The sequence below is a fragment of the Crocuta crocuta genome, unplaced genomic scaffold (assembly GCF_008692635.1).
Source record: "Crocuta crocuta isolate KB4526 unplaced genomic scaffold, BGI_CrCroc_1.0 scaffold147, whole genome shotgun sequence".
Taxonomy (NCBI): Eukaryota; Metazoa; Chordata; class Mammalia; order Carnivora; family Hyaenidae; genus Crocuta; species Crocuta crocuta.
Window position 1 is genome coordinate 3,927,234 of NW_027532594.1, and position 143,571 is coordinate 4,070,804.

Here is a 143,571-nt window from a genome sequence, read left to right on the forward strand (position 1 = left end):
GCATGTGTCGGTTTTGGATAAGGGCCAGGCATAGAGCATCCCCTTCCCAGAATTTTGCTGCCTTTCTCTCTCCTCTAAAGTACATTTCCCTTTAAGAAATAGGTCATCATCTTTCCCTACCCAGACTTAATACTGCACGCTTCTCAGTACACTTGCAAATGTCTCAAAACAACACCTCACCCCAGAAACGCTTCTGATACAGGTCATCATGCCTCACCTTGGATCTGGGCTGGCTCTCCTCATTTAAACTAAGGCACTGGCCTGGTTTTGTCACGGGGGTGCAGCCAGTGTTAAGTGGGTCTGGGCAAAGCTACACATTCTGTAAAGAACTGTGGGATGATTGGAATTGCTACTGGATGTCAGAGTGACTCGATGCAGATTGCATGAGGCAGCGTGGCTGGGAGAACCAACTCCTGCATCTCAAGAGATATGTTAGATTGTCTCCAGGTCACTTGGGCTCTTGACCTTCAGTACCGAATGAGGAGAAATCCCTAGAGGGATGGGCATTCGGGCCTGTGCTTGAGGAAGGTTGATGAGTCATATTAGTGAGATGTCAGGGTGAGTCACAGAATGAAGCATTTAAAAGGGACAGGACTAAAATATATAATGAAAGGGACAGGATTCTTATTCCCAAACTCAAGGATAGTCTGAGAGAGCTAGACCTTGAGCAATGGAAAGAGCAAGTGGAGATCAGGCTGGAAACACAGAAGAGCCTAGGAATGCTGTGGGCAGGTGATGAAGGGTTAGTGGAAGGTGGGCAAGGGTCAGGACTGCTGGGCCAGCGAGGGAAGAAGCCACCTATTAATTCTTTATTGCTCTCTCCACCCACCTCTCCTGCCCCTAAAAATTTGACATAGGGGAATGGAGAAAAACAGAAAGGGGGAAATGAAGAAACACAGAGATAGGAATGGAGGAAGTAAGGAGGGAAGGAAGGAGGGAGGGAGAGAGGGAGAGAGAGAGAGAGAGAGAAGGAAAGAAGAAAGGAAAAGGAAAAGAGAGAAAGGAAGAAAGAAGTGTAGAAACTAATGAGAAATGTCGTCAAAATGATGCTTATGTGGCTTCGAGGAAGAGTTACATGCCTGTGAGAGAAGAGGATAAGAAAATATCTAGATGAAGTCAGACAAGGGGAGAAGTGGAAAGTACAAGTCATAAAATACAAGAGTGAGGAGCCAGCAGGCCCCCTGAGCTTCGCTGAGAATAACTACCATCAGCACCTGTAAAGCCCTCCTGGAAGCTGCCCCTTCTCCCGGAGGAGGAGATGGGGGTGTGAGGTTGGTAACTCAGAGAGCTCGTTTCTTCTGCATTGCCCCTTAATCTGCCCCCACAGAGTGGTGTGGGGCCCGTAGGAGATGATGTGGAGAAGGCTCTACACGGGAGGTGAGCTGTTCAGGTGTCTCCCATGCTTCTTCCTGCCAATTCCTCTGGGATTTGGTCTCTAGGGACATGAGCAGTGTCTGCTCATTTGCACACACTCACAGTAGCCTCAGTTCGCCATGCCTAAAGATACAGCGATAAGATTACTTTAAAATGAACATGGTGGGTGTTACACATCAGGCGATGTTGCCCTTCAAAGCAGTCTATGCGTTGCAACTCCTTACATGTTGAACTGAACTGAACTGTGGCTGTTATTGCTCTAAGCTTCTGGGCTAAGGAAACACACAAGGAAAAGACAAACTAATGAGTACGGAGACCCACTGTTTTAAATTTCAAATGGATTACCTGTGTCATTCACCAGGCACCATCCCAGTGGCTTCTGTCTGCTCCAAAAGGAAAAAAAAATCCACCCCCAAGGGACAACAGTGCACATCCAACCACACGTTGAAAGAATGTGTTCTAGCTTCTAAACATGACCCCAGCAGAGATGTACCAAAAAATATCCTGAGCAATGACAACACCCTAGGAACACCTGCCCAGGCTCTTAAAGGTGATTTCTTTGATGGTGAAAGTAAGGTTTGGTGTGCTTATGAAAAAAAATCTGTCCTGTGATTCTATTCGCAATGCTCCTTTGTAACCATCTGGGGAAAAGGAGAAGCCCCAATATTTCTGAATCTGTTCTCAAGGACAGAGATGGTAAAGGAGAGGACAGGGAAGGGTTCTCTTCCATCCATGTCCTTTAGGTTGTGTCTTCTCAAAGAGGCTTACTACCATCCGGACCCATGCAGAGTGGCTCGTGAGGGAGGCCCAGTTCAGCTGACCTGCCCTCTCCCAGGGGAGCAAGGTGGGGAGTAAGGGGGTCATGGAAACAGCTCCTTGGCCCTCCCCAAGAGATGCTCACCTCCCTCCCCGTGCAGTTTACCCGCAGATGGAAACCCGACTCATTTGTGAGAGGCATCGCGGATTGTGAAGGAGAAGGACATGATGCTTAAAAGTAAAGCTGTAAGTACTACTCTAATGCCTGCAGTAGAGCACTAGGCCAAGCGGAATGTGAGATCTTAAGACAAAAAGATGCAAGTTGGTGACGGTGGAGGTTAGGAGAGCCGGGAAATAAAAGGCCTCAAGCTCCGCTTTGGCAATTCTCCTTCCAATAAAGATTATGGGGTTCAAAGAGAAAATTAGTGGCTTTTCGACAAGAATGTGAAAACTGGTCAAGCATTGGTTCATTCAGTTCATTAACAAGGCGCCTTTTATACCGCAAGGTGCTAGATAGTTCCTTTTTCCAAGCACCAAGATTTAAATATTTTCATAGAGGGGCGCCTGGGTGGCTGAGTCAGCTAAGTGTCTGACTTTGGCTCAGGTCATGATCTCATGGCTCGTGAGCTTGAGCCCTGCATTGGGCTCTGTGCCGACAGCTCAGAGCCTGGAGCCTGCTTTGGATTCTGTCTCTGTCTCTCTCTGCCCCTCTCTGGCTGGTTCTCTCTCTCTCTCTCTCTTTCAAATATAAATAAACATTGAAAAAATTTAAAAACACATAAAAAATGTTTTCATAGAGAAACTGATCCAGAAGCCAGAATTTTATCTAAGTAAGCTACATAAACCATGTGTTATGTTTATTTTGGGGTCTGATATCTAAATCATTGCTAGATAGTTCTTCTGATGAAATGTTCTAGAAAGCAAAATCTCCCTCTGCAACGCCTCCTCAAATATCCCCTCAATTCCCACTTCCTGTTGCATTAACTCACAAATGCATACTCACCAGTGCATGCACACACAAGCATGAAATGTGGCTTGGGCTTGGGGTCCTAACTGTGTAACTCCTTCAGACCTCACAACAGACCAGGTTTACTTTTTTGTCATCAGTTATAACTTGTTTTTCTCTAAAGCTTCCTTAGTTCATTATACCACTAATGAGTACAATTAAGAGGTAGGCCCTCAGCGCCTCATAGCATTTTTTTCCCAGTTAACGAAGCTCATGGCCTTACAGATTCATTCACACAAGCTTATGTAACTCACATGCTTGTGTGGCCACAGCCAAATTTACAACACTGAAGATNTGCCTCATAGCATTTTTTTCCCAGTTAACGAGCGCATGGCCTTACAGATTCATTCACACAAGCTTATGTAACTCACATGCTTGTGTGGCCACAGCCAAATTTACAACACTGAAGATTCTTCCAGGACATGCTTTGTGTGTGTGTGTGTGTGTGTGTGTGTGTGTGTGTGTGGCCACAAGAATTTTGCTAGGTTTTCATGACAGGGCTGATGAATCTGATGGCCATGACCTAGCTAAGTTCTACATTTATATAAAGTGTCTGCTCCTCTATCCTAATGTAACAGAGCTGGGATCTGCTCGCCAACGTCGATTTGTATTATAGGTGCGGTTACTGCACGGACAAGCTCTGTTAAAAAGAGAAAGATTGCAGAGTTGGCTTCATCTCAAACGTCTGTGTCTGATTCGCAGACATCTGTGTCTCCCTGAGAAAGAACTTTTTCACAACCAGAGCTGTCCAACAGAGAAATAAGCCACTTCCTATGGGAGCGAGCTGCCCGTAATGGGAAGTCGACCGGCATAGCCATTTCTCAGGGCTGTGGGGAAGGTGATCCAGTGGTGGGTGGGGAAGACAGAGCCTTCCTGAGATGTGAGGATGCTACGTTTATGATGGAAGTGGCCTCTGGTCACCCATGCTGACTGCAAAGTGACACCCCATCAGGGTCTGCTATTCCAGAGTGAGCTGTTTGGAAACACAAGGCTCTGGGTGTGTTCCAAAGTAGGATTTAATGGAAGATGCCTGTGTCGGCCTTTTGAGTCAAGCACCAGTGCACGGAACCAACTCCCAAGTTCAGGTCACGTGGTGGAGCGACAGAGCAGAGCACGGTGGGCCAGCAGCCCAGAGCAAGTCTGAGTGGTCTACTTAGACCCTTGGGACAGAAAGGTGATGTTGTCTCCACAAGTGTCTGACATCATGATGTTATCGGCTGGTGAACTAGCTCTTCACCTTTGGGTGCATCTCCACTTTTCTCCTGCCCACATCCTCTTAATATGGACTCTGGAGGGAGCTGTCATTCCTAAGTTCTGCTTTCCCGTCTTTTCCTCTGGAGAAACTCGAACTCGGTGCTAAGTGTGAGGAGGCTCTGTATGTGTTCGGGGCCCTGCTTGAGAAAAAGAGGGAGCGAGGAAGAGCAGATCCTCTTCTAAACATGTGTTTTTAGAACTGCTTCTCAGTTAGGGGAATTTCCTGAAGCCTGCGAGAGCCAGAGTGAACGGTTCTTCTTAAGCATAGTGTTTTGGTGAAGTCCATGTGTGATAATACCGCTGTAACCACAGAGGAATTTACCACAGGAAGTATCCCAGCTGTGACTTATTAGCATTAGAACAAATTACACAAAGCAAATTGTTAGCAGACATGTTTCCATAATATTTAACTGGTGGCCATAAATAAGAGAGATTCTCTTTCAAGTCAAGGTTAGATTTTCAAAAATCCAGCTTCCAATTGTCCATGAAGGAATCATCTTCGATTAGGGTAAGCACTGGGGGGAAGGACTCCCCAGAAGCCAAGGCTCCTGGTGCTCTTCCCTCAACAGCACGACAGCACGACCAGCAGTTGGGCTGGAAGCTCAAGGCTGTGTGAGTGAAGCAGGGCATCGCCCCTGGGGTGACCTCGAAAGACGGAAACAGGAATGACTGAATCTCTGGATGTCTGGATTCACCTCTGGGGTCCCCAAGCGGCCCTCTCAGGCCACCAGGAATATAGGACATGGTAAGACAACAGCACAGCTGGGCAGCTACTCAGTTTGATGGCACAAAATAAACCACATCCACCAACAGGCTTTCACCCCCTCCTCAACAAAATATTGCAGCTTTAAGAAGGTCACCTACTCTCTCACAATCCCATGTCTTGTTATCAGGTTTAAAAAAAAAAAAAAGGGTGAATCCAATCTCTTCATTTTGTAATCCCACCAGGGAAGAGTTGAAAAAGTGCCCTGTCAGTGCAAACATCGGCACTCACCTGCTCACATGTGTGAAAACCTGGCTATGGAGAAATAAAGCAGAATATTTCCATTTTTCCAGACTTTCTGCCAATGACTAAATTCAAGTCCTTGGTCACTGCTGGGCATTTCCAATTATCTTCAGAGTTATGACAAAATTCTCCTAAAATAATCTCAAGAAAATTTTTTTAATGATTTTCATTTAAAAATATTCCATACAGCACATAAATACAAAAATAGGTCATTGCAGCTTCAAGGGTTGGGGCGGTTAGTAGAGGTGCTCTTTTACTGTTTTCCTATGAAATTTATAGCTGTAGCTTCCCTCTCTCACTGGTTTCCTCCTCAAGTAAACCAACCTTAGCTCAGGATTCCTTCCCAATATATTTAAATAGATTTGGTTCTCCTGAGGAGTTCTTCGTTCCTTTCTCCTGATGAAAGGAAAAAACCTTGGCAGCCCTGCTGAAGAGAAATGATGGGAGCCTGGTGAACGCTCCAGTGGGCACTAAACAAGGCGCTCAAGATGTCTGTTCCCTGCCCCGCAGGCTGCCTGGCTAGGCTCTGCTCCCATCACAGGGGGCCTGAGCTGGCTTGGCGTGTCCAGCCAGCCTGAGGGATGCAGGCCCAGACCCCCAGAACTGTCCCCCAGCTGCCTTCTGGGCGCACCCTACTGGCAGTAGAGGGGATACCANCCTTACATCTTTTACCTGAAGTCTTCACAAAGGGAATCATGTACTTCTACTTAAAATGATTTAGGCAATAGAATTGTCTTCAGATTTTTTTTTAAATGTTTGACAGACATGGGTGATTGGAAATGTCTGGACATGCACACACACACTCACGCACTCTAATTTGGAATTATGCAAAACGATATCATTATTCACTGCAACCTGAAGCAAAGTGACTGCCATGGAATAGCAAGTGTGAGGCTCCCAAAATAAGCTCGCACTTGGACAAGAGGGACACACATGGCCTGACTCTTTAAGGTCCATTTAGAGGAAATGGCCTGGCATGTTTTACATTTGCTAAGCTATTTAGCTGCCTGATCTGACAAGATTTTTGAAAGGGGTGAAAATTAATTATAATTGCAGTATTGCTACAATAATTTGGTTGGCTAATTGCATTTCAGTGCAAAAACAGGCAAGGAGGAATTTCCTCCCTGGGTTATTTTCTGATATGGCAGCATTCATTTTCAGAGTAATGAGATTTTTAAAAAGTCAAACCTTAAATATCATGGCTTAAGCAATCTGTCCTGCTTAAAGTTTAATGCAAAATGAGATCGCACCTCCGTGAGAGCAGTTACACGTGAACATGGATCCAGCTTTCTCCTAGACATGAGACGAGAAAATCTCTCTTCCCCCAAAACCACTCACAGTGTCTCTTTGACATTGTTTGGGGATGATTTTAATTTGGGGGCACCAATGCTTATGCTTTTATAGTGAGGGACACACTGGTGAGGGTGAGTAGGAAGCTTTGAAAGTCTCTCAACAAGGTATGTGTTGACAGACAAGGCGCGACAGGTCTGAGAGAGAAATGGGAGTGAAACCTGTGGATGGAGAAACAGTGTATGCGTTGTGGTGGGATTTTCTGGGCCTCACCATTTTCACGTTGGCTTTCGAGGGGGCTGGGGGGTGCTTTGTCAGGTGCTGAAAGCAATAGACATGAAGCTCTCCCACAACCTGATGACTCCGGCTCAATTCAGGGGCCAGGTTTAGGACGGTCCCCTCCTCCCCTTCTCTGCCGTGCTTTCAGTCCAGCTACCAGGTGTGTGTCTCAGAAAGGATTTCACTATGATGTGCTTTCTCGATTATCGCTCATCAAAGTGGGTCTAGCAACATGGCATGGAATCTTCCTTAGGATCTTCATCTAAGTTCTAACTGATCTAAGAAAAGATCAGCACGCAGATCTATCCCGGCTGCTCTCAAGGCGGGACAGCTCCTGTCCTGCATCAGGGCACCTGGATGAGGGGTGCGGGGGTGAAATCCCTCCCTGCTCCAACCATCAGCTGAGACCCTGGCTCTGCCTCCCACATCCCAGAGGAAGGTATGCTTTCCTTAATTTGCATTTGGGCCATGGGAGGCCCTGAGTTTCCCCTGATCCTCTCCCTTCCAGAGATTGCAAAGTCTAGTATTCATCTCCCCACCTCCAACGCTATGGATGTTTTTAAGGAAGAGGATATGCCCATGGCGAAGGTGAATTCAGTTTGAAGATACGTTTCCTGTTCAGCAAGGAAGGAAGAATAAAAGAAAGAGGGAAGGAAAGAAAAGAGAAGGATAAAAAGAATGGAGATGAGGTCACCCTCCTGCCTAGTAAATTGTGGATTCATCGTCCTTCCTTGGACTCAGCTGCAAAGGGGTAAAAAATCAATTTTTTTTCTATTACTTCACGGTGAGGAAGGAGAAAACCTATTTGTAGATTGAATTAAACCCAATAATAACATGTCTGTGTATTTGTTGAGAACTAGAAAAATTAGCCAGAGATACAACTACATAATCCAGCAATGTAACTAGAAATCAACACTCCCATTTCAAAGCTTATCTGAGACATTTTTCTTCTTCTTTTTTAAAGAAACACCCATGGCTAAATGTCACTAAGACTCTTCGGCGTGCCAACACATCAACACCTCAGTAAGGACTCTGAAAAGGAAGGAACTCCAAAGCCCCATCTGGGAAGAACATATTTTCAGATTTTTGCCTTTGCTGCTTGTGCATCTCAGTCCATCAATAATGACTGGGTATGAACTAGAATGCTCTAAGAGACGGTTTCTTCCCAAGTTGCAGTCTGTGGTGCTGTGGAAGAAAGTCCCCATGTCTGTGTAGGGTAGATCTTGTTCACAGAGACCCTAACCCATCCGCGGGAGTACCGGATCAGCAGGCTAACTGCAGTGAGGGTCCTGAAACTTCATTAGCAGTCTGCCCTCTAGTGGGACAACACAGTATTTCAAATACTTAGGACTAGAAAAGAATTTTTTCCCCTTCTCTTTCAGAGAGCAAAAGAATTCAAGTTTTCCGGATAGTGCAAGGTGAGGCATTTTTTCCTCATAAGACAGCTTCCAGAGCTGAATTAAGCAAGGCTCACAATGATAGATCCCCAGGGCAAGTTACACACAGGTGGTGCTGTGGTGGAGGCAGAGGTCTGTCTTCTCACATTTTTGTGAGAACGCTCCAGGGTTCTTCCTGGGCAACAGCATTCAGTTCCCTGCTCTCTCATCATAAAAATAAGACCCACTCTAAGAGCAACCAGCCTATCAGGAATGCTAAAATAATAGGCTTTTCAATAATTTTTGGCTAATCATGAACACAGAGGAGCCTTTCAAAACGGCCATGTTGAATTTTTTTTTTTTTAAAGGCAGAGATGCACAAGTTTTATAAAAAGACCAAGTCTTTGTGGCTGTTAATTTTAAGATGAGAATCCATTTTGTGATGGTGGCTGGATGTTGGTAAGGCAGAAGATGATCTTGAGATCTGTTGTCTGAACGTTGCTTCAATCTTTTAAAAACCTTCAGAATTTGGCTTGCTTCAGTTTATCAATATGGTAGCACAGTTTTAGCGCGGGCCCCAGCTTCAGACCCAAGTATTTCATGATCATATCGCTCTTCAGCAACAAGAGAGCATTGCCATCAATCTCCTGGTGGAACAGGATCAGAAAAAAGAAAATCCAGAAGGTGGTCAGAATAATAGAACAGTGGCTATGGTTAACATGTGGTCAGGGGATGAGGGCTCTCACCCTGATCTCAGACTTCCAGTCTCCAGAGCTGAGAAACAACACGGCTCTGTCCATAAGCCAGCCAGCCTGTGGTGCTTTGTTACAGCAGCTTGACTGGATTAAGACAAGGTGTCATCTGTTAGACCCTGAAACTAGCAGTTACCTTTCCATTTTAGGTGCTGGTATGAGGCCCTGACTGCCATCCATCACCCTAATCTCATCTTTCTTTTCTTGATAAGCCCACAGACCTTGAGCTGATTACCAAATGGCTAATTACATTCGATGAGGGATTTCAGGCGTTTGGCCCTGTCAATAATTTGAGGTGGCCTACAACTAAATAATGCACCTACATCATCCCAGGATTCAGCACAAAGAACTGCTAAGGGAGTGCCAACCCCTCGTGGTCATGGTATTGTTCCCATTTGTCTCTGAAAATGGTAACCCTCCAGAATGCATGTAGAATTCATGAACTACGAAGGCTGGGTTTCCTCATTCACCTATCCTGTTATTTTCAGGTCACAAGAGACAAAGGGTAGAAAGTATGGGTGCTCAGGTTGGGAGAAGAGGCAGCTACAGGACTCGTATAACCATGCAAGGGTCACCAGCCCCTCTCCTGCGTCTATCCAGCCCATATCGATGAAACACCTACTCTGTCACTCACTCTGTCTCTGTTGTTGGCAAAATGGGAAGAGTGGGAAAACCTCATAGGTGGGCCTAATAGTCTCTCTTCACCCCATCTCCTAGACTTCCACCATCCCCTTACCGCTCTGGGGAGCCAGACTCCTCCCACCCAGATCTGTCTCAACATCACCCACTTTGTGGTCCCTGCTCTCAAGGTCCCGCTGTCCGGTGATGTTAAATATATCCCTAATGAGCGCCTGGGTGGCTCAGTCAGTTAAGCATCCAACTCTTGGTTTTGGCTCAGGTCATGATCTCATGGTTTCAGGAGTTTGAGCCCTACATCAGGCTCCATGCTGACAGTGTGGAGCCTGCTTGGGATTCTCTCTCTCCCCCTCTCTCTACCCCTCACCCACTCATGCTGTCTCTGTCTCTCTCAAAGTAAATAAACGTAAATAAATATACATATATCCCTAATGAAATGTGAGTGTCAGGTCAGGGGAGGAGTCTCCCCAGATCTGAGAGTATGGTTTCTATGACAGAAATCACCAAACAAAAGTAGAAGACAGGAAGGAGAATATCATGGTAAATGTGGTCAGCCAGAAGAACGCTCCTTCTCTTCCCCCCAAAATATCTACGTCCTACTCCCCTAACCTGTGAGTATGTTAGGTTACCCGACAAAGGGGAATCAAGGTTACTAATGAGCTGGCTTAAAATAGGAGGAGTATTTTGGATTCCTGGGTGGGAGAGACAGCATAATCACAAGGATCCTTACAAGTGGAAAAAGAAATCAGAAGACAGAACCAGAGTCGGCAGCCTGGGCAGGACTCGCCCGATGTTGCTGGACTCGAGGATGAGGGCAGAGGCAGACAGGCCAAGAAATGAGGGTGGATCCAGATGCTGGGAAAGGCAAAGAAGCCAATTCTCCCTAGAGCTTCCAGAAAGGAATGTCAGCCCTGCAGACGCCTTGATCTCAGCCCGCTGAGACCCCTGTCACACTCCTGACCCACTGAACTATAAGATAATAAATCTGTGTTGTTCTCTAAGCTAGATGTTTGTGGTCATTGGTTATAGCAGCAATAGAAAACTGCCATAGTAAGCCTGGCAGATGAAGTATTAATTATTACCTTTTTTTAATTTGTCATCTTTAGATATTTCAGAATCTCTTAAATATATATTCTAGAATCTCAGTTCCAAGAATACCTGCTAACTGAAGGCTAACTACAAGCCAGGCACCGTGCTGAACACCTTACGCGCGTTTTCTCATTGAACCCTCAAGGCAGCTTAGAATGTTAGGCACTGTTACAGTTTGTCTGGCATATTGTAGGTGTGCTATAAATGTTTGTTGAATGCGCAGACAGACGGATGGATGGGCAGCAAAGCAGGCACTCCTAATAAAGGCCGAAATGAGGAAACAGATGGGACAAACACCCCTTCTTAAAAACAAAACGAAGTGAGAAGCCTGCGGTCCCATCTGGCCTCCCTTGAGTGGTGGCCCAGGGCTTAGTTTAGACCAGTCCCCTCCGCAGCCTGCAGCTCCCCGAACCGCGCCCTTCCTCCATGCTCCCTGCACTCCCCCCGACCCCTCCCAGGCCAGGCCCGCCATGTGCGGGCGAGTACTTACATGCTTTCTGAAGAGCTCAACGTGAGGCCCCAGAGCCTGCGGGTCAGCATCTTTCACGAACCAGACCACATCCTCCACAGTCCAGGTGGACGGGTTCCGGCTCCGGGGCCGCCTGGCATCCTGCCTGTCTGGGGAAGGGCTTGAGGCTGGAGGGGTAAGCAGAGGAAAGGAGACCATTAGACGCTGGCTGGGGTGGCGGCCTCAGTGCCTGCCTGGTGCTGTCTGCCCCCGCCTGGCCCTGAGTCCAAGGCTGTGGCCTGAGTGACCTCCTGTGATAGAGAAAGGCTGGGAGAGGCAGCCTGGAGCACAGGGAGGCCACCTCTGGAGGCAGACCCTCCCATCCATGCAAACGTCCTCCGCTCTCCCGGGGAGCAGAGCGTTAGAAAATGGATCTCTTCAACAGGCTGCGCTTCTGATCCAAGTCAGAGTCTTTAACAACCCCTCCTGTTCCGTTCTGTCTGAGTGAGCCCTGGACCTCCTGTAGCCGGGTGACCAGCGAAAGCTTGCTCAGCCGAACATCCCGATTGGCCCCTACAGCGCTAGGAGGCCAGAAAGAATTCAGATCCTTTCTGCCTCCACTGGTTACATGGAGACATAAAGACACGGCAGAACCAAGGTGCATTTTGGTCCTTGTTCTGGGTCTCTGCCGCCAGTGCTCGGAACCCCTCTGTGAGAGGCGCCCCTTCTCTGCATGTACAGAAAGGAGACATCGTCTCACTGCCCCAGGCACATGCTGAGCGCCTCCATGGCCCCCTGCTCTTCAGAGGACTCGCTCCCGTCTCCCCTACTAGAATGAGACTTCCTTGACAGCAAAGGGTCTAATCCTGTGCCTGGTCCAGAGCTGGTCCTTGATAAGTGACTATTGCATGACCTGCACTCGTCCATAAATGCGTCTCCCACACGGCAGATTAAAAGGTACAAGACAAGTAAAGGAGGAAGAAAATAATGAACCGAATGCCTGGCCGTACTTAGAGATTAACTTTTTTCATGTCCCAAACTAACTCATTCTCTTTCCCCAGAACCAGCTTCTCTTCCTACCTGTCAGGTTTCTGAAACCACAGTGATGTTTCTACTTCTACCTCTACCTGCACTGCCCCTTAGTGGCTCCCCACATTTAATTATTCTTAAGCTCTTAGGAAGATGCCTTTCACACCAAATCCTCCCCTTCCACTCTGCTGCCCCATCCCAGATCCTCTTACCCAAACCCCTGCAGTGGTTTCTACGGGGATCCTCACCCTGGGCTCTCTTCCTTTTAGGGCAAAACTGTCTACTGCCTCAATGCTTTCCATAGACCCAGCCCTGTCTGTGCCCCTTATGAATGTCCCTTGCCTATGCACTGACTCCAGAGTCCATACTCTAGTTCAAGGTCAGGGACTCTCTTTGGTCTCAATAATATCTTTCCTTCTGAGACAGAGGGGAAGAGCTTTTGTGCCAGAGAGACCTAGGAGCCGCCCACTGCTAGCAATTTGACCATGACTCAGCTCATTAGCTGTAAAATGGCAACACTGTCCTCTAGGAAGGGCAAGTGTCAGGACTGAAACGGGATCAGGCCAAGGCCCTGGGCTACCTTGCATCAGGCACTCCACAGAGGGAAGGAGACACTGCACCTGCTTCCACATCCCCCCTGCACACTCCCATCGGGGCACACTGACACAATGTTTCCCCAGCTTCCCCCTCCATCTTCAAGCCAGTGGTTTTGGCTTTTCTCTCAGAAGCTTACACCTTCCCATTTTCCACAGAAGCTGCACCAGCCATCAAAGCCCATAGGCAGCATTTCTGTGTCCTGCCTCCTGGACATCACTTTCCTCTGCCTTTAACCCCCACATCTTTGTTTTTAAGATGCTTTCCACATTCCACCTTATACTGCAATTATGCATGCCTGTAACCTACAGTTAGATTTTTTTCATCTCTCTCCCTGCCCCTCCCCCACCCCCCCACCGGATCCCATTCATTCCACAAACATGTACTGAGCGTCTCTTCTGTACTAGGTCTTGGGCAAAGTGTCTGGTGAAAATCAGGATCCTCTCGTTACAGGGTTTATAATCATTGGCTCCTCCACGATTCTAAGTAAATGTGCGTGTAAATATGGGCTCAGGAGGTGTAAAATGAGTCAATACATTTTGTAGGAACAGTAGAGATAACTCATATACAGGCCTTGAGCAGGTAATCCTTAATCCTATTTTTAGGACCGAAGAAGGTGGAGGCTCTGAACAATGAAGCAGCTTCCCTACAGAATAATTCTACGCGAAAAGTCCAGAAGCTTTCGCTTCCACTTTCCCCTTTCAGTCTCGGGGAGCAGTGGTTCTCTGCTCCTCTGTCTCTTTCTTGCTCCTCTTTTAATGTGCTCGAAAAGTGCACAACTCTCCATCAGTGCTGAGTAAAGCACGTCACATTTCTGAATCTGCCCTAAAACCATAATGGTTCAGTTGAAAATTGGATTTACTTTGAGATTTTTTTCCTGCCTTTTCCTTGCTGGACCTGGGAGGGCCCCTTAAAGTGGGTTGGCACAGGGCATTTTGCCGGGAAACTCTTAGTGCACCCTGGAACCGTGTGAATGCGATGCATGCTTATTAGAGTTGATTTCACTGCATGTAAAGACATCTGGACTCAACATGGGGACGAGGAATCACGAAATCATATTTCCCTGGATCGTGCCCTGGATCTTGCCCCATTGGTGCTTCGGCGGTAATCGGGGTGATAAAAGATGCTCTGATTACAAAGGCTGGAAGCCTTTGGTGCCAAGAATGATTTTAGAGTGATCAGAGCAGAAGCCAAATCAAGTTTCTTGTAACTGACAGGAAGGAAGACCACCGGACTGATTCACAGCATCATCCCCGGGAGCCTAAGCCCCTTGAGCAAGGTCAGGGCACAACTTTCCTAGTGGCCACGGTGGGGGGCGGGGCCGGCTGAGCAAGAGGGGCAGGCTCATCTTTACTGAGGGGGCTCTCCAGGTGATGGCTGCGGAGGGGGGTGCCCAGGTGGAGAGTGGCCCTAGTGCTTGCTGTGGGCATTTTTCACCTTTCCCCAGATGGAATGGCAGTGGCCAGGCCTGGCTCGGGAGCCTCCCTGAGGGGCCTCTTCATCATACAAGACAGAGAGCAGCAGGAAGCCTGTCACACCTTGGGAACTGCTCAAGATCCCAAGCACATAAACTCGCTCTAGAAAGAAGAGAAATGGAACTTCCCAGTGGCAGGTTTGTAAAGCTTTTCCAGTGGTCTGTGCTCACAAGGATAATAAATACAGTAGCCCCCCTCCAGTGGCAGTGAAGGTGTCAGGAAGACAGATGGGTCCGGCCTGACACAGCCAGGCCTGGTGGACGGGATTGGACAGCAGGAAGGCATGATGGATATGAAAAGAATCTTGCACCTAAGGGACCAGGGCATGCAAAGTGCCCGCCAAACACCTTTATGGGAAGGCAGGACTCTCCATGTCAGAGGACTTTGTGTATGTCACGTCCCTGCACTAGAGCTGCCGGATGCAGTGAACAGTGAGACCCAGTTGTGAGTGGATGTGTAAGTGAAGGAGGTGGCTGTTGTTTCTAAAGCTGATCTCACCGGCACCAGGAATAAATGCCTATGAATCAGTGTTTAAAGCAAGCCCGGGCATTTTCACAGCATAGGTACTTGCACTGCTGTCTTTGAATCTCTGTGTGTCATCTATGTCCACAACCACATGCATAATTTCCTTTTGCTCATTCATAATTCAAAGAAAACTTTTGAGCTAACAATAGAGTCATGTGGAAGAATGGAATGAGCAATGAGCTGGGAGTCAAAATCCCTACCACCCACCAGCCATGTAAGTGTCTTTGTACTTCTCAGGTGTGAAATGAGGGAGTTGGGAAGATTCACTAGTGTCCCCTTCGCCCTCTCAGCATTTCTAGCGCTGGATCTGGGTTGGGAGGCTGGGGGTGAAGGCCAGGGAAGGGTAGATCTCTTCTCAGCTCCTCCTAGTGACCTGGTCCCCATAGAATGCACCCTTCCTAGAAACAAGGCCATGCCGAGTGTGTGAGGTGCCCAGGCTAGCCCACAGTTGGGGCAGCATCAGGTAGTTTAAAACAGTGTTGTTTTTCATCATTTCTATCATAAGAACTTTCAAGACTCTATGAAGTGAGAGGGATAGGAGATAGAAGAACGCCGGACCAATCCTCAAATTTTAATCAGGTTTTTCTTTTATTCCTTTAAGACCAGCTGACATGCTGCATGATAAGGGAGGATATGCCCCGAGAGACAAGGAGAGACCCAAGGCCTAAAATGAGGCCACACTGGGCTCGATCCTTCTCTGCCACCACAGACATGCGACCTCTAGGCAAGCAGTCTACCTCTGCCAGGAAGCTTCCAGCCACTCCTCCCCTCTGTCTTTCCCTAGCCAGCTCCTGCTTCCCTGTCCCGCTGGCTCCACTGTCATTTCTTGGGGAAGCCTTCCCCACACCCCCAGAGCAGGCTCAGTGACCCCTCCCTAGCTTAGCATCCATACTTTTCCTTGGAGGAATAGTCACTGTTGTAATGAAGTTTGTGCAATACTGTTAGCATCTGCCTCTGTGGACTTGCACACTGTCAGAGAGCAGGGCCCACATGGATCTTGCTCACAGCTCCGTCCTTAGACCTGGGAGGAGCCCCTGGCACAGTGTGCTCAGTAAGTATCTGCTGGCTGAGACAGCAAAAGCTCTCGAGTCTTAGTTGCCTTACCTGTCCAACACGTACCATGCTGTGAGGATTAAATGGGATGATGTGAAGCATTAAACAGTAAAAATTAATCAAAAGGTAGTTGCTATTCTTCCTATTATTATTATATGTGATTACATAATGGCCAATAGATTTGTCTTGCTTAAAGTCCATGGCCATCAGCTTACCTCCCTGTTCGGAAATGTCTCGTTCCCACAGACGAAACCTCAGTCTAGTTGATGTGACCCCAAATCTCTCAGCGTGATTTTCCCTCAGCATCTCTACACAAACTGTCTTCTTTCCCTGGAATGAACAAGCCCTTGCCACACCTTCAGTCACTTCAACCCCTCCACATAGAGCGCTGTCCCATTCTCCTTTTCTGACTGGATGGCCTCTCTGTCCATCACCCAACACCTTACCCAAGGGAAACGAACTCCAATCTGTGGGAAGCATTTGGGCGGTAATAACCAGGTCATATTTACCTCATTTCTTGATTCTGAAGCTTGGACCTAATTGTGGTGGGGAATTCTACAGCATTGTCCTATTTAATGCAAAAGTTAGGAACCTTTTGTTATCTGAAAACTTTATAGCTCTGGATGCTTATCTTGGGTGAGAGAAGATGTTTATGTGTTGGATGGGGAAGAGCTCTCAAATTTTTACCCAATTATCCACAGAAACCAGGGAAATGTGTCCTGTGAATATATCCCTTGGGAGTCCACCGGCGGAGGCTATAGGTATGATACATCAAGACAGCAGGGGGCCAGAATGAGTACTCACAGGAGAGAGAAAGCTGAGAAATTTGTCATGTCATCCGTGTCTACCCTCCTGCCTGCAGCCTCATGCAGTTCTCTGGATTCTGTGGTTTTAAACCATTTTGATTAGCACCACTGGGGAAAATCCATTTTTAGATCCCGTCCAGGGTTTACAACTTAGGTCAAACCCTCCTAAAGAGGTGTGTTTCTTCAAACCAACTACTTACACTTGGGATGCAATTCCAGAGCAATCCTGATCAATTCCTTGGTTGGAGGCAAACTTAATAACCCTCCAGAGGGCCCACAGCAAGCACCCAGACTGGCAACTAGGTGACAAATGGGTAAGGAGGCCAATGGTTTCCTCTCCTTCTTTAATATACTGCCATTCAATTCAGCACGGCTTATCTCCATGGGTCCAGATATGTTTAGCTGCGCAGACTTTGTTCGAGCAAAGCATACATAGATCCCTGCTCTGCAAATGTGAAGAGGCCCTGGCTAAAGACGGAAGGGTGTTGAGAGTCCTCTCTGCTCCCATCCCCTCTCGCCTATCCCCTAGAGCCTCGGAGGGACTCCCTGAAGCCCACTGAATACAGTCTGGAAATCCCTGGGGTAATTTTGAAAGATACAGGCTTTGGAGCCAGTTAAAGTGAAATCCTGACTCAAAAGTTGAATGACTTCATCTTGATCTTCACTTTCTTTATCTGTACATTGTATATAATAATACCTACTATAATAATATGTACATACTATAGTAATAAACTATAAAATATAACTTGTAATAAGTCATAAATAATATATGGAAAGTGTCTGGCTCTTGGTAGGTGCTCAGTAAGTATCGATTTAGTAAATGCCTCAAGCAAGCAGGCCCCTTCTCTGGGGCTGTGGAGGATTCAGAGCCAGGGACCTCACAAAGCTAAGGGTCTGGTTCCCACTATGGGATGGGAAAGAGAAAGTCCTAGAGATGAGGGAACAAAGTGCTACAGAATCGGAAGGAAGGAACATTTCTTATCGGGAGGTGTGGCTGAGACTCTCAGTCACCTACTCAGTATATTTTTTTTCCATTTCTTCCTTTGTAACAGAATCCCTGATTTCCAGCTGGGATCATGGTTGCTTAGAACAAAATCGTATTTTCCAGTTTCCCTTGCAGCTGGTGGCCATGTGACTAAGTTCTGTCCAATGGGATACAAGCAGAAGGGGAAACCTCTTTCAGAGATGTTGGCACTGCCCTCTTTCCCTTTATTCTCCCTCCTTCATCTTGATGCTGGAATGGGCATAGCTGGCTGGCTTTCTGGTATCTATGGTTCCATTTAGCGCACTGGTTCAAGGAATCTCTGGAGCATTTGAGTTAATGTATGTACAAAGGGTGAATAATTTTCTTTTTCTTCAGTGTACCACAGAGGCTCAACAATTAACTTCCACCATTAGCTTCTGCAGCAGTTTTACTCTGAGGAAGCTGGGTGACTGTGTGATTTTTGAACATCCCACACCCCAAAGGGGTCCAGCTCATTATGGACAACTCTGATTGGCAGGGTATCAAAGTTCTCACTAATATTTCTAAGTGGTGAAAGAGGCAATCACTATCCAGGGTACAGTTAGTGGTTTGCTTGGAGAAGAAAGTAGCAGGCACTGGTGGGTTCTGTCTCTCTGATTTTACCCAAGATCCTAAGAGGCGAAGTCCTGAGTGAGTGGGGATCGCCTGGGGGGCAACTAGAGCTCTAACAGAGAGGGCTCCCTCAGGACTGGTTCTCAGAGAGGGTCTGGGCCACCCCTCAGACAGCTAACTGGGGTGTAACTCCAGGAGTAAAAAGGGCTGGGGAGGAGGCAAAAATGTAGGACAAGAGAGTTGTTGAGGCTGGAATAGGAGGGCTTCACAAGGCGGTAGGAAAGCTACCTTGAGATCCCTTTGAAGGGTCCAAGATTCCCCTGATCCAGGGGTACCAGATGGACTGGAATGGGGCAGCCAGTTCTTCAGCTAGTGATAGAAATTCTCTTCATCCTCTTATTGCTTGAAGCTTACACTTAACACCTAGGGCCTGATATTCCACCAACTTGACTGGAAGAGAGAGTAAATAAAAAGTGGCAACACTCAGGATTATGAATCCACTCAATCAGGCAATGAACTGTGATCACCACCCTGAGCCAATAAATGGGAATTGGGTTGAGGAGAAGAGGTTGAGAAGAGGAGATATCTGACAGGCGAGGGACACCAAAAGGAAGGTTTTGACAACCAGGGGCAACATGAGGACACTGGCATCGTGGTAGGGGACACAGACATCATGAATGTTTACTGAACTACTACACGCTCGATGCTACATAAACTCTGGGGATAAGCCTAGGAAGTAAATGCTGCCCCTCATTTACTTTAAGATATTGATGTGTGCCAGATCTTGTTCTCTTCTCTTATTCTTAAAAATCAGGTAGAACAATGTCTCTCCTCTTTGGAAAATGGGCTCTGCCCACTCAACTCTTCTGCCTGGCTGATGGCTTAGGTGACAATGCTGGGAAGTAATCTATAGGTTGCCTCTACATTTGGCAAGAGCATCCATGGCTGAGGGATTCTGTACTCTGCTCTCAGAACTACCTTCCTCAGAACTGACTCAAGGGAGTCCCGCCTGCCTTTCTATCTATCCTCAGCCAGGAGAGGCTTGTGTGAGATGGGGGAAATCTTTGAGGGGAGCACATGGAGGATGTTGGCTCATACAAACTAGCTCATCACTGTGGCTTCTCAGGACCACTGGTAGAGAGATCCAAGGCTCCAAACAAAAATGTAGCTTGCCAAAGAGGACAGTCAACCCACTGGAAGTCTCCAGAGAGGCAGGATGAAGACTCCATGACTCCTCAGCCTGGGGCCTCCTCTCTTCAGCAGCTTTTAGGCTCAGAGCTGCTGGGCTGTGATCGGTTGAGAGATGTGTTCACATGATCTGTGACAGCTAATGTTTATTGAGCTCTACCACATCTTAGGTCTTGCACTAAATATACATATGAACTTATTTAATCTTTCTGACAAACCTATGAGGTAGATGCTATTGTTATCATTCTAATTTTACAGGTGAGGAAACTGAGGCACAGAGACATCTAGACTTGCAAAAGGTCACACAGTCGGGAGGTGGTAGGTTCAGGGTTCCAGCCCAGTGCATCTGGCTCCACAGTCCATGGGATTATGCGCCATGCTTTATAGCCTTTGTTCATTAATGAAATACTGAAGCTTGAAAATTATTTAAAAGAAAACCACAATTCACAATGGACACCAAGCTATCCCTAGAATGAGAGCACTTTCATGCATTGCATCCTGACAAGGCATCACAAGGTAGTACAGCCAGCATTATGGAAATGTTGTTTAACAGTGGTTCTGCCCATGTATTTTTGTCCTGCAAATGTCCCCCACTTTGTAAGAAAAGATGCTTTACTGACAGCTGGTTCTTCTTTTTCCTGGCACAGAGATGATCTATATCTCTTAGATTCCCTTAGAGTTAAGTGTGGCATAATGGCCAGCTCTTGCCATTGAAATGTGAGTGGAAATGATGTGCATCATTCCCAGGCTCTGGGGAGGAGTATGTGCCTTCCTCGCTTACTCTTTCCTTTCCTACCCAGTGGGTGTTGGAGGCATGGAGGCCATACGGGATAGCAGGGCCACAAAATGGACAAAGCCTGAGTTCCTCAATTGTGATCCATCCACAGACTAAGAACTGGAACTAATACCCACCATCATAGAACTAAGAACACCCACCTTGGACTCTTGAACAGAAAAGTAAAATAAATTTCTATTGCATTTGAGCCACTGTACATTTTGGAGTCTACTTACTCCTACAGCCTAGCCTATTCTTATATACCATTGTCTTTACAATTTTCTTTCCAATTTCCCAGTGTCCCTTATTCAGACAGCATTGTTCCCCCTCAAGCCACCCCCGTCTCGCTACATGCAGTAATCCCAGAGCAAGGGCAGAGGAGGTTAAGTCATGGGAAAGCCAGAGCATGCGTTACATTACCACATCTGTTTCCTTCAAGAGGGGTCCCGTTTCTCTTGGGGCTGGAGCCTGGGGGCCTCAGCCCAGGTGCCAAGGGGCCTCCAGAGGACATGGGGCTGGAGCGGGGACCACTGGCAGTGGTGGCCAGGACTCCCCCAAGGTGGCCATCTCCAGAGTTCTGTCTCTTGCAGTAGAGCGAGGAAGAGGTGGGCAAGGAGCCCCTGTGGCTAAAGGCGGAGGCGGAGGGGTCCATGCTGTAGCGGTTCATGCCCACAGGGTTCGCCAGGCACTCCTCAGTGGTGACCGTTTTTGCTACGCAAGAAGGCAGGACAGAGAAGCAGAGATCAGAAAGCAAGTCAAGGGGCTACCTGACAACCTTGGCAAATGTTTCCCCAGCAGCATGGGTGCCATTGTCTGTGAGGATGAGAGATGAGGGGGGATGGACCCCATATCATAATCCCAAATAGTTCACCTCTCAGCAGATTGAGAGACTGGCTTCACCGATGAGGCATATCCCAACGAAGAGGAGATGGGAGATGTGCCCCTCTGTGTTCAGAAGAAAAAGGGATTAATTTGGTTATGGCTGCTTTGGAAGTAAAATTCAAAGGTGTTTCTCCTTCCATGGTGTTGCCTCTCCAGTAGTCTCTACTAGCTTGTCTGAATCTCCCTGCTCTCTCTTCTCTTGGTCACTAACACTGCCAGCCTCACTTGGCCCAGGATGCTTTGGAGAAATCAAGCAAGAGTTATAATGTCCTTGAGTTAGGAGAAACACTTTGGCCTGGGGGGTGACACAGGGGAAATGGTGCCTCATCCCCACACTTTTAGTTCCAATACACAGGAGGGTACTGTCCTTCCTCCAAAGCTAACAAGCTAGGGACACAAATGCTCATCTGGTTTGTCCCATGGTCCTCTCCATCACCTGCAGATGAGAATAAAGAGCCGATCAAAAGTGCAGGGGCAGTAAAGGAGCTGAAGAGTCAGCCAACCTCATCATCAGCTCCCCTTTGCTCAAGTAAACCATGACTCTCTACACTTTTAAAGCTTGATCTCACAGCCTGTTGAACACTGTGAGCTATACCTATAGCCAAATGGCATAGGGTGTTTTATTTTTAAGGAAAATTTCAGGAGAATTATGGGAATAAAAGGAAGAAGAAACATATTCTAGGAATTTCTTCTCTTCAGTTCTTCCAATCACAGACAAGATCACATTTGCCTAGTCCCATCAGCAGTCATCTCTACCCTACATATGCTCAAAACAGACTTTGACATGCGCAAAGAAAATGTGTTAGAGTAACAAAAACCAGTGGATCCTCCAAGGTTGACAAGGGGTGAACACATTTGAGACCACAAGATCCAGGTGTCTTCTTCATGTATGGATTCCTTCCGTAATGTAGATATTGAAAGATTAAGACTTGATTTTATTAGGGGAGTTATCAATTCTTATATATTGGAATAAATATGGATCTTGCCTGGAAATAAAAGTCATTGCATATGGGATGTTGCTAAAGCAGTGCTTAAAGCAAAATTTATCGTTGTAAATAATTACATTTAAAAAGGAGATCTCAAATTAATAACCTAATCTTTCATGATAGGATAGTTGGGGAAAAAAGAGCAAACTATACCTAACCAAGCAGAAGGAAAGAAATAAATATTAAAGCGGATATAAGCAAAGACTAGAAAAACAACAGAGAAAATCAATGCCACCAAAGATGGCTCTTTGAAACAGTACCAAATTTGACAAACTTTAGCTAGACTGGGAAAGGAAAAAAGAAAAGATTCAAATTACCAGAAGCAGAAATGAAAGAGATAACATAACTACCAATCTTATAGAAATAAAATGGATCATTAAGGAATACTACGGACAATCATATGCCAATACATCTGATAGCTTAGAAGAAATGGACAAATTGCCAAAACTGACTAAAAAAAATAGGCAATCTGAGTGAACCTATACCAAGTAAAGAGAATGAATTAGTAATCAAAAACTACTCACAGAGAAATCCCAGGCCCAGATGGTTTCATGAGTGGATCCTACCAAGCATTTAAAGAAAAATTAAAACTAATTACTTACAAACTCTTCTGAAAGATAGAAGAGGAATGTTGTGGACTGAAATGTGTCCTCCAAAATTCGTATGTTGAAGCCTTAACTCCCAAAGTGACTACATAGGAGGTAGTAAAGGTTAAGTGAGATCTTAAGGCTAGGACTTTAATTTAATAGCACATGCTCACTAGCTCTCTCTCTCTCTCTCTCTCCCCCACTCCCTCTCCCCCACCCCCCAGCAACACACATACACAAAGAAGAGGCCATGTAAGGACACAGCAAGACAGCGGCTGTCCACAAATCAAGAAGAGAGCTCTCAACAGAAACTACCCCTGATAGCACGTTGATCTCACACGTCTAGCCTCTAGAACTGTGAGAAAATGAATTCTATTGTCAAATCACCTAGACTGTGAGATTCTGTTGTGGCAACCAAGCAAACTAATGCAAGGAAGGAATACATCCCAACTCATTCTGTGAGGCCACTATTAACCTGATACCAAAACCAGACAAAGACATCTCAAGAACAGAAAATTACAGAATAATATCTCTTATGAACATGGATAGAAATATCCTCAACAAAATGCTAGCAAATCAAATCTTGTAACATACAGTATGACTTATACACCGTGACCAAGTAGGATTTATCCCAGGAAAGCAAGGTTGGTTTAGCAGTTAAAAATCATATGTTAATGTAATATATCATATAAATAGAATAAAAAACCAAAGACAGTACAATGATCTCAATAGATTTGACAAAATCCAGTGTTTGTCCTCGGTGCAAACACTCAACATACTAGAAATAGAAGGGAACTTCCTCAACCGGGGAAATGACATTTATAAAAACCCTATAGCTAACATCATAGTTAATGGTGAAAGACTAGATGCTTTTCTTCCTAAGATCAAGAAAAAGACAAGGATGTTCATAGCAGCACTCTCCACAATAGCTAAAACATGGAAAGAGCCTAAGTGTCCATCAGCAGATGATTGGATCAAGAAGATGTGGTTTATCTATACCATGGAATACTACATGGCAATGAGAAAGAATGAAATCTGGCCATGTGTAGCAACATGGATGGACCTTGAGGGTGTTANATAAACTATTTGTAAAAAAATAAATAAAATTTAATAAATAAATAAATAAATAAAAATAAAAGACACTGTTAATAAAATGGAAAAAAAAAAAGAAAAAGACAAGGATGCTTATTTTCACCACTTCTATTCAACATTTTACTGGAAGTTCCAGCCAGGCCAATTAGGTAACAAAAAGAAAGAAAAAGCACCTAGATGAGGAGGAAGAAATAAAACTATCTCTTGGGTTTTTATAAAAAAAATTTTTAATGTTTATTTATTTTTGAGAGAGAGACAGAGTATAAGTGGGGGAGGGGCAGAGAGAAAGAGACACACAGAATCTGAAGCAGGCTCCAGGCTCTGAGCTGTCAGCACAGAGCCTGATGTTGGACTCGAACTTGTGAACCACGAGATCATGACCTGAGCTGAAGTTGGATGCTTAACCAACTGAGTCACCCAGGCGCCCCTAAGACTTTTTCTTGTATGTGAAAAATCCTAAAGAATCCCTTAAAACATTATTGGAACTAATAAATGAGTTTAGCAAGGTTGCAGGATACAAGATCAATGTGCAAATACCAACTGTGTTTCAGAGTAAACAATCTGAAAATGAAATTAAGAAAATAATTCATTTATAATAACATTAAATGAATAAAATAGGGGGAAATAAATTTAACAAAAGAAGCATAAAACTGAAAACTATAAAACACTATTGAAAGAAAGTAAAGAAGATCTAAGCAAATGGGCAAAAATCCCATGTTTATGAATCAGAAGACTGAATATTGTTAGCATGGCAATCCTCCCTAAATTGATCTACAGAGTCAAGGTAATTCTTGTCAATCTCAGCTGACTTCCTGGTAGAAATTGGCAAGCTGTTTCTGAAACTCATACAATTTTCAAAGGACCAAGATTAACCAAAACAATCATGAGAAAAAGAACAAAATGGAGCATTCACACTTTCCAAGTTCCCAGTTGACTACAGAGCAATGACAAAGAAAGAGTGACACTGGAATATGAATAGGCACGTAGATCGATGGAATCAAATTGAGAGTTCAAAAATAAACCAGTGTGTCTATGTTCAACTGATTCTCCACAAGGGTGCCAAGATCATTCAATGGGGAAAGAAAAATCTTTTCAACAACTGGTGTTGGAACAACTAGATATCCACGTGCAAAACAATGAAATTGGACCCTTACTTCATACCGTATACAAAAAATCAACTCAATATGGACGAAAGACCTAAATGTAAGAGCAAAAATGTATAAAGCTCTTAGAAGGAAACATAAGAATAAATCTTCATCAGGGCACCTGGATGGCTCAGTTGGTTGAGCGTCCGACTTCAGCTCAAGTCATGATCTTGCGGTTCATGGGTTCAAGCCCCGCATTGGGCTCTGTGCTGACAGCTCAGAGCCTGGAGCTTGTTTCGGATTATGTGTCTCCTTCTTTCTCTGCCCCTCCCCTGCTCACACTCTGTATCTGTCTCTCAAAAATAAATAACTATTTAAAAAATTTTTTTAAATGAGAATAACTCTTCATGACCTTGAATTTGGCAAGGTACTCTTACATTTGACACCAAAAGCATGAGCAACAAAAGAATAAAATAGACAAATTGGACTTTGTCAAAATTTCAAACTTCTGTGCTTTGAAAGATACCATAAAAAAAGAGAAAAGATAACCCACAGAATGGGAGTTACTTGCAAATACTTGCAAATCATATATCTCATCAGGGAGTTGTTTCCTGAGTAACTCAATAATAGAAAGACAACCTAATTTAAAGGTGAGCAAAAGACATGAATAGATCTTTCTCCAAAGAAGATATACAAAATGGCTAATAAACACATGAAAACATGTTCCCCATCATTAACCATTGGGAAATGCAAATCAAAACCACAAAGAAGTATAACTTCACACTCACTAGGATGGTTTTAATAAAAAGATCAGATAAAAGTAAGTGTTGGTGATGCTGTAGAGAAATTGGAATCCTCATAGAGTGCTGGTGGGAAGAGGAAAACCAACTCTTATCGAGCACCTACTATGGGCCAGCACCATTCTAAGCCAGTAAGCAGTAAGGCTGTCATTATATTCCCCTTATTGGAATGTTCTCATTATCTGAGATACTAATCCTTTTTGGATCCCCAGTGTCAGGTGCTTTGGTATATGTGAGGAAGGTACTCATAGTGTCTGGCATACAGAAGGTGCTCCATATATATTTATTGAGTAGACATTTGGGCCACTGTTAGCAGTGAGGCAGCCATTATTTAGAACATGCATTACAATTCATGTAGATGCATGACAATGATTTAAAAAAAAGATGTAAGTAAAATGTTTATTTTGTTTATTAAATATTTTAAATCCAAATTAAATATGTCTACATAGTTCTGACAGCGTAAGGCAGAGAATGTAGGTGATTCTCCAAGCTGCACTATATCTGGAAAATACAGATGCAGATGAAAGATCATTCTCCTATGACAACGTGCAGAAATGGGACACAAGGGAACATGGACTTTATTGGTTTGAAAACTGCTGACGACCATGGGTGAGATCAAAGGTAATAAAAGTCAAGTTTCTGGGCTAGGATCCAAATGAATTCATCAAAAAGTAAAACCGACTTGAGAGACCATCAAGCCCTAGCCTTTTACCCAGCAAAGGACACACCAGCGATTCCAGAGGCAGCGGGCGGACAGCCGTGGAGACAGATCTGCGAGCCCCACACCGAGGCTCCACACAGTCTGGAGCTCCCAGGAAGCCTGGGCGCGAACAGCACGTTCAGGTGCACACACGCGGGTGCCGTTCGGAATTGATGAGACACATCTGCTCAAACCTGGTTCAAACAGCCTTTTCCTCACCTTTAGAAACAGGGGTGCTGACACTTACATCACACTGAAGTATAAAAATGACTGATACAATGAAGGCCATCGTCATTCGCCTACAGGACTGGAAAGGGCCCGCACAGAGCAACCAGCCCAGCATCTCTCCAAGTGTTAGATGCGTCCCACTGGTGGGACAGAAAATGACATTAGGCGGGACTTTGGTGCATTTGTTTCCTAAGACTGCAGAAATGACCATAATCGCGGTGGCCTAAGACAGCAGAAAGGTATTCTCTCGTAGTTCGGAAGACTAGAGGCATGAAATCATGGAGCTGGCAGAGCCATGATCTTTCTTAAGGCTCAAGGGTAGGATCCTTCCTTGTCTCTGCCGTGTTGCTGATGTAGCCAGTAATCCTTCATGGTAGACATCGCTCTACTCTTCCCCCATTGTCACATGGCATCTTCCCTGTGCACCTGTGCCTGTTTCCAAATGTCTCATAAAAACATCAGTCGTTGGATTAGGGTCGATAATTCAGTATGGCCTCATCTTGATTACATCTGCAAAGACCCTATTTCTAAAGAAAGCCTCAGGGTGCATGGGTAGCTCAGTTGGTTAGGCATCAGACTTTGGCTCAGGGCATGATCTCACAGTTCATGAGTTCAAGCCCCGCATCGGACTCTGTGCTGACAGCTCAGAAACTGGAGCCTGTTTCAAATTCTGTATCTCCCTCTCTCTCTCTCTCTCTCTCTCTCTCTGCCTCTCCCTGGCTGGCACTGCCTCTCTCTCAAAAATAAATAAACATTAAAAAACATTTTTTTCAACGAAAGTCCCGTTCACAGGCACTGAAAGTTAGCACTTGAACATGTATCTTTTTGGAAGACATAACAGGTGAACATTATTTTTTATAGTCCTGTATTTTAGTGTACAGCAATAAAATATAATTAGCCCACTGAACTATGATTTCACTGACACAGTATCGTTGCTTAAGGTGACTAACAGCTAAAGTTAAAAGAAATGAACCTGTTGAAAGGAATATCTTAAGTAAACACTTCTACAGTGTTACATGGATGTAGCAAAAATTACGAAGGTGGTGTATTAACCCTGGAATGCACTGAGTTAGTTAGCCCCAACCTCTCTTTTCAAGCTGGGTGGTAAATAAGGAAAATAAATGAGCCTCTTATCCTGCAAGAGATTTTACAATCTCCCTCACAATGAGGTCATTGTACGATACATCTCATTGGCTAAAATTTCTTCCTTACATCTAACTCCAATTTCTCTTCCTTTAGTTTGCGACAATGTGGATAGAACTAGAATGTGTTACATTAAGCGAAATAAGTCAGATAACTATCATATGATTTCACTCATACGTGGAATTTAAGAAACAAAGCAGATGAACATGGGGGAAGGGAAGGGAAAATAAGATAAAAACAGAGAGGGAGGCAAACCATAAAGGACTCTTAAATACGGACAACAAACTGAGGGTTGCTGAAGGGGCGGTGGGTGGGGGGCATGGGCTAGATGGGCATTAGGCATTAAGGAGGGCAGTGGGTGGGATGAGCACTGGGTGTTATATGTAAGTGATGAATCACTAAATTCTATTCCTGAAATCATTATTATACTATATGTTAACTAACTTGGGTTTAAATAAAATTTCTAAAAATGGGGGGGAAAGATGGCTGTTGGATACTTGCCTTTATACTATTCAAAACTGTAGTCACCAACATACAGGTAGATGAATTATGGGTATGCAGAACTTATAGTACCTTAAGAACTTTATAGTGTGGCACATGGATTGTTTCTTACCTAAAACCACTATTTAAAGTTCGTAAAGAGAAGGACCCAACCCACACTTGAGGAGAGAAGTGTGCTTCTCAAGCAGCTTGGTGGCTGACTGACGAGTGAACACCAGATGGGGCCAGCAGTCTGCGATTGTAAGGGACGAGTGCCCTGCGCGGATCCAACTCCTGCACCCAGACTCCCGGCAAACCACGGGGCTGGACGGGTTAAGACGTTCATCGTCCTTCTCTCCCTGATTTTTAGAAGATCGCTTCTCATCTGAAATGAGCTTGTCACCCTGGCACCTCTCATTAAACAAGAGGATCCAATCTAGCCTCTGTTTAAGGCCATTTAATCTCTGTGGAGAACTTGAGCTCAGCCAAGTGGGGTAAAAGAGAAGCGTCTCTCGTAGTTTTCTTCTACAACCTCCCTCCCTCTATCCAGGAGACAAAGGATGCACTTGTAAAATCATTAAAACTTTCCTCCAGACAAAGGAACAATCTGCTCTCGTACTATCACAGGAGCAAGCTTAACTAGAAAGGCAAATGCACTGGTGGCACAATCAAAAGAAGGCTGCCACATTTTCAGGGTTTAAAGTCTTGGGAATTTTCAGGAGAGCGGGGTGCTCCTTTTTCACCATTGCCAATCTGTTTGTGAACTACGTTTCCCCCCAGCCTCTGTATATGCAGCCTGCCCATTAGTGAGGCCAAAGGGCACTCTAAAAGAACGCAAACCCACTCAAGCCTCAAGGGATACCCATTCGTTTCTGAATCAGAAACAAACTTTAGGGTCAGGAGTCTGTGGACGCCTCCCTCCTCCCTCACCTCTGCAGAGGCCTCGAGGTCTCCCGCCCAATGCAACCCACTCCTTCTCCAGTCCTGGAGGGTCAGGCAAGAGCACCTGGGATGTAGAGAACATCCAAAGAGAAGCAGGAAGAGACCGAGGGACAGGAAGCAGAAAGCTGAGAGCCAGAGAGAGAAAGAGAAAGTCCAAAAGCAGCGAGAGTTGCACAGAGAGGGAAAGGGGGCCCACGTGTCTCAAAGTGCAGACCCTTCTGATGGTGTTTTAGTTCAGGCTGGTGTTGACCCTTTGTCATTTAGGACACAAGACCTAACTGCTCACAGTTAAGGGAACTTAGACTATTTATTTTATTAAAATAATTAAACTGGCACTTCACTTGGAGTTTCCAGCCAAATGAAGCCCTGAAAAGCAACAATACCGCCATCTGCAAAATTATTCTCAGATAATACCTATTCACGTCATAATAGCCCCCAATCCCAGAGTCTTAGAAACTATTCGTTTTCATTACAAACAGTTCTCCCCACCCATTCTCTCATGCACGCGTGCGCGCGCGCACACACACACACACACACACACACACACTTACCCTCCACTCCCCACCTTATTTCCCCACATCAGTCATAACTCCCCAGTTAAAGGAGCAGCTGCACACAGTGACCCCTTTCTATAATCATCACTGCCACCTTCTCCCGGGCTGGGAGCCACCGCCTCTCTCCGGATCGATTGCCAGCCGGTCTGCCCAGTCCAGCAGGCGGCACAACCCTGCCCAGCCTGGCAAGAAAGTCAAACCACTGGGTCAGTGTCCAGAGCGCTCCGTGTGTGAACAGCTTGTCTCGGCTGCTTGAAGAGACGGCAGCTCCAGAGATGCCAGCTCTGAAACCCAGATCAGAAAAGGATCTGGTTTTCACAGTGGGCCCCATATGCTGCCACTGGAAAAGCTGGGGGATCGCTATTACCCTCACTTAACCAGGCGCCACCACCTAGAGAGCACAGCCGGTAAGCTCCGGAATGCAGAGAAAGACGCGCAAAGGAAAGAAGCTGAAAGAAGACGGGGGCAGGCGGGAGAAGACCCGGGAAAACAATAGCAGTAGAGCTGCAACCTGCTGAGAGCCCTGACAGGGGGCCATTGTTTCCTACCTCGGGTGGTGCTGGCACGGGAGGGGTCTGCCACTAGGCAGCCTCACCCACGCTCCTCTCGGGCACCACCGGCACCCAGCACGTGCTCAGAGCTGCGGGAGGCAGAGGACCGCGGAGGACTTCTCGGTGGTGGTGGAGGCAGAAACCAGCAGATTTCCTCTCTGCCCTCGGGCTGCCTTTGGCTGAGGCTCGGTGGAGGTGTTGCAGACTTTCTTTTCTCAGGCTCAGTCCCGCCCTTGTTCTTGCTCAGATAAGCTCATCACGTTTTCCCTCAGGGCCCTCTGCGGCCTCCTGTCCCAGCCTTCCCGGTTCAAAGGGCACCGGGCCACACCACCTACGAGGCTTAGCATTTCATTTGCTTCAATTAAATATTCCATTAACTTGGTCTCTGGCCAGTATAGATTTTTCCCTTTAAGCTTGTCTCTAAGTTCAGATCGCTCAGCCCTCAGAATCAACCTTATGACTCCCCTCTGCTCCATTTAAGCACATTTATATTTTTTCTCCCCCAATGAGATGCACAGAAACCGACCATAATTTTAATGCCTGACACCTGAACTTCTGTAGTCCTCTCAAATGTTTCTGGTTTGCCTAAGACTTTGTGCTAAGCCTCTGGGCTGATTTCCTCCTGAGGAGATTTTGCCCAAAGGCAATTTTGCCCACCAGCCAGCCATTTGAGATAATGCATGTGCTTCCAGTCTTAAAAGGAAAGCAAGTCCTGTAACCACTCGATACGGTCGGTCTTGAAGCTTTGCCACGCCTTTAACCCAAGTTCCTGCGGGAAGTCCAAAGAGGTGAGGGAGGGCGGGGGGGGGGGCACCTTCCACAGTCATGTCCTGTTTCCTCAACAGTCCTACTTCAGGGAACTGATCTAGAACTTTCTAGAACTTCAGGGAAATTAAAAGTGGTCCTCAATCAGGAAAACGTTGGAGTCCCCAGAATAGAGGACAGCTCGTAAGTTTTGGTCCTAAATGCACATCCTGACTTTCAGGAAGGCTCATGATACTTCCCAGTATTCCTCATGCTGGTATAAAGAGAGCTGCCATGCTGTGAGATGCTCTGTGGAGAGGCCTAAATGGCAAGAAACCAACAGCTCATGGGAAACTGAATCCTGCCAACAGCCACATGAATAAGCTAGGGAGTGGATCCTTTCCTAGTGCGAGATGCAAGCCGGTGTGAGACCCAGAGCCAGGGGACCCAGTTAAGCTGCCCCTGAACTCCTGACTCACAGAAACTGAGATAATAAATTTTATTTTAAGCCACTAACTTTTGGGGGTAACTTGTCACATAGCAATAGACAACTAATACAGATGAGAAAAGGCCATTTGTTTCATTTCTCTTGACTCTGCATTTCCAGGTTGGAAATTATAATTTTTAGTTCAATAGCAGCTAGGATGCATTGCTATAGAATACCTATTCAATTCTATGCAAGGGAGTTTATGGGATTTTTTTTTTAGCAAAGAGTTTATGTTGCTTATGTATGAGATCCAGAAACTACCCACTAATAAGAGAGAGTTCATAAAGTTTATCTTTATATAACAACTTACTTGAACACTCATTCTTTAACAATAATTATGGACTACTTACCTTGTGCTTCCTCAGTATCTACAGGGACTCAGAAGAGAACCTAAGCCTTGCAATGCAAAGAGATTCACTAAGTTACTGAACACTGAAAAAAATCTATTTTAAATTCCACAAAACCCAGGCCTTTCTTGAGATGTTATATTTTTCCCTTTTAGTTCAATGTTGGTTGTTGGAGTTTTGGGTTTTTTTCTTGAGATTTTTTTTGTTTAAGTAATCTCTACACTCAACGTGGGGCTTGAACTTAACAACCCTGAGATCAAGAGTCACACACTCTACTGACTGAGCCAGCCAAGCACCCCAGCTCAATGTCTTAAAATATGTACAGATATTATAAACTAATGAATGATATAATTGGAAACACAATAAATAATTTTTCCTACACCCAGGTGTTCATATTGACACCCAGGGGCAGAACTAAGGTTACGAATCCCACGCAGGCAAATGCTCCCCCATTCAGGGGGAGCCGTGGCTGGGCTTCTCCTGGTCCTGTCCATCTGAACATACAGGAGAGGCCTTTGGATTTGCCGCAGACCTTAAGGACATTCCTCTTTTACTCTTCCCATCAAAACTTTCTCATAGGATTCTTAACACGTGAGCTTGATACTGATCCTTTGTTCTCCTCCCAAAAGACCCTCTTTGCAACACTTGGCTTGAGAACAGGACAGCTCATTTTGTTCACACGCTCCCTGGCTGTAGCAGGGAGAGCTTCGCTCTGAGGTATTCCAGGCACCGGCCTACACGGGGACACAAGCGGCTGCAACGGGATCCGGAGCAACACACCTTTCCTCTTCTTCTTCTTTTTCTCCACCGTTCTACGTATTATTTAAAATACCAGGTCAAATGATGCCTAATGTGTGCTGGAGTGGACCACTGTGTGTGGGTTTTGTAAAGATGAGAGAGCTCTCCTGGAGTCTGGAACGATGGGCTCTACCTGTCCTGTGGATGTCACCCAGCAAGGGTGTACCCAGAGCACAAAGACAAGGATGAAACACTCCTTGAGGCCAAGATAGGAAACGCAGAAGGAGAAAAGAGAACTGATCTACCCGGAGTACAGCTTCTGCCTAGATTGTGCTAAATGGGGGTTGGGGTTTGTTTTGTTCTTTTATATCTTTGGTAGACAAAATGACACAGGTGTACCACAAGCCACTCGCGAACATCCATTTTGTGCAGTCAGCCATCTGAGCCAGGAAACAGGACGTACACCCTACCCAGCAAGTGTTGGGTAATAGGGCCCTACTGACAACTGGCTTGGAAGGAAAGCAAAGGATCAGGGAAGAGAAGACCTGATCTCAATTTTCTCCCCACTGCTGCCTTTCTGTGTGGCTCTGAACAAGTGGCCTTGACTCTGGGGGCCTCAGTGCATCACCGATGGGGAAGCTCACTAAATGTTTGCTGACTGACTAAATGGATGTTTCCATGTAATGGAATTCATGCCACTTGGTAAACTCTTGTTTCCTTTTAGAAATAAACAATCTTTTGGAAAGATAGGTATTCCCTGTAGAGTCATTTTCTGTAGACCTGTCATATTAGACGAATCTGTAGTTCAACGAGGAAGCAGATTTGATTTCTAAAGGCTGGGTACATAGGTTCAACCATGATGGAGCGCACTGTGAGTTTCTGTTATTCCAGTAGTTTTCTGGTGCCTGGCTCAAAGACCACCAGCCAAGGAAGAAAACATTAAGCTTCGAGAACAAATGTCCTTCCTCCTCTCCCACCCCCTACCATCTGTGTATCAAAAAAGCTACTCAACCAAAAGTAAACAGTTTGTTCCCATCTTGTTAAAACTTCAAAAGGCAGGAAACCAATCACTAAATTAGATCTTGCAGGAGAGTTCGGTTATCACATTTGTGGTTTCCAGAGATCTCCCCAAGTCTTGGTGAGTAATTCGTTCTGTTGCATTGCATAGAATTCAAGTCAGTAAATATTTGCTGCAGACCCGTTACACGTCAGGCTCTGCTGGGTACTACGCAGCCCTGCTCCCAAGTCTACCTGGCAGGGAGATGAGATCTGGACCCAGATTCTTGCAGTATAAGGCAGAATCATGTGTCATTGAGGATGTATAAACAAGGGTCTGGGAGAACAGATGGACATCTTCTGGGATTCGGGGAAGCGTAAAGTGCAACAGGGACCCTGCTGCAGCAGGTGGCCAGGCCACACTGAGGAATTTGCTGTCGCCATTTTTTGCTTTCTTTCACCCTTCTCACAGTGCAGTGAATCTCCACCTTCTCACCCAGATCTGCACACCTGCCACCTCGCCTAACCACTCCGCCCTCCCCCAATCTCCTCTCCAGCCCATGGACACCTCCACAGGACATGGGATAATCCTCAGTGACAACACTTATTCAGTGTCTTAGTGCACATAGACTCATTTTACTGCAAACCTGAAACAAAGTTCTCTGGTGAGCAGGACTCTGCCAGCCCACACTTTATCACCAGAGAGTGGTCCCCGGCCAGCAGCAGCCCCGATACTACCTGGGCACCTGTTAGATATGCGGACTCTCAGGTCCCACGCCAGCCCTACAGAGGCCAGAATCTGCATTTTAACAAGATGCCAGGTGGTTCGCGAGCACATTCAAGTTTCGAAAACACTAGCTTAAGATTATTTATAATTGAGAACGTTTCAGCATTCGAAGGTTAAGGTAAATTTCCCTGTGATCATCACATGACTTCTGACAGAACTGCAAATGTCAAATTGATGCTTCTGCCTCCATTCTCCCAAAGCACCAGAGAGCTGTTCTGCCTCCTAAAATGCACACCACGTTTGGCTGTCGATTAATAGAATTGAAGGGAAATGACTGATGTTCCTGATTTCAAGCCAAGAACTCTACCTTCCAGGCTAGATTCAGGCAGCTGAGGAGGTCTGAAGTCTGGTTTGCCCAGGACACAGAAGAAAGATCACAGAAGAAAGTTTATATGTCAAAGGCCTGAGAAAGAGATTTGAAAGATACTGTCTCTGTTCTAACATGAGCCCCTCTGCCTTGGGATCCTTACTTCTACCTCTGGGAAGCCCCTCACTGGGCTTCCTGGGGCACCTCCTGCTGTCTGGAGCTAGCCTCTGCCACCTCCAGCTATGGCATCTTGCTCCTACTCCTCTGGGTTGCCAGAGTTACCCCTAATGGCCCTAACAAGTGGGCATCTGCACTTGTCACCAATAACGGAGAGATCCCTACCACTCAAGCAGTCTCTTCTACTTCTATGGCTTTGACTTTTCAAAGTTCCCTATGAATATATCAACCCCACCTGACTTGTGAAGGAGCTATCTTGTGAGAGTTCTACCTGCCTCTTCAGCTACCAAGTTCTCTACCTGGGAGAGTATTCCTTGCATCTACACTTCTCAGACTTTAATGTGTCTTCGAATCACCTGGGATCTGTTGTTAAAGAGCGTGGGAGGGCCTCTGAGCTCTTGCCTTTCTCGGGTGATGAGGACGCTCCCGACCACAGTTTGAGTGGCAAGACCTTAGGTTTAATTAAATCTACCAGCAGAAGCACAAATGTGGCTTATTTGTGAAGAAATGTGAACAAATCCACATGACCTGTTGTTGTATACTGGAACAGAAAGCCATGTCTTCCTCCAAATCATCCTTTGTTTTTTGTTATTGTTGTTTTAGGGTTTTTTGTTTTTTGTTTTTTTTGGTGGGGGGTGGCCACAAACCTTGTTTCTTTGATAGTTCCTTATGTGTCATGGCTTTGTATTTTCTTATTGTCTGATTAAGTGTCTTCTGGAAATGCTCTGAGTGTGGACAAACCCTGCAGCTGTATGGCACCAAGCCTGATAGACCATAGCTTTAACTGAACAACATCGGGGCAGAGAACAACCTGGTTCAAATGAGTTCAAGACTGTGTCATCTTGTTTCAGAATGATGTGGTCCTCTGGATGGATAAGGAGCCTAAAATCAACAAAGACCTCCATCCTTTCCCTCTTCCACGTGCCTCTTTCACCACAATAGTGGGAAAGTGAGTGGCAAGCCAATTCCTCATCTGAAGTAATAATCATTTGATATATTACCCTTTAAGGGAAATTTGAAAGGGCAATCCTAAAGGGGCAATGTCTTAATCTCAAGGCAAACTCTCCAATGGTGTCATTTTAGGCTCCATGGCAGACTGGTGGAAAAGACACGTGGCAAGGGGGCTGCTTAGAGCATACTGTGATATGGCTGCTTCTTCCACTTTCCTTGAGACTCCCAGACACATGAAACACACTGCACTTGGTTTTGCAACACCTAGGGCACGAAAAACAATTTCCACAAGGTTAATTGATTTGGAGCCATTCATTTTTCAAATCAGCATGGGCTGGGGAAAGGCTCATGAAAACAATTCAAGTTACTACTTCCAAAGCCAGGCCAACTAGGAAGGAAAGGAGCTTTCAAGGGAAAATAACTGTCTCAGTCAAGGGAAGAAGTGAGGCAGCTACACTACTCCAGAGAAAAGGCTGGAACTTCCTCCAGTGTGGTGAGCTTAGAAGGGGAGAGAATATGATAGAAACCAAGGCAACAATTTTCTCAATAATTACTTAAGGAAAGCTGAAGGGGGTCTCCTGGGACAGGATGTTAAAATGAAACTATCTTAGTTTCAGTTTTGGTTGAGACTGTAAGATAACAGACACCCCCAAGTAGAGTGAAGTGTATAGATCTTGCAAAAAAAGATGAAGGAATGCCATTTTCACACCTATAGATGACTACCTACAACCAGCCTACAAAAGAAATGTACAGGTTGAGAAACATCTTCTAGGTTGACTAGAAGATGAATTATGGAGAAAACAGTCCAGTATGTCCCCAAAGGCTTCAATATGGCCATGTGAATAGCTTGCTATCTGTCCCTGGAGTTGAAAGACACAATGGAGGGGCACCTGGGTGACTCAGTTGGTTAAGCATCTGACTTTGGCTCAGGTCATGATCTCATGGTTCGTGGGTTTGAGCCCCACGTCGGGCTCTGTACTGACAGCTAGCTCAGAGCCTGGAGCCTGTTTTAGATTCTGTGTCTCCCTCTCTCTGACCCTCCCTGCTCACGCTCTCTCTCTCTCTCTCTCTCAGAAAAAATAAAACATTAAAACAATTTTTAATTAAAAAAAAAAGAAAGACACAATGGATTATTGTTTGATTCCCATGGGAAATCCAAAAGTCTGGCTATTTTGATAACAGAACAAAAGAGAGGTGCCTGCAGGGTTCAGCCTGGCAAGAGTTTTTTGGGAAGTGTTTGTCAGGACCATATGTGGACCATTAAAAGAGAGATCTAAAGTAAGATCATCTTAGATTCTTTCTGCAGGACTGTGTGATGGCACTGCTGTGCCTCTGCAGAAAGAAGCTAGAGATGTGTTTTGTACAGATTTGGGGCCGTGGAAGGAATTATAAGTGACCAGCCAGAGAAGAATTATATTTGTTCATGATATGGAAAGTGCAAATGAGAGATGGTAGGATCACCAACATGCCCATGTAATTAAGAACCCACAGGATGAAGAACCAGCTTTAAACACCTGAGAACTAGGGCATATTATGCCAACTCACAGCAAGATTAGTCAAGTAAAAAGTCCCCTACCCTTTACCTCTCTTCCGTCCCCTACTCTGGTCATGAAGGATTCAAAATCATTATTAGCTAAATAAAGGAGGGGACAAAAATACAAGGTTAAGTGTGAGGTGGAGAGAGGACAACTGGCCTGAAGCAGATCAGAACTGGGAATGGGGAATAGTTACATCTTTGAGTGAAATTTAAAGTTTTATTCTTACTCTGACCTAGATATATTAATTATTGACTAGAGAATGCTCTGTTACCTGAAAGGAGCAAGAAAAGTCATAAGATTTGTCCAAAATTTCATCCATGGACAGGAAAGAAGTGGTCCCACAGGATACATTTAAAGGGGAATGGGAGACATGAATTACGTGGCTTTATTATTATATCCTATGGGTCATTGATTGTTCAATGTAACAGTGATTCAAGGGGTTTGCAGAGTGAAAGCAGACCATTCTGCTAGTCTCACTGCAAGGTTCACCAGAAGGTACATTAGCTTTAGGATATGTCCCTGAGTCAGCTAGAGCTGACCGGAGAGAGACCAGATTCATACTGTAAGAACCAGAAGGTACATTGTGCACAAGCAATACCTCATTTAGGAAATGGAGGCCCAAAAAGAAGAAAACGTTTTCCCAAGCTTGCCCATATAGAGACATCAAAAACAAACAAACAAAACAAAAACAAAAAAACCCCCCACAAACATAGATAGTACCTGCTAACATAGACTATATTTAACTAGGTAGCTTTCTTTGTAAAGGCCAAATTTCTTCCTGATCCCAGGTCTCAGAGGCATTAATGTAAAATTGTAAACAAGGTTCCTGACAGTATCTGACAAAAATCTATGCTAAGAATCTAGGTTTACCCTTCCCTGCTGTCCTCTTAGGCTTCCCATATAGCTGCTCTTATTATAAGCATCTTTTTTTTAAGCCTCTAAGACTACCTGTGAACACATACCTGCAAATGTATTCATTTTTCATTATGAACAGTGGTCACTCAATACCTCAAAAGCCTTCTGAACCTGTGTATTGGTCTTATCACAAGACAAGGTCTCACATGGTGGCTGGAACAGAAGAAGTTTCGGCAAACGTTTATAGAATGACATAATGACTAGATTCCAGTTTCATTGGCTATGTGTTCTCTATATATTAACAATACTGCTTCCTGAGAAAGAAAAAAGGCAACATTTCTGCTCATCTTTGGGAACCTAGAGCCACGTTCAACTTTCTGAAAATCCATAACTCAGGGCTGCTAAGCGGAGAAGGAAAATCTTCTGTGGTTATCTAGTCCCTTGAGCAGACAATGTTGTGACAACTTTGGCAGTGTGGCCCCTGTGTGCTCCTACTGACCTTCCCACTAGCTTTCCTGTGCTGAGCTCGTCTGCAACAAAAGGCAGTCAGCCCCTGAGCCCTTGGTTCACTCTCCATCCCGTAATGAGAGAGAAACACTAACTCTTAGACTGAAAAACATATTTGATTCGTAGCCTGGTGAAATCCTTGCAGTAAAAGACACTCCGTTTATTGAGATCGGTGGGTATCTGAGGTCCCCAGGCAAGACCAACATAATCTATTCCTTATCCCTAGTTTCTTCAGGATTTCTTAGTTAGTGTCATAGTCTTTTAGCTACTCAACAATGATGCATAAGTGCCCCAAAGTCTTAGTTAAAGAAGAGTGAAGAAAATCACTAACATGTGATGTGGTCTCATCCAGATTCTAATAACATACGCCTAAAAGCTATAGCATCAGCTCTCAGTAGCTGGAGTGATCTCTTCCCACTGCAACCTGGGTGGGGACTGCCAGGGTACCTTCAGTCTTGGCCATTCCTGACTACTTCCTGGGATGGGGGGCGGTGGGGAGGAGGTTGGCAGAGAGGCTGCCTGTGGGCCTCCAGTAAGAGAGCTTCCGGGAGCTCCTGGGAGGGCGGAGACACAGGGGGACCACCTGCAGGCACAGGGAAGGCAGAAGAACAAAGCCTACCTGACTCCATCCTGCCTTCCTTCTTCTCCTGGGCTTCCTCAGAGCCGCTAGAGCCCCTGGGGAAGGGCTGGTGGCTGAAGAGGTCATCACACAGGAGGCTTCGGCACAGCTTGGCGAGGAAACGGAGGACGTACCCGACGCTGTTCACCACAGGCAGGCTCCGCAGGTGCTGTTTCCCATCGAAGGATGCAGACACTGAAATGCCACAGAAATAGCAACTCAGAGCCGGGTATGAGAGGCCACAAGTCCCTGGGAGGAGGGTCTTTGTCTGTTCAGTGTGTTTTGTTTTTAACTAAGCTTTATTCAGATTTCACCTGCTTTTTCACTTAATGTCCTGCTTCTATTCCAGGATCTCATCCGGGACACCACACTGGGTTTGGTTGTCGTTTCTCCTTAGTGTCTTCTGGTTTGTGACTTGTTCTTAGTCTTACCTTGTTTTGCATAACCTTGACAGTCTTGAAGCGTACCAGTTAGATATTTTGTAAAATATTCCTCAATTTGGGTTTGTCTGATGTTTTTCTCATGATGTGACTGGGGTTAACGTTTTGGGGGAAGAAGTGAAGTGCCCCTCTCCTGTTATCTGATCAGGGGTACATGATGTCCCAACGACATCATTGGGTCGTCAGTCCTTATCACTTGGGCAGAGAGCGTTTGCTGCATTTCTCCACTGTATTCTCCATATTCCATTCCTTGGAAACAAGTCACAAGGTCCCGCCCACACTCAAGAGTGGTGGAGGGACTAAGATCTACCTCTTGAAGAGGGGAGAGTTTCTGTATCATTTGGAATTCTTCTATAAGAAAGAACTATCCATTCTCCTCCATTTATTCCTTCATTCCTTCATTTATTCAGTCATTGGATAATATCAGTGTAGACTTAATACATTCATTTTGTACTATGGGTTATCCAATACTGTGTTATTTATTTTGTTGCTCAAATTTTGTCTTTGGGACTTCTAGTGTCCTGTGTCCCTATGACATGCCCTCATTTTTTTTTTTTAACAACTCTTTGGTTACTGACACTTTAATATGCCTCAGTTTCATCTTACATTTTCCCCTGCCCGTGCCCTAAAATCAGCCATTTCTCCAACAGCCTTGGTTCCTTGTTATTGAAGAGTTATATTTAGAAACCGAGATTTGGGTGCTGAATATGCTCATTGTGAAGTAGGTCTAGATCTAGATAGCTAGAGATATCTAAGTAAACCTGAGTTCATGCTGAGGTCTCTAGCTTTAGTCCAGCATCACAGAGTTTAGGGTTCTTTCTACCCTTCTTGGGAGGACTCTTTAAAAAGAACAGTAATCTCTCCATAATGATTCTCGATCAAATTCAATTTCTACAGGGTTACCAGAATTTAGAAAACATGCTTCTTCTAGCCTGCTCCTTTCTGTAATTGTCCTCACAGCCCTCTCTTGCCCCATGAGCTTGCATGCCAGCTCAGGTGTGAGGAACCCAGGAGGAGACCCTAGGAGGACATCCTGCCCCCACCCATGCCTTTGCCACTCACGGTTAACACCAAGAGGGTAGCCCAGTTTTTTACACTTTATCTACCAAAGACTGGCACATAACAGGGGCTGGGACAGGGACAAAAACAGAGCTAGTTTTGATTTCAGAACTAACACAAAACAAAACATTTTAGTCAGAAATGAGAAGAATCTGGTTTTTGTGTGTATAAACTCTTTATATTTTGACAAGAACATTTGTTTCCATCATTTAGGCCTCATGACTATCCTGTGAGGACACTAGACAAGAGGTTATTACCCCATGTTACAGATAAGGGGACTGAGAAGAGGGCGTAGAGCAGTTTTTCCACTCATGTGGCCTCAAGGGAGCCCTTGGCTGTCGTGTTAATACTCCAAGTGACTCTGCTTGGGAGAGCAGGCAAAGCACAACCAACAGGCCCACTGAGGGGTTGATCCTGACAACTCAGACACTCTGGAAATCCCCTCTTAGTGGGAGTGTTGCTGTTTGCCTCCAATATTTTAGAAGATTAACTGATGGAAACTGAATCCACAGCAGGAGAGTCTGGGTCATCAGGCCTAATCCAAAAATCAAGGTGCATACACTCTCAGAGGTGCCTGGAAGGGCCACCTCCTAGAAGCAACCATGGCATTTATGAGACCATAAGGCCTACCCCTCTGGGATAGCATGGCTCAGGCAAAGCACGCAATACTGCTCCCTGACGCCTTGAGGTGGCCCAAGGCCCACCCATGGCAGTCTGGTTCCTTTAGCTCAGCACGAATGTCACCATTTTCTGTGTTGCGCCATGGGAATGTTTAGAAAGCATGCCCTGAGGATGAGGTGGAAAGTGGGAGAGTCTGTCTATTTCTCCTTGAGCCCCTCTCATAGCTTTCTGAGCTTCCATATCACCATCAGTAACATGAAGGACCGCCTTGCCACTCTGCCACCTCCAGGAAGCAGCATGAGGAGTCCTCTGGCGCTCCTGGATTCTCCAAGATACTAAGACTGAGCGCTCAGCTCTGGACTTCCTGGGAATCCCTCAGCCAAGGGAAAGTTGGCAGGGCTTTGCCCAAGCTTGTGTTGTGCCAGACACTGTGGAACCTGCTCCCCAGTGCCAAGGCCCCTGAGGCCACAGAAGGGCTGAGCAGGAGAGCAGGGAAAATGGTTCTCCCACCTTAGGGGGAAGGGCCATAAAAAACTCAGTGGGATGGAATTCGCTCAAGAGGGTGGGCACCCAGTACAGGAAGAACTTTCTCTTAGCACTATGTCTGTGTCTTGAGCCCTGCTCTTCAGCAAGGAAAAGGACAAGGCCTTCAACCTGAGAGAGGTTTGAGAACCTAGCCCTCAGACAAATACCGGGAGAAAAATGGCCTGTGGGCTCTCAGAAAGCTGACAACAAGACTCTCCTCATAGCCTCTCTCAGTGCAGTACTTCTTCCTCTTATCTCTGCTTGCATCTGCTGAAGTTTCTTAAAAGTCACCCTGGGTCAGCCACATGTACCCAGACTTTGCCAAGTTCTATTTTAGTCAGTTACCAGCAAGTCAGACCCAGCTTCCTGCCCGGAGGGAGCTCCAGAAGGTGGGCAGAACCAATCACAGCTGGGGAAACTGGTTAGACAACCTCCTCATCCCCAAGCCCTGGGGATCTCGAGTTAAATAAGATGTCCCTGCTTTGGTTCTTTAGGACACAGCGATATTAGAGGCCCCTCTCCCCTGACCTACTCTTAGATGGCTGGCAGGGTTATCTGCACCACCCCATTGCTAGAGAATCTTCTCTCTATTCCTTGGTGATACAGAGGCCATGGCTTTGATGCTGGGCCAAAGAAGACGCCATGCTGTGCCCTTGGAGTCAAGACATCTTGCAAAGGGCTGGTGCTCTGAGGCTTAAGGGCAAATGGTAACAACGATTGTGTAGAGAGCCATGGGTAAGGCAGAAAGAGCCTCTGCAGTCAAACTTTTGAAGGGGGCAGTGCTCCCAACTCTGCCTCTCACCTTAGTTGACAACTGCCACTCCCTCTGGAAGCTCCTGGGGCAGGGCTGAACCTGGAGGATGGTGGTGACAATGGGAGAAGGGATTGACCCCGAAGGAGCTTTTACGAAAAACAACAACCCACCCCATAAGAGGGGCTTGGGACCCTGAGCTTCCTCACAGCCCTGCATGGTAATAAGTGTCATGAAGAAGGAATGAGGCAAAGCAAGGGAGAATAGATTGTGACATGGGCTGATATTTTAGNTGTAAGAAGGAAAAGGGGCAAAAAAGCCAATCACTCCCAACTGCCAGGTGTGCTCTGAAGAGAGCCTCTTGGTTGGAAACAGATAGACAGGTGAGTCCCCTCTGATGTATTTGAATCTGAATTGCAGATAATAATGGAGGCCAATATGGACCATGTGTATAAATGTATTTCCATACTGGGCATGCACACATATAATATCTTCCCTCCTCCTCGAAAGGAGCTGTTAAGCTTAAACACAATGTTTGCCCAATCTTTTAGTTAACCTTCAGTGAATAAAAAAATTAAGATGATGCTGATTACTCCAAAGACTGTATATTCAATNCGTAAGAAGGAAAAGGGGCAAAAAAAGCCAATCACTCCCAACTGCCAGGTTTGCTCTGAAGAGAACCTCTTGGTTGGAAACAGATAGACAGGTGAGTCCCCTCTGATGTATTTGAATCTGAATTGCAGATAATAATGGAGGCCAATATGGACCATGTGTATAAATGTATTTCCATACTGGGCATGCACACATATAATATCTTCCCTCCTCCTCGAAAGGAGCTGTTAAGCTTAAACACAATGTTTGCCCAATCTTTTAGTTAACCTTCAGTGAATAAAAAAATTAAGATGATGCTGATTACTCCAAAGACTGTATATTCAATGAAGTTCTAAAGAGAGTGCTAAATTTAATGTCAGAGATTTTAAATACTCAGCTGCCCATTTAGGATAGCCAACCAATGGTCCCCATGCTATTAAAGTATTATATCCCATCAGTAAACAAATCTTGAGCACATGCCCCAAAACGTGTTTATTTTTTATAGGTTATATAATACATTCCTGACTATTTTAATATATTGCACGCATTTTAAAACTTAACCAAGAAATAGAAATTTTTTAAGTAAAGATTAATAGTAGGTGTCATATTTTCTTCCCCATGTTAACAACTCCTTGCTTGTCTCCCCTGGCTACCTCCATTCCAGGGTATGAGGAACTTACCTTGGGGACTGTTAGTGCAAAGCAGTGTTGAAAAGGGGCATTAAGGGGACACCAGTAGGATTTGGAAAGGATGAAACAGTAACAACAAAGGTGAAGAAAGCTTTTATTGAGCACCTACTCTATTCCAGGCACTTTGTGCACTTTATCTTGTTTGATTCTCAAGATGAGCCCGAGAGCAGCGTATGATTACTTTCTTTACTAATGAAGAAACCAAAGCTTAAGGGGTTGGATGGCTGTTCTAAAGTCTAAAGTGTAATTAATGGTACAACGGGGATCTGGACTCAAGTCTTTCTGATGTCAAGGCCTGTGCTTTTTCTGCTCCACTAGGCTGCCTTCTCTTGCACTCATCCCAGATGATTAAGGAAATCTAATCAATAAGGGAACTTCATGCCAGGCACTGTGCTAGATTGATCCTACAGAGAAAATAGTGAACCAGATTCACACGGTCCCTCGCTTCCCAGAGCTTGGGGCCCAGCTGGGGAGCCAGAGCTACTCAGAGCTCCACAGGAAGCCATGTGGGACCATGGTTTCTAGAGAATCACTAGGGAAGTGTTAGACCGGCCCATCCTGAAGACCCTGGCAGGAGTCAGTGATGGTTTTCTGGAGCAAGGTATGCCTGCACTGAGATAAAAGGGAGGAGTAGGGGACCAGTGGGAAGATCATTCTAGATGGGAAGGCAATATGCTGAAATCCTATGGGGTGAGGGGGATGGAGGCCAGTGTTTAGGGACTGAGAGGAGAGCAATGAACCACAGGGCTCCATCGACCAGATTAACAAGTTTGATTTTTACCTAAGAGCAACAGGAGGGGAATTGAATGGATTTAAGCGGGATGGGAGTAGGAGTGGCTTGTGATGAGAAGGACAGTATATATGTGTGTGAGAGAGAGGGATGCCACCCTACTGCTGGTACTTTCATGATGGAACTGTTTGTTGATGGACACCCCATGAGAAAGATTGGACTGAGCTCTACTTTGACTGCATTGGAGCCACCAGGTAGGATTAAGAGAAGTTAGCGTCTTTAGGGGGTCTGGAAGCACAAACACAGAGATGGAAACTCTTCAAGGCAAGCAGGGTCTCTCTTGGTGGAAAGTAAACCTGGCTCTGAAAATAAAACACTAGGCCACCAAACCACTCTTTCTAGCCCCACCCCAAAGCAACCAGCTGAATCTAAGGTGCATTGAAAACCAAGTTTCAAGTAATACTACCTGTGAGACACTTAAACTAATATTCTCAGAGAATCTGGTTTTTCTGTCCACCAGTGAACACACTAAAACCTTCATTAGAGCTATCCCAGTGACAACTCTTCAGTTCACAAAGTAACTGCTAGCTGGCTGGCTGACCATCACAGCCTTAGAGGTCATCAGCTGACTTACCTGTGAGAGCCTGTGGGGCGGCCAAGCTGGGTATGGTGGCTGCATCCTGAGGGATGGAGCTGAGATCTGGCTCCGGTGTGCTCCGCGGAGGTGAGAGGGCTAAAGGAGTCATAAGAACCCGAGACTTGAGCTGCAAGACAGAGCCCATTTGATCAAGGAAAATCTGGAAACGCTTCCTACACTTGCTCCAAATTTTTCCTGGATGTCAATTAACCTTTGTTACTTGATCATGTTTCCACACCTTTTTATTGTACAGCTAAGGAGCTGAACTTCAGATTCAAGTTCATGATCAAGATTCATGTTTGGGGTCACGCTCAGAGGTCAGCTCTGCACCCCACCCTTATAGTGGAGCCACCCAGGAAATGGTTGCATCGGGCAATGAGTGTGGGAACACAAGAGCTAGGAACAGTTGAAGCGTATGAGCTCTCTGAGTGCAGGATGCAGGGTAGGGGATTCCCAGGCTGTGAATCCTTAGAATTCTGTGGTCAGAGCTTTCCCAACAGCCACCCTGAGACTGATCCTCACTCTCTGCTGAGCTTTCTGCTCTCAAAGGTCACTGGATCCTGTTGGAGTGAGCAGAATCCATTCCTCCAAGGGTGTACATGAGTGTATTGTCTGGTAGTGAGAAGCTGCCACCTTGAAGGTCTCATTTGAAATCAGAAATGGCTGCTGGTCCATGGACCACACTTTGAGTAGCAAGGTGTGTGTATTTTGTTGTTAATATATATGCCGACCCCACCCAATTCTAACTTGCTATCTGTATTTTTAGGATAGAATAATAATAATAGCAGTCTTGAAAAAAACAGTATTCCTCCTGCTAATTATGCACTCGTTCTACATTTATTCATGTATTCACTCAACAAATATGTATTGAGTGTCTATTGAAAGCCAGACACTCTTCTAGTTACTAGGGATACAACAGGGAACAAATCAGACAAACATCTTTGCCCTCATGGAATGACATTCTATTGGAGGTAAATAGACAACCAACAGAATAAAGTATATGATATAGTATATTAGATGGTGATAATAGCTGGAGGTAAAAATAAAGAGAGAAAGGGAATAAAGTATAATTGAGTTGTACTTTAGATTAAAATCTTATTTATTTTTTTAAATGTTTCTTTGAGAGAGAGACAGAGAGACAGAGAGCAAGCACAAGTGAGGAGCAGGGACAGAGAGAGAGGGAGAGAAAGAATCCCAGGCAGGCTCTGTGGTGCTTTGACAGTGTGGGACTCAATCCCACAACCATGGGATTATGACCTGAGATGAAATCAAAATTTGGACGTACAACCAAAGAAGCCACCCAGACACCCTTAAATTGAAATTTTAAGATAGGGTGGTTAAGGCACTTCTTGGGTGACACTGCACAAAGATTCCAGGGAGATGGGGGGGCAGGGAGGGACAAGTCATACCCATGTCTATGGGAAGAATTTTCCAGTGAGTGAGAATATCAAGTGCAAAGGTCCCAAAACAAAAGCATGCCTGGAGGGAAACAGTAGTGGGACTGGAGAGGTAAAACCACAGGGCTTTGCAGGATACTGTACGTTCTTTGACTTTTACTCTGAGCTCCTTTTTATTGTATTGTATTGTATTGTATTGTATTGTATTGTAATGTATTGTATTTTTTGAGACAGAGAGAGAAAGTATGTGTGCACATGAGCTGGGGAGGGGCAGAGGGAGAGAGAGAATCCCAAGCAGGCTCCATGCGCAGTGCATAGCCCAATGTGGGGTTTGATCTCAAAACTGCAAGATCATGACCTGAGCCAAAATCAAGGGTCAGACACTTAATAGGCTGAGCCATCCAGGTGCCCCTACTCTGAGCTCTTTAAAGCAGAGAAACTACAGGATCTAAACTGACATTTTAACAATCTGACTATTGTTTTGAGAAGAGACTAAAGGGGCCCAAGTGGGAGGACCACTAATCCAGAGTAGGTGAGAGATGATGGCACATTAGATTAGGTTGATAGCAGTGGAGGAGCTGAGAGGTGGACAGACTCTGCATAGAATTTCAAGGTAGACTCAGCAGGACTTACTGACACACTGAATGTGGTGTGTGTGAGAGAGAAAGAAGTCCAAGATGACTCCAAGTATTGGGCCAGGAAGTCTGTAGATAGAATACTGGATTTTTGGGGGGTGGGGGACAGACTAGGGAAGACCAGAGGCTTATTTTGGACATGTCAAGTTTATGATGCATACATCCTAGTAGAGATGTTAAGTAGGCAGGTGCATGTACTAAAGTATGGCATTCTGGAGGAAAGTCTATAGGGAGATTTAATTTGAGAATCATCAATATAGAGTTGACGTTTAAGGCCATGATAATGGGCAAGATCATCAGAGAATAACATGGAAGGAATGTAGATGGAAAGAGAAAAATCTAAGCACTGAGCCCTACAAGACTTCAATATGAAGAGTCTTGGAGAGATGAGGAGGAACTAGCAAAACAAACCAGGAAAGGGGTGCCTGGGTGGCTCAGTTGGTTAAGCGGCCGACTTTGGCTTAGGTCATGATCTCATGGTCTGTGAGTTCAAGTGCAACATCAGGCTCTGTGCTAACAGCCTGGAGCCTGGAGCCTACTTCAGATTATGTGTCTCCCTCTCTCTCTGCCCCTCCTCTGCTTATGCTCTCTTTTTCTCTCTCTCTCAAAAAATGAATGAAAACATTAAAATTTTTTTTAATTTTTTAATCTTTTATTTAGTTCTTTGAGAGAGAGAGAGAGAGATTGAGTTTGAGTGAGGGAGGGGCAGAGAGAGGGAGACACAGAATCTGAAGCAGGCTCCAGGCTCTGAGCTGTCAGCACAGAGCTCGACACAGAGCTTGAACTCGTAAACCGCGAGATTATGGCCTAAGCTGAAGTTAGACACTTAATTGAGTTACCCAGGCGCCCCCCCAAAAATTAAAAAAAAAACAGGAAAGACATCTAGTGGGGTGGAAAGACAACTGGGAGAGTGTGGCCTTGTGGAAGCCAAATGGAGAAAGTGTTTCATGAAGAAGAGAGTGGTCAGTCATGTCAAAAGCTCTGCTCTGACAAGGAAGACTGGAAGTGGCCCTTAGGTGTGCAGCTTCTCAGCAAGAGAGGTGGTCCTGCACTGGGTGGGAAAAGAACCTGATTATAATTAGCTCAAGAAATAATGGGGAGAGAAGCATTGGGATCAAGAAGTAAAGTCACCTCTTTCAAGGAGGTCTGTCTGAAAGGGGAGCCAAATATTAGCCACAGCAAGAAAGAAAAGTCAGATCAAATGATTCACATCCATTAGGATAGCTACCATCAAAAACTCTGCTTTCTCTCTCTCAAAAATAAATACACAATAAAATTTAAAAAAACAGAAATGGTTATGATGGTAAATTTTTTCCCATGTGTCTTTTACCACATTAAAACATTTTAAAAAATCTTTTAAGATTTTTGGTATTTGAGATGGGAGAAACATGTATTAATGCTGATGGAAATAATCCAGTTGAGAGGGAAGAAAAAATGATATGAGGGAATGCATGGAGAACTACTAGCTTCAGGACTCTGAGTAGGTGAGAGGGGATGAGATTCAGTGAATGGAGGCGGGTGCGTGGGAGGGAGGTGGCAAGGCCTTAGAGAGAAACACAGACCTTTCATCTATTCTATTGCAAGGCAGAATATAATGACCTGGATCTGGGGTGGGTGGATGTGGAGGTGGGAGCTTACAAAAGGTCTCTTCTGATGGTTTCTAGTTTCTCAGTGATGCCGGAAGCCTGAGTGCGAGGACAGAGGAGAGTGTGTTAATGAACTCGGAGGCTGGGAGAAGTGGGGTGTGGCTGCTGAGCAACATGGAGGGCACAGTGGGATGTGTGGACATGAATTTAAGCTCACTGAAATGAATTTAGAAGTTGTTCAGTCAAAAGTGAGCACACTGGCTGCACGGGGCTGTATGGGTGCAGCATCCGGGGCTTTGCAAGAGACCCTGTGTAAGTCAGAAGCTACAATGAACAACAGAGATTTCACCTTATTCTGCATTTAGCATTTGAAAAATTAAAGGGCCCATCATGTAGCAATACACTGCTAAGTACTATGAAAACAATCTGAAAGAAACCTCAGTGGTGGGAAGGAGCAGACCAGAAACCTGCTGTGACTGACTCCAGCATGGTTCCCTCATCTACCGAGTGTGACAAGGGAACAGTTACCCTGCCTATTCTCCCAGGTCCTGCACTAAGGGTCCCTCTGAAAGTCTTTTGAGGAATGATGTGCTGCCCTGCATGCCTTGTGATGGAGAGGCTGGTGGTGGCAGTGCCCAAGGACTGTGGGCAGCAGACTCTGGAAGGGCCTTGGTTATAACCTCTTTTACAGGCTTAAAGCCCCCCAAGCAACATACAGATAATGATGTTGGTGGGGAAAAGGCAAGATTTGGCAAGTTGTCGTTTTATACCCTGTGGCCTTTAAGTGAATCGCACAAAGATCCTCATGACCCTTCTCTAAAAAGATGATGGCGATAGTGTTGATGATGAGGATGGTGAGGGCGGTGACGGCTGACGAGAACGGTGAGGACGGCAATGACGGTGAGGATGGTGATGGCAGCTAAGACTTAGGTTGACAGACACTGTTGGCTGTTCACGTAAATGTCATGATGACTCTAACATCTAATGCTTGCTTGCTACTTTAATATTTATTATAAAAGGTTCTGTCCATTGAACCCACCTCCAGTGAAGCAATACAATTATAGCTGGTTGTTACTTCTGCCTGTCATTTATGCCCAGATAAAGCAATTGAAGAAATTGGAATAAGTCAGCTGGTTGCAGAACAAACTTTCTGCATTCATCCAACCTCTGAAACAACTGCTGGGACTTTTGAACAAAGAAGAAAAACTCATAGTGGCAACTCATGCCACTGTGGGTGGCATACGACTTTTAAAAAATTCTTCTTGGGGGCGCCTGGGTGGCTTAGTCGGTTAAGCGTCCAACTTTCGCTTAGGTCATGATCTCGCGGTTCGTGGGTTCGAGCCCCGCGTCGGGCTCTGTGCTGACTGCCAGCTCAGAGCCTGGAGCCTGTTTCAGTCTGTGACTCCCTCTCTCTCTGACCCTCCCCTGCTCACACTGTCTCTCTCTCTCTCCTAGAAATAAATAAATAAATAAACATTTAAAAAAAATAAAAAAATTCTTCTTGGTAAGGGAATAAATTATCAGTAGGAATATCTTTGAGTTAGCATTCTGAAATTTCTATGTCATTGCCTAATATAAAGGGAAAAAATCTAGACTAGGAATGGGAGTCACATATGATTTTAGGGGGCTCCTAAAACAGAAATGAGCCCAGGGACTAGAAACGTCCTTTGGTGTGATGCAGGGCCCATTGTCAGTGCCTCTCCCATGTGTGGAATGAGGAGTTCCCTGTGTGCCCCAGTGCATCCAGGCTTTTCTCTGGCAACGCATTTGTCTTTGCCATTGCTAGTTTTTGTTGTTGCTGTTGTTGTGTTGTGTTATGTTTGTTTTTTTTTTAATGTTTATTTATTTAGAGAGAGAGAGAGTAAGAAAACATGAGAAGGGGAGGGGCAAAGAGAGAAGGAGGGAGAGAACCTCAAGTAAGCTCCACATTATCAGCACAGAGCCCGGCATGGGGCTCAATCTCACCAACCGTGAGATCATGATCTGAGCTGACAACAAGAGTCAGAGGCTTAAATGACTGAGCCACCCAGGCGCCGTTGCTATGTTTTGTTTTTTAAGTGGACAAAACAAAACAGAATGCTCCTATTTTGGTTTCTAATACCATTCTTCAATAAAAGAAACAAGGACTCCTTGGAGAAATGGCTGATTCTAGGACAAGGGCAGGAAATATACAAGATGAGCGTGGGGCATCTTGTCCCAGAAAGTAAAGTCAGAAAGTACTGCACACACACAAACACACACACACACACACACACACACACACACACACACACACTAATGAGGGCAGGTCATAGGACATAGGAGTCAATCAAAAGAGCTTCTAATGCCCAAATCTAGAACAATATGAGCAATACATAAAGAATGGGTAATGGATTATAATTCAAAGTATACAATAAATATCCATGACTCCATACTGGCGTAAATGAATGATTGACTAGAGAGATACATGGAGGAGAATAGATAAGCCTCCTCTGCATTGATATTCAAAATGATTTGTGGAGTATAACTTCCCACTCCTTAAGTGTGTGCTGCACATAGTGACTTCCTTCCAAAGAGGACGGTATGGAAATGCAGAAAAAGTAACTTTACAGTGGAGAAACCTGTCAAACATCACCTCAGGCAGGTGATCAAGGTCACCATTGACAGTGATAAGCCATGTTGACAGTATGCATCCTCCATATGGCACGGTGGGAATAGCACCTTACCCTTGGAATCTTCTTCCCAGAGACCCATGACTCCAGTCTAATCATTAGTAAAATATCAGACAAACCCAAGTTATAGAACATTTTACAAAACACTTGACCAATACTCCTAAACTGCCAATGTCATCAAAAACAAGGAAAGTCTGAGAAACTTTTACAGCCCAGAGGAACCTAAGGAGACATGACAACAAAATGTTAATGGGATATCCTGGATAAATCCTGGAACAGAAGAGGGGAACACTAATGAATCTGAATAAAATATGGTCATTATTTAATAATGGTATATTATAATTGGCTCACTACTTGTGACAAATGTATCATAGTAATATAAAATGTTAACAATAGAGGAAACTAGGTATGGGGTATATGAGAATTCTCTGTTTTATCTTTGCAACTCTCCTGTAAATCCAAAGCTGTTCCAAAAATATAGTTTATTTGTAAAATATTAAAAACAGATTCTGGCAGGATAAACTGGGTAAAATGGAGAGGAAGAAGGGAGGAGAAGCCTCTTTCTTGGAAGCATAAGACTGGAGGAAGATTAGGTGCCCAGGATGCCGTGCTCTGACATATTGGAGCTAATCCTTGACCTTCAAAGACAGCAGTCCTGTACAGAGGCTGGCAAAGTTGGCACCTTTACCTGAAATTCAAAACCCCAATCAAATGGGTGTGGTGACTCCTCATCCAAGGCGTGGTTGCCAGTGGCTGCTGGAGGGGCTGTGCCTTGCCGGGGTAGAACATTGTGGTGGGTGAAGCAGAGGAGTAAGGAGTTGGCCCCTGCCAGCTGGAATCTCCACCAAAGGGGGCTGGGGAATCTGGGAGCAGTTCATCTTTCTTTTCCATTTACAGATCCAAAATAAGGGCCTGGAGAGTTTCTTGCTCCAGCTGTCTTTCAGGGAAGACCTTCTCTAAGACATTTGCTAGAGAATCACTGGAAAGAGTTGCGGGAGGGGAGGATTTGTTTGCAAACTGAGATGTGTGGCCAGGGGACACTAATGGAGGAAGGGTCAGTTGATGTAAAATTTGAAGGATTTTTCTAGAACTATGGAAGTGTGGAGGAAACAAAAATACCAAGTAAGCAACATTTCATAGATTGACAGCAAGAGGTTGGTAATCCGAGAACAGAGAATGTGGTTAGGGGACTATGAAGATGTGTAGAGAATGCCTGCACATCAGCAGAGATGAACCAACAAAATAAAATTTATTTTTTAAAATAAATTTTATTATTTTCATTTTTTAATGTTTTATTTATTTCTGAGAGAGAGAGAGAGAGAGAGAGAGAGCGTGAGCAGGGGAGGGCCAGAGAGAGAGAGAGAGAGACACGGAATCTGAAGCAGGCTCCAGGCTCTGAGCTAGCTGCCAGCACAGAGCCCGACGCGGGGCTCGAACCCATGAACCGCAAGATCATGACCTGAGCCAAAGTCAGACGCTTAACCAATTGAGCCACCCAGGCGCTCCCAAAATGAAATTTAAAAATAAGTTTAGGGTGACTGTGGGCACCTACATTGGAATATGCGCTCAAAGTCCAGCTCAGCCACTCACCAACCCTGTCTTAAATCTTGTCACTTAGGGTTTTGGAGCCTGTCCTTCCTCATCTGTGTGAGGATATCAATACCTCCTCACAGGGATGTGATAAGGTTTAAATGTAAATAAACATTTAGCATAGGGCTAATGCAAAGTAGAACTTCATAACCATTCATTGTCACTATTGCTGATGGTATGGAGAAAAAGGGCATGATGAGAAGGAGAGTGCCCACATTTCCTCACCCATGAAGTGGACACAGAACAGGCATGATTTCAGTCATCAACTACATATTGCTGATGCCCTGCAGGAGAGCGGCCTGAGCACAGGGCTCAGAGTCAGGTCCGGGATTCGAATCCTGAGTCTGCCGCCAGCTCACGTGGGTCTCTGAGCAACTCATCCAGTGCTTCCTGGCTTCATCTTCCAAAGCCATTAGATGGAATAGATTGTTGATTTCTAAACTCTCTTCTAATCCATAACGCGTATATACCCTGCATTAGATTACTTCTGAATACATTACAGAATTTGAGACAAAAAGCGGTGTCAGTGCCATCTTTTGAATGTTGATTAGAAGCAATGTGGTATCCTAAATTTCTTTGTAATTCTATTTCCAGAAATAAAGAAAACTACGTTATTCGGATCAACTGAAAACAACCACAAGTAATGGATAAAATGTAAGATTAATGAAAGTACAGGGGAGCTGACAATGTATAAAGGATTATCAGGCCAAGATATAAGTGAAATCTAGGCCTCAGGAATTGCTACATTGCTACGGAGCTCAGGGCTCAGCCAAAGGGCTACAACCTCAGGGTAAAAATGAGCCAGATGTAAACTCGTCCCACCTTACCCCCACCCTCACCTGACAATAAGGAAAGCTGCCTTAATGAGGGGAGTGTGCAGAATCTCTGAAAAGATACTGCCACAAGCTGGATAGTAATTCAATAGAAAACAGAGTGTTAACTTTCCGTGAGTAGAAAAAAATTTAAATACTTAGGAAACATCCAAAAGAAGGCAGGAAAGATGGGTAAAAGGAGCATAGAATGAATGAGATAAATAGAACACTCAAAATAAGATATACATTTAAACCCAAACTTATCAGTAATTTCTTTAAACATAAATGGACTAAATGCCTAGTTAAAAGACAAAGATTATTATACTGGATGTTAGGGGTTGACATACTGATGTCCCCCAAAATGATATTGAAACCCTAACTCTCGGGACCTGTGAATGTGACCGTATTTGGAAATGAGGTATGTGCTGATGATCAGTTAAAATGCAGTCATTAGGGCAGGCCCTAATCCAAAATGATTGTATCCTTGTAAAAGGGAAAATTTGGACAGAGACAGTCAAGTGCAGAGGGAAGACAATGTGAAGACACAGAAAGAACACCTACTATGAGCCAAGGTGTAGGTCTTGATCTTGGGTTTCTAACCTCCAGAACTGTGAGACACTAAATATCTATTGTTTAAGCCACACAGTTTGTTGTACTTTGTGACAGCGGCCCTAGGAAACTAATATACCAGATTTTTTAAATATCATGTTCCGCCTCCCTTCCTTCCCCTCTCCTGCCCTATCTGAGGATAACTTTGTTCGTGTCGCTGCCATAGCTTTTCTTGGGTGCACATTTCTCCTTCGGACTCACCCTCTTTCTCCACATAAGAGGAGAAAGGTTCTGATGTGATGTTGCGGGAGCAGAATTAGGGAGAACTAAAATGCCTCACTGTGTTTCACCTCAGACTTTAGTCTAAAAACTTGCCTGTTGGAAATGCAGCTCAGCTCCAACAACAAGAAGTTTGTAGCCAATGACCTAATTCCATTCCTAGGAGTCAGCCTGTTTCTGGTTACCCGTACATTCTTCTCCCTGCACTGGGAGGAAAGATGGAACACCTAAGCGATGGAGGGGCCAGTATCCTTTGGCCTGGAGGCCTGCTTCGGCAACACGCCCCTTTAGTTAAATCTGAGATCCTAGCTAAGCTATCTTGGAGCTTCTCTAAGAAAATAAAAGTACCCGAATACAATAAACTGCCTACATCACAATGAAGAAAGAAGGGGATTCTTGAAGGTGGGAGGGAAATGCGCTGCTCTCTCGGGCCTTTCAGAGGTGCAGTCATGGTGGGGATAGGGTAAGGGCGCTGGAGCTTTCTCCCACCATCTCTGTGCTGGGTTTGGATTCTTCACTGGTACCAGGGAGCCACTGAAACTGGTGAAGAGCAGAGGTGAGTGGGGTGGGTGGCTGCTGCTTTGCTGAGGGCAGGGCAGAATGGCTTAATTTCCTCCTGATAGAGGGAAGCTGAGAGAGGAGATGATGAATCTGGTACTCCATGGGCACCAGGAGAGAGAAGAAAGAAAAGGGAAACCAAACCAAAACAAAACGAAACAAAAGACACCAGATAAGAGGATATCCAGAAGAATGCATCTATTTGTGAGAATTATTTAATGGGACACTGCCTGCTACGTCCTCTGACCCCAACAATCTTTCGTAGAGACCGTACATTTCAAGGAGCGTTTAGTGTTGTTGGGTTCCTTACAGAAACTGGTGAGGAGGCCAAGTTCTATGCATCAGCAGGTGTGGGGGTGGCCTTGCAAGTGAGAGAGGAAACATGGCACATCCAGTTACCGGCATCATGTGTGTAGCAGCGCTCAGAGCAGTGGGAAGCTGGAGCTGGCTTGTACACAAAGGATTACTAACATTTTCAGGAATATTGCAAGTTGTTTGTTAAACACGGTGGTTATTAAACATTAAAGTATCTATGCTTCCAGAGTATTAATTTAAAATACATTAAAAACAAGGTAATAGATACTCAAAACTCATCACTGTCTAATTATTTTATTATTGCGCCCGCACAGATGTACAGATGCAGGAGTGCAGTACTGCACACACTTACTAATATCATGTCTGAGGATGTCATCTGGACACCTTGAAACTGGCCATGTTGGCAATATCTACACCTTGGAAACTGGCGAATGCTATGAATTATGGCTGGCTTTACTCTTTTGTTGACTTACAGACTTAAGAAAGTGATAGAGAACATTTTAAAACACAAATTAAACTTAAAAGTGTGCCTTCTTTGTAGCTGGGACACTGTAAATAGCACAACAAACGGAACTTTTTGTTTTGACAAACTATCATCCATCCACGATAAATTCGTGAAGAAGTTTATCCCATTCTAACAAAAGAGCAGAATTCCAACATGCAACTTCCCTGTTTACATTTCTCTTACTTCTTAACGTAATTGGAAACATGGACTAGCATTCATGCCCGAGTTACACTCAGAGCGCTGGTGGGGAATCATTAACCAGCACGCCCGGGCCTCACGCCCACCACAGCGCCGTCAACCTTGGCCCTGGCTCCAGCACCGGGGTTGGGGCTGGAGGGTAACAGAAAACCACAGGAGAGATGGTCCCTGCCCTAGGGGCTGCTTGTTTGTGCTTGTGTAATCATTTTCCTCCACGGGGCACAAGTGCAGCACTGAGCCCACCATCAGGAAGGGGGACCGTGAAGATAGGGACAGGAAGGGTTATTCATATCTCTTCTTGCCTTGCACACTACTATGCTACATTTGGTGTTCCGACATAGGCTCTAAGACAACACAAGTTCCGGACAATCAAAGAATCATCGAAGCCGTTTTGACAGTTTCAATGAAAACACATTTCAGAAAGAGACTTTAAACAAGTGTTGAAACAAACAAAACACTTCCCACTTAAGTTTGAACATTCTCTCACTTGAGATTTTTGTGAATTTGACCTCCTTGTTACACAATGCCAAGAACACATACTCTTTTGGGGGTAGGGAAGTAGGAAGAAAAGGATGACAATAAAAAAGAGAATAAAACCTAATGTTGTGGGGCACCTGGCTGGCTCAGTCGGTTGAGCATCTGACTCTTGATTTCAGCTCAGGTCCTGATCCCAGGGTCTTGAGTTTGAGCCCCATGTGCAGAGCCCACCTGGGATTCTCTCTCTCCCCCTCTATCTCTGCCTCTCCCCCACTTGTGCAAGTGTGCTCTCTCTCTCTCTAAAAATAAATAAACTTTAAAAAAACTAGGTTCTGACCAGTGACATGCAAGTGTAAGGAGTGTGTGCAGCCTTGAATATTGAGTCCTTAAAGGGGAAAGACATGCCTCTACTACCACGGTCCCCCATTTGGCTGGCTAGACTAGCAGGGTAAAGGGAACTGGAGGGACCATTTTATAGCATGAGGTAGGGACTTTGTATTAAGAGGAGCAGAGTGACAATAGAGCAGGAGACTGGGTCCCCAACACCACGGAGGCATCATATCATCCTCAGATGGGCTTCCCAGACTTTAACATAAGAAAGAAGTTAGCTTCCATTTTCTTTAAGCCACTGTTGTTTGGCCTTGGTTACAGCAGCCGGATTTGTATTCTCAATGACACAATTACCAATATTTCAGAACATGTTAACCATTTGTTTTTAATATTTTAGAGATGATCTTCTTTCTAAACATGTTACACTTTCCTAAGCTCATTAAACAGAGCAGACAGGACATAATTCATTCTTTTGGAAAGAGTAAATGGGAAAGCGTAATTACTATTCTGAACAATAACACAAAGAGATTGCCAAGGTCTAGAAGACTTCTGGCCCGACAGTAAGCAGCCTCAGGCTGTGGGACTTGGTTCACTCATACCCAATTCCTGCAGTTTTTCTAACTCCCCTCACTTATCAGGGTTCAAATATGAAAATATTCACAAAATGCTTTGGTCCAGAGCCTCAGAAGCACAGAAGTGCTCAATAAATGTTGTATATGACTATTCTTGCTATAAGTATTAATTATGATGGTAATGATGATGATGCATAGGGGACAAGCAGCTATTTTTACAACCCAACACTTTTTTCTTCCTGCTTAAATCATAATCTCAATCATAAAGACACAAAAGCTGGAAGTCTCACTGTTCGCTGACGGTACAATCAGCTGCCTGTACAGAATAGAGGCTGAGTTTCTCCTTGATGCAGACTCTCTTTATCTCTTTAAAAGAGACCTTAATGGTCTTTTTAGTCACAAAATATAAGGAAAATCTATCTTTGACCTTGGTTGTCTCTGAACTAAACCAATAGCAGATGCTTCAAACTGAGATGTAAATTCTGTTTGATAGTGAAGAAGGCTGTTTTCAGGCAGTCGGCGTATGGCTCTTCAGAGAAAATATGATGTTAAGAGGTTTTTGCTTCCTTTGACTGGGGTGTGAAGGAGGCTGTAAGGCCATAAAATGATGCTCTTCTGGCAGTGAGCATGCCCCAGCAATGTGGCTGCAGGCCTGGGCCAAGAGACATGGGCAGATGGGCCCTGGGAGGAGGCGTGACCTATGAACTCTGGAGCACTGACATCTGACTACCCATTGAATTCTTCCTTTTCTGCTTTTAATTCACTGATATTATTCTCAAGACCCAGAGAAGGGGTTAAATATCACAGCCCATGTTAGCTGTGCTTGGGTCTTAAAGGGAGATCTTGTGCACATTCTTGGACCAGAGAGAGTCTCCACCTGTGCCAGAGCACAGAGGTGATCGACAGTGCAGTTTGGGAGATTGCCAGGCAAGAAGTGACAAATGTCAACAAGTATATATCTGTGATGCAGTCAGCACAACAGGCATCCTCAAGACTCAGGAGCCTTCCAAAGACTCAAACACAGATTATTTCATTACGACAGTATTGTTCGGATGAATGTACCATAATGACGTTATTGAAATAACAAATTTGTTCTTTACTATTTTATACTACTGATAATGTTCTTGTATTTTTACTGTTCTGCATCATTAATAAAACATCACTTAATTATAACAATAATTATTATACTTTCAGTACCCAGCTATGTGTGCAGTCTTCTTCCCCAAAATGTCTTCCCCTTTAAATCTAAGACTATTAAATCGCTATAATCAAGCTTGTAAGAAATGCATACACAATAAAGGTAAATAGACTCTGAAGGAGGACTTGGAAGCATTTTCCTAACAATAAAATACATGATCTTTAAGGGTAGACCAAGTAATATCTTATTTCGCTTGCTCAGGGTTTCTTTTTTAACAACTTCTGGCTCCCCAACTGTATCTCGGATAGTTAAAATTGCCAAATTAGTGGCCATTTGGTAAATGGAACAAAACTGTAGTTTCCTCACTGGCTTCTCCACAATTAAAACCTTTTTGATTAGTAGTAAAATGGGACTTCTGGGTCTAAGAAGTTGTCAAAATAAAACTGGAGAGACTTAATAGGTTGCCAAATTGATTTTGCGAAGTAAGGACATTTTTTAAATGACCAAATCCTTACGACATACAATTAAATAAAAGAAAACAAACTCTAACACCAAAAGAGTAAGAAGCAGATATTTCAGAACAAAGGATGATCCTTTGGGTGGAATTATTTTAGCTTTATGAAGATCCGCACACTGTTCTTAGGTTTCTCGTGTCATCACGAGGGAGTTAGCACTCCTACAGACAGGCACCTGATTTGGCACCGTTCTCTAACACTTGGGGAGCTGTTTGGGATGTTGGCCTAAAATAATTCCCACACGGTTCCCACAGTCCACATGGAAGGTAGACCCAAGGAAGAGCTGTGGCATGTTGCCCCTGGCCAAGAAGCTCTGTGAGGCATGGACGTGGGACCTGCCTGCCCTGTGCAAGGCCCACATTGTCAGCTAACTATTCCAAAAGCTTTCTTCCTGCCCGGAGGTGTCTCTGAGTGTTAGGAGCCCTGAAAACTACCCCTTTTAGGAGACAGGAAAATTGCCAAGTCGGGCTCATTCCATGGACTGAATTTCCATTTTTCCTGGCCCTAGAAATGCTGTGTCTGTTGGTAATTTTCATTCTTGGGTCACAGCTCCCAGGGGAGTAAGAGAAAGGCCAAATAGGAGAGAGAAGTTTTCAGTGTGTTTCTTCAGATCCTGGACTTGCTCCCTGGCTCTATCAACAGAAGGGCTGCCCTGCTCCAGCCTTCCAGATGCAGTTCCCAGACCGCAGCAATGGTGCAGGTAGCCGAGCTGGGAGGGCCTGCCCTGTGCCGGACACAGACACAGCTCTGACGCTGAGGTGTCCATGAGAAAGAGGAGGCTCTCTTTTTAGAAAAGTAACCGGTGACAGAAGACTTTACTTCATGAGATGGCTGAGTAAAAGCTCCTTTTATTAAAACCCATGACCCCCAAACAACTTTGAGTCTCCTTCCCCCCACCTCCCATTTTTATCTTCCAGCAGTTGGAAGAACTGCAGAGAACCAAAGGGATAAAGGTTGAATTCGTTACCGATTCTTCCGGAAGCTTTGTCTTTCCGCTGACCTGAAATAATTTCCATACATTTTCCTAAATATATGGGAGTTAATTGCCAATTTGCATTTTGTTTGAGTATTCAGATCTCAAGATGGAAACATAAGCTCTTTATTTCAAGAAAATAAATGAAGGAAAACTTCTGAAGCTCATTTTCTAATGCCCGAAAGGCTCGTGGAGAACGAACTCAATAGTCTTTCTTCTCTACTAGCCTCTTCAAAAACATCTTGGAGGAGAAGCTCTCCCTCCTCCGGTTCAGATTGCTTTATGTGATTGCAATTACATCAGAGAATTTCTTTTCCACCCCCTGCCACTCCAAACTGTTAATTCTTCAAAGGGTCACGGGATTTTAATTCTGCCTGATATGCTTCCTTGGAGCCAAACTTGACGTCAGCACTTTTTTATAAGCAGGAAACTATGAATTAACACTCTGAATTTTCATGATGAGTCCCCCTTGTTTAGGCTTTGTTTGGGAAAACTCCTCTATGTCCTTTGACACTAGGCTGCACGCATTATTAATGTAAATGTTTCAGGAACATCATCTGCTTTTACTAAAATAAATGACGAAGGAGTTCTGGAAAGTGGCTTTGAGCGCCGCCCTAGTAGGCACAGTGAGGGGAAAATTCAGTGTCGGAAACACTAATTTAGATGCAAGGCTTAAAATGTGTGTTTAGCCATGACCCTAAAATCTGCTCGCCTTACAACTTTCCCCATCTGGTGCAATTTGCTTTCTCCACTTGTACAAATGCACACGACAGGGACAGCATGCAATGTGTGCCCTGTTGGAACAATGAGGCCTTGTCTGTCACATACTGCATTGAGAGAAACTTACTTCTCATCCTGTCATTACCTGCCCGCCTTTCCCTCACATTCTGCAGTGGGGCTCTGCCCAAGCAGCCGTGCCCCAGCCCAACGTCACTGTGGAGAAAGGAGATGATGGAGCCGTACCTTGTACCCAGGCTTCCGCCCTCTTTTCTTTGGGATCTTCACTGCTGGCAAAGAACCAGCTGAAGCAGAATAAAGGTTATGCACTGCCATCTTCATAGGTGTCGAGTGCAGTGGGGGTCGGCCTCGCTTTCTCCCCGGGATCCTCTGAGACTGCATGTCTGCTGGTGCCAGTCTTACAGAAGGAAGTGACAAATCACTCACAGGCAGAAGAGGTGCTAAGAATTAGTCCAGACACAAAGCAAAACAAAAACAGAAGGGTTTGGTTGGTTTGCAAGGCAAACATGTATCCCATTTGGTGTTTTTGGCCATACCTATCCTTTATTGGAGGGGCAGACCAAATACGAGAGAGCCAGGCACCACTAGGAGTTTTTATAGTGCCGGTGGGCTTCTGGAATCATTTCAAGGAGAGCAAATTTCCACAGGGCTATAATGAAGTAGGGAAGATACTGTCTAGGTGGAGAGGACAATAGATTCCCAGCTCCAAATGTAACTGATAGTGTCACCAGCAACAAGATGACTTTATCAATGTGTTCAACCTTGAAGTGATACAACAATAGTATTAGATAAATACAACTATTCCCTCCCGTACACTTCTGTCCCTTTGGTTGGGTTATAAATTGTTATGACCTTTATTTTTCCCATGAAAGAAATGTAACAATACAAATCAATTGTATTAAAGTTATGTCCCTTGGTTAAAATGTGGATAGAGATTTACCTACAGAGATGTGCATTTTAGCATGATTTAGAATTGCAAAAATAAAATGGTTGGAGCCCAAATAACAAGCAATAGAAGAATAGTTAACATATCTACAGAATAAAACAATCACCTGGTCAAAGGCCTTTAATAATATTATTTCAATAACATGAGGTTGAGTAAAAAAGCATCTCATAAATTGCACGTAAAAATGATCTCCACTATGCAAAACTTTAGGTGGTGAAAAGATAAAAGGAAATATGGTAAAATAACATCAATGACAAAGATAGTGGAGCTGTTGGTAATTGTTCACTATGGACACATCCTTTCTCCCAGACACCCCACATGCTATATATTCGTAGCATTAAAAATATTAATGACAGGGATGCTGTCTGACTTCAGCTCAGGTTATGATCTCATGGTTCATGAGCTCGAGCCTCACATCAGCCTCTGCACTGACAACTCGGAGCCTGCTTGAAATTCTCTCTTTTCCTGTTGTTGCCCCTCCCCCCTCTCAAAATAAACAAAACTTAAAAACAATACTAATGACAAGTTCCTTCAAGTAGAGTTGTCTAAATCTTGTAGTAAGAAGTAGTTGATCAACTCCAACCCAGAGAGCTCAGTGGTATCATTAGCTCACGGGTCAGATTCCCTTGGATGTTCAGAAATTTAATAAGTCAAACAGAACTTTAGAGTCTAACTCAGGGATGATGTTAGGTAACAAAACTCACTTCTGAGGATTATGGTAGCCAACAGTGGAAATAAGAAGCTTTTGTTCAAAAGGCTGCAGGAAAAATTAGGAAAGATGATGGAAGCAGTCCCTACTCCCTGGTCTGGGCAGCATTGTAGGAACAAGATTGCTTTGCTCAGGAAGGAATATATCAAATAGTGGATATTTGCTATCCTAAAAGGTGATGGGAAATTTGGGGCATGTTTTACAAATGTCTGTTCACTTTGTTAATTCTCTGAATATTAATGCTATTCCCTCAACAATATTGATTGCTCTTAGAAATATCATACTTAGCACATAGAATTTTAAAGCATAAATTTGTTTAATGTTAGGTATTTCAGGTAGATAGACAAGCTGTTGAGGATGTCAATTTTCCTTGTTTTTGTGTAAGAAAAGTATCTTGTCTCATTGATTCCGAAATGCATACTTTTTTACACATTAACATCTCTGAAGTCTCAATGCACCCTAAAAGCACTGTAAGCACATCAGAATTCCATAAGGAGCAATTTTTCTTTCCGGTGGTACATGAAAAAATGAGGTGTGATATTATCAAGGGCATCTTGGGGCACCTGGGTGGCTTGGTCAGTTGGGTGGCCGGCTTTGGCTCAAATCATGCTCTCGCCATTTGTGAGTTTGAGCCCCGTTTCGGACCCTGGGCTGACAGCTCAGAGCCTGAGGCCTGCTTCGGATTCTGTGTCTCCCTCTCTCTCTGCCCCTCCCTTGCTCATGCTCTGTCTCTCTCTCTCTCTCTCTCTCTCTCTCTCTCAAGAATAAATGCATATTTTTTAAAAAGGGCATCTTACAGTCAATGAATTATAATCAATGAAGACAAACCCATCAACATGTGAACAAAGGGAATCATTCCATTTCTAGACTTAGTGTCAGCATTCCCCAGTGCCAACAAGTATCCCCAAACACTCATTTTCAAAAAAGAGGCTTCCCAAAACATTGAAAACCCACCAAAATTTATTCAATAAGATCTTTGCTGTGTAGAACTTGATCTGAGTCCCATTTTGAGCTATCATGATTAAATTTCTGATTCTTAATTTTTAGTTTAACTTTACAGATTTTGGAAACAGGATTTCTTTTTCTAGTCTAGGACAAGGTATTCTACCTTTCTACCTTGCCTCTAGTGATGAGGTCAGCGATGTATCTAACATTAAAATCAAAAGTCAATAAGAGAAAACCCAGGTCCAAAGAAGGCATGGAATCTGTTTCCTCCTGTTTTTGAAGGTTCAATTGGCTGCATTCCTTCCCTGGTGAATTGTGATTTTCTGCTAACTTAGACACTCCCTCACAAAAGTCTTCTCGCTGAATAGGTTTTGAAAAGTAAAGGAAGGGTAACTAATTAGCACATTATCCTAAGAATTTGTATCACTCAAAATTATGCTGAACTATCCCCAAATTTCTCAGTATGTTAGAAAAAAGCATTTCTAGAGAAAAGCCATCTTTTAAACTAAGCTTTTCTATTATTCTAATTCTCCTTCTCTACTGTGAGGAAAAAACAGGACTTATGCAACTTGCCACCTCCTTACTTCTACAGAAGTGCATCTATCTTAGGGTATGAAGGACCTTTCCTGAAAACTGAATCTGAGTAATGAATTTCATGCTAGTGGAGCAACAATGAACTATTACTATTTTTTTATTTTTTAATGTTTTTATTTCTTTTTAAGACAGACAGACAGAACGTGGGCAGAGGAGGGGTAGAGAGAGAGAGAGGGAGACGCAGAGTCTGACGCAGGCTTCAGGCTCCGAGCTATCAGCACAGAGCCTGACGCAGGGCTCGAACTCGCAGACTGAGATTATGACCTGACACAAACTTGGACACTTAACTGACTGGCCACATAGGTCCCTTACAGTGAACTATTATTGGTGGCATATGAGACACTGCAGTAATTGGAGAAACACTTGGAGATGGTTTATCCACTGATCAAGAAGATACTATTTTCCTTCTCACAAATCAATACAATATAAATATACAAGTAAATGCAATTTTAAGTAACAAGACTTTTAAAAACGGAAGAGTTTATTTTAATTATGGGGGATTTTCTGAAAGTCTCCTTGGAATAATTTTAAAGAGTTAGAGGAAAACACTTACAAAGTGGTATTTTAAAAACAGACCCAGACACTCTGGAAATGATGGTAACAATAGTTCAGGGTCCCCAAATATTTCCTTTTCCAAAACTAAGACATGAATCAAAAAAAAAAAGTTATAATAACAAATGCTGAATACTTAATATTGGAAATAAGGAAAGGTCTTGGAATGCAGTAGATATAAGGCAGACGGGATTTTTTTTTTTTTTTTTTAGGGAGGACCTAACTGTGGAAGATAGACAATGACAATTTATCAGATGTTTAATGAAAAGATCAAAACTAATAGAAAAGGGGAGCCCTGGGTGGCTCAGTTAGTTGAACCTCCAACTCCTGATTTTGGCTCAGGTCATGATCTCATGGTTGGTGAGATTGAGCCCCACATTGGGCCCTATACTGACAACACAGAGCCTACTTGGGATTCTCTCTCTCTCTTTGCCCCTCCACTGCTCACATTCTCTGCCTCTCTCAAAATAAATGAATAAACATTAGAAAAACACTAATAGAAAAGGAAAATACTGAATGATATATTAACAGGCTGTCTTCCATAATGAGGAGGCTCTATGTTTCTTAAGAAAATTTCCTTAAGAATAAAGAACAGCAACAAATTCTAATGAAAATAATACACTCAAAAGCAAAGAGAAAAAATCCATCAGCATTTAGGCAGAGCAAATAGCTCATTTATAATGGGAAAAATAAACAGGCTAGCTTTCTGTGATACCATGAGCCAGAAAAACAGTGGAATCATCATAGTGACTTTTTTTTCCTGAGGTGTTTATAGTTGCCCAAATTCCTCCCACCACAGGGCCTTTGCATATGTAATTCCTTTTGCCTGGAATGCTCTTTCTTCTCCCTTGGTTTACTCCTCTCATTTTTCACCAGTTAGGTCACAGAAGGTTATTCTGACCTCTCATTTGATTTCCTGAGCTTAGAGTTCCTGAGCTGTGACACAAACCCACCGCATGTACATCATCCGCCATGGAACTTGGACAAAGGAAGCAGGTGGGAACATGAAGACAAACCACCTGCTGTGCCTCTGGCCTGGGATCCATCTTTCTTCTATCATATCCACGACATTGTGGTAGGCTGACCTGTTTGCTTGCAGAGGATAAAAATCTCAGACCCTTCACAGTTCTTCATGAAATTCAATAAGTAGAAGGTCTTACATGAAGAAAATAATATTTTTTAAAAATCCTACTTATGCCCTAAAATAAGATCCTCATGGATAAAAAAATGATTATTCTGTTATTAGACAGATGGATATTTCTAACATATAATTTTCATCTAAATCACTCTATAAGTTAAGTGCAATAACATTAAAAATCCAAACAGATTTTAAGAAGGACAATGTTTCAGATTCTGTGTCTCCCTCTCTCTTTGACCCTCCCCTGCTCATGCTGTCTCTCGCACTCTCTCAGAAATAAATAAAACATTAAAAAAAAAAAAAGAAAAGAAGGACAAAACAAAGGCCAGTAGCGGAGACTTGCCCTCCTGGTTTTTAAAGTGTTTTATAAAGTATAAAAACGGCAGCAGTAAGGTACAGGGATAAGCAATCAGACTGATGGTAAAGCTAGGCCAGAAATTAAACATACATTAAGTTTCTATTTGTTTGAAATTTAGGATCATTTGTTATATCAGTGAAGGAAATCTCAATAAATGAGTTCTGGAAAACTTAGAAATAAAGAAAATTTGGGGTGCCTGGGTGGCTCAGTTAGTTAAGTGTCCGACTTTGGCTCAGGTGATGAACACATGGTAGTGAGTCCAAGCCCCACGTTGGGCTCTGTGCTGACAGCTCAGAGCCTGGAGCCTACTTCAGGTTCTGTGTCTCCCCCTCTCTCGTCCTTTTCCTGCTCATTCTCTCTCTCTCTCTCTCAAAAATAAATATTTTAAAACATTTAAAGAAATAAAGAAAAATTTAGCTATATTTGAGCAAAATTAATTTGAGAGATAGCTAAAACTAAAATAGACCTTAAAAAAAGAAACAAGAAGTACTGAAGACACAATTAAGGTCAACATTTTAATACGCTTGAAATGGAGTCAGACTTTCTAAGTATGTTGAGAAATTCAGGAAGCAGTTTGGAAATGGAAAGAGTAATAGACATGACTACATAAAACTCAAATGTTTTATACAGTAAAAGTAAAATCATGAAGAAGGGTAAAAACAAATGAAAATCTGAAAAACTATTTGCTACATATGGGACCAAAAAAAGGTTAATTACAAAAAAAAACCTCCTTTAATTTATTAAAATAAAAATAAACACTGCGATAGAAAAATGGGCAAAGGACACAGATAATTCAGAAAGGAAGGAAGGAGGGAAGGAAGGAAGGAAAGAAGGAAGGAAGGAAGGGAGGGAGGAAGGAAAGAAGGAAGGAAGGAAGGGAGGGAGGGAGGAAGGAAGGAAGTAAAAAAGGAAGGAAGGAAGAGAGAGAGGGAAAAAGAAATGGTCAATTATCAAAAGAAAAGATTCTAAACTTTACTGGCAACCTCCCTCAAAAGTACATTGAGATATCGCTTATTGTTGATCAGACTGATAAATATGAAAAAAACAATTAATAATTGATGCTAGTGAGGAGTAGAGGAACAAGGAGTCCCATTTACTGTTGGTAAGGGTGGAAACTGGCTAACCTTTCTGTAGGACAGTTTGAAAATCTCTTAAAAACTTTCACATGCACATTTCCTAAACCAGTTGTATTACTCCTAAGGATTTGTCCTAAGAAGATCACCTGAGAAGAACACAAAGATACATGGCCAAGGATATTCTTTGCACATTGTTTATAATAGTGAAACACTGAAAGCAATCAAAATGTCTATAAAAACCACTTTAGTTAAGTAAATTATTTCACATTTATAAAATGGACATTTTGTGAATAAAATATTTCACACTCATATATTATCAATTTAAATGTATTTGTATACATAGAAAATTGCATTGAAGACTACAAAATAGCATATGTGCCATGATTCTATTTATATCTTTTTTATATAGAGAGATAAGTCTGCATGTGTTAAACATAGAAAGAGGTTTTGGAAAGACTATCATCAAAAGGCTGATAATAGTTGTCTCTGGGCAGAGAGATGTTGAAAGATTTTATTTTGCTGTCTTTGTACCATCCTGCATTGTTTGAATTTCTTAAACCATAAGCAGAAAGAACACTGTAAATAGAAAAATAAACAATGAGTGAATAATTCTTATTGTCTGGAAAGTTGTTGTTGTTTTTGTTGTTGTTGTTTGGAAATTTGTGCATCTTTAGATGGCCTTTTGTTTTCTTGTTTTCTAATGATTTTGGCTCTTGAGCTACAGAACTTCACCAGCCACTGCTCTAACATCCTAAACAAACTGTGACCAAAAAAAAGGACCTTATCACCAAAAATAATGGAGAAGGTTATTTCAGAGCTAATAAGAATGTCTAAACAGATGGTGGACAGGGAGAGAAAGTGAGCTGTCAAGAGAAACAGTGCATTCCCTGGACCGTCCTTGATACCTCCTCCCTCCAAGCCCTGCCACTGAGGCACCCGGTGACAGTTAAGTTACTGCCTTCCCTCAACAACTTCCCTCATCTACAAAGACCTTAAAAGACCTCAAATGCAGCCAAAGACATCCTTTCCATAGACACATAGCCTGATACAACCAAATATATACATCACTTGAGAACTTTCAAAATCTTGCAGGTGTTATATGATACCTCTGAATTTCTCTGCTTTCAATTACGGACTTCAGCAACTTGCAGACTGCCTTAGTTCAGGTCAGATTTGGAAGCCATCATGGAGCAAAGAGCTTTAATAAACATAAAAGATTCTGTCCCTAGAGCAGCCTAATCATCAGGTCTATAAATCTTGCAGTTATACCCTATAAGCAGTTGTCAAACCCTGGCTTGACATGTTAAATGAAGTGATTTACTGCTGCTTTCCTAAATCTCTCTATTCTTATCAAAACAAGGCTTGCGTGGAATTATTACAACTGAACCAAGAGAAATTAATATCTGGTCTATGAATTTGGGGATGACATTTGACCTGTTAGCCTTGCAAACCTAATACATATAAACAAGGTCCTGGCATTTGGTGTTTCATCAAGGTAAAGAACAAAGAGTTCCCAAATCCAAAGCAGACACCAATAGCATGGGACCACTGAGTCACCTAACTTAATCCTGAGGCATCATTCATTCACTCATATATTTCTTAATTCATCCAATAAATATCTGATAAATATGTAGTGAGTGTAAAATACTGTGTTGCGCACTTGGGTTACAGATGACAGTAAATAAAGCACATCTCCTAAGATACTCACTAGGGACAGCAGGTAAATAAAGAGGCAATAATAATATATGAGATGGATAGTATGACGGAGGTTTCATGTGAAATGCTATAGGAACACCAGGGGGAAATAAATCAGTTCTTTTAGCAGAGTTGGAAGGAATGGTGGCAGGAGAAATACAAAAAGGCAACATCAGAGCTAGGGTTTTCCCAGGCAGCATACGCTAAATGCGGTAGAGCAGGTGTGTGCAGGGTTGTTAGGGAGCACATGGACCAGGGTGGGCCAGCCAGACTGGAAGCAGGATCCAGTCACTTCCTGACAGCTTTCTGTCACTTCTAAAAGCTTTGAGAGGAGGCAGTTAGAAAGATGTCTAAACTCCTAGTGGATTCTAAATTATTTCTTTCTGTTAACTGTATGGCATGGGTTCCTATTCTTCGTGTAACACTCTGTCCATCATTTCAAAAGTACACCTGCAATCCTGTTTTCTCTCATTCTCAGGCACCATACTGAATTCACCAGTAAGCTGGTATCTCTAGGGTCATTCTTTGACCAACAGCCCCGAACATACACACTCTCACCTCCACACCTTCACCTCCACACCTTCACAGGCTGCCTAGGTCCTGTATGTGCGGTGGTTTCCAGTGATGAGGATGTGCCTTGGCATCTCTCTAAAATTCAACCATTCTCCAAGGTGGTCCTTACTCTCCTGCTTCGGAGACTTTCCTCCTCCACTCACCAACTCTCCCTTCTCTCGACGCCTTCATCCGCCATTGTCTGCACTGCCAGCTGCAGCAGGCACCAATGGAATGATGGCTTATGTCGTTTTCTCATTGTTTCAAGCACATAAATGATTTCTGTGCATTCCTCGAGGCTAGGGGCCATGTTTCACACGTCACTCTACTCTTCACAGCAGCTGGTGCGATCCCGCACCCACAGAGTGCACCTGGCACTGGCGGCGATATCGCTCACCACAGAGCCTACCATCTCACGCAGGCTAACAGTCCACAGATAAGGTCAGAAGTACGTTTTCTTCTCTGTAAATTATGAATAGAAATATAGCAACATAATAGAACACTTTGATGGTCAATGAAACCTTCATACCGTAAGAGGGACAGTAATATAATCTGTTAAATGGAGAAAAGGAACTTCTTTATACACATTTTCCCCAATTCTGACACAAAAATTGGGTCAACAAAAGCCAGAGCCAACATTCATGTGTACTCACCCCCAGCATTCACATTTTACTTTCTGATACTATTCTCCACTTTACATAAAGCCAAGACTCCTTAAAGACAGCTGGTGCCATGTCATGGGGACAGAGAAAGGTCGGGATTAGCTTGAAACATCTTCTTGTTACCACCAGCACAGGATGATTTTAAGAATATCAGGGGTGGTGCTCAGAGGACAAAGAAGCAAGTTATAATAATGTATGAATCAATAACAGCAACTATAACAGCAATGGTAATGTAATGAATTGAAATAATTGTGAAAAGCTAAGAGTGCCTTGTGATACTTAGAAACCAAAGATAAAGTGTACCAAACTCTAGTTGCAATCAATAGAAGAGTGGAGAGAATAAAATATAATTAATTTTTGTTGATTTTTTTCTAAATATGGGAGAGTTTGTTGATAGGTGTTTTATTCCATTAATTATGTACTGATATGCCCTTGTCTCTACCTGTCTAAATAGACAGGGTACAAAGAAACTGTAAATAAGACAACTTGTCTTGGAAAAATAGGAACTGATCCAGGTACAAAAAGGACCAGTTAGTCCAGTTGTCTCACATAACAACCAGGTAGAAAGCAGGTTCAACGGAATGTTCAAAGGTGATGCATCTGGTAAATGTCCTAAGAGTAGCTGTCATGCGCAGACTTGTTCCTTCGACCCCCTGAAAAGAGGCTTCTAGAGGTGCCTGGTACACGGAGGGAGATTTCAGGACGGCGATATCGCCTCCACGGGTAGAGGTCCCAAATCTGCTGTTGGGTGAGGTGCAGGGGACAGGGAGGGCAAGCAGTCATCTGCTGTGAGGGCAGACTCTAAAAGTCTGTGAAATCCACTCCACCCTTGGCTGAATTTATAAAAGCCCCTCCCTCCCACACACCAGAACCTTCACTGCACCCAGTAAGGGTGCAGCAGCCTGGGTGATAGAGAGCCAAGGGTCATATATTTAAGGAGAGGGAGGAAAGGTACATAAAGCCAGAGCAGAGAATATGCACAGTGAAGTGGGGAGAACACCATTCCAACCTGTAAGATTTGGAAAAACTTTAGAGCATTTGAAACCTGAGAGGCAGGCAGACCAGCAATGAATACTTCATTGGCAGGATAGCTGCTCAGCTGTAGCCTAAATCTACCTCTTTTCTGGGACCCGCCAGCCCCCTCAGCCGGCACAAGAAGAAGAGAGAAGCTGCTTTTAACCCCAGCACCACAACCGGGGCCCGCGAGCCTAGAGCGGCTTCCCAGAAGGTGAGCCCCAGAGAGCAAGGGGAAGCAGGTGCCAGGCCTGGGAGGGACTAGTTGCCACCTCCTTGTTTTGGATGCCCATCTCTTTTCTTTAATCAAGTCCCACACACGGACAGGCCTTGCCACTGCAGGAGACATCCCTAAAGATGACCGCACTCCGGAGAATCCATGGGCTGGCGCTTGTCCGCCTTCCTCAGCAGGCTGCTGGCTGGATTTGCCCAATGGGAGGTGCTGGTCTGAGTTTGAAGGGTGGCGGTTGGCATGAGTGAAGCTAGGGAATTCTGGTTTCACTAAGTCTCTGCCAGAAACTTCTCCCCTGTGGCTTTAGCTCTGGCTAGGTTACCTGGTCTGCTTTCTGCAACACCACCTCCTTCCTCTCCTCCTCTAGCCTGGGGTAGGGGAGGGAAGCTAATTGTCCAGTCTCCTGTTCTGGCTCTTTCATCCCAGTGCAACCATTTCCCTGCATTAAATAGTCAGTGTCTTAAATACTAAAGAGATTTCCCAGTTAGACTCCAACAAACATACATGGAAAAGGATGGTATCTGCCTGCCCTACAGTCATGGCAATTAATGACCAGACAGAATGGGAACTTTGTAAGAAAGCCTCCTTTGAGAATTCCCTATCTTTTCTTCTATCCCAAAGGATGGAGTCTGTCTACCTGTGGTCACACATGGGGTCATGCCTACATACAAACCCATGGGCTGTGAGATGAAACTGGTAGGAGAGAGGGGAGATAGGATGTTCTCTGCCATTGCTATGGTCAGCAGAATCATGGCTATGTAAAATGAGAGCAAATGACCTTCAAGATAAATGTTTAAATTTACACAGTAGCATGTATAGCATGCTATTACATGGTGGGTGAGGAAGACACATAAATATACGCACACATTTGCATGCACAAATGCTTCTACATGTATACAATATCCCTGGAAACATTTAAAGGTGGTAGCAGTTGTCTCTCGGAGGTTCAGTGTGTGGGGTCTAGCGACTGGAGAGGGAAAGGGACTTTTCTCTGCACACTGTTTTCCACCTGCTGTATTTTGTGTATATTCTAAAATACAAAAACAAACAAATAAATGAAAATCTATGACCTCTTCCTCTAGAGAAGAGAGAGAGAACGGCTCTGCCATCTGCAGGCACTGACCAGGCAGGGTCAGCCGCACCAGTATGTAGGCGGTAAGATGGGCCAGGTGCTCTGAACCCTGGAAGGGCTGTAAAGCACACGTGGGTGCCACACTCATCACTTGCCATGGTTGTGAGCATTTATTTTCTCTGGACACCAGAACATCAAATAACCACAAAGACATGACTGATCAGACCAACAGCCACTTCAGTGGGTGCTCATAGTACATAAGGCATAGAACTAGGTGCTAGTGGAAATTACTATGGACTTAGAAGGCTGGCCTCCAGTCCTGGCTCAGCTCCTAATCAGATGAGGGATGGGGACAGGTCACTCAACCTCTCTGGGCCTCTGCCCCCTTGTCTGCATAGGTTTAGATCTCTAAACTCCCCACTGAGTGCAACTGACAGATTCAATCAGTAAAGAGACAAGAAGCCCTTGTCCAATTCAGTTTCTTACTTCCATAGACAGAAGAACAAGAGGAGTACCAACTCCCCCATGTCCCTTGTCCCTCAGGATGATACAGAAACAAAAGGGGCCACATGACTGCATTATGAGAGGTATGGCACCTGCTGCCAAGGAGAGGTCTCAGAGTCTTTAGCTATACTCTGAAGGAGAGCCAAGCAAAAGCCCCATAGCTCATCAGCACCCAGGAGGCAATGAGAAACTGTCCTACAACAGCCTTCTGGGCAGATAGGGACCAGGAAGTGGCTCTTCCCATACTCTCATGCTCCAAGAGGGATTCTGCCTGGATTCACAAGGATTCTGCAGGGACTTAGATCAGCTGTGGTCACACCTTGCCTGCGTGGCCTATGTGGAGATGTACAAGGTCTCCAAGGTGACATGATAGAGCCAGTCCCCCACATTCCCCTCCTGCTTTGAGAAGCCCACCACTTACTAGGGGAGAAGACATATATGTACATGATCGGGCAGGAGAACAGTTCTGAAGCAACGCATATCCTCAGGATGAGGATGAAGAGTCCAGAACATTCAGAGAGGAGGTCCTATGGTGCTGAGGTCCTTGGGGGTCACAGGATGATGAAGGGAAAGCCAGAGCTTGGGGCCTGCCAGCTCCTCTCCACCCCTCTCACCAGGTCTTTGCAGCGGGCACTCCCTGAGGGATCTTGTGCACCCTCCCCCTTCACTACTGACCTTAGAGGACATCCAAGCTGAAGGGCTCCCCTGTGTGCAGCCCCTGCAGTTTATCCCCAATTACTGGCTCATTCAGGGAGGCTTTCAGGGGCTTGAACGAAATCATGAAAGTGGCCTGCATCCAATCTGAATGAAAGGTAGAAAAAGAACCCAAGGTGAGTTCGTCACAAAGGTTCTCCTCAGCTACCTCTACTTTGGGGCCTCCACTCACGGTTTTCTCTAAGGTTGGAGTCAGAATCAGGGAAGGGGTGTTTGCTGATCTTTTCTCTGCTTTTCCTTTTTTTTCTTTAATTTTTTATTTATTTCTAGGAGAGAGAGAGAGACAGCGTGAGCAGCGGAGGGTCAGAGAGAGAGAGGGAGTCACAGACTGAAACAGGCTCCAGGCTCTGAGCTGGCAGTCAGCACAGAGCCCGACGCGGGGCTTGAACCCACGAATCGTGAGATCATGACCTAAGCGAAAGTTGGACGCTTAACCGACTAAGCCACCCAGGTGCCCCTTTTCTCTGCTTTTCAAGAGAACTCTATCTCTAGCCTCTCTTCAAAAAGTGTAAGCTTCTGCCTGGAATGTGAAGATGTCCCCCTTGGCCAGATGAAAAGGAATCGCCTTCAAAGACTAGTGTGCCTCAAGGAGGTGGCTTCCCAAAGGGTCCTCCCGTACCACTCTGCCTGGACAGAAAGTTTCTACTCTGTATCCTCCTCTGTGGCTGTGACTGAACAATTTTTACCATAGTAACTCCAGCATGACATTTCACTTATTTGTATCCTTGTCCATCTCTCCCAATATACTTGAACTGCTTGAAGGAAATGCTATGTCTTGATCAATGTATTCTGCCTATTTCAGTGTCTGTCACATCTTAGGGATGTAACAAGTGTTTAGTGAATGAATGAATGAATGAATGATCAGCAACACAACCCCTCTTCCCTGACTCCTCTCACTCCCCAGCACTGAGGCAGCAGGATCCAGCCCAAAGCACTTGCCTCCACCAGGCTCAGCCCGGGCCTGATAGCCGCTTTCTAATGAAGCCACTCCAGCAAGACAGTGCACCACATGCTGCCAAGATGGGGCTTCATCTATTTCATCTCTATTAGTTTTTCCAACAACTCTGTGACATAAGCATTACTGCCCTTGATTTACAGATGACACTCTGAAACCCAAGGAAGTTGCATGAGCTTGCCTATTAGAGGGCAGAACTCGGATTCCACCCCAGGGCTCCTTGCACATCCCTACAGCTGCCTCCCAGGGTCAGCCCTGGATAGTATGTAAGGAGCTGCCAATGGGGCTGGTTAGGGGGACAGGAGAGAAACCTGACCCTCCAAGCCACATCACCACATCCTATAGGACATAAAGAGATGGCACTGATACATGAAAGCCTAAGTGGCTAAGACAACCCAACCAACTTGCTGAGCCCGCGATGACTGGAGGGAGAGAAGAGTACATTTATTTATATGCCTACAACATATAGACCAACCCCAACTTTTAAAATGTTTATGTATTTATTTTGAGAGGGTGGGAAGGGGCAGAGAGAGAGGGAGAGAGAGAATCCCAAGCGGGCTCTGTGCAGAGAGTGCAGAACCTGACGTGGGGCTCGATCTCACAAACTGTGAGATTACGACCTGAGCAAAATCAAGAGTTAAGCCCAGACAAAATCAATAGTTAAGAATGCTTAACCGAATGCCTGAGACACCCAGGCAGCCCTAGACCAACCCAAATATTTTTAAGGGCTTGTTAAAGAGTAGTTGCTGGTAACAATAGGACAGCGCTTGCTGGAAGACACTTGTCTCAGCGAGGAGCTGGAGACAGCGGCTTTCTGTCAGTCGCAGAACTCACACCCAACTGTGTAAGGAAAGGCACTGTTAGGGCAGCTACACGTATTTCTTTCTTTTTTCGCAAACCACTGCTTCCTGTTTTGTTCTCTATTCGTACTTTACGTTTAGTTTTGAGAAAGCACTCGTGGTTTGGTGTTCTGGTTGTTTCTAGTTCAGTCTTTATCTACAAAGCAAACTATCTTTTCAAAATGATTTTCTGTAATGTAAACCAACTGTAGACCTAGATTCTTTTCAAATAGTTAGCTAAGAAAAATTCTTAAAGCCTTAACAGTAAAACAATTAGATTCAAATAGCACAAATCACAACTCTCCAAGTCGATGCCTCATGGTGGGAATCCATTCACCAGTCTTGGAGATTTGTGAATTCCCCAAGGTTTCCTGAGGCAGTAACCTTTCTATCACAAATATTTTCACGCAAATTTCCAGGGACAAACTTGTTCACACTGAAGAACAGCAATGCGGAACAATAATATTTTCATTATAATGCTCTCCACAAAACATTAAGTGTCTAAGACACACTGTTAGTGCTATGAAATGAGGGTAGCAAGTTGATGTTTGCCTTCAAAGAACTCACTGTCTAAGAAAGTTGCACACTCTGGACCCATGTATGTAAGATGCACGGTCAGCAGAAAACAAATATGAAAACAACCCAGGAATCAACATTCCCACCTCTTGTGCAAGTCAACGAGAGATAGATGCATTTTAGAGATGAAAGACAAGAGCAAATGCAGATTACCCTGAGACTGATTTTATTCCTCAGTGTTTGGTAAATGAGAGCTTTGCTTCCTCAATAGACAAGAGCATGTTTCTGTGGTTGAGGGGCCAGTGAGAGGCGCAGGTGATCAGGCACCAGCAAGCAGGGAGCAGGAGAGCCAGCTTTGAATCACAGTAGGAAGTAAGTAGAGTGACAGTGTGACTCTGGGGCATCAGTGTCCTGATCATACCACCAGGCTGCCATGAGGATCGGATGAGAAAATGACCATGGGAACCCATCATAATCTGAAGAGCCCTGAACAGACATGAATTACTGCTGTTGCCAGGCAAATAATTCTTTTCTTTGATTTCTTCTGCAAAGAACAGATTGCCAATAGGAACTCTATTTCCCAACCAACCTGTTTTCAGGGTCCCCAAAGACAGCACATAACAAAAGCATTCATTTTTATCTACCACGCCGAAGAAATATACCCAAATGCATCCGGAGAACACCACACTCCTTGTCTCGCCCTGCAGGGCATCATAGAGCCCTGTCTCCCATCTAGATTATACCCAGCTCCTGGCATTGGGGCTGCTGACACGCTGGCATTGGGAGGTCCTACAGCTCTCTAGAAAGCTGTGAGGCTTAGAGGTGGGGTGGGTCACCATGCATCACCTGCACATGCAGTCACCACACGCTGATTCACTCTCCCCCCTTATTTCACAAAGAAAAATCCCAGGGTCTTCAAATACTAGGAGTGCAAACTATCAGCAGGTCTGTGAAGAAAAGGAATGAAGGGCAGGGAGGGCTGGAGCAAGGGAACTTGCTCCAGATGGTTTTTCTCTAGCCAAAAGGAAGGAAAACAAAATGCAGTCCTAATTTGCCTCTGACCACCGGGGACCACAAAGGATTCTCGGTTGTCCTGTTAAGTGCGGTCACAGCATCCTCCAATCCCAGACATGGTAAGCAGGTCACTGCTTCTCTGGCCAATGTCCCCCAAAGGCTACACTTACACAAACTGGTGGCCCCATGGGCTTCATGGCACTACAAGACCAGGGTCAAAAAGCAACTTCTTGGGGCGCCTGGGTGGCTTAGTCGGTTAAGCGTCCGACTTTCGCTCAGGTCATGATCTCGAGGTTCGTGGGTTCGAGCCCCGCGTCGGGCTCTGTGCTGACTGCCAGCTCAGAGCCTGGAGCCTGTTTCAGNTCTCTCTCTCCTAGAAATAAATAAAAATACTAAAAAAAAAAAAAAAAAAAGCAACTTCTTAGGTCCTCAAAAGAGAAACACTGGCCAGAATGGGCTCTTCTCACCTTTCTCATCCCTTCAATCATCTGAGAAATGTTTTCTGGGCACCTACTGTGTGCCAGGTTCTGTGCAGAGACCACAGGGGACATGGAGATGAGCCCAGGAAGATCCCTTTCCCAGACACTCTCAGGAGGAGGGAAGGGAAGCAGAGCATACAGCTCACCAGGTGTCCTTGACTTCCAGCCCTTCCTCATTTGCGAACTGCCCCCCTCCCCCAGATGTAGGCATATGCATACACCCCTGTCCCCTTTCAGGGGGGTCCCACTGGCATGCTGGTATGCTGAATCTTCCATTCCTGTGCTCTCGGAACACAGCTTCTCAGTCTCAGTCTCCCAGGATGGCTCTGAGTCTGGTGACACTTGCAGGTCACCCAAGAAGGTAAAGCGGCCACAGCACACAAACCAGACAAGGCGGTGGGCCACAACCACACAAAGACAGACCACTGCCGGCCAGGCTTGCCAGCCCATGGCAAAACAGCCAAGTTTATCTCCCAGGTCATCCCTGAGCAAGTGCTTCTCCCCACAGAGCACCTCACCCTTGGGACACAGCCCCTCCTCAGCGACTCCCCTCACACTTGCATCCTCTTGGTTCCGGTGCAGTCTCTGGTAGACACGGTTGTGCACAGGGCCCCCCTGACAGGACCAACAAAGCAGCAAATAGTAGATGAATAAATAAATAAATGAACTAATAAAGCAGATATACATGCATACATTATTTGGTTAAATTCTCACTGTGAGTTTTTAAGGCAAGTATTTTTAGGTACCCCCATTGTACAGACGAAGAGTCTGTCAAATCTACACTGATGATGACTCAGAAAAGTTCCATGTCTTGTCAGAGGTCTCACAGCTAATGCTCAGCCCAGTCTGTCTCCACGGGCACCTGGTTATTAACAAGATGCTGAGCCCCAAGGAGTGTCATCTCCCAAGGCTTTTCTTTCTGACTGGGTGATGCTGCCCTTTAAAAGCTGTCTCCTCCAGACTAGAAGCCTTGCACCCAGCCCAAGACAAGTCAATGAGGTTAGTACCGCCACATCTGGGCTGGGTGGAAGCTTCTGTGATCTCTTGTCGCCTTGCACACAGTGAATCCTCGGCAAATATGATCTGATTGACTCATAAAAGGAAGGGGAGGGAGGGGTGCGTTATAACAATGCAATCATGGTCTTCCAGTTCTCGGTTGCTAAAGGAAAGGTCAAAAAAGGAAAAAATAACCACCCTGTTGTCTTGTTCCTTTCCAGTGGCTTAGCAGTCAGCAAACAGGGCTCCCCAGATAAGTTTCCAGATTCTCTCCCCTTCTCAAAGGTCTCCTGAGGCCGTGTAACAACAGTTAAATCAATTCTTAATTAGCGTTCAGAGTTTACCTTTTGAAAATCCTATCTACATGAAGATTTATTGAACACTTACTAGGTGCAACGCATTTGTGCTCGGCCCTGGAGATACAAAGGGGCATCAGGACATGGCGCAAAGAGAAAAGTGCTTGTCGCCGGCAGCATGCCTAATCTAGGACAAGCCTTTCCTACTGGCGGAAGGAAGGAAGGAAAAAAAGTCTCAGCAGACGTCAAAACACAGAAGGGGCTGACAGTCACAAAAAGCACTAATGAACACAGGGATGTGTCATTGTTGGGTTAATTTTTATTTTTCAGAGCGAGAAGAACAAGGACAGAATTAGACTACTGCTCAAAATAGACTGGGGAGTACTCAAGTGGCAGTGAGACACCAGAAACTATTTGTTTCTATTGATTTAGCACAGAAAAGTTCAAACTGGAAGCAGTGGAACACAGCACAGAGAGGGGGAGGCAGGGGATATTGATAAGCTGCTTATCACTCCAATGAGCCCAAATTTCTTCCGGCTCAGACAAAACATCCCCTTGAGGGCAGCAGGGGTTTAAACAGAGGGTCGCAGAGCTGTGGTTGGAAATTTCCAAGAATCAGAGTTGGGGGAGACGTACTAAAAGAGCAGAGGGGCTTAGTTTATCTCACATTTCAAAACAGGTAGGATTCTGGATGTGGAAATTAATAGGCTCTTCTAAAAGAAAGCAGTCATCACTAGTATTGGACCATTGGCTTTCTAAGAGCAGATTCCCTATGAGTTTAAGGCTTCATCTAGCTAGATGTATTGGGGGTGCGGGTGTGGGTAGAAATTAGGTTGGAAATCAGAGGAATGCTATAACCCTGGCCTGTGTTGGTTGCCACAAGGTATTTGACAAAATTTCCCAAAAATATCTCATGGATCAGTTAATTAATGGGATAATGCTTTTGGGTAGAATCATAAATAATGGGATACCACCCAGGTTCCAAGTTGGATGACCAATGAAAGCACCAATACACCAGAGGTCTCGAGTTTCTGTTATTCTCCCTGGTGACCCGGATGAAGATTTAGAAGACAGGTCTATCAAATGAGCAGATGACACAAGTCTAGGAGGGACAGCTAATGCCACAGGTTACAGAATTAAGGTTCAAGGGGCGCCTGGGTGGCTTAGTCGGTTAAGCGTCCGACTTTCGCTTGGGTCATGATCTCGCGGTTCGTGGGTTCGAGCCCCGCGTCGGGCTCTGCGCTGACTGCCAGCTCAGAGCCTGGAGCCAATTTCAGAGTCTGTGTCTCCCTCTCTCTCTGATCCTCCCCTGCTCACGCTGTCTCTCTCTCTCTCTCCTAGAAATAAATAAAAAATAAAAAAATAAAAAAGAATTAAGGTTCAAAACGTTTTAATCAGATGGACCAAATCAAGCAAATGAAAGTTTAAAAAGATGAAATAGCTAATATATTGCTCACAGATATACAGGAGAGACTTGACAGGAAAGGTTTCCTGTGGGGAAAAGAGCTAGGAATTTTAGTTAATTTTAGTTAATAAAATGGGGTGGCCCATTTTATTTAAAAAAAAAAAAAAACACCTCATGGGAATATAAATCGTATAGTGTCCAGATCAAGGGAAACAATAATAACCCTGTTGTCTCCAGAACATCTGGAGTTTTACACCTGTTTCTGGGACAAGAATTAAGGAAATATTGCATCCAAAAGCGGAGAGAGGGGGGCATATGGAGACTTCCTTTTATGAGCAGTTGAAATAAGTGAGGACATTTAGCCTGGAGATGAGACAGATTATCCCTCAAGGTAGAAGCAGAATACAATACCCAGCCAGCCTCCTAGATGGTGCCTGGAGATCCCCATTTCCTGGGTAGTGCATTCTCACCAGGAGCCAAGAATTTAAATTGTTAATCAAAGGATGATAACTCAGAACTCTCATTATGTAAGACCCAGTCTAACTCAAAAGCAGGAAAGCAACAGTTCAGGTGCTTCCCTATATCAGCAATAAGAACTGAATGAGATACTATGTTACAGCCAGTGACTGTTTACTTGTTCTACAGACCCGGAAGCCTCAGCTGGCACATGAAACAGAACAAATAAGTGGGAAGCCTACTGGGCAAAAAAGCACAACACAAGCTGAATTGCTCCTCCCTGCTTCTAGGATTGTGTCTTTCTCCCTGTGAAGCAGATGGTATCCCATTCTTTCTGCTTTTGGCTCTTCTGGCACTTCTTTATACATTGCATTGCACCTCTCTATCTGGGACAAATTACAAATCCTAAGAAGCCCAATGAAGTAAGGACATTAGAGCCTATTAAAATAAGAAGGTGGGTGTAGGAAAAGAAAAATATTTTATCCATCCCAGACATCAATCCCTTTTTACTATGGTCTTATTATCAGTCTCTTGTGTTATATTTCCTAGTGCATTTTCAAGAAATATCCTTGCTATGGGACCTAAAGGGTAGAGGTAGTCAATCAAGATGGAACCAAAATGTGATCATAGCAGAGTGATTGGCACAAAGAAGGTACTCGGTAGATGCTTGTTGAATTGGTTTGCATGGGATTGGATTGAATTGAACAGATTTAAGTTGAAGCACTCAGGATGAGGCATTTAATAAACCGTCATCCAATTGAGCTGGATGGCAAAGTAAATCATGGTAAATCCACATCCTAGAATACGGTGCAGTCTTTAGAAAGACTAATTCCCTGGTCCCATAGCAGGCCAGAGGGGTACATACAGGCTTCTCTCTCTGTGCTAATAGGGAAATGTCTTCAGGATTTATAGTTCCACTAGAAAACAATACAGAAGCACCTGGGTGGCTCAGTCAGTTAGGCATCCGTCCGACTTTGGCTCAGGTCAAGAACTCACAGATCATGAGTTCGAGCCCCACATTGGGCTCTGTGCTGATGGCTCAGAGCCTGGAGCCTGCTTTGGATTCTGTGTCTCCCTCTCTCTCTCTGCCTCTCCCCGGCTTGTGCTCTCTCTCTCTCTCTAGCAAAGATAAAGAAATTTTTTTTAATTAAAAAAAGAAAAGAAAACAATACAAACATAAGTGTACAGCCAAAGAAAATGTACACTTATCTCAGTTGTTTATTATCTGAATGTATACCAAAAAAGGGGAAAAAAGGCACACATATTTCAGGGCATATTTTGTTTAGCTTCTTGATTCAAGTCTACTTGAGTACACCAAAAGAGATTGTTGACTACTTAAAACTTTACTCTTTGATAACTTAGTGAGCAGTGTATTAGCTTCCTAGTGCTACTGTAATAAATTACCACAAATGTGGTGGATTAAAACAACACAAATTTATTCTCTCACAGGTGAAGAGTCTAGAAGTCTGAGATCAAAGTTTCAAGCAAGGCTGATTCCTCCTTGGGGTCATGAAAGAGAATCTGAGAATCTGTTTCAGCATCTTTCTAGGCTGTGGAGGTTGACAGAAATCCTTGCCATTCCTGGCTAGCAGTCTAACATCACCCCACACTCTTCCTCCATTGACACGTGGCCTTTGTCCCTCTTTAGGGTCTCTGTATCTCCACATGGCCTTCTTATTAATGACAGTAGTCATTGAATTTAGGGCCCACCCTAATCCATTATGACCTCATCTTAACTAATTACATCTACAAAGATCCTATTTCTGAATAAAGACACATTCTGGGGCTCCAGATGGACACTATTCAATCCAGCACAAGAAGTATACATCAACCTTTCAGTTAGGCGAAATACTGCCTTTTATCCTATCAGTTATGGTGGTGTGTTAACTCAGATATGATTTTCTGAAGAAGTCTTTTGCTTATCATTTAAAGGCATTTTTTTTTGTTCTACATCCTCTGGGAAGCTGAAGAAAATCTGATGCCCTTCTTGTAATATTACTATAATTTTTTTCTCTCCAGGCTAATTTGTGCAAATGAAGTTTTCCATTTAAATTTATAGTTTCCAAATAAAAATATTGGTTTTAATTGAAATCTAATTTATACACAGTGAAATGCACAGGTCTTATGGGTACAGCTAAATGAGTTTCAATAAATGTACATACACTAATGTAACCCATACCCCAATCACAATATAGATTATTTTCATCACCCTAGAAAGTTCCTTTATGCCTCCTTCCAGTCAACCCTCCTCCTTCCAAGGCAACCACTATTCTGATTTCTATCACATACATTAGTTTTCTCTATTCTTGAACTTCACAAACTGGAATCATACCATTGGTGTTTTGCCGCTGGCTTCATTAGCTCATAAACCTATTTCTACATATGCTGTAAGTTTATTTTTACAACTAAGTAGGATCCCACCAGATGACTATACCACAGTCTGTTAATCCATTTACCTGTTGATAGCCATTTGGAGTATTTCCAGTTTTCAGCAATTTTGAATCAATCTGCTAAGAACATTCATGTACAAGTCTTTTCAGATATATGTTTTCATTTTTTGGAGTAGACCCTGGGAAGTGGGATGGTTGGGTCATAGGGTAGGTTTCTGTTTAACTTTATAAGGAAATGCCAAGCACTTTCCCAGTGGCTGCCCCGTATTCACCGCACTAGCACTGGAGGACAGGGCCAGCTGCTCCAGATCCGGTCTTTCATTTTAGCCTTTCGACCGGGTGGAATTTAATTTGCATTTCCCAGATGAAGAAAGACATTGATTGAATGCCTTTTTATGTGTATATTGGCCATTCGTGTATATTCTGTTTAAAGCGCCTGTTCAAGTCCTTTGCCTGAATGTTATTAATATTTATTATGTTCGCCTTTTTTTATCATTTAGCTGTAGAAGTTCTTAATGTATTTTGGATACAATTCCTTTGTCAAACATATGTTCTACAAACCTTTGTCCCGTCTGTGGCTTGCCTATTCATTCTCTAAACAGTGTCTTCTAACAAGTTTTTTTTGTTTTGTTTTCTTGTTTTTTTATGAAGTCCAGTATAGCAACCTTTTGTTTTAGGATTATTGGTTTTTGTGTCCTCTCCAAGAAATTGTTTTCTCACCCCAGTTTATAGCTTAAAGTCTGTGATTTATTTCAAATTAATTACTGTGTTTGGTGTGAGATAAGGTTCAGGATTTGTTCTTCCCACATACAGACATCCAGCCATCCAACACAATTTGTGGAAAAGAATTTTCTTTCTCCATTGAATTGCTTTCGTGCCTTCTTCAAAATCAACTGTATGAATTTTCGTTTATTTCTGGACTATTTATTCTATTTCATCGACATACTTGTCTATCTTTATGTCAACACCAATGCTTATGGTTACTATAACTTTATAGTAAGTCTTAAAATTAAGTAATGTGAGTCCTCTAACTTTCTTTTCCCTTTTCATGTTACTTCATAATTTACATTTGAAATTCCATAGAAGTGCCAAAAACCCGCTGACAGCCAGTTTGGGGAGAATTGAAATTTGAGTCTTACAATCCATGCGCATAGTATATTTCTCTATTTATGACTTCGGTTTTTCTAAGAAATGTTTTGTAGTTTTTGGCGTAGATATCATGCACACATTTTGTTAAATTTATTACTAAGTATATTTTGGTTTTTGATGCTATTGGAATGGTACTTTTTCTTTATTTTCCAATTGTTGCTTTTACACAGAAATACATTGACTTTGTCTCTTGCTACTAAACTACTTCTAAATGACCGGATCAAGGGAGGCTTTTTGTACACACCTTCAGATTTTCTATATACACAATCTGATCTGTGAATTAAAAATTGTACTTTTTCTTTACAATCTTTTTACTTCTTAATTTTTCTTAATTTCTTCTTCTTACCTTGCTGTAGTGGCTTAACCCCTGGGATAATGATGAACTTAAATGATGGAAGAGAACATCCAGGCTTGTTCCTGATCACAGGGGGAAATTTTCCAATAAGTGGGTTCTTTATCTTTAGGTATTTACTAGATGCCCTTTATCAGACTGAGAAAACTCTCTTCTATTTTCAGTTTCCTAACAGTTGTTGTTTTGTTTTATCTTGTGGTCACGAATGGACATTGAAGCTTTGCAAAATGCTTTGTCTCCATCTATTGAGATGATCAAATAATTTCTTTTATTCTGTTGTTGTGAGGAATATTGGTTTCTAATGTTCTTTTCCTGTAATATCTTTGTCAAGGTTGGAGACAGGATTATGATGGATGACCTCTGAAAACAAAATGGGAAGTGTTCTCATCTATTTTCTCAAAGAACTTCTGTGAGACTGGTATTATTTCTTAATTAAATATTTGATAGAATTCACCAATAAAGTCATCTAAGTATGAAGTTCTATTTGTGGCAAGGTTGTTAATTATAAATTCAATTTATTTAAAAGATACAGAACTCTTTTGGTTTACTTTTTCATCTTGCATCAGATTTGATACAGTTGTGTTTTTCAAAGAGTTTGTTGAATCTATTAGCATAAATTGTTCATAAAGCTTCCTTATTATCATTTTAGTATTTTTGATATCTAGAGAGATGACTCTCTCTTTTCCTCTACTGATAATTTGTATTTTTCTTAATCAATCTTCTTAGACAGTATCAATTTTATTAAAATTTTTTGAAGGATCAACTGTTGGTTTTTCTAATATTTCTCTACTGTTTTTTTTAGTCCACTGATTTTTGCTTTTAACTTGATTGCTTCCTTCATTCTACTTACTGTGGGTTTAATTTGCTCTTCTTTTTCTAGCCTCTTAAGGTGGAAGTTTAAGTAATTGATTTCAGACTGTTCATCTTTTTCTAATATGAATATTAGAATATTTAAAACCATAAGTTCCTGGGTTGTCTGGGTGGCTCAGTAGGTTAAGCTTCTGACTTTGGCTCAGGTGATGATCTCATGGTTTGTGAGTTCAAGCACCACATCGGGCTCTCTGCTATCAAAACAGAGCCCCTTCAGATCCTCTGTCTCCCTCTTTCTCTGCCCCTCCCCCTCTCATGCTCTCCCTCTCTCTCAAAACTAAATAAACATTTTTAAAAAATGTTTTTAGACATTAATTCCGTTCCAAGCACTCTGTTAGCACATCCAACAAATTTTAGTATGTTAGGTATTTTCTTCATTTTCCATCAGTTTAAAATGTTTTCTCATTTCCCTTATAATTTCTTCTTTAATCCAAGGGTTTTTGGGTAGTTTGTTTTTAATTTTCAAATTCTTAAAATTTTCCTTCTATATTTCTGTTATTGACTTTTGAAACATTCTATATGCCCTCATTTCTGTGAAATGTATTGGGGCTTGTTTCAGAAACCAACTTTTGGTCTATCTCGGTGAATGTTCCACGTGTATTTGAAAAGAATGAGTATCCTCCAATTGTACAATATAGTGTTCTATAAATATTAGTTAAGTTGGTTGATAGTGCTGTTTAAATCCTCTATATTCTTATTAATTTTGGTCTTAGTTGTTCTATCAATTACTGAAAGTGTGTTATTAAAATCTACAATTCTAATTGTGAATCTGCCTAACTATAAAATTGTGAATTTCTCTATTTGCCCCTTTAGTTTTTTTTGTTTTGTTTTTTAAGTAGGCTTCATGCCCAGCACAGAACCCAACATGGGGCTTGAACCCATGACTCTGAGCTCAGGACCTGAGCCAAGAACAAGAGTCAGATGGCTTGGGGTGCATGGGTGGTTCAGTCAGCTAAGCAACCAACTTCAGCTCAGGTCATGATCTCATGGTTCGTGGGTTCGAGCCCCGCATCGGGCTCTGTGCTGACAGCCAGCTCAGAGCCTGGAGCCTGCTTCCAATTCTGTGTCTTCCTCTCTCTCTGACCCTCCCCTGCTCACGCTGCCTCTCTCTCTCTCTCAGAAATAATAAAACATTAAAAAAAAATTTTTTTTAAAGAGTCAGATGCTTAACTAACTGAGCCACATTGGGGCCCTGGTCCCTTTAGTTCTCATGGCTTTTGCTACATTTATTTTGAAGCTTTGCTATTATGGTGAAAATGCATTTAAGATTTTTTTTTTTAAGAGCAGTTTTTTGTTTGTTTATTTTGAGAGAGAGAACACATGTGCATGAGACCAAGCAGGGGAAGGGGCGGAGAGAGAGGGAGAGAGAATCCCAAGCAGGCTCCATGCTGTTAGTGCAGAGCCCTATGTGGGGCTCAACCTCACAAAGTGTAAGATCATGACCTGAGCCAAAATCAAGAGTTGGACACTCAACCAACTGAGCCACCCAGGCACCCCTCAGTTACTATTTCAATACCTTCTTGATGATTTGACTCTTTTATCATTATGAGTGTCCTTCTTTATTTCTGACAGAATTGCTTGTCTTTAAGTCTTTGTATGATATTAATATAGTCACTCCATCTTTCTCATAATTAATGTTTACATGGTTTCTCTTTCATTGATCTTTTACTTATAACCTATTTTCAATTTTTATATTTAAAATGTGTCTCTTGTAGCCAGCATAGTTAAGGGTTTTTTTGTTGTTATGCAGTCTGTCAATTACTGTCTTTAAATTGAAGTGGTTGGTCTGCTTGTATTTCATATGATTATTGAAAGAGTCAACTTTGAGCCTACCATTTAGCTATTTGTTTACTACTTGTCTTTTATTTCTCTTTTCTTGCCTTCTTTTGTATTAATTGAATGCTTATTTTTAGTTTCACTTCATCTCTGCTTTTGGCTTCTCAGCTATATATCATTGCCTTCTTTCTCAGTTGTGTTCAAGTTCATTTATCCATTGTTCTTCAGTGGCTATTCTGCCATTAAGCCCATCCAGTGATTTTTTTTTTTTATGTCTTGTATTTTATTTTTCAGTTTTAGAATTATAATTTCCACTTATTTTTGTTTTTAGAGTTTCCATTGCTCTTCTGAAATATCGATCTCTTTTCCTTAAATTATTTAGCATATTTGTAAGAATTAATTGCAAGTACTTGCTGATAATTCCAATGCCTGGGCCACCTGAAGATATGTTCCTATTGTCTGAGTTTTGGTGGAACATGAGTAACATTTCTCTGTTTTGTAAGGACACAAGTCTAAACCAGACTGACTCCATAATAGGCTTTAAGTTTTCCCTCTAAACTAGAAGGCCTAAGTTTCAGTTTCCCTGAAACTATCAGGCAGCTACACATTGCCCAAGGCCGAAAAAACTGCCCACCACATCACTCCACCACACTACCTTGGCAACACCCAATCAAGAAAGGCCAACAACTATAGATAAAACTCTCTTACCTAATGTTAAAGTTAACCCGTTAGGCGCCGAACAAGACCCTAGGCTCGCTCTGTAATTGGTTGAATTTAAAAATACTCTAAATGTTGTAATTGGGTCTCGCCAAAAGTAACAAATACTCTAGACAATGTGTATGGTTAAACTCGCTGTCAATGATATTGTATAATTATGATAGGATCACTGTTTCCATGTCAACAACTTCTGTAACTCCCCCATCACAAACCCCATAAAAACCCTACTCTGCCTTGGTTCGAGGCTCACAGCACAGATCCACTGTGCTGGTAAAGTCTGTGAGCCTGAGCTCAGGCCCGTAATAAAGCTCTTTGCCTTTGCATGCGTGACTCGGTCTCCCCGGTGGTCTCTGGTCGTTGAGGATACTGCAATCTGGGTATTACAGTTTCTTTACATGTGTCTCCTTTTAAAATCTTTACTCCAGGAATTGTGTATAGAAAAATAGTGAGTGGCAAATGGAACACATTTACTCAGGGCTGAATTGACCTGGTGCTGAGCTGCTGCTTTATTCAGATCGGGTTTACCTCTGATTTGACCAACTCCTTACCAGGGTCCTCTATTCTTTGTTTACCTATGAATTCAATTCTTACAGGGCCCCCAGAGTCCAAAACACAGAATGTCTGAAACCACAGGATTTTTCTCCGCTTCACAGCCCCTCCCCCACTGGTACTATCTTAGCAAAATTCAGAAAAGGAGAGATGAATTTGTGGTCTTTTTGTATTTTTTACATATGTAATTTGTGCCACTGAATGTATTGCTTCAGCAACAAGCCCATCTTTCTCTGCCCTATTCTGTGATCCTGGGGTGATCGATCGTACAGACTACATTTCCCCCTTGCCAGCTGGCTCGATGCTAGGCCCTGTCAACAGAGGGCATTGGAGAGACATTGCAAATCTGGAAGAGAAAGAAGGGACTTTTTCTTCGCAGTGTTTTGTTTTTCTACTTGGTGGCAAATGGATCGGCGTGCAGGGGCCCTGGCAGTGTTTCCTAGAGAGGAGGATGGTCCTTGTCCAGCAGCAGGCACTCTGCAATGTGTGTCAACACACTGTTTCCACAGAGGTCTGAATCTCAGCCTTGCAGGGGCCCCTACCTCTGAGTCTGAGTTCCTTCCTCACCTACTCTTCTGTCAGCTTTAGGGGTAGTTACTGCTTTCTGCAGTTCCTACTTTAGAGTTCTCCTTTACCTCGTTCAGTAGTCAAACCCCCTTTTATGTAGTTAGCAATTCTTCATATGAAATCTTCCTTATTTAACTTTCTCGTGTGGTTAATGTCTTCTGACTAAACCCAGGTCTTTCTGATTCCAATCCCTCCTACCAGCACACGCTGCATATAAAGCCCGACTGTTTTCTCCCTGTCGGTTCTCTGTCTTTTGCAGGTCCACTCCTCCATTCCAGACCCAGGTCACACTTGCACTGGTCCCCAAACAGTGCTGTCTCTGCACACAGTATTCCCAACACCTGCAATCCCTTCCCCACTTCCCTTACTCACATTCATCCTTCCAGATAGACATCTTCGACTGGGAAAACCGCCTACTCCTACATCTACCTACATCTGCCCCTTCCCAGGCATGGAAGCTAAAGTTTTGTGCTATACTTGGGAGGGGCTCATTTCTCTCTGGAATATAGTTCATCGAGATTTCTTTGCATCTATCGCTCTTTGCCGGTCCCGTTGAAAAGTTTTGTTGCTTTCCATAACCAAAAGTTTTTCAAAGCCTTCTATCTCCTAACTAGAAGCAGAAAGCTCTAGGTATTCTTTTACACGCAAAGAATATTTCTAGAAGGATACACTGTTACAATGCTAAGAATTGAGAAATGTGGAAAGGGAGTGAGCACATAAAAGAGAGAAATTCTTATTTTTTATTATGATCTTCATTAATTCATTCATTTAGTCAACAACCATTTATTGAGCACCTACTATATGCCACTGTTTCAGGCACGAAGCATCTGGTAGAAACAACAACTAAAAGTCATGGAACTTACATTCTCTCATAACTTATGTTCTAGTAGGGAGAGGCAGGCAACAAATAAATATGTAATAAGCCAGGTGATGATAAATGCTGTAAGACCAAATTAGGTTAAGGGGGCTAAAGTATGATGGCAGCGAGGGTGCTGTTTTATACTGATGGTCTGTCTGGGAAGACTTTTCTCTTTAAAGAATATTTGAGTAGTGATCGTTAGGAGCTTGGAGAATGAACAGTGGGAATATGCAGGTGATGGGCATTTCTGGCAGGGAAAAAAGCAAGTACAGAGACCCTATGGTGGGTGTGTTAGATGACAGTAAGGATATGGGACACAGTGCAAGTGAGGGGAAGAGGGAGGTGAGCTAAGACAGAGAATGGAGGTCCAGAGCATGGAGTCCCCCACAGGCCACTTGTGGTCACTTATGATCGCAGCTTTGTAGGTTCTGTACTGATTTACTAATTTTCACTTTAAACAATGAATATGTGTGTGTGCAACCTGCATAACTTGAAAAAAATAGTTTTAAAATAAGTAAATAACCCCAACAGCCTGCTGCAAAATTAAGTCTTGGCAGAATGCCCATAGTTGCCTGAAGCAGGGCCCCATGGAAAAGCAAGATGGGGTCCCAGGCTCCACTTCTCAATGTTAATTTCAACCTTTCAGAATCAAGAAACCAAAGGGGAGTCCAGAAGAGATAGGAGACAGTGTGGGCCAGATGCAAACTGCTATTTGCTTAACAGTTCAAATACATTTAATAGTTGGCATAATATAACAAATATAAATATATAAAAATAAATAATAAGTATATTTAAAAGTAAATAATAAGTATATTTTAACAACTGCTATTATTAGAATAATATTTGGAATCAAATCGTAATACTTTGCACAATGCCTAGGTATATGTGTATACACACACATAATGCACATACAGATTCACTTATTTTTTTAAAAATTGGCTAGCTCTCTAAACTCCTACTAGCAGAAGATATTATTCAATTGTCCCTTTTTTCCCCCTTATCTTTTAAAGGGCAAATTGTGGCAAAACTGGAGTTCTCAAGGCAGCCAAGAGCTAAGCTGAACATACAGGCCTTTTCTGGGAGGAGACCTGAGGTGTGAGAGCCAGCACCAGCCCTCTGAGCGCACTAGGGTAGGGTGGGCATGGCCCCGGGCATGGGCTGGGAGTCAAGCTCATCTCTGCTACTCCATCCCATTTATAAATCGCCCCCACTCGCTGCCCTGACATGCCTTGCTTCCTGCTTGCACATGTCTGCCCGTTGCTGGATAGGATTGATCGCAAATTCTTCCCAATCTTGAGTTGAATTCTGTCTCCCAGAAACCTCTCTTCCCAGGCCCCTCGTCTACCCTCTGGATGGGCAAGTCCATTCTTCCTTTCATATGGAGGAATAAGTCTTTATGTTTCTAGAAGAGAATCAAGACAAAACCCATACTTTTGGCCTGCCTTCCTCACCTCACCTCTCTCTGATCTCACTGATCTAAAGATACCTCTGTCCAGCCTTCTAGAATCCCTTTCCACAGCCATTTCTGCCCTGGCACATCCTTCCACACAGCTCAGAGGGCATTCCCTCACGAGACTGCCCACCTCGCCCAGCAGGAGGGCCCCTCCCTGCCTGCGTTCCCATGGCAATCTGCAGGTACACCTATGGCTCAGAATTCTCTGTGACCTGCCTGGCTTACTACTCTATAGCTGAGTCAGATGGAGGGCTTCTCTGAGGCAGGAATCACCAGAACTTTCACAGCAGTGCCCATATAGCTAATGTTGAATCAATATGTATTGAGCACAGTAATTAATTAATTAACCAATTAATTAAATCAACCTGGGCATTTACCCATCTTTACATGACTAGAATCCCATATTACCTTTCTGCAAGTCTTAACAAAGATGAAGAAAAAAGAAAAAAAAAGAAAAGGTCTAGGCAGTATTAGGGACTTTTTGGAACAATAAAGAGTCCCTCCAACCCCCTCCTCAATTCTCCCAGGACATAGGCCCTTGCACTTCCTTAAGCAGCTTGTCGAAGAGAAAGAGAACAGAATGCATTGAGTGGTACCTGTCACATGCCAAGCCCTGACAAGGTGCCTTTCACTGATCACTTTGCTAAGTTCTCAGAAGCCCCTCGTGAGGGTGGCCTTGCTGTTCCCAGTTCACAGACAGGGAGCTTGCTGCTGTGTAAGCTGCCCAGGGTCTGTGACACCACAAATAAGAACGTGGAGACATGTGCTTGGCCCTAAAGCACTCCTTTCCACAGCCCAGCATGTCTCTGGGAAGGAAAAACAGAAGGATGGAACAGAAATGAATAAGAGAAATAATGGAAAGGTAAAAGCACTGGGAGACCATTTGTATAAAAGAGAAAAAGAGGGGCACCTGGTTGGCTCTGTCAGTTGAGCATCAGACTTCAGTTCAGGTCATGATTTCGTGGTTTGTGAGTTCAAGCCCCATATGATCTTGCAGTTCGTGAGTTTGAGCCCCATATCAAGCTCGCTGCTGTCGGCACAGAGCCCACTTCAGATCCTCTGTCTTCCTCTCTCTGCCCCTCCCCCACGTGTGTGTGTGTGTGTGTGCGTGTGTGTGTGTCTCTCTCTCTCTCAAAAACAGACATCTAAAAAGAAAGAGAGAGACAAAGAATGGTAACCAGAGGAGAATGTAAGTCAAATAGGGATTTCTCCTTCCCCTCCTTCTTCTTTCCCTTCTCCTCCCTCCTCCTCTACCTCCTCCTCTTCCTCCTTTAAATCTGTCTTTTCAACAGAACAGACCTAAATATGTTGCAGGCAAAGCAGAACAAGACAGAGGGGTCGGTGGAGTGTTTGAGAGAAAGAACTGAATAAATACAGTCTTGGAGAAGATGTCTGGGTCGGAGTTGGGACACGGGCAGACGGCTTAGCTTGGAAGAGGGAGAGGAGTTTTGCTTCCTCTGATTCAATTAGAAGGACAGGAGGAAGGCAGACTAACATTTTTAAGTGACAGCTAGAGCCTGAGCAAGGGCGTTGCACATGTCAGCTCAGTGTGTCCTCGCAATCAGCTCGTGCACGTGTTAGTGCCTGTGTTATGCGTGGGGAGGCAATGAGTGTCTGGCACAGAGGAGAGCGGTCAGCAGGGGGGAGGAGGGAGAGAGGAATGGAGAGCTGAGGGTTGTGGGAAAGGCGTGGAATCCTGTGGTGGGCACTGCCATCAAACGACATGGCCCCCAAACATAAAATAGTTGCTGTGTGGCCCTGTACAGGGAATGTTTGCTGACCCCTCTAGTGCCCCTTCAGTTCCATGAAGCCTAGGACCTTGTCTTACTCTTTTTTATACTATAGGAAAAGTTCCTGAAATACAGAGATGTCAATAGATAATAAGAAAATATGAATGGGGGCGCCCGGGTGGCTTAGTCGGTTAAGCGTCCGACTTTCGCTTGGGTCATGATCTCGCGGTTCGTGGGTTCGAGCCCCGCGTCGGGCTCTGTGCTGACTGCCAGCTCAGAGCCTGGAGCCTGTTTCAGAGTCTGTGACTCCCTCTCTCTCTGACCCTCCCCTGCTCATGCTGTCTCTCTCTCTCTCTCCTAGAAATAAATAAAAAAAAAAAACATTTAAAAAAAAAGAAAGAAAGTATGAATGAATAATAAAACATCAGATGCTACCTTTTTCAACAGTATGCTATTCTAATTATAGGAGGACTGGGCTGGTGGCCTTTTTAAAGCAGCATATCCTGCCATTTTTACACCCTCATTTTTTAAAAAAGATGAGGGATGGAGGGACTGCAGGAATATGCAATACAGAACCTTGAAACTCTGACACTGGACTGATTTTATGGGCCCTGATGTCTCTGTTAGACGCAAGCTGCCAACCTACACCTGAAAACCCCAATTATGCCCGGGCCCAGCCAAAGCCACATTTTCAGCTTGACTCTGTTCTTCTAAAACTATAAATTTTCCAACTTAGCTCCGTGAAGAGTGACATAAAGTTTCACATACGTGGTGAGCTGTTTTATAGGCCCTCAGATCTCAGAGCACATGGCAGCTTTACTGTTGGCAATGAGACCTGATGAGAAATGAGCCTCGTTCTGAAATAGAATATTCCTAATTGTAATAAGAACAATGGCATTGAAATGGACAGACATTCTCTCCAGGGAGAACCAGGACCGGTGAGAGCCCAAGGATTCATGTGGGGAAGGCCACAGTTACTTGAAATATAACCATCCCTATTCCTACCAGCCTCAGAAGAATGTCTAAGGATGTGCTCTTTTTTTGTTGTTTTTACTTTTCTCATTGAATAAAATAAGATTTATCACAGGGCCAAGTGATACCACAGAGTCCTCTGCTGACCACCTTCTCTACTTTTCCTAGGCAGCTTTTAACTTAGGGGCCCCCTTCTCAACCCAGGAAGGAACGACAGTCAAATGAGACTTTGCTCCTAATAGACAATGAACAGAGGCTCAGTTCACACCCCATGTGCTAAATGACATAATCATATCAGCTTCAATTTATTGCATACTCCCTGTGGGTCAGGCAATATACAAAGTATTGGACACAGCTCACGTGGCCCTCATTGCATCCTGGGATACAGGTGCTAATGTCTGCATCTTCACAGTGAGAAGACGAGGCTCAGAGAGATGAAAGGAGGTAATTTAACCTCTGGCAGGGCCGGGAGTCAGAGCCTAGGCTGCCAGGACGCCAGTTCTGACCACTAAGTCTTGTATGCAAGGTGGCAGCCTTCCTCAGAGTTCACCCTAACTGGGGAAAAAAACACAATCACACGCACATGTGCACACACACACACACACACACACACATACCAGTGAGACCCCAACCTGAGGAAGCAGGGGATTGAGGTACAGACTTGAATGGCTCTCCAGGAGTAAATACAAGGGCTAGAGGAAGGCAAGGAAGGTTTCTGGAGGAGGATCCTTGGAGGACGGGAGAACCACTTCTGGTCCTTGTGGGCCTGACTTTGTCTGCATGGCCAGAGTAAGTTATTCCATGAGTCTTGCCCATCAAGACTCAAGGGCTCAATAATTATTTGTCAAGTTGACTAACAAATATAAGTAGGGACACAAATTGGTTTCTACTTCTCCACTAACACAGCTAGACTCAGTAACCACGGCATGACTGGGTGGTTCTGCTCTTCTATGGTGGCTTCCAGTGGGCCCGCTGCTCTGCACCTTGCCTTCCTGGCTTGAGCACTGGGTCCCCAAAGCTGCCACTCACTTCCCTGAACCGTCACAGGAGTGGCTGGCTTTCAGTATTAAATCCCCATCTTAGCTTGGCAGCAGGCCCTTCACCTCCAGTAAGTCCCGCCATCCTCCACTGAAGCTCCCCACTCATCCAGCCCCAGGGATGAAGGTAAAAGAAATGGGGAAAGGGGTGCAGATAAGACCCTGCCATTTCCAAGGCCACATAACTGACCGGAAGGCAGCTGCCATGTCTTGTGTTTCTTGGCTCTTTGCCCACGTGCTGCTAGTAGTTGGGCAGGGCTTTAAAGCTCCTCCTCATAAAAATCAACCAGCTTGTCTTATGGCAAAGAGGGGGCTCCTTCCACTCTAGGGCTCCGATGCTCCTGTGCAGTGAATATGCCTCAGCAACAGGGGATGGAGAGGAGGGAAATTTAAATGAGTCTTAGGGGATTGGAAAATTATTTGGTGAAATGTTCCTAAGCTTTTTCTGCTTAATACCCATAAATTTCAGGGGTCATGTACTCTAACAGCTTTTGATTTATGACGTTCTTATTCTCGAATTGTATTTAAGCCAAATTATGAAAAGGCAGCGAGAGTAAAAAGAGCCTTTTAAAAATGCTTTGGGGCCCATCATGGGGTCAAGCCATTTCTGTTGATCTTTGCCACCACTTTGTTCAAATAAGGGCTGTGGGTGCTGACAGCTGAGTGGCTAATTGGAGTTGGCCGCCAGTCCACCAGGAATCCTCTTCTTAGAAACTTTTTCCTCCCCTTCCCCAGCCCCCGCCACCAGTAAGACCTTTTAATCACTGCCGAGGGCAAGGAAGGGAAGCGTGCCTTGGGTAAACTTTGTGGGGCGAGGTCTCACTCCGCTGCCGCAGCACGCACATATTCCCAAGATCTCTAATTAAAATGCCTACAGTCCACCGATACGCTCCTGTTTCATTGCCCTGGGGTTGCCAAGCTCCCTGCTAATGCCGAACACAAATTAACAAAACGCCGCGTCAGCCTTTCTTGTCCCATTACAATGTTATTGTCATATTTATTAGCACAAATCCCTGTAGGACACCGGGTGGAATATCTAAAAAGTGAGTTAAGCACTCTCCGTGGCTAGATGGGGAAAATGCTTTGCCATTTCCCTGCGGCAGGCATCACCGCTGCGATTCCGCCTCGCAGCCACTCCCGTCGGAGGACAAGCCAGCTGTGTTCTCATGCTGGATGGGGACGTTCTCTAGACCTGTAATTATCTTCCACTCCTGCTACCGTAAAATGACTAGGTTGTTGCCACCGCTTTTATTTCAAAGAACAGTGTTTCATTCGTTTACCAAAATTGAACAAGCTAGAGCATTACCATGAATTAATTACAGACCGAGGGGAAAACAATACACAAACTGCACCCATCATATTGTTCTAAATCACATTAGCCTAATCGCTTGATGTGCGGAATTAAGTTTACTTTTGCACGTCTCCTTCCATTGATTCCTTCCTCTCCCACGTTGTGTCTGTCTGGCTGCCTGCTTCCGCACTTGTCCGTGGGAGACGTATTTTACCCTGAGGAATAGCTAGGTCGAAATAGGAAGAAAACAAAACGAAACAAAACACCTCTTTGGAATGTTTGGCAAGGGAAAAAAGGTATTTACTATTACAATTTTGTTCTTGGCAACAACAGGGACATACATCCTGATACCTTCCTTCTTTCTCCTTACCCACTAGGAAAATATTCTCAAGTCATGCTGCAGGAGAAAGGGTAAGAATCTAAATATTACATAAAAAGGCAGAGAGGAAGTCTGTGTGGAGAATCCGGGTCAAAGAAGTGATGTGTAAGCCATGTCTTGATGGACACATAGAATTTCATCACCTGGAGAAGTGAGGGAAGAAGTGACAGAACTCAGGAATAGAAAGTGGAAAAAAATACAGAGCCTTCAAGAATATATGGGGAAGGGCAAAGCGCTCATGTAGCCTTTTTCATTTCTATTTTTGCTTGTGTTTTATAAACTGTACATACATTAATGTGTGGAGATGTGCACTTAAGGAATTATTTATAATGGAGAACATGGTCGAAACATTTGGCAATGAATGATGCAAACAAGGGAATCTATCTGAGATTTCTAAGCAATCGAGTGACTAGAGCATATAGGTGTCTTACAAAGATAACCTTGTGCATTACATGAGATGCGGGAAGGGAAGGGGGCTGGAGGCAGAGAGGTGGAGCTGAAGGCCACGACTATGGTCCAGATGGAGGGTGCTAGTAAGGACCTGAGCAAGGGCAACAGAGGGTAGAGGGAGAAAAGGGGGAACCACAGGAAACTCTCTTGGAAAAGCCGTATCAATTAGGACTTGCAGTTGGAAGGCTTTGTGTAAGGAAATTGGGATTCTGAAACTGTTATCTTAGAGGGGAAGCAGTGATAGCTTTTGTGAAGGTAGAATAAAGAAGAAGATGTGGAGGAGGGAGAAAATGAGAAGTCCAGCTTTGGAAATGTTGAGTTTAGGGTGCCTGTGGAACATGTGGGTAGAGATGGCCAATAAAACAGTTGAAAATCCAACCTGGAAACTGGGTAGCTAGCTGAACAAACCTTTGAGTACATAACCCCCTCACATAATGACTCCTCTCCCTTTCTGTCCATATATCCTGCAGTCCATCTAGAAAACACAAGGAGCACCTGTGTATGCTAGACTCCATGCTCAAGTGGTCAGCAGGCAAGGGCAGTTAACAAACAAAGGTCGTTTCTTTTTTTTTTAATTTGAGAGAAAGCGTGCACACGCATACAAGCTAGGGAGAGGGGCAGAGGGAGAGAGAGAGAATCTTAAGCACACTGAGTGTAGAGCCCAATGCAGGGCTCGATCCCACAATCCTGGGATCATGACCTGAGCCAAAATCAAGAGTGAGACCCTCAATGGACTGAGCCACCCAGGAGCCCAGCAGAGCCTATGTCTGGGCTAATAAGGCTGAGCCCTTGCACTAACTACTTGGCCATTGGCCTCCGTCCTGGAGGCCAACACAACAATCTCAATGTCATCACTACTATCAGGTGAGGAGCCCAAAGCCATGGGCATTCATTCTCACTCCTCTCACTACAGCCCTCCCCACGCTGCCTGCCACATCAGTACCCAGAATCCACTAGAAATCTTCAGTCAGGAGTATTGGTGTATAAATAAAGAAAGTTGCCAACAAAGCCAGAGGAAAACCATTGGACCCTATGCAAGGTGGCTCTCCTGGTACTTTCTCTTGATGCCTAGGACATCAACCAAAACTGTGACAAGTCAGAGTCAAACTCAATTCACACCATCAAATATGAGTAAGAAAATCTTTGAGTTATAGGGTTTTTAAAAGTTTATTTTTTTATTTTAAGAGAAAAAGAGAGCAGGGGAGGGGCAGAGAGAGAGAGAGAGAGAGAGAGAGAGAGAATCCCAAACAGGTTCCGTACTGCCAGCATGGAGCCTGACTCTGGGCTCAAACCCACAAACTATGAGATCTAACCTGAGCTGAAACCAAGTCAGATGCTCAACCAACTGAGCCACCCAGGTACCCCCTTGAGTTACATGTTATAAGCAAATATTTTCAAGCTTCTCCATGCTCAAGCATCACATATTGCTCATCTTCAAGTCAGGGATTTTAGGGGGACATTTTGGGCCAGTTGGCAATGACTGTGGCCAAGGATTCAAGAAGCAAGATTTTTGTCCCAATCCAGCTACCATCATTGATCCTGAAGCAAGACATTTAACTTACAGCATCTCAGTCTCCTTGCAACAAAGCTTGTTGACTACTTCATGCACATGCAATATTCTGAACATCAGTTTTAAAATTCAGGCTGCAATAATTCTTATTCACTTTACAAGTTAATCTCTCAAGAATTAGAGGAAAATTCCAGATTGAAGAGTTCATGAAAATCTAGTTAGAGAGATGAAAGTAAGATTAATAATTTTTACTCAAATAGAATCTGTCTCTTCAAATGTGGTTTATCTATACCATGGAATACTACATGGCAATGAGAAACAATGAAATCTGGCCATGTGTAGCAACATGGATGGACCTTGAGGGTGTTATGCTNAGACTCCACCTCCCAACTAGTGCACAAAACATATTAAGATATCTGTTGACCAGTACGGGCATCTTCTGTCCCACTGGGAGAGGTAGAATGCATAGGGAGGGCCTGCAGCAGGCACAGGCTGGGGTGCTAGCCTACCTCTATCAGTACAACCCTCCTTGTTGAGTTTCAGCAGTTTTATGGACTTCGGTAACTTGCATTACTGAGGCAGAGGGAGACAGGGAGAGATTCCAGTTGTCATGTAAAAAGGATTTGGAGACATCATAACACCTCCACTGCCCTGAGGGGAGAGGTGAAACTTTTGTGAAGTACACTCCTTGGCCATCCAGAGTGGGCATAGCAGAAATGTGACTGATCTAACCTTCAAAAAATGTTGGTATTTGTAAATCATAAGAGACCATTATGAGGCACATTTACTATCAATAATTTACAGGGAAATAGATGAAAACCATCAGAAGAAATCTTAAGATAAGCACTGTTATGCACTAAATTGCATAATTCATCAGCATCCCACAGCTGGCCGCCATGTTTACTGTCAGTGCCTGGGGCACCCGCAGTTCTACAGCTGCAGAGTTCCCCCAAATTCATCTGTTGAGGGCTTAATCCCCAATGTGACTATATTTGGAAAGGAGCAGTGAGGAGGTGATGAAGTTTAAATGAGGTCATAAGGGTGCGGCCCTGATCAAACAGGACCGGGTGCTTAAAGAGGAAGATACACCAGGGGTGCAAGCACACAGAGGAAAGACCATTGAAGACATGGCACGTAGGTAAGCATTTACAAGCCAAAGAAGGAGGCCTCAGGATAAACCAAACAGCTAACACCTTGAACTTATATTTCTAGACTCCAAAATGTTGAGAAAATCAATTTCTGCTGTTCAAGCCACCCAACATCTGGTATTTTATTACAGCAGTCCTGCCAAATTAATGCAGATGCTCTGAATTCATTTGCTTCTTTACCATGGGAAACAGATCACCTCTGTTTAGATCCTCTAAATACATAATCAAAATAAACACAACTTGTTTTTATGGACTTGCTTGTTTTCTTTTATTGCATTTTGTGCTTCTTGTTGTTCTTCATATGACTTCTGATCAACCCACCCCCACTCCTCTCTCTAGTCCTACCAAGACTCATCATTATAGCGAGGAAGCTTCCATCCCTCTCTCAGACAGCTAAAGACAGGCGAAGGCAATAACTAGTTGCACAGATTTGCAGCACTTTGTGTAAGCTGAGGCCTGCTCAGGATGCTCCAATCAAAAAGCATCCACCTAAAGAAAAACGTGTCTTCTTCCATCTTCCACCAAGATTTCCACCACTGATTTTCTTTCTGCAATGACACTTTCAGCCAAAGAAGCCAGGGATAAAACTGTTGACCTCAAGATTTTTATCCTACTTCTGAGGGCGATTTGGACACAAATCCACAGAGAGTGAACAGTGGGTAAGTGAAATTGATGGTGCCACATAGCATCATCTAAACAAGCATGGTCCGGGGGGACATGAAAATGTCCAGCTGCCTTCATGGCCATGACACATGGACCTATCATAGCTCCTATGATGTCATACTGTATACATCACATTTGAGCTCCTTGTCCCCAGTATGTCAGACTTAACATTAAACAGCAAGACAGGGTATCAATAAGCCTCACTTTCAGGGCAGACATTCTCTCCCTAGAGGACTGAGCTTGCTGTGACATATGATCTTGTATGGGAACAAGCAGGGAGCCTGAACTGCAGCTGTAAAACTGTGGGTGCTCCTAGGCACTGATAGTAAATATGGCGGCCAGCTGTGGGATGCTGGGAAATAACCACTCCTGAGAGGGCAGCCAGAAACCTAAAGGATAGCTCAAACTTCCTCAGAATTACAGTCACCAACAGGAACATTCTCTAAAAGCTGCTCTGAAAACCAAAGCATAACTTCAGGAGACATTATGGAAAGGACTCAGAGGCTCATGCCCTTCAGGATGAATGAGCAGTATCACCTGGGATTTTAGCTCCAAACCCTTGGACTAGAGACATGGACAGCCTAGGACTCAAAGCAGTGCTCACCAAATTTCAGATCCCTTAGGTACAATCTTTGCAAAATGTGGTATGTCTGAATACTTCCTACGATGGCTAATTTTATGCGTCAACCTGACTACACCATAAGGTACTCAGATATTTGGTCAAGCATTATCCTCAGTGTATCTGTGAAGGTGTTTTTGAATGAGCTTAACATCTGAATCTATAGACTAAGTAAAGCAGATTTGCCCTTCCTAATGTGAGTGGGCCTTGTCCCATCAGTTGAAAACCTGAGTAGTTTAAAAAAGCTGAGTAAGAAGCAACTGCCTGATGGCCTTTGACCTCAGACATTAGTTTTTTTCTTGCCTTTGGAGTCAAACTGAAACATTAGCTCCTCTTGGGTCTCAAGTGGGCCAGCTTTTAGACTTGAACTACACCATTGGTTCTCATGGGTCTCCAGCTTGCTCACTACAGATGCTAGGATTTCTCAGCCTCCATAATCACGTGAGCCAACTCCTTACAATAAATTTCTATCTATCTATCTATCTATCTATCTATCTATCTATCTATCTATCTATCTATCTGTCTACCTATCTACCTACCTACATACCTATCTCTCCCATTGGTCCTGTTTCTCTGCAGAGCCCTAATACATCTCCAATACATCTTTACTTAATACTACTAAATCTTTAAGTGGTCTGTTTAAAGAAATACATTTCTAACTCCAACTTTATGTAATATTCACAAATTCAAGTCAACTATTTGTTGTTAAAGACATAAATATATATACTAATTATAATATTAAGCACGCACTTATTAAAATAACAGTTTCCCTGAAAACACTTACTTCTGATGGTAACTGCATACGGAGCAAAACTTCTGTCTCTGATTTCAATTCCTCGCAAATGGAGATCAACTATATTTTCTAGTGAATCTTACCCTCCTTTTGAAGTGGAAAATCTTTCATTCTTAAGCATCAAATGTAATTCACAATACAACAGAAAGAATGCCATTAACATGTGTTTTGGTGATCAGTTGCTACATTTAAAACTGTTACAGAATATGTGGCTTATCATGTCTCACCATTTTGTGGGTCAGGATTTGGACAGTTATCTCTGATCTGTGGCACATCAGCTGGGGAGGGTGGGATGGAAGGGTTCTCTTCTAAGGAGGTTTCTTCATCCACACATCCAGTAGCTTCATGTTCCCTGCCTCTTTCTCTGCCCCGCATCCCCTCCCAACCCCACACATGTCTTTTTGTCCAGGACCTTCCACAGGGCTTTGGCTCCTAACAGAATGGTGGCCTTGTGGCAATCTCCCTCTTGTGTGCTGGCTCAGGGCCCCAAGAGTGAGCATTCGGAGCCCCAAGTGGAACTGGAAGACTTCTGATGTCAGTCCTCGGCCACATCCTATGAACCAAGAATAGCCCAGAGTCAAGGAGAGGGGAATTAGACCCCACAGTTTCATGGAAGGAGTGTCAAAGAATCTGTGGCCATGTTTATTTCTCTACCCCATTCTTAATGTGCTCAACAAGGAAAAACTTCCCAGACATGGGATTTCCACGTCACAGATAAAAGTGTATATATACTATGTATCCAGAACTTACACAGGAGCCAGGCACACTGGAACGTGGGCATGGGGTTGGCTTTGAAATCAGTTATAGAACTTACTGGATGACCTTGAGACACTTAAACTCATTGCTTAAGTTCACTGAATCTTGGGGTTCTGTCTGTGAAGTGGAATAATGATACAGTCCAGGACTGTTGTGTGGATAACTAGCACAAAGCCTGAATCATCATGGTCCCTCTTTAACTGTTAATGTTTTTAAACAAACCCAGAGAATAGTGAGGACTTCCCAAGGATGTTTTTAAAATACTCTATTTATTATGATAAAACCTATGCATAATGTGAAAGAGAATGAAACATGATAGAAAACACCCTCTCAAGCTTAAAGCTACAGTATTTAGAGGAAATCCACTACATGCATCTTCTTAGAGTGTTAGAGTTACCCCCAAATTCCTGCCACAATATTTGAGATGTTTTTACTTAGCAATCATGTAAGGAACTGGCAAAACAGCACCACCTTTTTAAACATTTTTTTTATGTTAACTTATTTTTGAGAGAGACAGAGACAGAGACAGAGAGAGACAAAGAATCGAAACAATGCGGGGCTCAAACCCACGAACCGCGAGATCATGACCTGAGCCAAAGTCTGATACTTAACCGACTGAGCCACCCAGGCACCCCCGGCATCGTCTTTTTAAAACTATAATTAAGCAGGCACTTGGGGAGGTAGGAGAAAGTGGAATTCATGGCAAGTTGGCAACGCTCTGATCCACAGGAGGTCAGCGGTGGTGAAAACACCCCCTGTAGACAGGCATTTTGGGAATGTGCTGGATGTGCTTTTACCTGGCACAATGTTGGGAGCAGGGTAAGCATTACTGTATATCGGGGGCAAAGACAAGGGATGCTGGGCACACAGAACTATCCCCCATGATGAAGCGCGGTCTCGCCATATGGTCACATGAGTGAAAACCTTGTTTTTGTGAACCTAGAGCTGACTTCATTTTATGTATAAGCATATGTCTACTTAGCTATAATATATACTTTATTTTCCAGGAACGTAAATAATACCTAAAGCCAGGGAAGACTGTTCTCTATTTTGTTCAGAATTCCAAGAGTTGTTTACCATTTCGGAAAATCGTGTCACCAGCAGCAGGACCAGCTTTGTTACCCGGGTCGCTGATAACACCATTTTAGGCTGCACTGGAGGTAGCAAATGTCAAGCACCTGACCACTTCATATGGTGTTCAGAACGGGACGCCTGCACCGGAAGTAATTATAAGTTACTTTGCCTTTATTCCTCTTTATGTTTCAGGTATGGCATGACACTGGTTTTTCTTAGATTATGGGTACGGGTGGGCTGTATCATCTGGGAACTTCACTTTGGGATTGTAAATAGGGCCTTAAAACTATTTGTAATTAAAATGAGGGCTGAGTCTGACAGGACTTTTAAGCCTACTGCTTTAAAAGAAGTTTGCTGTGGATCAAAAATGCCTTTCCAAGTGGAAACACCAGGGAATCATTTCCTTTCTGGAACCTGCTGGACCTGGGAGCAGCCCAGCCAGGCTGAGCAGAAGCAGCTGACTCTGAGGCATGAAAGAGCTCTTTCTCTTCAGCCCTCACAGGTGAAAAGACATGGACGCCCCATTAGCTTTTCAAAACTGAAGGAAAGACTCTGCAGACTTCACATGGCCATGTGAGCCTCCATACGTTATTTAACGTAAGCCTCAATTTCCCTCCCTGTGTAATAGAGATCAAAATAGCTCTCCTATTTGGATGCCTGGGTAGCTCAGTCGGTTAAGCATCCAACTTTTGATTTCAGCTCAGGTGGCACAGTTCGTGAGATAGAGTCTGGCTCTGGGCTGACCATGCAGAGCCTGCTTAGGATTCTGCCTCTCCTTCTCTCTCTGCTCCTCCCTCTCTCTCAGTCTCAATATAACAAATAAACACACTTCAAAAATAGCCCTCAGAAATACAAATCAAAACCACACTGAGATACCACCTCATGCTGGTCAGAGTGGCTAAAATGAACAAATCAGGAGACTATAGATGCTGGTGGGGATGTGGAGAAATGGGCACCCTCCTACACTGTTGGTGGGAATGTAAACTGGTGCAGCCCCTCTGGAAAACAGTGTGGAGGTTCCTCAAAAAATTAACAATAGAACTCCCCTATAACCCAACAATAGCACTGCTAGGAATTTACCCAAGGGATACAGGAGTGCTGATGCATAGGGACACATGTACCCCACTGTTCATAGCAGCAGTCTCAACAGTAGCCAAATCATGGAAAGAGCCTAAATGTCCACCAACTGATGAATGGACCAAGAAGATGTGGTTCATGTATACAATGGAATACTACATGGCAATGAGAAAGAATGAAATCTGGCCATTTGCAGCAATGTGGATGGAACTCAAGGCCATTATACTAAGTGAAATAAGTCAGGCAGAGAAAGACCGATACCATATGTTTTCACTCATATGTGGAACAGAGAAATTTAACAGAGGACCATAGGGGAGGGGAAGGGGGGAAAATAGTTAAGGAGAGGGAAGGAGGCAAACCATAAGAGACTCTTGAATACTGAGAACAAAGTGAAGGTTGATGGGGGGGGGGGAGAGGGGAAAATGGGTGATGAGTATGGAGGAGGGCACTTGTGGGGATGAGCACTGGGTGTTATATGGAAATCAACTTGACAATAAACTATACTGAAAAAAAATACCCCTCATATTAAGTACCCATGTGGTTTAAGTCCGATAACTAAGATAAAGCATATTTAGTGCTTCTCTAAGCATCCCTGAGCATATGATGCTCAATAAAGGAGAACATGTATTTATTAACACTTGGATAGCACTTTACAGTTTACAAAGCCCTTTTCCATATACTGTTTCCTTCGAACTTGGCATACATTAGCCCATATAGCCTTCCCAACAACTTCTGAAATATTATGTCCTATGATCTAATAAAGTTGGGGTGACACCAAAGTGTGTGCATGCTCTTTCCACAATACGTATGCGCCTCCACCCATGCTGACATTATCATTCCTTGAATCACTCGTTCAACAAATATTTATTGAGCACTTGCCACATTCAAAGCACTGGGCCTCAATATCACCCCCCAGGGAGGAAGGGACCAGAAATATCACCCCCCAGGGAGGAAGGGAGGTGCAGGGCTGCCACTGTACTTGCCCCAGGTCAAAGTGGTAGCCATTAAACTGACTTCTCTCATTCAGGATCCATGCTGTTCCATTTATATTTACTCTATACAGTTCCGAAGACTAAAGTACCCCCTTAGACGAGAAAGTCTGCAAGAGGAAGCTAAGGGAAGTTCTGGAGGGGAAAATGCCCTTGCTAACAATTTAAGTTGTCAACAGTGGAAGAGGGCCAGCCCTTTGAGAATGGAGGCTGTGCTGCATCTTTAGCAAACACTAGGGAAGAGTCTGAGGCTTGGCCCTGGGAGGAAGGGCCTTTCCAATCGATTCAGTAAGAATCCAGGAATCACTTCAAGACTACTTCTCAGGGTATAAGTTTTTGCTTTTAACTTGTCCCTTCCAATGTCAGATGTTGTTCCCTCAAGTTCACTATTTCGGTTATATTTTAACCTTCCAGCTTACACAGTGGGGTGAACTGGCTTGAAAATGGTCTGGAAGCACTGGGGGAAGGGAAGAGGGAAAATAGTTTCAAACAGAGAGGGAGGCAAACCATAAGAGATTCTTAAATACAGAGAACAAACTGAGGGTTGATAAGGGGACCGAGGAAGGGGAAATGGGTGATGGGCATTGAGGAGGGCATTTGTTGGGATGAGCACTGGGTATTGTACGTAAGTGATGAATCACAGGAATCTACCCCCAAAACCAAGAGCACATTGTATACACTATACGTTAGCCAATGTGACAATACATTATAATAAATAAATAAGAAGGAAAAAAGAAAAAAAAAAGAAATTGCTCTGGAACTTAAGTGATTCCATGGTCTCAAAGTAAATTCTCCTTATCCTGTTCTAAATCTGTACTCCCAGGGAAGAGGAATTATAACCCTCTGGAAACTGATACACAAGTACACAAACAGAATACTGGAAATCTTGGCCAAAGGAGGCCTTGGCTTTGCTTAACTTTGTCCAGTGTAACTCACACTATCCACTGTTAGAAATCTACAAGGACAAGCCAGGTCTTTGGTCCCATGGAATTTTTTTTTCTTCAGGCATGAAAATGTTAAATATAGCCATAAAAACAGTGACCTAACCTGTGCCCAGAAATATATTTTTTATTTCCAGTTTATTCCACATTACTCTGATTGCAAGCCAATTAGTAGAAACTCAGTACTTGACCTTAGCAGAGATTTGGGCTGATTTGGAAACATGTATGAGACAAACTTTTCTGAATGTCTTTTTTCCTTACCCTGCTAACAAAAAATTTCAGTCCCTTTATTTGTGACTGGGTTCATGACAAATGACTTCTAACTGAAAGGGAGGGCAATAGAAATAAAAGACCAATCCTCCATACCATCGCAGGTCATTGGCTTCCACACATTGTCACACACATCACACCCAACTTGACTTTATAACTTCAGTTCCCTGGAGAGAGTTTATACTTACCTGGTCTCATTAAAACAACGCACAAGTGTACAGCTTTCTCACTGTGGGACCAATTAACCATTTCCATATCAGGCACCAACATAATCACACCATCCAGCTTACCCTCATTATTTATGTCAAGTATTTAATTATGCTACAAACACTCAAAACAAGTGCTATATTTTCATACTGTGGGTAGTGATTTCAGACATTAGAACCAATTGGGGTTTCTCTCCTACCACTGTTTCTTTGCTTTCTAATGTGTGCACCAAAATATAAAACGATCTACAGCTTTCCACTTGAAGCATTTTTACAAATGAGCTCTTGAAAGGGATACAATCAAATATGCTTGAACATCTATGGCATCTGAAAGGGATAGTTCCCAATATAAGGGGAAATGCACAAGTGACTGTATACTGTACTGACCCCCAAATCTCATGGCAAAGTCCCCCAGCACAGGCAAACAATGGCAACACCATGAACGAATGGCACACATTTCTCAAAACTGAAAAATGACAGAATCTATTCCTGGAGTGGTATTCTTTACTGATCAATAAGCTCAGTGCCTCACATGACATTTTTGAGTTATTCTCTTTGGGATGAACAGCATATTTTAATAGCTAATTGTTAGATTAAGCCTTGATATCATCGCAATTTCCCAATAGTGGGGTACAAAATCCTAAAGGACTGTGAAGAGAAGTGGTCAGTCTCTTTTTTAAAAAAGGCCATAAAGAATGAGAATAATTCCTAATTCTTTATAATAGTTTAGAAACGGTTCATTTAGAAATGTAACAGTTTAGAAATGGCCCAAAGGAATTGTTTGTTGCATGACCTCCAAGTCCTGTCTCCAAAATGGAAAGCATGAATGCCCCAAAGTTGGCTTTCTCCTTGTGGTTTTCTCTTCAGTTCTTCCTTTCATTGTTCATAGTTGCCTGTCAAACAGGATTAAAATCGTGATGCCAGCCACAGGCCAGCTCAAAGGTTGCATTCAGGGCAGGCCCTCAGATATGGCTGCTGTGATGTTAACATCGGTCTGGTGACAGGGCTCAGGCCCAGCTCTGGACACCAGGGAAAAACAGACTCCTTCGTGTTCGATCCTGGTTTTCTCATCAGAACGATGATGTCCCAGGATGACTTGTGGACAAATGTGAAACGGGAAAGAGGAAACCTTTCTTTCAATCCAAAAGGAAATGACCCAACAGATCTATAAGCTGACAACCATATGCTTCTGTTGGCCATTACTGAGTCCCTTCTGAACTGCAGCAGGGGATATAGGAGGGAGAGGGATGGTTAAGTACTCATTGGATGGGGCATGGAATAGGCTCTCTCCTTTGGGTTTTATTCCAGTACCTCTTTGTTAAGTGCCATTTTCTGATGGCTGGACAGGGACTCATTCTTTGCCAGCCCAGTGTTGGTTCCCAAGTTTAGTACCCATCCTCTTAAAAGGCTGCGTGTTTCTTCAGGATTACTTTCAAGCCCTATACTTCTGTTTTGAAAGAATAATGGGTTTTGCTCTGTAATGAGACAGCAAAAGAGCAAAGGTTTTTCTTACCAAATATTCAGCTCCCAGAAGTTGAGTCACTATCATGGGGCTAACCAGACAACGTCACCACCTTGCAAAGCACAGCATCGACACTATTTTTCCCTGGCACATCAATTTTCTCATAACGGCCAACTCCACTGTGTTTCTGAAGTATACTCCTTACAGAGAAAGTAAGGCCACCACTCCTCAGCCCAGCCCCTTCCTCAAAGGGCTGGCATAGCCTGCCTGCAGGACTGTGCAATCATTTTTGAAAATCAGCAATGCTGGGACCAAGTTCCATTTCTCTGATCAATCAATGCAGCTGCTGAAAAAGACCCGCACACTTGTGTCCCTCACAAATACAAATTTAGGTAGAACCCTCCGGAGTTGGCGGGAGACTCAAGAAGAGTTCACATGTCTATGCCGCTCAATTCTCTGTAAAACACAACTGGTCAAAAAGTAACAAGAGCAATTGCAGGGAAGCCTACAATGTGGATCTCAGGATATATTCCCATTACTCCAGGGTGTCACATAGACTCAGTGGAATGATTTTTCAGCTTAATACAAAGTGAGAACTGCCACTGGGTAATAAATTCCTTTCTGTCCTAAAATAGTCGTCCACCAGATGATCATTGCAAGAAGCAAGAGGTGTTTTATCTCCCCAGGTGGTAGCAAAGTGCCTCTTCTGATGGAAAAGTGCTGATTTATTCCCAAATGCACAAATCCTGCTTGCTGCTCACCTCCGTCCCACCCTCCTGAAGGCAAGGATGTTCCTGACTGTCAGCACTGCTGGCTGAACTCAGCAGCAAACTTTATCACATCTCATCTCAGCCAGGCTCTTAGCTGAATGAAGTGAGAGTCCACTGATGCTAACATTGGAAGAACCCAGAGGAAGGGGAGAGAGGTCTGACTTCCGGGGGAGTGATTTGCACTCATTACCATTTGCTATCTAGCCACTGTGGCCAAATGGCAGCATCCCTCATCAGGCTGTCCTTGAACATCACTCACCAGTGACTAGCTGGAGTGTGTCTGTGTGTTGTAGTGNAAATGCCCAATGCTCCTGTACCTCTTCAGATATTAACATGTGTAGGTCAGAATTAGCCAAATTTCAAACGGCCACGAGCATGTCCCAAATGGCCCTCTGCTTGCACCTCCTCTCCTCCAAGTCCCAATCTAAATCTCGGCGTCTGACAAACCGTGGGTGAGAGCTTGCAGGAATACTAGGGAAGGAGCCTTGCCAGAACTGAAATCGAGATGAATACAACAATGAAAAACACTCAGGACCTCGTGGGCTTTTGCAAGCAGAGCACTCGAACCCAGTATGTGCAAACCAACAGATGCAGGATTGGCCACAGCGATTTATAGCGGAGATGCTAGCAAAGATTTATAGCAGAAGTGAGAGTGTTGGTGTTCTTGCAAATGCAGAGGTTTGGGGGAGACAGATAGAAAAGGACAATGGAGAAAGAGAAAGTGACAGATTCCAATGCAACCCAAACATTCGGAGCCACTCTTACTATCAGACTTTACCATGATTTCGGTGATCCTAATAGTCTTTGAACCACACTGGAAAATATCACAATAGATGTTTGAATTAAAATCTAGTAGATTTGCCAAAAGACCAATTGTTTAAAATTGGCAGCATCCCAGAGAACTTACTAGGCTGCATACTGCCCGGGGCTGAGAGAATTGCTAATTCCAGAGAAAGTTAATTATCACCTTATTGATAAAGGGGTAATTTTTAAAGCTTATGGTGTGGCTTTTGTGACTCATTAATTAAAATTTAGAGTAATTTACTAGACACAGTGGTGGTTTCTGTTACATTATATAGGTACCAAACCATTTGATTTTTTTTTTCTCCCAGGGGCTGTTATGAATCCCGGTCATTTCTCCTCACCTGTCTGCCTTCCAAAGCAACAACAACAACAACAACAACAACAACAAAAACAGTAAAGACGTGTAAATCTCAAACTAGCCCTTTGGGAGATCGCTGGATTAAGATGCCCAAAGAGGCACTTAAACAAAGCTCCCTCCTAGATAGGTCCAATGTGCCCATCAAAATGAAGAGGCATGTGTGCTCCCACCCAAAGGGACCAATTTTACAAACTTCATCTCCAAAATGTTAGACCGAATGTCATGCCCGTCGGTAGTTAAATGGGAAGAGAGTCACTCCTCCCCTCCTCGCTCTTCTCTCCTTCATCGATCGAGTAAAAGCCTAAGGCTCGGGGAGGCAGAGGAGCGGCACAGACTGAAACGGGAGGTGCTTGGAATCTGAAGCCCCCAGCCCGACAGGACTCGGGCCAGCGTCGCCTCCCGCTTGCTTCAGGGCGCGTGGACTGCGATGGGCACGCCCCGGCTACCTGGCATCTGCGTGATGCCCAGGCTTCGAGGGGAACACACCGGGGAGGAACGACGCCCCGCCGAGCTCAGCAGCCCCCCGCCCCACCCCGGGCCCTCCCGGGAGCGAGTTCTGAGCTTCGGCCCGCCCCCCACCTCTGCCTGGACTCAGCGGTGTCAGAAGGGCGATATGTGGGTTCGATGTGTCCTCTGGCCGCCGCGAACTGTCAGCAGATCAGCAAAACACTCGGAAATGGAACTCCCCCAACGTACGAAGGGGTATTCCTCTCTGAGCATTGCTTCTTTTCATTCCAGGGAACTTCAGCAATGTTGCCTTAAATTTGTTGGAAGTTATTTGCGATTCAAAATTGAGATGAAAAATATAAATAAACGCCCACATTATGAGAGTGGTCTGACGCGATCTGCTTGTGATTTTCATATCATTTAAAGTTTTAAAAATGTTTAAATTCGATCTTGGTGCTTTGGGGCACCGCTTGAATATTTTATAATAAGCAAACATTACTTAACATTGAAAAAGTCATTACTTCTTTGAATTTCCAGTGTAAAAGTTCTTGCCACGGGACGACAGCCCCGAGGGGTGTCCCAGGGTGGACTTGATTTCTAGCAGCTGGTCTGCGGGCCCTGCCACCCCAGCCCCCAGAAGCCAAGAACCAGAAAGTGAAACTGCTTCTGCTGGTTTCACTTGCCTTGAAAACACACCACCAAAAGCAAATAAAGGACCGAAAGCGATTTACTCTTGTTTCTCTTATTGTTTTATATTCTTTCTATTATTGTTCATTTACTTTTTTTTTTTTTTGCAACCCAGTAAAAGTAATGTGGGCGACACAAAGAAATTGAAACATGTTGCATACAGAAGAACTGATTTTTCTGGGATTTGCACTTGTAATTCTATAACGCAAGCTGGCTGATAAATTTACCAAAATATTACAGAGACTGTCCACATGCACAATTTAAAGAGCTAAGGAAAACAAGGTTACGTTTTCAAAAATGTGTGTCACACATAGGTTTAAAAGGCAAAGATTCTGGTGCCACCAAACAACTACCCTAAAGCTGAACTTCCATGTTAACATTTTATTTGAGTTTAGATGATCACTACTGTCCTTCTAGGTAATCTTCGCCCAGCTGCTGCTGCTCATATAACCGCCCCCCTCAACCATGTTTTCCGGTTAGTTCTACCAAGCAACATAAAAAATGCCTCACATAAATATTGTACCCCTAGATAGTTTACTTTACCACGCCGTAAATTCCTTCTTAGTTATTTTTATGCTTTCACTTCAAATATTCTATTTAATTTTTTTTAAGTCTTGAGAATAAAAGCACTCTTCAACAATGGTTCCTCTGACTGAAAAGAAAGGAAAACACAAGAGTGTACAACGTCTCGATTCTCAAAAGCCTGGATCACTTTCTCAAGTACCACAGTGTCTGAGACCAACCCAAAGCCACTTTCTCAGAAAGCTCGTGATTGTCTAACCCTCTTGAGTACTGTCATAGAATCCAGAGACAACACCATCGGTCACCTCTCCAGTATGTTAGAGGTAGTAGAAAGAGCTTTGACTTAACACCTCAACTATCAGTCAAATGACTTACAGCCGATAACCACCCTCGTCCACTGTCTTGTTCTGCTCGGCAAGCAAGCTGCAGAGGTGCCTTCATGCTGTCACATTTTAGTTACACGACACCCCACCCGGGAAGAAGGTGGCTCTGTATTTGAACTTGGGAAAACTGATCCTGACATTCCATAGCCACCTGGTTTTTTCCCAAAAACTAACCAGTACCAGCAACTAGCAGTAAATAGCATTCTCATCTATCTTGATTAAGAAAAACACAGTACAAAGACATGTAAAATATTCCATCTGGGATATAAATAATAAAATTCAATTTTAAAAAGTACTCTTGCATGCTCACAACACATCAATTTTAATAATTAGACTTTAGTAAATATGTTTATCCCAAGACATATAACACTTTTTAAATTAAAAAAAGACAAAAAACAAAAGCAAAGCGAAATCATCATGCAAAAACAAAACAAAACAAAACAAAAAACCCCCCACAGGTATTTGAGTTCACATTCAGGGGGTGAAAACAACTTTCTATATATTTAAATGCAGTTAAAGAGTAGTGAATGTGTACATACCCCGAATTTATAAACTATATAATTCTATCCTGCATCTTCCTCTCTGAGATCTGGCTAAGAAATCAAACATTTTTGTTTTGAGTAGGAGGAACTGAAGTTTACCTGCTGGCCTCAGTGGTCTTAGGACAGGGCACTCGCGCATGGCCGTAGAGGTAGGCACGCAACCCAGATAAACTGAACCAGGTAACCTGTCGTGCTGACAGGAGAGAGAGAAGGAATCCCGTGCCAACGGCACACCCTCCAATTGTGCATCTCCCTTACCTACGGCTTGTTCACCAGAGCCCTGATCAGGTTCTTTACCAGGCCGGGAGTGTTGACTCAGAAGACAGATGACTTTCGGTACATGCAAACCGAGTATTACAAAAGCTAATCTTCCACCCGTGTGTTAGTAGCTCACAGTTCGTCTCCAGCAGCCCTGCTCTCCGGCTGCAAACATCTCATTAGACTAATGCATTCAGCACAGGCAGAAAACTCGATTTACCATAGCTACAGCAATGAATTTCCATTACGATGACAGCTTCAACCACATCATGTCCGGAAAACCAGCCAACCACTGGCTTTTAAAGAACACACACATTTTACATGCAGAAAACGAGGCGTGTGTGTGTATGTGTGTGTGTGTGTGTGTGTGTGTGTATGTGTTTCGTGTTTCCTTCCTCTTAGCAGCCCAACTAAGAGAAAATGTGCAGTGTAGCTTTTTGCCGACATGAGCTGCAGGGTAATGACACTTCTGCTTCTTTGGTAGTTACGTCCTTGTAATAACCTGAATTATGTCACAATTGTCAGAATGGGTGTTTCCAACATTTCGGTTTTCATTACCACTCCTCTGTTGCCATAGAAACCAGACTGTAACATCATCTCTTTGTCCCACTCCTACAGCAGTGTGGGCCAGCACCGGGCTTGTAAGATACTGCTGGTCGAGAGGAGTGGATGTTTGACTCTGGACAAATAAAACAACAACAACAAAAATATTCTAATAACATAACTGTTCAGGAGAGCCTGTGTGTTTGCCAGAAGAATGTTGCCTACTCAGGTGAACACACCACGGGCATACAGATTGACTCTACAACTGCATACAACACACGTAGTCAGTGGATGGAGCCCAGACTGGAGCTCCAGATCCGTGTGTAAGTGCAGAAGCATTTCTACACTTGTGAACATGATCAGAACTGAATGGGATAGAATGGTCCTCACATGAAAAAAGGGCTACTATTCATCCTCCATGCCCCATTGTGTTCTCTGTGGCAAATCAATTTATACTGGTAAAGGGACTTTTTCTCCTTTTTTTTTTTTTTTTTTGTAAATTGGAGCAAGAGTCCCCATTGTCCAGTTCTTTCAGCCCATTCTGGAGTTATTATTCCAAAGTATTTCCTACAAGATGAAACATCCATTCAACAAATGTGACCACCCGTAGGCTTACCCCTGGGGCTGAGCAACAAGCAAATTTAGCAAATGTTTAGGACTAAACATGAACGAGGGCCAGTTAAAGCTTAGACCACAACTTGAACAGTTACCAAGAGTGACAGAAATGAAATTATAATTTGAGGTTTTTTTGAATATATATATGCAGTGTTACATTAGAAAGAAATAAGAAGCCTCTCTCCTCAGTTATAAACATAAGAAAAAATTAATTTTTTTAAAGTCAAAGCAGTGTACTTATTGAGCAAGAAATACAGTTGCTACTTTAGTTCATTTAATCATCTAATTTTGTTGTTTTGTTTCGTGTGGGACAGGCAAGTTTGGTCGTTTTTCATTTTGGTCATTTAATAGAAGTTGATTTCATTAAAGGAGGAGGAGGAAAATGGGGGAAGGAAAGAAGAGGAGGAGGAAAGGAAACAGGACCCAATGGATGATTTCGACTGCCAGCATCTCTGTCACAGTGGTTGTGTGTATCATGTTCATGACCTCAAGCACAATCCCACAGTATGCTCAGCAAAGGACCTCAAGTAGTCTGGGATGTGAGACCAGCGTTCACTTTAAAATGTTTCTTCAGGTAGATCAAATCAATCTTTCTTAAATAATCAAAAATATTTCTCAAATGTGGTGAAAGAAAGAAAGAAAGAAAAAGAAAGAAAGAAAGAAAGAAAGAAAGAAAGAAAGAAAGAAAGAAAGAAAGAAAGAAGTAGGAATGGAGGGAGAAAGGAAGGGGGAAGGGGGGAAGGAAGGAATGAGGGAAGGAAGGGAGGGAGGGAGGGAGGGAAGAGCTTCACAGAATCTGCCCAAAAGAAAGGAGCTTCCAGTTTTCCCAATCAGCTCTGCGTGAGTCAGTGAGTCCAAGCCTCGAAGTCCACTCTTCCTCACCTCCTCACAAATGTGCTATCGTGACCTGTCCTTAAGCCGAGTGTGCCTGGGATGCAGGCATGGGCATCATAGGTCAAGTGCACAGTGAGACTTAAAACTGAAGTTAACTATAAAGATGGCTTACTTAAGGAATGATCAATTGATAGATCAATTGATGCATCAATCGATAGATATCCACTGGAATTTCTTTTTTTATGCACCAGAAGTATAGGCCTTAAGAAATTAAATCCATGTTTTTAAAAATTCTAAACGTTTTTCATTCCAAGAAAAAATTAAGTCAAGCATGTAAGAGAAAAGAAATTTGGTGGACTGACTGGCTGCATGCAAGCTAAGGAATATGTTAAGCAGAAAAGGGGCCCTTCCCAGCTAACATCCCTCTCAGTCTTGTACACCCCTGGGCTGCAATCAGGATGCTTAGGTTGTGCCACGTTGTTAATTTTCTTTGGCACTGTAGTTACATTTCTGTCTCAGACCACAGGCAGCACGCTCCACTCTTTCCACACAAATGCTACTGGGTTGGCGGTTAGCAAGAGGCGGCCAGAGGAAGCAGGTTAATTTGGGGGTATCCCAGATGCAAAGCTACTCAGAGTAGTATCCCTTTGAAGAGTCATCCCTGTCAGCAGCTGGTAGTAAAGAGCTGTGGCTCCAACAAGCAGCAGGTGTCCCGCCTTCATCTGGGACAGGGGAGTGAGTGCGATTGCAAAAACAACCCATATAATCAACATATTAACTAACACTTACTAGCGAAATACTAAGTCAGAGCCCTTTTCAAGTGTTTCCTCACTTATCACAACCCTATGAAGTAAGTATTATGAGGACCATCCCCATTTTACAGACAAGGAAACCGAAACAGGGATGCTAATAATTTGCCCAAGGTACAACAGCTCAGAAATGCTGGATACAGGATTGACCCAGGCAGTCTGTGCCTAAAGGCAAATAATTAATCATCTGGCCACGTGGCCTCCTGGCACTGCCCCTTCACCCTGCTCTGACATTAACCCAAAGACATACATCAAATCACTGTCCTTAAATAGTATGGGGGATGGGGGTAGAGCCCTAGATCCTCTTTGGGGTCCCTTACGGTTCTGACATTCTACAGTCTGATGAATTGCTTTATCTGCAGGGCTGGAACAGACCAATGCTTTGGGGTGGAAAACTCAGTTGTAGTTGTGGCTATGGCCGTGACTGCTAAGGAACAAAATACACCCTCTCTCTCAATAGAGTAAGACCTGGTGAACCAGTGCTTTGGAATGCCAACTTGGGGTGGAATTGGTGGGAGAGAGCATGGAGAAAGAACAGGAAAGTTTTAAGGCTGAGATTCCATTCCTGAGGTAGCAAAGGGAGACCTGTCTCCCATACTCCAGTGACCACAAGACTTTGCTTCCCATCATTCAACACAGACATTTCCTTAAGTGTTTGAAAGTTTGAGAAGCTTCAGGTTATGGAAGTATGAGGCTTTTGTCACCATTTTGCCAAAATGGACATCGAGGCAGCAAAGGATTTACCTGAGTAGTCAGGCACGAGTGGCAGGACAGAAAGTGCATGCCAGTCCCCATGGCTCCTCCAACCCAAGTGTTTTTCAACGTGAAGCCCTGCCTTCCATGGGGCCAGATTTTCTTTCAAACAATGCAAGCAGGGATCTTTTGAAATTAAAAACAAAACTGTTCTTTTTTAGTGAAGGTAAGCAGGAAACAACCTCAATGTTCAATAAAAAGAGATTACTTAATGGGGCGCCTGACTGGCTCAGTCCATAAAGCGTGTGATTCTTGATCTCAGGGTTATGAGTTTGAGCCTCACATTGGGTGTAAAGATTACTTAAAAATAAAATCTTAAAAGAAGAGAAAGAGAGAGTTTACTTAAGTAAGTGTATCGTGTGTCCACGCTATAGATTATACAATGTACTACCAAAAAGGGTGTCATAGAAGACCATGTAATGACATGAAAAAATGCTCTCAATATGAAGTTGCTAAAAAAAATTGCAGGTTACAGAATAATATGTAGAATCTTGTTTTGAAAAAATAATTTGCAAAATGCTGGAGATATGTTAATAATAATGATCTCTTGGTAATAAGATTATGAGTATTGTGTATCTTCTTAATCTTTCTTTTTTATATTTTCTACAAAAGGGGACCTACTTTTTGATGACAATAAAAAGTTATGTGAATTAACTGGTAACAGCATTTTTCCTATCACATCAACAAACATATTTGCTTATAATTCTCATAAATCTTAAGTCTCAAATTCCTTTTTTAATCAATGAAATAAAAATAAAACATCTGCCTGGTGATTGTAGGCCACATTCAGCCATGGCCTTAGCCCGTGCTTCGAGCACAGAATCTGCCCCCAACTCACTCAAGCTGTCTTTGCGGTCCTCCACTCTGGGCTTCCCCACCTCCTAACACCTTCAAGCCATGCTAGGTACTTAGCACATCCACAATAAAATCAGAGACAGACTCCCTATCCTTCCCCACCCAAGGGGTCTCACAGTCTGTGGGGTCCTCTCCACACTGGTAATAGTCTTATTCAAGTAGAGCCACATGCTAAAGACACCAGAGGTGAGGGTGGGGAGGAGGGAGGTGATGGAATAAAGTGAAAATCCCTCCTGTCCAAGGAAAGAGTGACTCATTCAAGTTCTCCTGGGCCTAAAACATGGTTCCTTTCAGGTGGGGCCTCCTTCTCTTTGTGGATCTGGGCCTGTGGCTCTGGCTGATATTCAGGGATTGACTTAGTGGAAATATTTGTCTCAAAGTCTGGCAGTTTGGGTAGTAGCAAGCCGAGAGACCCTCATCCCAGGGCCAGGGTCTGTTAACAGGGGTGATATGGTAAGGGCATGTGTTGACAGCCAGGAGAGCTTAGGGGGACTACAGCAGAGGCTTTTTCTTTGGTCACTAGGCCGTAAATTCCAAGATGGCAGAGGACCAGTCTTGTACTCCACTGTAACACATGTCTGGTCTACAGTAGGAAGTCAACAAATAATTATTGCTGATGAATAAAAGAAACTAGGGGTTAAAGACGGTGACCTAATCTTAAGCAATATTAGTATAAGCTTTTAGAAACTATTCCTTTTTCCCGGTAAAAGTGATTGACTTTGGATGTCTGTCATCAAAAATAAAAAATAAAAAACAAAAATTCCTAACCTGTTTAAATTGAAAGGATGATGTCTATTTCCAATCTTCTTCCTCCTTTATACTTTTAAAATGTTATCTCCTTTAGACCACTTCTACTTTGAGCCTTTTTGTTTGAAACTAATCAACTTTTAGTTGGTCCAAGGGTTGTGGACCATCGTTAAGCTGAAACTAATCAACTTTTATTCAACATTTCATACATGGGATCTCCAAGCACCTTTGGCTATTTGCTAGATTTCCCTTTCCTCCTAAAGTATTTCCCCTTGCTAAATATGAGAAACCAATCTTGTGATGCTGAGAAACTCCTAGGTTTGGAGAAAGTAAGCCCAGACAGATTATTTGTGCACTCTAAAGAGACTGAAAAGGGGCACCTGGGTGGCTCAGTTGCTTAAGCATTGTGTCATGATTCAGCTGGGGTCATGATCTCATGTTCGTGGGTCTGAGCTGGCTTAAAAATAAAGATCAGTCATTGGCAGAGTGTCCAGTGAGCTTTAGGTGAGGCTGATCCAACAATTCAGTGATATCAGCAAAGAAATGGTCTGAATTATCCTACACTTGGCCTCCCTCATGGTCACAGTATGGCTGCCAGTTGCTTTCAGGCTGCCATACTTTCCTATTGACATCCAACATGAGGGAGAGCCTTTTCAGGTGCCATCCACAGAAGAGCTACTAAGTTTTTTTTCCTGGAGTCTTCTGCCAACATCTCTCTCATCTCATTGCCTGGAAGTGGACTATGCCCCATCCTGGAACCAACCAGTGCCACCAGGTTATGCTGATTGGCTTGAGTCCACCTTTGGAAGGAGAGGAGTTCTGCCAGGGGAGGGGTGGATGCCTGAATAATTGCAATACTCTTAGCAAAAAGGAAGAGAAATGGATGCTAAAAGATCAAAATCAGCAAGAAGCTACTCACTAGTAAAAGATGGGGAGGGGAGATCTGGAAGAAGAAAAGAGTGCGGGGGTAGGGAGATGGTAGGATGTTGTGCATCGTGACTGTGACCCACACCCCATAGCGCTCGCAGACACCGATCTTTAGGAAAGACCACAGAAATTGTGAAGTGCTTGATGTGGTTGAATGTCTTGTAGAAACTGGTGAAGACGCTGAGTTTTGCATTGTGGGTTGATGCAGGTGAAACCAAGATAGATCACGAGAAGCCAGGGGGCAAGACCTAAGGGATTTAGAAAGTGTCAAGCCTAGGGGAGTAGGTAGCTATACCAGGAGGACTCTGGGCTTTCCCAGGATGTGAAACTCAGGAATTTAAAGGGTAGAAAGGCAGCCAGCTGACAAAAGGGCTAGAGTCATGTAAGTTGAGCGTGTATTTAGCTGTATTGTGTCCTTTAATAAAGGAGAGGGATCTTCTGGAGAGGAAGACTTGACTGGAATTGGTACTCTCCAGATGAGTTATTTAAGAGAATACTGGGATTGCTTCAATTTGACTGTGCAGTCTGTCCCCCAGCTGCATGTGCGTGCACATCTGTATGTGTGTGTGTTGGGGGCGGGGGGAGTATGTGTGTGGTGTTTTGTGGGAGTTAAGAGCCAGGACCTGCCTGCAGGGAAGGGTCAGTTCTGGACTCTTGAACCATGAAGGGCTGTAGGCAAACCTTGGGAAAATGGCCAGGGAGAAACTAAAGGAGCCGGTGGGCCAGCACCACACATCAGTGTGCTCAAAGGACACTGTGGGGACTCAGGGATTGCCTGTTTTTGGTAGCAATGGGACATGACAGCACAATCTAAAAATGGGCCCCTTACTGACCTTCCAGTGATGAAGACCACAAATGATCCCTTTGGACCAAGAACAAATCTCTCTGTAGAAAGATGCCCCATTTTCCCAGATTGTAGGAAGGGTAGAGTCCATATACAAACACTAAAGGAGATAGAAATAGCAAAAAGTAAAACGAAAAGAAACTTTAACAAGAAGTATACAAGTTTTATGTGAAGCTCAGAGCAGGGATTCTGGCTTGACCATGTCTATGACCATGGTCAAGAAACTCAAATACCAGGGGTGGTAAAAGAAACATGATGTCAGGTCTGGCTCATTCTTAATTCTTCCCCAGTGTCCTCTAAGGCTTGGTTCAGGACTGCTTGAAGATGGACAAATCATCACAGGGTAGTTGGTAGGAGTGATTCATTCCAGAATAATTGTGAAGAGAAATTCCAGAGTGATGGATACCAATAGACCTGGTGAATTGTCCATCCTACAGGAATGTCTCCAAAGGAAAAAATAAAACTGGGAGGTAAGGTAATGCTTGAACATAATGAAAGCGTTACAGTACTGGTGGACAATGTGGGGATAAATTTATGAAAGGTGCTTGGAAAACCAAGTGAACAAATAAAAAGAAAGTGAGAATTAGTAACTCAGAGAGAAAGAGAGAGCCATAGTACACTATATAGCTCAATTCTAAATAATACACACATTTTCAAAATAATATCACTAAGTATTGATTTCACTAAAAATTATGCTCTAACTTTATTGGGAGGTTGGGGGGAGAAAGGTGAGATGAGGTTTTCAACAAAATCCACATCTTCCAAAGTAAGAAATCAATAGATTGTGTCTAAAACAAAAAAAAAAAATCAAGAAATGGCAGTATATATAAGGCAATTACAAATTCAGAGGCAAATATCAGAAGCAGCAGCTAAAACCATGGTTGTCATTACAGAGTGGGGATGGGGAACAGCAAATAATTATTTTTGATACAAATTTTATAGAATTATTTCCCTTTTTAATCTTTCTCAATAGATACATACATATGTACATATATGATTTTGATTGTAAAAAGCATTAAATAAAAAAATTTAAGCATGCTCATTAAAATGAAACAACAACAACAACAACAACATTGATCCTCTACCCCTAAGAGTGGAACAGTTCACAAAAACTAGGAGCATGATATTTTTTCACCTAAGGAGAGTTGTCATTATTTAAAACATTTAATAAAATTCAATTCAAATAAAATTTTTTAAAATTTTAAGTTAAAATAAAAATTGTAAACACAATTTCTAAACATTTGAACCTAATTTTATGGCTTTTTTACTCACAATAAAAATGTCATGTCAGTACATTCTTTATGAAGATACTTGACCATTGCTCTCTAGTCAAATATTGGCCTTTTCTCTTGGAGACATCCACTGAACAGTGTAGTGCCTATAACAGTGCCTGCCAGATGGTAGGCACTCCATAAATGTTTATTAAGTGATAAATGAATGAATGAGAAACACTAATTTGTAGCACACCTGTGAATATCTAGTATCCTAGCTTGAACTCTGAATGAGTGGGAGAGAGAGCCTTGAGAGCAGAAGCTGGGTCAGATTATCACTGGGTTCTGATCTGAGACAAATAACACGAGCCACCAAATGCCAAGCACACACTTTATCATAAGCAGGGATTTTATAACAAATATGGCACTTTTGAGTTACCTCATATATCAGATGCTCACAAAATCTTGACTTCTGAATGTCCTTCTCCTAAAGTATACGTGAAATGACAGAGAATCTTTACTCATCTATTCATTTAACACATGTGTAATGAATGCCTTCCAAGTGTCAGGCACTATTCTAGGCTCAGCTTAAGAAAAAGACCAAGGAACCAAGATGGCAGAACAGCATGGAAGTTTTTCTTTGCATCTCACATCCATGAAATACAGCCAGATCAACACTAAACCATCCTGCACACCTAGAAAACTGATTGGAGGATTAACAGAACAATCTGCACAACCCAAACCACAGAACTCAGCAGGTACACGGTGCATAGAGGTGAACTGGGGGAGAGAGAAGCCATGGTGGGCAGGGCGCGGTTTTTGCTTGTGGAGAGAGGACAGAGACAGGGGGAGAGTATGGGAAAAGCACCTCCCAACAAAAAGCAGCTGGAGAGAAAGTAGAAAAGTGGAAAGAGCTGCAGAGACTGAACTAAAAAGGGAGAAAGGAGAGGATTTAAATTCCATTCAGACTCTATAAACAGGGGGAGCACCGAGTCTGAGACTCTGCAGCTGGGTACCTGGTGGTGCTCTGGTGGGAAGGGTGAATCCCCAGTAGAGTGGGGTCCAGGGGGTCCCTAGGCAACATGAGGAAAGGTAGCTCCCCTGCTGGGAGGACATTTGGTAGAGGCTGTGCAGCCCCTCATGGGCAAAGGTCCCAGCAGACCCTGGAGAACAACCACACTCACTGGTGCTAGAATAAGGATGTTATGGGGAAGCCTGGCACCAGATGTGTGTTGTGATTTTCCATAATCCCTGAAACGCTGCTGCTACGTGATCATATAAACTTTTTCTGGAGATGGGCTGGCACTGAGCCACAGTCTCTGGGCATCGGCAGCAGCACAGTCCCACAAATGATCCTGTGTGCGACCAACACCTGGCCATTGTTCAGTGAGACCCTCCCTCACGAGGTCTGAGCAGGTCAAAGCCGCAGTCCCTCAGAAGTGAGAGGTTGAGAAACACAGCTGCATCTCAGATAAAACTCAGGAGGAATGTGCCGCCTCGCAACCTGATGGCTTGGTCATGGACAGTGTAAAAGTGGGGAGTGGACAGAAGCAGGAGGCAAAAGACTGGCGAGTGATTACTGGTTGGGGAGAACAGAGTTCCAATACTAGAGACTGGGTAGCTGGATGACACCATTTTCACCCCTCCCGCCCATGCACATACACACCTACATGTGTCACAACAATCCACCCCAGTAAACTAAGCAGCACCATCTAGTGGAGAACGGAGCCATTACACTAAGTCCTGCCCAACTGGGTCAATCTCACTCTTCAGGAATACCACGAGTCTCTCTGCCTTCTTAATTTACAAAGTGCTTAATAGTTTGACTTCTAAGGGAAAACAATATACTATCAATCGTATGTCAGTCTGTTTGCAGGTCCATCTATTCAATTTTTTTTTCCATTTATTTTATTTTTCTTGAATACAGAAAGAGAAGAAAATTATTCTTATTTTTAATTTTTATTAAACATATTTTTCTTTAATTTTTTCTACTATATTTTTTACTTTTTTGTAAAATTTTCAAATTCTATTTTACTTCCATCATTTCATTTTATTCTATTTCATTGTATTCATCTTTTCAAATTTTCAAACATTTCCCTTTTATTCCCCTTTCTTCTCTAATCTCTCAAGCTCCTTTCAACAACCAGACCAAAACACACCTATGATCTAGCATCATTTATTTGATTTTTGCGTGTATGTGTTGTTTTGAATTTTTTAATTTTATTTTTTTACCTTATGAATTCCTTTTCTTCCTTCAAAATGATGAAATGAAGGAATTCACTCCAAAAGAAAGAGCAGGAAGAAACGACAGCCAGGGACTTAATCAACACAGATACAAGCAAGACGTCTGAACCAGAATTTAGAATCACAATAATAAGAATACTAGCTTGGGTTGAAAATATATTAGAATCCTTTTCTGAGGAGGTAAAAGAAGTAAAAGCTAGTCACGATGAAATTTAAAATGCTATAACTGAGCTGCTATCTTGAATGAATCCCACGGAGGCAAGGAACGGATAAGGCAGAGCAGTGAATTAGCACTATAGAGGACAAACTTATGGAGAATAATGAAGCAGGAAAAAAAAAGGAGAGTAAGACAAAAGAGCACTATTTAAGAACTAAAGAAAGCAGTGACTCCTTAAAAAGGTACAACATCAGAATCACAGGAGTCCCAGATGATGAAAAGAGAGAAAAGGGGATAGAAGGGTCATTTATGTGAGCAAATCATAGCAGAAAACTTTCCTAACCTGGGGAAAGACACAGACATCAAAATCCAGGAAGCACAGAGAACTCCCATTAGACTCAACAAAAAACCAAGAATCAACAACACATATTATAGTCAAATTCACAAAATACTCAGGCAAGGAAAGAATCATGAAAGCAGCAAGGGAAAAAAAGTCCTTAACCTACAAGAGAAGACAGATCAGGTTTGCAACAGACCTATCCACAGACACTTCGCAGATCAGAAAAGAGTGGCAGGATATATTCAATGTGCTGAACTGTAAAAATATACAGCCAAGAATTCTTTATCTGGCAAGGCTGTCATTCAAAATAGAAGGAGAGATAAAAAGTTTCCCAGACAAACAAAAATTAAAGGAGTTCATGACTACTAAACCAGCCCTGCAAGAAATTTCAGGTGGAACTCTCTGAGGGGAGAAAAGACAAAAAAAGAAAAAAAGACCAAAAGCAACAAAGGACCAGAGAACGCCACCAGAAACTCCAACTCTACAAGAAGCATAATAGCAATAAACCCTTTTCTTTTAGTGCTCACTCTAAATGTCAATGGACTAAATGCTCCAATCAAATGACATAGGGTAACAGGATGGATAAGAAAACAATATCCATCTCTATGCTGTTTACAAGAGACCGACTTTAGACCTAAAGATACCTTCAGATTGAAAGTAAAGGGATGGAGAACCATCTAACATGTTAATGGTCAACAAAAGAAAGCCAGAGTAGCCATACATATATATCAATACTACCCAAAGCAATCTATATATTCAATGCAATCCCTATCAAAACAATACCAGCATTCTTTACAGAGCTAGAACAAACAATCCTAAAATTTGTATAGAAGAAGGAAAGACCCTGAATAGCCAAAGCAATCTTGAAAAAGAAAACCAAAGCTGGAAGCATCACAGTCCTGGACTTCAAGCTGTATTACAAAGCTGTAATCCTCAAGACAGTATGGTATTGGCACAAAAACAGATACTCACAGATCAGTGGAACATAACAGAGAACCCAGAAATGGGCCCATAAATGTATGGCAAACTAACCTTTGACAAAGCAGGAAAAATATCCAATAGAATAAAGACAGTCTCTTCAGTTAAGTGGTGCTGGGAAAACTGGAGAGCGACATGCAGAAAAATGAACCTGGACCACTTTCTTATACCATATATAAAAATAAACTCCAAATGGATGAAAGGCTACATTTAAGACAGGAAGCCATGAAAATCCTCAAGGAGAAAGCAAGCAAAAATCACTTTGACTTTGGCCACAGCAACTTCTTAGTCAACACATCTCCAGAGGCAAGGGAAACAAAAGCAAAAATGAACTATTGGGACCTCATCAAAATAAAAAGATTCTGCACAGTGAAAGAAACAATCAGCAAAATTAAAAGGCAACCAACAGAATAGGAAAAGATATTTGCAAACGATATATCAGATAAAGGATTAGTATCCAAAATCTATAAAGAACTCATCAAACTCAGCATCCAAAAAACAAATAATCCAGTGAAGAAATGGGAAACAGACATAAATAGACACTTCTCCAAAGAAGACATCCACATGGCCAACCGACACATGAAAAAATGTTCAACATCACTCATCATCAGGGAAATGTGAATTGAAACCACAATGAGATACCGCCTCACACCTGTCAGAAAGGCTAACATTAACAACTCAGGCAACAACAGATGTTGGCAAGGATGCAGAGAAAGAGGATCTCTTTTGCTCTGCTGGAGAGAATGTAAACTGGTGGAGTCACTCTGGAAAACAGTATGGAGGTTCCTCAAAAAATTAAAAATAGAAATACCCTACGACCCAGCAATTGTACTACTAGGTATTTATCCAAGGGATATAGGTGTGCTGTTTTGAAGGGGCACATGCACCCCTATGTTTATAGCAGCACTATCAACAATAGCCAAATTATGGAAGGAGCCCAAATGTCCATCGATGAATGAACGGATAAAGAAAGATGTGGTATATATATATATGATGGAGTATTACATGGCAATCAAAAAGAATGAAGTCTTGCCACTTGCAACTACATGGATGGAACTAGAGGGTATTATGCTAAGTGATATTAGTCAGAGAAAGACAAATATCATATGTCTTCACTTATATGAGGACTTTAAGATACAAAACAGATAAACATAAGGGAAGGAAGCAAAAATAATATAAAAACAGGGAGGGGGCAAAACATAAGAGACTCTTAAATATGGAAAATAAACAGAGCATTGCTGGAGGGGTTATTGGAAGGAGTATGGGCTAAATGGATGAGGGGCATTAAGGAATCTCCTCCTGAAATCACTGTTGTGCTATATGCTAACTAACTTGGATGTAAATTTAAAAATTTAATTTAATTTAATTTAAAAAAATAAAAAAGAAAAAGACCAAAATGTTTACCCTCAAGGAGCTTACCCTATATGGTAGAGATACAGACAATATGCAAGATAAATAAGTAAAATGGGTCCATGTTAAATGGAGATGCGTGCTAAGGAGAAACATTTGAGCAAGGGAGGGGGATAGGGAGTGTCAGGGTTATGATGAGAAGGAAGGGAAACGTGGCCAACAGGAGAGCACCAAGAAGAGTCTGCTGGAGGTTAAGATGTGTTAAGAGCTGAAAGCAGTGAGGGGGGCAGAGCCCAGTGAGATTCAACTCCTCTACACAATGCATAGCGGAAAGGCAGTGAGCAATGGTATCAGCTATGGGGGACCTTCACCCACTGCTTGTTGGTAGACTACCCTGACGCAGGGCCTCGATCTCACAAGCTGTGAGATCATGAACTGAGCAGAAATCAAGAGTCAGCCGCTTAATCAACTGAGCCACCCAGGCACCTCCCAGATGTTAGCTTTTAAAATGACATAGGGGTGTCTGGTGGCTCAGTTGGTTGAGCCTCCAACTTCCACTCAGGTCATAATCTCATGGTTCATGAGTTCGAGCCCCATATTGGGCTCTCTACTATTCAGCATAGAGCCTGCTTCAGATCCTTTGTCACCCCTCTCTCTGCCCCTCCCTTTCTCATGCTTTCTCTCTCAAAAATAAATTAAATATTTTTAAAATAAATAAATAAATAAATAAAATTTTAAAATGACATACATAACTTACAATATGCTTAAAAATTTTTATAATATCTAGTTTTCAGAGGTCCTGGGTGGGACAGAGTTAACACCTAGTGTGATCTGAGTAATTGGATAAATTCTTCCTCCTCCACACATCTCTGTTTGCACCCACTAATGTACATAAGGATATAGCACTCTTCTAGGCTGGGGGTGGTAGGAAGGTTTTCCCTTTTTTTCAATTTCATTAATTTAGGCTCTTAATTATTTCCTTCCTTCTGCTTGATTTGGGCTTCATTGCTCTTCTTTTTCTAGTTTCTTAGAGTAGAAGCTTAGATTATTGACTAGAGACATTGCTTCCTTCCTAATATAAACATTTTAGTGCTATGCACTTTGCTTTCAGCATTACTTTAGCCGAAACCCAGAGATGAGATATAATGAATTGTCATTTTTATTTTGTTCAAAGTATTTTTTTTAAAGAGAGGAAATGCACTCACTCATGAGCAGGGGGGAGGAGGTGGGGAGAGAGAGAGAGAAAGAGGAGAGAGAGAGAAAGAGAGAGAGAGAGAGAGAGAGAGAGAGANTGACTGAGCCACCCAGGTGCTCCCAAAGTATTTTTAAATTTGTCTTGAGGGTTATTTTCTTTGTCTGTGGATTATATAAAAACATATTGTTTAATTTCTGATTATTTGGAGATTTTGCAGATATCTTACTGATTTCTAGTTTAATTCCACTGTGCTCCAAGAACATCTTTTTGAGAGTTTCTTTCTTCCTTCTTTCCTCCCTCCCCTCTTTCTTTTCTTCCTCCCTCCCTCCCTCTCTTTCTTTTTTCCTTCCACCTTCCTGCCTGCCCTTTAGTCCTGGGCCCAGCAGGAGCACTCTGCATGCTCTCTGGCAGTTACCATCACCCTTGCCCACAGGCTGCACCTCCAGGAGCCAAAAAAATGATTTCTTTTTTTAAAAGTTTGTTAAGGTTTTCTTTATGGGCCAGTATACGGTCTATCTTGGTGACTATCCTGTGTTCAACTGAAAAGAACGTGTACTCTGCAGTAGTTGAGTACAATATTCTATAAATGTCACTTAGGTCAATTTGGCTAATGATATTATTCAGACCTTCTATGTCTTCTTTGCCTCCTTTTTCTATGAATCACTGAAATCTCCATCTCTAATTAGATTTGTCTCTTCTTTCAGTTCTAGCAGTTTTTGCTTTGTGATTTTTTTTTTTTTTAAAGCACTGTTGTTAGGTATGTACTAACATACCTATGTTAGGATGTAGGAGTATTAAGTCTTTTTGGAGGATTAATTTCTTTATCATTATATAATGCCACTATTTAATCCTTGAAAATATTCCTTATTTTGAAGTCTACCTTTTCAAATAGCAATACAGTATAGCTACTCCAGCTTTCTTTAGTGATTGGATTGTTTTTTCATCTTTTTACCCACAATGAAGATATATTTTTATTTAAAATGAGACAATATCAAGTGATCTAATATATATGCATTTAGAATACCAGAAGAAGAAGAGAGAGAGAATGAGGCAGAAGAAATATTGGAGGAACAAATGGCTGAGAATTTCCCCAAATTCAAGACAGACACCAAACCACAAATCCAAGAAGGTCAGAAATATCAAGCAGAAAACACAAAAACAAACCAAAACATCATGCCTAGGTATATAATTTTTAAGTTGCTGAAAATAAACTATAAAAAGGAAATCTTGAAGGCACTCAGGGAAAAAAAGGCAGATTACATTCCCTGGGGGAAGGCAGGAGACTCACAAGGTAGTCAGAAGCACCATGCTAGTGTCCTTGTAGAAGAGCATCAGTGCAAAATTTTAGAAAGAAAGAAAGAAAGAAAGAAAGAAAGAAAGAAAGGAAGGAAGGAAGGAAGGAAAGAGAGAGAGGGAGGAAGGGATGGAGGAAAGGAAGAAAGCAAGCAAGAAAGAAGGAAACAAATAAACAAAAACAAAGAAAGAAACAGAGAAATCTGGAGTTCACCTCACCATAGTTATGGCATCCTATTTTGCAGCAACCTTAAAACTCAATAGCATGCCCTTCGACCACCAGATAGTCCAAAGTACAGAGAAGTGCCTCATTCAAAGCAAACCAGGAAAACAACTCCCTCCACACAAGTACAATTCTGTCGCTCACTGACCCCTTCTGTTCTGCCGCAGACCCTGCTAGTGACATCTGTGCTGTTGCCCCCACAGGCCCTGAAGAGCGGGATTGTAGAAGAGAGTACACTCATAGGCACACTCGACATTGGGGAAGGAGACTGAACATATTACCAGATGCAGATGACCCACCCAAACTTTCTGAAACAGCCTGGGGGTGAGAAGGGATGAGAAGGGGACTTGACCACACTCAGCTTTCACAAGCATTAGGGAGACCACTAATGCAGAGATTGGCAGGTATAACACCGGGCTGCTGGCAATGTCCTCTTGACCAGCTTTGGCACCTGTACCCTGGTTTCCTGTCCCTGAGGGAGAAGAAAAAAAAAACAAAAAATCAAAGCAATAGAAAAAAAAAAAGGTCAAAAAAGACAGAGAAAAACCACAACAATAGCAAACCAAACAGGGGAATCTATCAAGGACACAGTACCAGAATGAAATGAGTATGTATTTGCTTCAGAAAAGCTAGATGTAGGATGGCAGACGGAGGAACATTGAAAAATAAAATATAAGCCATGACATAGAGTAATTAAATGATGGGAAACAGATGTGAATGTGTGTGAGGAGAAGAGGAAATGAAGAGACAGAAGGAAAACCAAGTTGTCTATGAGAGGGCAAGTGGGTCTTGCCGCACGGGGGGCTGACTCACGAATGCATGACGGGATATGTGTCCTGGACAGAGGGTGCCAAGGAAGAAAGGGTGTTGGTGCCCATGGCCACAGGTGACCAAACGAAGTAGGCTTCTACTGGCAAGCTTTTTCCCCTGAATGCATTGAGAAAAAATTATTACTGTGCTCACAATATATCAAGAAGCTGATGATTAAAATGATTTGCAGGGTCCTGATTAACAACCACAAGCCTCAAACGTCCTTAGAGGTGTGCGGAAGGATGTTAAGCCCCCAGCTGCTCCTGTAGCTCTCAGCTGGATCAAGGCCTCCTCACTGGGCTAACTTTATTTTTAAGGACAGAATCTAATTCGTTTTCCAAACAACTACCTCCACAGCCCCAGACTGCACTGGCAGTCACAGCAGGAGGACTCCCTCCCTGCAGTCAGTTCTCTGTACCATATGCTCACATGCCAAATTTCGCACCTCCAACACTATGTATTTTGGAGAGACTAAGAAATCATATCCCTAACATAGTGATTCAAAGGATCTCACTTTGGCAAAAAGGACCATCTGAAATTAGGCTCGTTGGGGTGGGGGTGGGGGGTCCAAAATTCTGTCCTAACACAGCAGGCCGTGATGGCCTCAACTACCAAATTAGCGTTGTTGGGGACTGAATGCTCCTCCCAAGGGGCCAGAAATGGTGAGAGATCATGTGTGCTATTAGCCTCTTTTCACAGTGGACTTAGCAGCTACTAGAAAGGTGATGGTTCTCTGGAAATGACAGAATGATTGACTGGAGTCTTTCTTCTCCATGAATCAGTGGAGGGACTGGGATTTTCTCACTTGCTTGCATGATTTCCTGTTACTAAATGGTATATTAAAATCTTATAACAATGATAAGGTGACCAAAATCTGAGTCAGAAACTCTTTAGTGACTGTGCTCCCTTAGAAACAAGTAGGCATAGGTATTATTTCGACTCCTCAGATTTCAGTTGTGTGTGACAGAACATTACAGTTTTATTGTCCGAGTAAGGGGATACAGTGTGGGAAGGCAGGGTTTTATGAGACCCAAATTACTATGAACATTTACCACACATGTTATTAAATTTTTACCTCAAATCCTCCAAGTGTCTGCCCTTGTTTTTCTTTCCTGGACCAGTTCCCAGCTCCCCCGTTGAACTCGGGTATCGCACGGGTTGGACAAATCGGTGGAGACTGCTCTGCGTGCAGTTCTGTCCCCACCTGCTGAAGAGAAGAACCCCTCCCTGAGGCTCGCTGTGGAGGGGAAAGCACCTCTCCTGCCAGGAACTCAGCTGGCCTCTCAGACCAAGCTTAGGCATCCAACAGGGACAGTGAGCTCTCCCATGAAGTCAGCACTTCCTAGGTTCTAGGAGCTTCCTGACCAAAGCTCCAGCCTGACAGCTATGCTTTTATCTATCGACGTGATGATGGGAACCTAAGAGTCCTCTCTCAGGTACCAATGAATTGCACCTTCCCTCATCAGGGTTTCTGTGGTGGATGGGTTGAATTGTGTTCTGCCACCAAAAAAGACAGGTTGAAATCCTAACCCCTAGTTCCTCAGAACATGACCTTATTTGAGAATGGGTCTTTCCCGAGGTCATTAGTGTGGGCTCTAATCCAATATAGCTGCGGTCCTTATTGAAAAGAGAAATGTGGAGCACCTGGGTGGCCCAGTCAATTAAGCATTCAACTTCAGCTCAGGTCATGATCTCACGGTTTGTGAGTTTGAGCCCCACATCAGGTTGTGGGGCTCCAGCTCAGAGCCTGGAGCCTGCTTTGGATTCTCTCTCTCTCTCTCTCTCTCAAAAATAAACATTTTTTTTTTTAATTTTTAAAAAGAAAAAGAATAAAAAAGAGAAATTTGGACACCAGAGACAGGGAAAACAAAATGTAAAGAGACACAGGAAGAGATGCCATCTACAAACCAAGAAGAGATCCTGGAACAGAGCCTTCTTCCCTTCCTCACAGCCCTCAGCAGGAAATAACCTGCTGACACCTTGATTCCCGGAACCTAGCCCCCAGAGTGAGAGATAATACATTTCGGTTGCTTACGCCATCCAGTATGTGGTACATTGTCGCAGCAGTCCCAGGAAACTGATACTCTTTCTTGGCTTTCTGTCCTCCAGGACCAATCCCGTCAGGACCAAGGGAGGCCAGATCTACATCTGAGCCAGTTTGATTTTGGATGGCATTTCACAGTGGAAGGAGGGAACCGAGCGCCCCAATGGCCAAGCAGTGTTATTAGGACTATTATAAGGGCTTTGGTCCCTTACAGGACATTGAGTCCCTTGACCCAAAGTCTAAATGTAACGGACACAGAAACGCTGTGTGTGTGTGTGTGTGTGTGTGTGTGTGTGTGTTCCATTAAGATAGTGGGTATGAGGGGTGCCTGGGTGGCTTAGTTGGTTAAGCGTCCGACTTTCACTTAGGGCATGATCTCGCGGTTCATGGGTTCGAGCCCCGCATCGGGCTCTGTGTTAACTGCCAGCTCAGAGCCTGTAGCCTGTTTCAGAGTCTGTGACTCCCTCTCTCTCGCACCCTCCCCTGCTCATGCTGTCTCTCTCTCTCTCTCTCCTGGAAAAAAAAAAAAAAAGATAGTGGGTATGAAATGGTTATCTGGAAGTAGGTCCCCAGGGAGGCTCCCACAGGGCCTTGTTCAGGGTGGTGTACAGATGGTATCATGTCTTCCATATTCTGCCCCACTAACCACTCCCATTCAGCTTGGACTCTGGTCAGAGAGCAAACCTGTCTGCCCAAATGACAATACAGATTCACCCATAAAAATAAATTAACATAAAAACATTAAGCTCCTCGGGGCGCCTGGGTGGCTTAGTCGGTTAAGCGTCCGACTTTCGCTTAGGTCATGATCTCGCGGTTCGTGGGTTCGAGCCCCGCGTCGGGCTCTGTGCTGACTGCCAGCTCAGAGCCTGGAGCCTGTTTCAGTCTGTGACTCCCTCTCTGTCTGACCCTCCCTCCCCTGCTCACTCTCTCTCTCTCTCCTAGAAATAAATAAAAACATTAAAAAAAACACACAAAAAAACCCATTAAGCTCCTCGAAAGGAGAGGCTCCATAGACCTAAAGGGCAGCAGTTACAGCTGAAGGAATGTCATGATTAAAAGGATTAAATTGTTTCTTTTTTAAAATCTGTTAAGAAAGATGATGGCTTCCTCTGGAAAACAGTGTGGAAGCTCCTCAAAAAGTTAACAAGAAAACTCCCCTATGACCCAGCAGTAGCACTGCTAGGAATTTACCCAAGGGATACAGAAATGCTGATGCATAGGAGCACATGTACCCCAATGTTCATAGCAGCACTCTCCACAATAGCTAAAACATGGAAAGAGCCTAAGTGTCCATCAACAGATGAATGGATCAAGAAGATGTGGTTTATCTATACCATGGAATACTACATGGCAATGAGAAACAATGAAATCTGGCCATGTGTAGCAACATGGATGGACCTTGAGGGTGTTATGCTGAGCGAAATAAGTCAGGCAGAGAAGGACAAATACCATATGTTTGCACGTATAGGAGGATTAGGAGGAACTTAATGAGGAACAAGGGGGAGAAGAAGGGGGGAAATAGTGGGGGAGAGGGAGGAAGGCAAACCATGAGAGACTCTTGAATGCTGACAAAAACTGAGGACTGATAGGGGTGGGGTAAGGGGAAGGGGGTGATGGGCATGGAGGAGGGCACTTGTGGGGATGAGCACTGGGTGTTATATGGAAACCAACTTGACAATAAACTATTAAAAAAAAAGGTGGTGGCTTGGGGGACGAAGGTGGGGGGGGAAGTCACAGACAAGGTTGTACCTGTTTTTAACTGAAACAAAAGAGATGTCGGATATAGATTTTTTTTAACTGACTGGGAATAGTGAGGGTAGTTGTATCCCCCCCTGCTCTAACGAGAGGCCCTAAAAGCTCACTCGGCCGCCTCTGAGGCCTGAATGTAGGTAGCAGTCCCTCTCCCCCAAGATGGCCAGGGACAGGTGGAGGGGGAGGCCCCGCGGGAGGAGGGCGCCAGCTCACATCCTCTGAGAGGCCCAAGTGGAAGCGGCGGAACTTCCTTTGGCGACCGGGGTCCAAGGAGCCGCAGCTCAGTGCTGGGAGCGGGCACAGGGGATGTGGTCGGTGAAACTGCGCTGACGCCGGGGCGGGCCTGGCGCCTGGCCCCTGGCCGAGGGGTGCCGGCGGGGCTGGGCGAGGGGGGCGCCTGCTGCGGCGCTCCAGCCATCCCGCTGGGGCCGAGGGCTCCAGGAAGGGGCACCGGATANCCCTGCCCGCCGGCCTGGGCCCCCACGGCCACCTCACGCCCCCTGGCGGCCACAGCTGGCTCGGCCGCTCCCGCGGCAGTCCCGACCCGGGCGCTGAGCACCTGCCCTTGGGGGATTTGGTGAGGGCAGAGTCTCGGGGAAACTAGTGCCTCCCTAGAGGCAGGGAAGAAGAAAGTGACCGTTTCCACCGAAGGGACCTCTTTCAGTGTCTTCCCGACTAGGAAATCACAGCTGAGCGTCCACCAAAGCATCTATCCCCATCTGGTCACCCAGTTCCGGGGGCAGAACTGAGGCCGCATTTGAATGTCCCCCAGGGAAGATCCTCATTCTTCTCTGCTCGCCGTTTCTGCAGATATTAGGTAGCTTAATGCTTTGCGGGCCCCACAGGTTAGATCCTCTTGACTGTGAATGATAGGGGAATCCTGTCTTGTCAAATATAAGACTTGCCAAGCCTGCCAGCCCACCCTGGAGATTTGGGACTCTCAATCTCCACAATCATGTGAGCCAACTCCTTAAAGTAAATCTAGGCAGATACAGCTATAGGTTTATTAATCAGAGATGTAGATACAGGCCTGCTAATAGAGTGTATAGCTATAGGTGCATTCTCTTGGTTGTGTGTCCAGAGAACTCTGGCTGCTGCAGTATCCCTAGCTCAGCTCAGACCCATCCCAACCAACTTCAGAACTTGGTTCCAGCAATACCCCTCCTCTGTCTTATCAGTTTTCCTCTCCAAAGATTATTCCCTTCTGCATAAAACATACTGTTGTTTCCATCTTTTAAAAAGTCTTGACTTGGAAATCTTTCTGGGAATTTCTCTTCCAGCCGCTATTCCATTTCTTTGGTCCTCTTGCAACAACATTCGTCTAAAGAGCTGTCTGTTTTCTCTGTCCCCGGGTTCTCTCCTCCCTTTTTCTTTGTTTGCCTTTTTATTGTGAAATTGACATATACAAAGGTGGAGTGGAGGGTAAGAACAAAAGCACAAAGCTTAATGATTTATCCAAAATAAATACCCTTGCTACCACCACCCAGGTCAAGAAACAGCACAGTAGCAAGAACACAGAAGCCTTCCTCATGCCCCCTCCTACTTCCTACCCATTTCTGCCCCTAAAGGTAAACATCATCCTGACTTTCATGAAAATCACTCCCTTGACTGATTTGATTGTTTTGCCATCTAAGCATGCATCCGTGAACACTGTACTTTAGTCTTACCTATTTCTTGAATTTTAAGTAATGGGATAATTAAAAATGTCTTCTGTAAGGGCACCTGGATGGCTCAGTGGGTTGTGTCAGACTTTGACTCAGGTCATGATCTCACTGCTCATGGGTTTAAGCCCTGCATCAGGCTCTGTGCTGACATTTCAGAGCCTGGAGCTTGCTTTGAATTCTGTGTCTTCCTCTCTCTCTCTCTCTCTCTGCCCCTCCCCTGCTTGTGATTGGCCTCTCAAAAATAGACAACAAAAAAAATGTTTTTAATGTCTTCTGTAATTGCCTTCTTTCACTCAATATTGTATTGGTAAAATTCATCCATGTTGACATAGGTAAGTGTATTTCTTTTGTTTTCATTAACTTATATTATTCCTTTGCATTAGTTATCTATTGCTGTGTAACAAATTACCCCAGAATGGAGCAGCTGAAAACCAACATTGATTGTATCACCCATGTTCTGAGAGTCCAGAATCATTTGTGGTTTAGCTGGGTGTTCTGGTTTACAGTCTCTCAGGTAGTTCCCTGCAAGCTATTGCCTGAGGCTGTAATCTCTGAAGACTTAACCAGGGCTGGCAGATCCACTTCCAGGTTCACTCACATGGCTGTTGACAGATTAGATCCTTACCATGTAGGCTTCTCCATAGGAGTGCTCATGACATAGATTCCCGATAGGAAACAGTCCAAGAGAAAATATGGGAATGAGAGCTCCCACCATGGAAACGGTAATGTTTTTATAACCTAATCTCAGAAGTGACACACCATCGCTTTTGTTATATGCTATTGATCACACAGACCAAGCTGGTCCATTGTGGGAGGGGACCAGCCAAGGATGTGAACACCAAGAGGCAGGGATCATTGGGGACCATCTTGGTGGGTACCCATCATAACCTCTGTATAAACACAGAAAAATGTATTTATCCATTGTATTATCAATCAACATTTGGGTTTTTTCTAGTTTGGGACTCTTATGAATAGAGCTTCTATGAACATTCTTAATACATGTCTATTGGTGCATATGTGCATGCATTTTTGTTGGCTAAATACCTGAAAGTTTAATTACTATGTTCCTGCCTATGCATAAACTCAACTTTAGTAACTAACGGTATTTCACGCAGTGGTCTACAAATTTATATGTTTACCAGGAGCAGATGCGACTTCCACATACTATGTGTCCACCATTTGGGATTGCCAATCTCTTCAACTTCCGCCATTCTGGTGAACATGTAGTGATATCTCAATGTTCATTTACCTGATGGATAAAGAACTTGAACAACTGTTCATGTATTTGTATTGCTCTTAGGATATAGTGTTTTGTGAAGTGTGGTATACATGGAGACATGGCCCTCAGATCCTCCTTCAAGGAATGACATGCTGCCTAGCAGCAGCGAGTATGGTCAGGAGACAGCCTCCAGCAGTTTCTTCAAGGTTGGCCTTGATACAGAGAACCACCTTGTCAAGGCGATGTTCTTCCTAGGGAGCCTGTGCTCTGACTGAGCAAGGGAGGGCTATAAAGGCACAGCCATTTCAGCCTGACACAAGACATACTAATGAGCAATATTCACTCCTGAGTACCCCTCTCCAGCTAGGCCCACATCAAAGTCGAGCTCCTTTCTCTGCCCCATCTTGCTTCCTCCCTGTTTTGTTCACAATAAACAACTTGATCCTTTTTTTGTCTTTGTTTTTTGAGAGAGAGAGCGCACCCATGCAAGTAGGAGAAGGGCAGAGGGAGAGGGAGAGAATCTCAAGCAAGCTACATGCCCAGTGCAGAGCCCGACATAGGGCTCCATCTCACAACCCTGAGATCACGACTTGAGCCCAGATCAAGAGTCAGACACTTAACTGACTGAACCACCCCAGTGCCCCAACATCTTGGTTCTTAATAAACATCTGGTATGACAAACTCCTTCTCAGTGTCTGTTTCTGAAGGACCCAATCTATGACACAAAGTGTCTTTTTAAGCCTATTGCTGATTTTCCTATTGAGTTGCCTTTTTTTTCCTTACCAATTTGTAGGAGTCTTTGTTTCATATGGATTCAAGTCCTTTGTCAATTACGTGTGTGGCAAACATCTTTTCCCACTCTAGGGATTCCGTTTTTTACTTCTTTATTGTGTCTTGGAAGAACAAAAGTCCTTCATTTGGATGTAATTCAATTTCTCCATTTTTTTCCTTTTTAGACATGCCCTTTGTATCCTACCCTAAGGTCATAAATATCTCCTATATTCTAACAGCTTTTATTGTTTTGCCTTTCAAATTTAGAGTTACAAGCCACGTGGAATTAATTGTTTCATAAGGGATGAGACAGAGGCCATGTGTCAGTTTTTCCCCCCCAAATGGGCATCCTATAGTTCCAGTACCATATTTGGAAAACACCTTCCTTTCCTTCACTGCTCTGCGATGCCAACTTGTCATGTATACCCGATGTGTGAGTCTGTCCACATGTGCGAGTCTGTTTCTGGATTTCCTTTCTGTATCACTGGGCTTTTTGCTTTTGTCCCAATACCACACAGTCCTCATTCCCATTCTCTTTCAAGCCCCCTTGAAACGCGATTTTGTCTCCACTGCAATTGCTCTTAGGAGGATCAGCAACAGGACAATTCTCAGCCCTCGTTTTACTTGCCTTCTGAACCGCAGGCGACACCAGTGGCATCCCTTCTCCTGACACAGTGTCCTCCAGGTCACTACACTCTTGGTTTCCCTGCTCTCCTTCTCTGCCTCCTGCACCACTGCCTCCCCGTCTGCCCCCGCCCCACCCCCAACCTGTAATGTCAACCCCCTCAGGGCCCAGACCTCTGTTCATATTTCTTTAGGGGTCCCATCCAGCATGTAAATGCCATTTAACCCTAGGTTTATATTTCTAACTGGACTTTGTTCGCAAACCCCAGACTCATATGTCCAGCCACCTCTCTAAGTTTTCCATCTGAAGACTCTCAAACTAACATACCCAAACGGGACTTCTAATCTTTCCTCCCAGATCTGTTCTACCTTCTGCCTCTACCTTCTCAGCTGATGGCAACTCCCTCCTTCCACTTGCTCAGGGACATCCTCAGCAGCATCCTTACTCCCCCCTCTCTCTCATAGCAGCACATCCAATTCATTGGGCAAGCTTGCTGGCTTTACCTTCAGATATGCACAGCCCCAGTGCAAACACTGCCCGCCCCCCTCCATGGCTCCCACCCCGTCCCCCGAGCCTCCATCTGGGCCGAGGCACAGCTATACTATACACCTATGGCCTTGTAATGTGTGTAAGAACTTTCTGCAATAACCTCACTGTGTCTTCGTGCATCAAGCCTCTCTCTTGAGTCCGTTTTTGTTTGTTTGTTTTAAACACAACAGCCAGAGGAGTCCTTTTAAGACACAAGCATATCCCATCCCTCCCCTGCTCAAAATCCTGCAGTGGCTCCCACTTCACCCAAAGTAGAAGCTGATGTCCCTATAAGGGATTACGGGGCCCAGTCTGCTGGGACTTCTTTCTCTTTCCCCTGATTCACTCTGATCCACTCACTGGCCTCTTGGGTGCTCTGCATAGAGGCCAGGCTGCTCCTGCCTTAGAGCCTGTGTGTTTGCTCTGCCCTCTGTCCAGAACTCTGCCCTCTAATCTGTACGCCTAACTTTCTCGTTCCTTCTTCACTCCTTCAAGCCTTGGCTCAGATGGCCGCTTTGAGATGAGGCCTGTCTTGACCATGAACACTGAAACTGCCTCCCCTGCCTTTCTTATCTTTCTCTACTTCTTCCATTACACTTACCAAGTTCAAATATACCATTTACATGACTTACCTCTTCTGTTTATTGTTCATTCTTTTCCCCCTGGTAGAATGCATGGCAGGGATCTTTTCCCGCTTTTTCTGTTCTGTTCTCTTTGTGTCCCAAGCACCTGGAACAGTAAACAATGGTCTATTATTAGCTTTGTCCTCTGCGCCTCCCTGCAGCCTCAGGCCCCTGGAGCTGGAGGAGAAGAACCTCCTTTGGGGAGCAGGGTTTTCCTGTGGTAGCTCCGCTGTGGGAGGCTGTGTGGTGCAGGTGGGCACATGGGTATGGACTGTGGGCAGCAGCCTCTATGGAACGGTGCCTGCATCCCTGCTCCAGTTCTGTCACCAGCTGTGACAAGTCACTTCTCTTCTCTGGGTCTTCCTTTTTAGGTCTCTCCCTCACATCAACCCCTGGCCCTCCGTGGGTAAAACTGGGAGTGCAATTTACTTCAAACTAGCGCTAAAGAGAAGGCATGTCACGAGTTCTCAGCACTTACTCGCATGCTGTCCACCCCATGGAGGTAGCTCCAAGACCCAAATCCAGGGATTTGGGGGGCGCCTGGGTGGCTCAGTCGTTTGAGCATCTGACTTCAGCTCAGGTTATGATCTCAGGGTTCATGAGTTCAAGCCCCGCTGTCAGCCCAGAGCCCGCTTCAGATCCTCTGTCCCCTCGCTCTCTGCCCCTTCCCCACTTGCGTTCTCAGTCTCAAAAATAAACACATAAAAATTAAAAAAAAAATTTTTTTTTAAACTCCAAAAGCAAAATCCAGGGAATTTTGTTTCTAGTCCACATTTCAGGTCGTTTATGTGGAGGGTTAGGGAGGCAGGTACTTGGTTCAATCAGATTATAAAACCTTTATTTATGCAAACTTTATAGATCATACTGCATGAGATGGAGGAAGGCTTCTTTTTTAAAGATTTTTTTCTCACTCTAAAAATTTTTGTTTCTACACACATTCAAAATTCTACTCAAAACTCAGTTTTAGTATTCCCAAACCCAAACTCCCATCTGAAATGTGCTGCTCCTGATGTGTCACTCCTGATATTTAGCGAGATACCCTGTCATTAAGTCAGCAGACTTGAAAGGTATGGGGGTTTTCAGTGTCTAAAGAAATAAGGCTGTGAATCATAACACCATAGTTTCATTTCCAATTCTCAAAAGCACTTTGCTGAAAATCACATTAATCCTTGTAATTTCCATGATAATAGGCCCGGATCAGGGTTGTGTAAGAAAGGGGTGGGGTAAGTGGGGCCAGAGCTCCTTGGGATCGTGGGAAAGAGTAACTGCAGAGTTCTGAACCGGGAGTTGGTTGTGGCAGAGCTGTGACTTCAGGACACTTGGGAGGGGAACCTTGCTGCCCTTCAGCTCAGGCACCCCTCCTGGCGCTACCCCTTCACTCTGTTTCACAGTGTGTGTGCTATCACATCAAGGAGAGGAACTGTATAGGCTTTTGGAGAAATCTGGAAAGTGATGTTCAGCACAGTCAGTGACTGAAGTCCTAAGGATATGGTAGAAGATCAAGGAATAAAAAAGCTGGAGAGAAACTAATAGAATACTGGATGTCAATTATACGGGAGTTTCTTTTTTAAAGGCTGGAGAAACTTGGGATGTGATTATAAAGTAAGTAGACTAATTTTACCAAGATATAGATGCAGACTAATGCATATAAATGAGGGAGGCTATAGTTATCCTGGTAATCTTATTGGATGTCTCAAATGCAGTTTAATGATCATGATTTTTAAAAGTCTCTCATTAAATTTTAGTCACATGCCTCATTCTTGATCAAAATGTCTATCAGCAAATCCATTCCCCTCCCCATTCAGCTGCATAATCTCCAAACCACTTTTCACAGTCAAAACCAAAAATAAATCTTCCTTCAAAGGATGATCCCAGGTGCCAGCACGACTATTCGGAGTATTTCAGAGCTTCCTCAATTTCAACCGAAGAAAGTCCAAAGACTCCCTGTGAATAGAGGTACTATGTCTTTTGAATTCCAACTTTTGAGAGACAGTTTTCCATGGGAATCTCCTGTTTCTGCACACCTTGTGAGCGGAGGCAGAGCGTTTTTGTTCCAGACTATCTTTGTATGTAGGAAACAACCTTGGAGGAGAGCATATTCCCCTGGCGGACAGCCTTGACTGCATGCCCTTTAAAAGACTAGGCTTCCTGAGCTAGAAATTCCTCAGCTGTGACAGAAACACACTCCGGGTGCAGGCTCTGCCTGGGTTACTCTGCCTCGTCCCCCTGGAGCTTGGAAAGCAAGAGATGAGGAACAGGAAGCTCACACAGTCCAAGAGGCTTCTGACCTGGGACTCTGCCGTCTGTGGCCAACGTGCATGATACTGTGGCAGGTTAACTTGTTAGCTTGGCGTCTCAGACCCTTCACAGTTCTTGACACCAGTCACCCCTGAAGCTTACATTTATAGAGTAAAAGGATTTCTTTGTCCTACCTGATTTTCACTGCTCTCAGGCAAATGATCTAATACAATTCCTGCACAATCAATATATAAGGGCCGTCTTCTGGAGATTGTTGCAAATGCCCTTAATATTTCTAGCCAGAAAAATGAGAAGTAAATATAATGTATTAAAAGACATATGTAAGAGAGACAAAGGTTAGAAAGGACTAAAAAAGATTAAACGGGGAAGAAGGTAATCCTAGAAGGTGGAAATAAAACAAATTACAAAGCACGTCTTTAATTTTGGTTTAGTCCCACAAGCGAAACCCTTCTTTGCTAACAAAAATTATGCCCTATCGCCCTCTGCCGGAACCAGGCTGGAAACTACAGGGAAATCGTTTGAAGTTGCTCTTCCTGGAATTTGCTTATCTCTCTGTTTTGCATTGCTACCATTTTCCAGATTTTAAAGTATAAACCTCAGAAGTTCAGAAAGATAAAGGAACTCAGCTCCCTTTGCATGTGCAGCCTGACAGGTTAATGCTGAACTACCTCGTGCTGAAAAGAGAATGGACAGTCCTTCCCATACTCATCTTAAATTTGTAGCAGCCAGATTGCAGGGAGCACTAACAGAACTATAGCCTTTTCTGGACGTCCCAACAGGTCGTCCCTAGCAATTCTGTCTCCATCTGCCCCACTTCCATTCCATGGAATCTGCATAGAACCCTTCCCTCATCTATTAACCCCATCGCCAAACCTACTCAGTTCCATCTCAGCCAGTATCACTTTATTCCTGGGCCGTACAATAGGACTAGACAGAGTGAATGCCAACTCTTCCAGCAGAGTAACATCACACTGTGAACTCAAGTGGTGAGTGTCGAAAGTCCAAACCTTCACTGTAGTTTAAATGTCACCCTATCTATACCTAAAAGCAGCATGCCTAAATGTTTTGATCATGCACTGAAATCACAAAAAAAGATGATGCACCAATAAATGTATTATTTATTTACGAATTATGTGTACAATTGTACATTATGTACATTATAAAACACACAAAAATAGAAATTTAAAAGGATGAGAGTAAATACAAATAACCATTTTACCTTTTCCCAATGGACTGCTGATCTGCATACCCCAGGGATATATAACACACATCCATCTGAAACCACAGCCCTAAAGCATGCCAAGGATTGCCATCTATGGATTTTTAGCTTGTTTACAAAAAAATGTACAAGATCATAGCTTTTAAAGTTTTGCAAAATAGCCCTAATGTCTAGTTTAAATGTGTGAAGATGTTTGACACTAACTTAAGACACATTAGGGCCAATCACTACCCACTTAGTGAAATGTTGATAGTTCCATGATAGCTGTTTCATCTTAAGGCAAATTTAAATGGGGGATTTCATAGAGTTAAGAATATTTGGTGAGAAAAACGCTTTAAAGAAATACTTAAATGATGATGATTTGCCTGT

The 143,571-nt window shown here is 43.6% G+C and overlaps 1 protein-coding gene across 8 annotated transcripts; it reads right to left on the reverse strand.

Moving 5' to 3' along the window:
• Window positions 1-7,895: 7,895 nt before the first annotated feature.
• On the reverse strand, window positions 7,896-113,975 carry SCML4 (Scm polycomb group protein like 4). 8 transcript variants are annotated; one of them, XM_077780030.1, is made up of 7 exons: window positions 113,771-113,884; window positions 61,457-61,671; window positions 45,411-45,540; window positions 39,371-39,565; window positions 20,708-20,998; window positions 11,309-11,454; window positions 7,896-8,988 (listed from the first exon to the last, which is right to left on the reverse strand). In XM_077780030.1, exons 2-7 carry the CDS (start codon window positions 61,610-61,612, stop codon window positions 8,863-8,865), a joined length of 1,044 nt encoding a protein of 347 aa, XP_077636156.1. In that variant the 5' UTR covers window positions 61,613-61,671; window positions 113,771-113,884; the 3' UTR covers window positions 7,896-8,862. The 8 variants fall into 8 exon arrangements, with proteins under 8 accessions (XP_077636156.1, XP_077636154.1, XP_077636155.1 ...); XM_077780028.1 differs by having other exon boundaries at window positions 61,457-61,628; window positions 113,771-113,825; XM_077780029.1 differs by lacking the exon at window positions 61,457-61,671 and having other exon boundaries at window positions 113,771-113,975.
• Between the last annotated feature and the right edge of the window lie 29,596 nt (window positions 113,976-143,571).

What these genes read in the sequence shown, in the direction of transcription:
- SCML4 (XM_077780030.1), bottom strand. Translation starts at nt 61,612, where the DNA reads ATGCAGTCTCAGAGGATCCCGGGGAGAAAGCGAGGCCGACCCCCACTG. An exon ending in GGCGGAAGCCTGGGTACAAG is followed by an intron (nt 45,541 to 61,456) that starts GTACGGCTCCAT and finishes TCTGTCTTGCAG; the next exon opens with CTCAAGTCTCGGGTTCTTAT. An exon ending in TCTTGAAGGAAACAGATGTG is followed by an intron (nt 11,455 to 20,707) that starts GTAATGTAACGC and finishes TTACCCCTCCAG; the next exon opens with CCTCAAGCCCTTCCCCAGAC.